General features: G+C 29.5%; 1 protein-coding gene and 2 long non-coding RNA genes across 4 annotated transcripts; 1 reads left to right on the top strand and 2 right to left on the bottom strand.

The window, feature by feature from the left end:
• Positions 1-6,953: 6,953 nt before the first annotated feature.
• On the bottom strand, positions 6,954-15,396 carry LOC129959033 (uncharacterized). Its single transcript, XR_008783383.1, has 3 exons — positions 15,167-15,396; positions 14,027-14,266; positions 6,954-7,787 (listed from the first exon to the last, which is right to left on the bottom strand). It is a non-coding gene; the product is annotated as an uncharacterized LOC129959033 (long non-coding RNA).
• Positions 15,397-15,963: 567 nt separating this feature from the next.
• On the top strand, positions 15,964-26,331 carry LOC129958972 (uncharacterized). The gene is made up of 5 exons (XR_008783361.1): positions 15,964-16,074; positions 16,484-16,635; positions 17,330-17,572; positions 22,464-22,716; positions 25,718-26,331. It is a non-coding gene; the product is annotated as an uncharacterized LOC129958972 (long non-coding RNA).
• Positions 26,332-45,921: 19,590 nt separating this feature from the next.
• LOC129958650 (septin-2-like) lies at positions 45,922-67,202 on the bottom strand. Of its 2 annotated transcripts, none has more exons than XM_056071257.1 (11): positions 67,009-67,202; positions 63,536-63,653; positions 59,493-59,606; positions 59,317-59,398; positions 57,418-57,558; positions 54,866-54,983; positions 50,441-50,530; positions 50,260-50,356; positions 49,264-49,475; positions 48,413-48,502; positions 45,922-47,079 (listed from the first exon to the last, which is right to left on the bottom strand). In XM_056071257.1, the coding sequence occupies exons 1-11, from the start codon at positions 67,039-67,041 to the stop codon at positions 46,897-46,899; spliced, it is 1,278 nt and encodes a 425-aa protein (XP_055927232.1). In that variant the 5' UTR covers positions 67,042-67,202; the 3' UTR covers positions 45,922-46,896. The 2 variants fall into 2 exon arrangements, with proteins under 2 accessions (XP_055927232.1, XP_055927233.1); XM_056071258.1 differs by lacking the exon at positions 67,009-67,202 and adding an exon at positions 66,822-66,840.
• Positions 67,203-121,896: the final 54,694 nt, after the last annotated feature.

Genomic DNA, 121,896 nt, shown 5'->3' with positions numbered 1-121,896 from the left:
TTTATCTGTTCATGATGAATCTGAGAAAATTTTGTAGAAAACTTCTTGAGATATTATATAAATGAAGAAATATATTCTTTAGTGGCCATAAGGTTTAAATACTCTGCGACTCTGTTTTCAGTACTCATATAAAAAAAAATGCTTCGTTTCAGTAAAAAATATTCTTATATTAATTGCAATTAAACCATTTCCACTTTAATTTAAAGCATAAATTCTACGGGAGCTAACAGAAAATTAGAGAGATACGTTATGGCTGAAGACCTTTATAATTTTATGAATGAATTATATGACTTTCAAAATTTGAAGCTTTAAAATATTTTGATGAAGAAGCTATTAAAATAGGAGTTACATAAAATATTTAATAATTAAAATTTTAACGAGCATTAACATTTCAAAGGAGGCTAGTTATTTAATAAACAGGCCATCCAATATTGGAAACACCAAAAATCTTAAAGTTTAATATACAGACCGTAATAAGTGATATCATAGAAATATACCAGAATCCCATTTTTATTGTTTCAAAGGTAACGGATAATAGAAAATCGTGAGTGGTTAAAATTTTCAGAGACAACTAAATGTATGTCTTGCTTTGTGTGCAAATCGTTTACAATATCGAATAGCAAAATTAAATTTATAACAGGTTACAATGACTGGAAAAATTTATGACGATCCCTAAGAGAGCATGAATCTTCTCAATATCACATCGAAGGAAGAAGCGTTCTGGGATTTTAAACCGCTTTGATACTCAACTGGCCAAGCAGTTAAATTCACATCAAAACTACTGGCTAGATCTCCTGAAACGAATTGTGGCTACTGTGAAATTACTGTCTAGTGTGGGCATCGCATTTCGAGGAAACAGGAAAAACGTTGACTCAAACGAAAAGACAACTTTTTGAGTTGCATTCAATATCCTTCTAAATTTGATAAATTTTTAATGAAGTACTGAGAAAGATATGATAACGCGGATTCAAGAAATGTGAATTATCTGTCACATTCTGTGTAAGATGAATTAATAACTCTAATAGCAAATGAAGTGAAACAACTTTAATTACAAAAACCAAAGAGGCTATGTGCTATTCAATTATCGTTGATCCTGCACCTGATGTGACACATATTAATCAATAAACGTTTGTTATGAGATTCATCGACAAAAAGAAAATATAAAAGAAAGATTTTTCTTGGATTATGTCCAATTGAAAGTCACGAATCTGCTTATCTAGAAAATGTAATTCTAGAAAATTTAAGCAATTTTTCAATTGAAGTAAAGCACTGCAGGAATGAAACATATGATGATGCATCTAACGTGTCAGAGAAATACACTGGCTTAAAAGCCAGACTGAAAGAACATTGTAAAACGGATACCCATGTTCCCTGTACCAGCCACACTTTGAATTTAATAGGAAATTGTGCAGCAGCTGCTGTAAGTTATTTTAATTTCATTCAAAAGATATTTATAGCTTTTTCTTCGTCCACAAGATGATGGAATTTTTTACTAAAAAATCTGTATTAAAGTGTTCTGAAAAGCGTCAAAAGGGTAAGTGATACTAACTCTGCCAGAGCCGATGCAGTAGCGGCGTTGTAGAAATTAAAAGCATTTAAATTGTAATAAATAATGTGAAAGAAAAACAGAAATATAAATTAGAAGCTAAAACACGTGCAAAGAAATTCGATTAGTATGAAACTGCTTTACTGGCAGTGATTTGGAACAAATTTTTACAAAGAATGAATTCCGTCAGCAAATATTTGCAAAATATTCAAGCAAACTTACTAAAATGCTCTTCTCTCATTAAATCCTTATCAGATTTCATAATGGATGTCAGGAAAAATTTCCAAGATATTGAAATTGAAGCCAATCTGATTACAGATTTTAGGAAATATAAATATAGTAGAAAGAGGAAGAGAAGATACCACATTTATGAAAAGAATTGCGAAGAACCTTGCTTACACGAAAAACAATCATTCATAATTGATGCTTATAATACTCTCATGTCAGTAATTATTTAAAGGAGCATTATATATAAGGGTGCTTTAAGTGATTTACAATTTTTTTTAAATGGAAACATAGATGAAAAATCTTCGGACGTTTGCATAAAATATGGTGATGATATTGAAACACATTATTTCAAGTATAAAATAAGACATTACATTAAATATAAAAAAAAAAACGAAAAAATTTCAAATCCAACAGATATATATAAATTGACTGTGGATAGCCTCTAATCAAAATTTCCCAACTTGGAAACAATTTAAAAAATTTTCCTCACCGTGCTAATTTGCAATATAAACTGAAAAAGATCATTCTCCGTTTTAAAACGCCTCAATAACTATTTACGAAATGCCATGAATCAACCGCATTTAAATGAACATTCACTATTATTTATTAAAAATAATGTAGTAGAGGAATTAGATTATGAGGAAATTCGAGAAAAATTCTCGAAATTAAAAGCAAGAAATGTGATATTTAAAAAATTTTATGCCTTTCAATACCTATTTCTGTGTTTGTAGAAATTTTATTTCCATCATTTTTGTCGTCGGTATTTTTTTTAAAGTTTCATGTATCAGTTTAATACTATTTCTTATATACTACATATAATTACTTATATACTTACTTACTAATATACTGTATATTTTCTGCCACAAAAATATAATTATTTGTTATTATTTAGCATTATAATTTTTATCATCATCGTCCAAAAATGTATAAAGTGTGTGTGTGTGTGTGTGTCGAAGGGAAAAAGCTCTTCGACATTTTATCCCTGGTCTTATATAACCTATGATTTTGATAGGGAAAATATTTCTTTACAGTGCTAATGTATTATGAGATTTCAATAGGGATTTTCGTTATACGCGTGTGTAACGAAAGGGGAACAAGTGGACAAGGCAGGGGAAACGCAGGGAGATTTTAAAAAAGAATTTGGCTGATCAGCGGTATTTTATCTCTTCACGCGCAGTGTGGGAAAGTTAGATTTTAGCTGATTCAACAATTTAACAAAGCTTCTCTTGAATTAATTAAGTAGAGACAGTGGAATTGGATCACGAAATAAGAGAATATTTTAGAATGAAGTTACTATGGGCTAAATTAAAATAAAATATTGAAAATTAATTAAATTGAAATTAGAGTTAAAATATCATTACATATATATATATATATATATATATATATATATATATATATATATATATATATATATATATATGTAAAATTTTGAAGTTTGGCTAAAGATTAAGCGGAAAGGTAAAATTAAAAGGTCAAATTTGTTTAATTTACATTACTTTCTTGTTATAAATAGAGTTTAGATATAAGTGGGTTATAAAATAATTTAGTGACCATGGCCTCGTGTTTCAAAACCGCGACTGGACCAATCAACGAGTCTTTTTTCAGATCTTGAACATGCATATCCTTATTAATACTAAGCCCATTTTTCACAGCCGCATTACAGTGTGACAGCACAAGAATGATTTTTGCAACTTCCCCAAAATCAGGAAATCCTTTTGACTTCAAAATGTTAGAACAGAAATCATATAAACGATTTTTTTTTTTCATTAAATGTATCAAACTGTTCTTTATATTCACTTTTTTTCCCCAGAAAAATATCAAATTAGATATTTTCACGTTCTGAATATGCCGGCAAAATTTGTACTTTGGAATAAAGAAGTTGATGCAAATCAACCACTCTTTTTTCACGTAATAATGCATTGTCCATCAATATATGTGGATTTAAACAAGATGCAGCTTTTAAAACAGTAAAATATTTCATCACACGTTGAAATGTTCTTTAGTATTTTTAACAAATATTAAATATGCTGCTAAAGTCTCTTTTTTCAGTTCTGTAGCTCCATTAGTAATCAAGTAACTAGTAGTCTCTATTCCAACAGCGGTATTTATCCCCCATCTTAGATTTTTAGGCTTAATGTGCTCTATCAAAAAATAGTATCTAAAGTTTTTGTTTCCCAAGCATCCAGTAGATTTATATCCATACTGAAGCGCTCCAAGGATTATGTGTGTCCAAATAACTAGATAGGAAAATTTACAGTCATTTTCACAAGAAAGTTCTTTAACATGTTTAAAAAAAATTTTTAATTTATATTTGGTCTATCTATACTAATTTGTAAAAGTAATTAAAGATCCATACTTGATATAACTTCTTTATAATTCTCAAACAGTTCTTCAGCAATGATATGCTTTAAAAATATTGAATTCCAATTATTTTGTGGAGACTCTATAGATTGATTCACACTAATATCCATCAATGAAATTCATCTGGCACTTTTGTAAAGTTCTGTTCAAAGCATATTACACTTTTTGTATTGTTTAAAGATTTCTTAATCTATTGCTTGAAAAATGGATCTAATCCTTAACAAATCATGCACGACATTTTGTAGGACATAATGTACATTTTCTGGCTATTTCACTATCAGTAAACATATGTGAAAGTGTTTCCGTTATATCATTGAATACATTAAAGACAAATGTGACACAAGTTTTGATGCCGATAAATTTTCAGGTTTTTTGTTCTCGCAATCGACAAGAGAGATGAGCAATTTTTAGATGGGGAAAAGAAAGAAAGAAAGAAGAGGAGGGAACTAAGAAACTTAAAATTCTCTTTACTTTACCAATTTTTAAAGAAATTTTCATATTTACCAGGTTTTATGGATGATTTTTACATTCTCTGTACTTTTCTGGTTCTCCCGGTGCCATGGCAACCTTTTTCAATTCTTATTATCAATGTTATAATTTCTTAAGAATTTATATTTTCTATTTTATGAGAATTAGCCGTTTTAAAATTATATTGATTCTTTACTCAATGTCAAATATTTATGTATCAGAATAAATTTAGTGTTTTAAACAGAGCACAAATATCATCTGAAATACCGAAGGTACAAGTTTTGACTTCTATATGCAAAATACTTAAAATATTTTAATATGGGACTAGATGCATTTAAAACATTGTATATAATGAAAAAAATTTAACAAAATTTCCAGGTACGTTCTAAATTTTTCTTTTTGAATGCACAAATATCAATTATCTTTCTATGACGATATGATATACTTATTTTGCTACTATGGTGAAGCCGATGTTACATGATTGTATTGATCATAACGTAGAACTCATTTTCTATTGAATATTTCATACAATAATCATATGAATCATCATAGTATCAAAATCATTTGTCTGACTTTTATTTATTTATTTTGATAATTTCTGAACTATTAGTTTAGAAACACTATTTTATTTAACACCATTTTCAAATACTTTTTCAGTAAAATCAATTTCTTGTTGTTCGTTTGTATAATTGAAGTTACTCTAATTTGAATTGCATCAGCGTTTTAGGAATCGATGGTAAATGTTACGTGAAATTATTATTAGATTACTTTTTAAAAAATAATTTGGCTTGATATATTTAGTTACAATTTATAAATTTATTCACAAGTGTTCTAAAAAAATATTTTCTTGTGTGTCATCTTATAATCTTATCAAATCAAGAGAGAAAAATCAATTGAATTTTAAATCCCACTAATATGATTCTTAAAAAAGTTTAAAAGACTAGAGTACCATAAACATAATTAAATTAATCTATTATGTTAGAATTCTAAAATGTTATAAAAAACATAACATTAAATTATACATTTTTATGCCGGCGTCCTGGCATAGGGGTAGCGCGTCTTCCCCGTGATCTGGGCGTCCCGGGTTCGAGTCCCGGTTTGGGCATGGTTGTTCTATCTGTGAGATGTGTGAATGTGCCCTCCTGTAAAAAGGGGTTGTGCAAGCGAATGAGTGATGCGTGAGTGGCAAAGTCGTACTCTTGGCCCTAGTTGGCGCTGCTATAAAAAATAAGAGACGTTCCCCCTCAGGCTTAAATCGCTGTCTTCGTAGCGGTGGGCTTGTCAGTGGCAAGTGCCATAAGAAACAAACAATACATTTTTATTTGTAATGCACGAAAATAGAGAAATGCAATTTATATAATCAATTCAAATTTCTATTTCATTATACATGACCCAACAAATTCAGTTCTGTATATTCTACGAGAAAAGAAATTCCAACATTAGATCCATAACAAATTATTTTTCTAGCCATGGAAGTACCGCATTGATCAAACATTTTTGAAATCTATTAAAAAACAAGTAGTTATTTTGATCTTCAACCATTTACTATTTTCCAAACCAACTTAATAAGAGTTATAATTGTAAGATAATATTTTCTGCCTATTTATAGAGTATGATACATTTTTTCCTTGACCCAACATTATAAAGTATGCTTCATTCAGATTTTGAGATTGTGAAAGTTGTTAAGAACTTATTTCGAATTTCAAAATGACAAATGTATTTTGACTGTTGTGGAATTTAGAATGAATCCTTAACTGATGGAAATTCAAAAGCAGCATCAACTTACTACTGTTACTTTTAATTGCCATTCATGTAATTATAGCACTTAACTGCTTGAACCACTTTTGATAGGATGAAGTATTTGAATTCAAATTCGAGTTTTTTACATTTTTGCTTTCAGACATTGAGAAAGTACCAATAAATCATTTTACTGTATTCAAACATCAGAAGCAGGAAGTGCAGTAATTTAAAAATAACACTTATGTAGATTTATACTGCAGACTATCTGCTCAGGCAACTTTTAAAACTTCAAGTACAAATCCATTAATTAAAAGCAAGATGCTTTCTTACTATTCAATAAACATTACTTTGGAAAAAAAATTACCATGTTATGCCTTAGGTGTATTTTAAAATTTGATGGCTACATTAAAAAAAAAAAAATAGCTTATAAATTTTTAAATGAATAAAAAATTAACTGGTTAAGATAATTTTTTTATTTGTTAAAAAAAATAACAACAATTTGAATGAAATTAAGTTACAAAATACAGTTTTTGCCAAGATTTTTTTAAATAATAAATGAAACCCGGAGGTGGCAGTGAAAAAACCATAACAGTTTAGAAATAAAGTATTTTCCACATGAAGAAGAGATTTATTTTCTACCAACACAATGTTATTACAGAAATTATAGATAAAGACATGACCATTGTGTGAATTAAATAAAAATAAAGTCTTGTACAATGTAAAACCAAACAAACACACAGCAACTTAAATTAATACTAAGTACTTATTGTTTAATAGCATATTTAGAGATTCATTCAATGAAATGAAACTGTCTATTAAGGAGACTGTGGTGATGTTCATGTAGAGTGTAGTATAAAGCATTTCATCGCTATTAGAAAAATAAACTCTTTATTACACTAACAACTATCGAATATCGCTGCTTAGCGCACGTATACACAGAACGGGGATTCCCCGGGAGAAGTATTAACATAGATTGTATTAGGGAAAGTAGATAGGTAGCGTTACGATCACTACAAGACTTTCACACAGAAATATGGTAAAGTATTAAGAATGATAAAAAAAATAAGTAATAAACATTAAAATTTTATTAATTTCTTTCCATATAATGTTGGAATATAACATTACAATGATGACAGATGGAATATAACATTAAAATTGCAATGATAACGGAACAGAAATATTTCAGTTGTCTCAAAAGAAATCTCAGATGTTAAGCACAGCCTAAGATATGTGGCATACCTCATAAGAATCGATCCCACTGAAGGCGATTACAAACCAATTACTGATATGATTCAATAGTAAATTATTTTTGTATTTATTATGGTGCTTTTTTGCACCTGTTTTGAAGGCTGTTATATTTATCTGAAATATCCTAATCTGTGATACCACCGATCATTTTGAGATCACCTGCAGGGGCTACAAAGTTAAACTGAAGAGGAACCTACAGAAGAAAAGAATGTACAATAAATTTTTTGATATGACAGTGTTAAAATTAAATTGTGTTTGAAAAAATACAAGGAACAAAATTAATTTCTACAAAATAATCAAACTATAGTTCACAAACTTTTAGTCAATTAGTTTTCTATATTAGATAGAAAACTAAATTTCGTACACAAATCTTATTACGATTCATGAGTTTTGGAAGCTTAGGAGTAGATTCCTGTTACACGAAATGAGTGGAATTTTTCTAGGACTTCTTTATGATATATAATTACCTACAGATATATTAGCAATGCATAATTTGATATCAGCTACACAAATGAGAGATCTGTGCCAGATCAGCTTTTCAACAAACATCTGTAGATGCTCAATAAAAAAGGAATTTCTTTAAATATGTGAATAAATAGTTTAATACAGAAAGTTTTCAAGTAATTGAGAAAACTAAATTACTTAATTAAACCCAGCAACAAAGTATATAAATCGTTTTTCACCACATTTTCTATTAATAATAAAGCCGAATGTGATAATATGTATAGATGTATGAACATTGGCTATTTTCAGAGTAGGCAATTTGATAAGCTATCAAATTCAGCAGATACAATTTGAAAGGAGATTTCCCCCTAAAAATAATTGAAACTAAGAATTTATCAGAATTTCATTTCTTCTCGGTAACTTTTGCAAATGTTCTTAAACAGAAATTATGTTATTCACAGTTTTAAAGTATCACACTTCTGATATGAAGTTATTTTCTTTTCCATGTAAGAGGCAAATTTAACAAGTTTTAAATTATTTTTATACATAATTTGTAAAGATATTTTTCATTATCGTTATGAAATTTTCAGATTATTCACTCTCATGAAAGAGACAATTCTTCTGTTTATAAATGATATAAATTAATCCAATGCATTTTCCTTCATGTATATTAGTTGTATTCAGCTAACAAAAAAAAATATTTGTAAATAATTAAATCAAAAAATTAATACATAAATTAACGCTATTAATTCGATAGGTGAATCTGGGTGCTAATGGCAGCTATTATATCTATAAATAATAAAATTGAATGTGTATGTGGCTGTTTACACCCAATAAAATGATTTAGATTTACCAAATTTGAAACAAAAAGTAATTTTGAAGAGAAGAAATTGGCATTTAAAATTCTAATTAATTAAATTTAAACAAAGTGCTTTAATTCGAGAATTTTACTTCAAAACTTTGAAAAGGATACTAGTCTAAATGATCTTAAAATAGAAATGACGAAAATATAAAAGTTTCAACTAAAAAAAAATACTATAGATCCATCCCGTTTCATTGTAGTAACACTTTTTGGAACAATCTTTTCTAAATCTATCAAGGTTTGGCTTATTCAACAAAACATGCATCTATTTACGGAAAAGTCAAGATAAGACTTTTTTTTTTTTTTTTTTTTTTCTCATCCAACTATAACATACAGAAATGATCCAGTGCATCAGAAGTGCGATGAAAAATACATCAGAGCTGCACATATATGTAATAACCTTACAGTTCCAGGGTTGCCACTTAAATCTGGAAAAAAATATTCTTTTTTTCCCCCCGTATGTATATTCAAGATACGAGAAAATGCGCGAATAGCTCTTATTTATAATGCAATATAATAATTGCATTTATTATATTAACAGTACAAATGTAATGTTAAAAAAACATCACAAGGCAAGATTCTTTTTTTTTTTTTTTTTTTTTTGTGAGTTTATGTATCTGGACATCAATTTTTTGTAACTTCTGCAGCTTTTCCAAACATTAGTTTCATGGAGCTAATCCTTATGAAATAAAAAACGGCCTAACGCACATTTTTTAGTTATTTCCGTTTCAGTAAACGTATGTGAAAATATTTCCGATATATCACTGTATGCATGAGAATACAATGCGTCGCAACAAGTTTTAATGCTCATAAAAATTCAGATTTCAATGATTATTTTTGAACTGAAGTGTTTGAAATCGGTTTATTTCCGGACATTAAATCTGACGTTCTCGGATTTGACATGTCATTTTTTCCTGTATTTCTTTTAGATGCCAAGTCCACTATCAATGATGACACTTTTGAACGAGCAGGCAGTCTTATATGTTTTCCTTTTTCGGCATGAATAGTAAGTGCCTGTTTTCTCATTTTACTCGTGCTTATTACAGGGGTGTTTGTGGGACCCCAAAAAATCCCCTGAAACTTTTACGAACTTACTACCGGCATTTTGGAGTTTCGAGAAGAGGGGGGGGGGGGAGAAATGAAAAATTACAATTATGAAGTATTGAATGACCTAATTATAAAAGTTCAATGAATTACTTTTTTTGCAAAATTAATAACCATAAATTTTCAAACATATAAACTACTACATTTTATGCAAATATTTTAAATTACCTGAATTAATTCTTTTAAAAAAAATTATCTAATTTCTGCTGCTTTTTTTTTTATTATTATTTTCTGATGTTTGTGGGCTTGACTTTCTTTTGTGGTGAACTTCATAATTGCAGGAAGGTTGACTTTTATTTTCCTCATTTACAGTTGAAGAAATTTGCATAGAAGAAGCATATGCAGAGGTAGAAGCAGTTTGCTTTTCTGCTAATGTAGAAGGTTTTTCAGAGACTTTTATAGGGGACTCATCTGAAATACATGTTTTTAAGTCCTCTTGATATGTTTTCCAACTTCTGTTCATATTCAGTAAGAGATCTTTGAAAATTGGATCAGTCATTGGATTTTTTTAGCCATATTTTTCACATGAGGTTTCTTTAGAAGCCATTAAATCATATTTAATAGTCTGCACTGCATCTAGGGAATCAATCTTAAGAGAGGTTCTATAGTCAGTGACAAGTGTATCCATTAAGTTGAATGCACTTTCCACTAATGGACCATGGAAGCAGCTAAGGCAGGCTTTGACCAATTTAGCCAATGTAGGATACTTATAATCATTTGTGAAATCATCTTTTAAATTAAAAACTTTAGAGCAATATTTATCAATTGTACACTTGACTTGATTTCCACTTTCATCAGATGTGTAGAGCATTTCTTTGGCAATATCAATATCACTCTGGTATAACCTTATTTCAGCTTCTACATTTGACTTTTCATTATCACTAAAAATATGGGACATAAAAGATGATAATTTTTCAAAAGCTAATATTGTACTGGTTTTACCTCTTAGCTCTGGATCTAATGCTGTAAAACTAATTAGATATGAATTTTTAAGGGGTAATTTCTGTTTCATATGCTGAAATTTCAAAGTGAAATTCTCTTGAGTACATAAATAAAAAAATATTTCAATAAGCGAAACGAAAAATTTACACGTGCATCAATAAATAAAACGAAAATTTTACACAGCGGAGAAAAAAAAATTGCGAAGCGATCAATGACAAATAGCTAATACGGCGAAAAATCCCCCTTCTCTACTTATTGGCGCCACGCCAGGAGAGATAAGACCTTTGAACACAGAGTCACGTTATCGCACATCTGGTCGAACGAAGTCTCTCCCTTTTTTTTCTGCCGCGCCTACTTGCCGAAAAGAATCCAGAAGAGAATGTCCGAGAACCGGGGGAATGAGTCATAACTCGCAATAAGGAAAGAACAAAAAAGAAGTTTTTTCGACCTTTTCACGCATTATCACTGCCTTTGGAGAAAGAGAGGAAAAGTTTTCACCACACACACTGACCTTGCGTTTTCTGCTTTCAAAGCAAACAAAATTACCCAGATCAAAATAAATAATTCATTATTATTCCTACTTCCTTTTGAACGACGATCCCCGGAATTCCGGGGTTTCCCCGGAGCACAAACACCCCTGTTATTACTTTTTTACAAAACGAGGAGTACACAAAAAATGTGTTTTGCGTAACATTTAAGCAAAAATACTGCAAAATCAGCGTTGATTTTTTTTCTACGTCCAATTCGTATTAAATACGAATTATAAGCAGCTTGTAGTTTTAAAAAATTATCTAATCTACTTTGAAAAAGCTCACAGTTCCTGAAATAATAAACAACCATTCAATAAACTCAAGTATGGTACATGAAACACCACCGCGCTGGGTCCGCAAATTTCATGCCCACGCCAGAGACACGTATTCTATTTTTTCATGCAGTTAGAAAAATCTCGGGCATGCTCATTAGCAGCAATTCCGGAATCGCAAGGAAAAAGACAAACTGTCTCGAAAATCGAAACTGAACTGATCTATATAGGAAAAAAAAGGGGGGGGAGTAGAAAGCGGTTGAGTTTCCGCATTACACAATAGCGAATGGTATTGTTTCGTTTTTGGAAGCTATTACTAGGATTTTTTAATCTCGCATTCTTTCGTGATCGGCATTTTTTCAGATGGGAAAAAAAATAACTAAGAAATTTAATTTTCCCTACGTTTTTCAGTCGATTTTTAGATTCCCTTTCACCCGGTGGCTTGGCAACCCTGACTTCAATGAACAAGTTATTCAGGAGAGTTTAAAGCAAACGATTCAGACTCTCTAAGCAATAAGTGAAGAAAAGATTACTTTAAATTAAAGCACAATTCAAGAAGATTGTACAAATATTATAAGTTTTTGTCATCTAAAGGTAAAATAATGTGGCAAAATCAATCTTTCTAGTTAAAAAAAAAGAAAAAAAAAAAAAAAAAAAGGGAAAACATGCATCTTTAAAATGGAACTTAGTTTTAAGGCTTTTGCATTCTGTTTTATTTTACTTTCAATCTTCTAAGGATTTTCAAGTTTTCCATAAGTTAATCAAATGCTCATAGTTTCAAGTCAAACATTCCTTTTTAATACAGACATTCTGGTTTTTGTAGAAATTTTTTTATACCTTTTGAATTCTTTCATTTCTCAACAAATACAAAATATTTTCTTTGTTTAGCTAAATTCTGAAAATAGTGAGGAATAAGTCACCCAGAAGCAATATTCAAAATATGCACTATAAAAATTCCTTGACTTCCACCTGAATTATTATCATTTTTTAGTACACTCATGTCCAAAATTAAGGTCACAAACATAAAATCTGCAAAAATTGAAATATTATTTACTGTGTTGCCACAAAATTTGGCACAGTGGACACTACAATGGAAGAAAGAACATACATATAACAACATGGAAAAGATTTTAATTGGGAATTAAGAAACAGGGTATACCAAAAAGTGTTACATTATGAATCGCAGATAAAGCATTTATCTCGGGGAAAGCCTGTCTAATATGGAGTGTGACCACTGTGCACTGCTATACATGCTTCACAACAAACTTTCATACTTTGTATGAAGGTGTCAATAAATACTTGGGGCAACAAAGCTCATTCTTCCAAAAGTGGGGCTTTTAACTCTTGGTAGGGTATTAGGTGGGAGGTTACTCTGTTCAATAGCTCTTCCGAGACCATTCCAAACATGTTCAATTTAGGGATGGTCACAGGATCCAAACATTGAGATCTGGAGATCTCAAGGGCCAGTCCATATGACGAATATTCTCTTCCTCAAGAAAATCATCAACGATCTGGGCTTTGTGTGGACGTGCGTTATCCATAAACATGAAGTATGGGCCAAAAGCACACCAGAACAACCTCACATAGGCTTCAAGGATCTCATCCCTATAGCGATATGCATTGACAGTACCCACATCGAAGACGTGCAGTGGTATACGACTGCCCAACATTATGCCACCCCAGGCAAGGATTCCTCTGCCACCAAAGCTGTCGATTTCTTTTACGTAGTAAACATAATAATAACATAATAAAAATTTTAACAAATAACATCAATATGAAGAAAAAAAATTTGTTATAATGCCATGATATGCAAAGAAAGCTGATTAAATTTCCTAGATGTGTAACACAGGAAAATTTTAAAATAAATTACTTTAATGTTCAATTTCTCTTTTAATCAGGAATGCAATTTGCTTTTATATTTTCATTAAAATATGGAACTTGAAAGTACTATTCTAAGCCACAAAAGATAAGCTATGCATTTTTACATGAAAATAATCTGTTTTCTTAAGTAAGTCAATTTAATAATATGGAATGCTTATCATTTACAATTAATCTTGGTCAACCAATGCAATTTTCTAAGTTTTGGCTCAAAATTATCCTAAACACAAAGGAGATCGGTAACAATAGAAAACAATGCAGCTATTAATGTTCTTTCAATCTTTCTTGTAATTTGATACCTGCAATTAAATTTTGCTAAACTACTGGATATGATTTTATACAAAAAAAAAAAAAGGAAGTTTTTGTTTTAACACATTAAATAAATGATTCAAAAACATACTTTTCCATCTTTTTGTCTTCTCTCTAGAGCCTCCCTTATTACCACATGACGTAGTTCTGCATCTCTAGGATGTTGCAAGGATCTTATAATATCACATTTTAACAGCAATTTAGCATCGCTGTTTCTAAAAAGTTTCAATACACGAAATTTCTCTCGAACATAGCTGAACAAGAATTTGCCAGCTACAAATTGTACTACTCTTAGCCATGAAGTAATAGACATTAGATTCTGCCATTCAGTCTACGAAGAAAATAAACACAATGAACTAAGATCAGAAGACAATTTTTAGAAGACATATTATGATAATTATTCAATAAATGATTTAAACAATAGAATCCTATATAATAACATAATATATGCTGGCAACTTTTAGAGAGATTCTTTATCAGTATAAAAAATCTGCTCTGAAACATAAAAACTTTTTTAAAAATTGCAAAACAATATATCTGCCCTTTTCAACAGGCAATGAAGTTGCCAAAAATGATACAACTGATGCTAAATAGAATATTCCCACTAGTAAACTTTTACCCCCCCACCCCATTAGAATTAGAAATTCTTCACACTTACATTTATTAACATCTCTTTAATGTGTTGTGAATAAAGATTGCTTGACGAGTTTTGAACCAGTGAAAAGGAAACTTATTACAAACAGTGTATATTTTGGCAAATGTAATAATAAAAAATCACTTTAATAATTGCTATTTCAAATTTTAAAAATAAGGGAGTTGCCCAATCTTCCTTATTTCAATACTTTTAAAATCTGAACATATTTCATTTTTAACTTCAAGTACTAAATGCTTCATTTGAAAAATTATAGAATATAGAAATAAAGGAACAATTTGATAAGGAATATGCAATCCTTTTCTGAGCATGTAAAAATATTCAGAGCGAAACAAATTTAAAAAATATACAAGAGCATTTTGGAAAGTTAAGACTATTCAATAGTTAAATAACAATACTACAATATTAACACAAAGATATTATACAACAATACAAAATAGCATGCCTCATTATGTATTATTAAATGATATTATGTAATATAATTCAGAATCTTCAATTACATGGATTCTAAAATCTCAAAATATTATAAAGTACAGCTACACACTAAAGCATGTATAATACCATTTGCTTAATACTTACTGTAATATTTCTGAGAACTTTTCTTAATTGAGACTTAAATGCATTCCACTTTCGATCTGCATTAAACAGTAAACCCTTCGTGCCAAATTTTATCAAAGGCCTTGGCTACGTCCAGAATAAGTGAACCTGTGGTTTGGAACTTCACAAAGCATGGCTAATAGTTGTCCCGACGGGACAACCATTTGCCATTGTCCCGTTGCAGTCACGTGATTTTTCTGAAGTAGGCGTGACCTTCTATTGCGCGCAATAATAGGCCTCGTCTGAACCCACATCGTCAATGCGGATTGCGTCTTCGCAGTGATGCCAGCAACTAAAAATATGAAGCAGAATCTATTATTAATAAAACAAATGAATTTTTTTTATACACCACTGCAATCACAAATATGAAATAGGTTTATTAACTACTCTCTTCAAAATTACTATGATACTCATGGAAAGTTTTGAGTTGGTTAGTTATATAATTTTTTTTTTCATTTTTTTAAATATGTAGTTCAATTGATCATGCACAGCATTGCACAATTCCTATTATACATCCCAATATATTGGTTGTATAATTATAGTTCGAGAAATATTATTATCCTCAAAATCCAATAGAATGCATCCTCAATAGAATTAACTTTAACAAATGAATTATTTATTCACTAATTGACTCAAAACATTTCTTGTGTCTGATAGTATTTTAGAAGAAAGTATTAAATAAAACTATTGGGTATTTTAGATTTCTATTTGTAGAAAAAAAAAATTTTCAGTTTTATTTATGTTAGATTTTGCTTCGTATTTTAAGTTTCTGGCATCAACACGAATACGCCTTTCGAAGTCCGCATGGACGCTGACCAAACCGACGCGGAAGAAATTACTGAATTGTTGTAGCTGCTTTACAGAATTGTAGCTGTTGTACATTGATAAAGGTACAATTAAAAGAATTTTTAATTACTTTGAGCGCTACCTTTTCGTTATCTTTAATTTTCGTAAGTTATCTGAAAGCAGCGCCTGAAACAATTTCTAATTAAAGCGTTATGTGGATCGGTTAAGTTTTAATTCAGAAAGCCCACTGGTAGGTCTTTAATTTAAAAATGGAAATTCTTATAGAAATAATGTAATTCTTTCTTAATAAAATTTTTTTATCTTCACTCTGTATGAAAAGATTATTTGCCCAATTTCGGTTTAAACAGATATTTTGATTCATTTTGTTTTGTAGAAATTTAATCAAGCAGCTTCTCATAATCTTAATACTTTCCCCCTTTTCAATATTTTCATTATTACTTGAAGATGATTTTTATTTTTAAGAGATGCATGTAATTTTTTACTTTTTCCTAGGTTTCAACATAATGACTGTTTCCTCCGGATATATGGGTGATGCTTTAGAATTTCGTCGATTTTTTATTTGGGAAAGAAGTTTACTGTTTACTGCGAATCGAAAATGGAATGCATTTAAGTCTCAATTAAGAAAAGTTCTCAGAAATAATACTGTAAGTATTAAGCAAATGGTATTATACAAGCTTTAGTGTGTCGCTGTACTTTATAATATTTTGATATTTTAGAATCCGTGTAATTGAAGATTCTGAATTATATTACATAATATGATTAATAATACACAATGAATGAAACATTTAGTACGTGAAGTTAAAAATGAAATATGTTCAGATTTTAAAAGTATTGAAATAAGGAAAATTAGGCAACTCCCTTATTTTTAAAATTTGAAATAGCAATTATTAAAGTGATATTTTATTATTACATTTGCCAAAATATACACTGTTTGTAATAAGTTTCCTTTTCACTGGTTCAAAACTCGTCAAGTAGACTTTATTCACAACACATTAAAAAGATGTTAATAAATGTAAGTTTGAAGAATTTTTAATTCTAATGGGGTGAGGGGTAAAAGTTTACTAGTGGGAATATTCTATTTAGCATCAGTTGTATCATTTTTGGCAACTTCATTGCCTGTTGAAAAGGGCAGATATATTGTTTCGCAATTTTTAAAAAAGTTTTTATGTTTCAGAGCAGATTTTTTATACTGATAAAGAATCTCTCTAAAAGTTGCCAGCATATATTATGTTATTATATAGGATTCTATTGTTTAAATCATTTATTGAATAATTATCATAATATGTCTTCTAAAAATTATCTTCTGATCTTAATTCATTGTGTTTATTTTCTTTGTAGATTGAATGGCAGAATCTAATGTCTATTACTTCATGGCTAAAAGTAGTACAATTTGTAGCTGGCAAATTTTTGTCCAGCTATGTTAGAGAGAAATTCCGTGTATTGAAACTTTTTAGAAACTGCAATGCTAAATTGCTGTTAAAATGTGATATTATAAATTCCTTGCAACATCCTGGAGATGTGGAACTACATCATGTGGTAATAAGGGAGGCTGTAGAGAGAGGACAAAAAAAAAATGGAAAAGTATGTTTTTGAATCATTTATTTAATGTGTTAAAACAAAAACTTCCTTTTTTTTTTGTATAAAATCATATCCAGTAGTTTAGCAAAATTTAATTGCAGGTATCAAATTACAAGAAAGATTGAAAGAACATTAATAGCTGCATTGTTTTCTATTGTTACCGATCTCCTTTGTGTTTAGGATAATTTTGAGCCAAAACTTAGAAAATTGCATTGGTTGACCAAGATTAATTGTAAATGATAAGCATTCCATATTATTAAATTGACTTACTTAAGAAAACAGATTATTTTCATGTAAAAATGCATAGCTTATCTTTTGTGGCTTAGAATAATACATTCAAGTTCCATCTTTTAATGAAAATATAAAAGCAAATTGCATTCCTGATTAAAAGAGAAATTGAACATTAAAGTAATTTATTTTAAAATTTCCTGTTTTACACATCTAGGAAATTTAGGCAGCTTTCTTTGCATATCATGGCATTATAACAAATTTTTTTTCTTCATATTGATGTTATTTGTTAAAATTTTTAGTATGTTTCATTTTATTTATCCCATCTAAGAAATAAAATGTTTTTAAGTAGTTTAAAACAAAATATTTCAAAATATTGTTAAAAATGTTAAGCAAGAGTTTAGTATATTTGAAGTTATTAATGTTAATGCTTGTTCAAAAAATGACTATAAAAAGTATTTCAAATGAGAAAATTAAAATGATTACATAAATTATCCGAATATAAATTACTATTAAATGATAATAATTCAGGTGTCAAGGAATTTTTATAGTGCATATTTTGAATATTGCTTCTGGGTGACTTATTCATTTTTTTGAGAATTTAGCTAAAAAAGTTTTAATGTACCATTTTAACTGAAATGTTCTGCATCTTCCTTTTATATCTATGATTGGAATAAATTTTTCTATTTGAATTGATTAAAATCAAAATATTTTTTAAAATTAGAACTGAGGTTTTTCTTTTCTTTTTAAAATTTTTTGATGAATTGAATCAATATTTAACTTGATCAAAATCATATTTCTCCATTTATCAGTCCATATTCATTGATGTCTGTTACTTTTGATTTGTCAGTTTACTTGCTGATTTGTTATTATCCATGTCAAAACAACAAATAAATTTTCACTCATTTACTTTACATTTTGATTTTCTAAATTCTCTGTCATATTCAGCAAACAGTGAATTATGAAATTCCTTGAATTCCTACTCGAGTAATTATTATTCTCAATTGCTAGTTCCATGATCTGTGTTTGGCTGAAACTGTTTGGCTGTTTACTTGAAAATAGATTTTCATTAGTCAAAATATCTTGCATGATTCACCAATGTTTTCAGTATCTATTCCTTTTTTTTTTTTTTTTTTTTTTTTTTTTCCACTTTAGTTTCTAGATATAATTGTATTTTAAAACATTGGTCTTTTGGATTCAATCAGAATTTTAGGAAAAAAATTGAATCTTCTTTCTTCAATGGTAATTTAGCATTTGAACTTATCTGAAAAATTATATCTACTGTAATTATTTTAACACATTCACTTTGTATCAAAAATGGCATTTTTAAAAAAAATTATATGTATTTAAAAAAAAAGTTTTTTTCTTTTTCTTTTAAATTTAGAATTCTATGTATTTACAGAATATCTGCTTTTCATGTGTTTATTGTTGATCATGCTTATATTTGTTCTTCAGTCTTCTTAATAATTTATTACTTAATGAATTTTTAAGTTAATAAATATTATAATCTCAAAACTATTAAAACATAGCAGTTTTCTCATTTTTGTATATTTGGTATATTTAGAAAATTTTGATTTGGAATATTTTGAACACTTAAACAATAAATGCAATAAGAGCTATATTAAATATGGAGGAAGAGAGTTTTCTATGTGAAATATTGCTACAAAATAAAATAACTTTCATGTTACTAATCTATTTTTACTTAGTAAAATATTGTATCATCAGAACTATCTCAAATTATTTTTTTTCCCTACTGGTTTTCCTTTATCATTTTCTTTCAACAGAACACCTCGTTATATATTATGGATTTTCCTAATCAAAGAATTTTTTTCTTTCTTGCATTCTTTTCGACATAAATATGAGATTTATTTCTAATTAAAGACTGCTACTAGTTAATGTATAATAATTTAACTAAGCCATATATATAAAAAAAAAAAAATTTAGAAGCCCTTTGTATTGCATTAACTGGGCACAGCTGAAATTTAATACAAAAATAAGTATTTTTCATATTGAAATATTATCTCTTATTCTAATGTATATATATTAATTAAACTCCAAATGTCAACTCTTCACTTAAAACTCTGTGCTATGTTCTGGTTTCATTTATCACTTTCTGAGGAAAACAGCTGTTAAACAAATTTTGTTTGCAAAAGGATAGCACTAAAAATAAATTTTTCGTAGCTATTCTTTACAATTTTGATTATTTGGGATCTATTTTTCCTGAGTATTTTAATCCAAATATCGTTTCTAATCTAGTAGTCGAAAAACCTAGAGTAAAACAAATTGATAAACAATCATCACAGTGAACATATACCAGACAAATCTGTATTTTAAGAAAAGTATAATATAATTTACTTCATTTATAATTAGACTTTTTTAATGAATGTAGAATTCTATAACACAACGTTATGTTTCAAAAGAATAAATTGTCACTATAAACTGTAGAGATTAATAAAGAAAATGCTGGGAAAACTAACAACTTAAACACAGCCTTGTGAATTTATTTCTTTTGGAATTCTATCTGAACTAATTGATCTGGGAATAAACAAATTTCCTTGAATAATGAACTAAATTTGCTACTCTGTTTTCGAAATTGTTATATTAGTTAAAAATTCAGTTTGTTTTCAGAAGATTTGAAAATAAAGATAACAGCTAATAAGCTTCCAGTAATTCATGGAAACAAAAGTGAAAGCAACAATCATGAGAACAATAAGGTACGAAATGTCAATTAATCATGCAAGATATTTTCACCAATACAAATCTGTTTCAAAGGTTGGCAGGAAAGGAAGAGCTAGACCTAAAGTGATAGGTGAATACAAATGATTTTTAGACAATCAACCACTTTGCAATTTAACCTTTATTTTATCACATTAAGCAAACATTCATATTTTTTCTAAAACTGTTGAACTGTAGAAATGGTCCTCCCCCCCCTTTTCAATATCCAATTCATAGATTGCTATAATTGAATCTAATTAAGAAACAAACTGCAATTTAATTCCTTGGAAAAATCTTGAATATATGGCAATAGATATGTAACCAGAATTATAGCAGCATTTTATGTATGGAAATGGCCACATGTGCCAAGTGCTGTCCATTTCTCTTTACAAGATGAATCGAAATTATGATTGGAAATTTAGAATTGTGAATAATGCCTTATTCTAGTAAATATTCGAATTAAACTTTGGGTACTTTTAATTCCTCATGTTTTAGTCGTTTCCTGATTATAGAAGGTAATTTACTGAGTATGTAATGATACATATGATATTTTGCTGGTATAAGATTGAAAGCAAATATTTTTGTATTGAAGTTCAGAAATCAATAGTTGGCAAGCCAAATTATCTGAAAGTATCGTTAAGGCGATTAATGGAACATGGCAAATTTTACCCTTCATTTTAATGGAAATCACCTGTCAATTTTATCTGATTTTCAGTATCTTATCTGTTATCTTTCTTTACCTCCTTTACCCTCCTATAAAATCTGGACTTAAAATTAGTCGAGAAACATCAGTAATTGCAAATCAGGAAAATAACCGTTATACTCCATAATTTTACAAAATTGCAATTATTAAATTAAAATTTTTTATTTAAAACTTTCTTTTTGTTTCCACGCAATATTCAATTGGAATGCATTGATTGATCGACATCTTTTGGTAAAATTCTATAAAAAGATTCTCTTTGATAATTGGCTATGTATTATCATATTTAAGATCTGGATACTGTTGGAACTTATCTGATGCCTTTTCTCTGTTTATATACTTTTTATTATCTTACAGATTTTCGTTATTTGTATCTCAAAATTTTATGTGAGAAATCATTTTGGGTGATTTTTTTTTTTTTTTTGCCAACTTCGGAGATTTTGATGACATCTTTATGTAGCATCAAAAATTCTTGTGTTATATTGATTCTAGATAACCTGAAATACGTCTTTCCCCCCCTAAATACATGTTACATTTATTGTTTGTTGTAAGTGTAAAATCAATGGTTCAAAGCGATTGTGAAGTGGAATTATATTTGACAAAATTATATTAAAATTAGCTAAGATCTGAAAAAATCAGATTGGAACATATGTAGTGGAAATTGTAATACAGCATTTAATGATATTTGCCCATAATATTTTTTTTCTGTTTGTTTGCTCTTTATCTGAACTATTCTATTGGATTGCTATCGCTATAAATGATCAGGATGAACTTGGCGCCATTGACGAAGTAATATGGGTTGAAGTTTGGGTATTAATTAGAACCTTATGGTTTGAAATCCAGTAAATAACATTACTTGTGGAAAGAGAATATAATTTTTTTTTTATCTAAGACCTGGCTATTTAATATTGAAATCTACCAAGTATTAAACAGTGGCTGCTTAAAATACTAGAAATATTATTAAGCCATTTCATTTATATGAGAATAAGTGTTCAGGATAATTTCTGAAGATAAAATTTTAATATCTGTCGGTAGTAAAATTTAAAAGCATTACTTGACGTGAAACGTTTTAAAATTGAAATAAATTTAAAATCTTTTGAAATTAAAAAAAAATCCTTCTTCTCTGCCAAGACATGGAGATCGGTGTTAAGGAAATATTTTATTTCAGAAATGAAAGGATTCAGAAGTAATCAAAAAAATATCTGCAAAACCAATATTTCTTAATTAAAAAAGAATTTTTGACTCGAATAGGATCAGCGAAGCGTTGTGTGGAGCTCAAACGATTGTTAAATTGAGCTGTGTGCCGAATCCTGGTGTTTATCGTAGAAGTCGCATCGAGTCGTGTGAGGAGTAGCCAGTTGCATAGTAGTGAGTCGGAAGCTGGATATAGCTAAAGCGAGGAACCAGTGGAGATTTGCAGGCGTTTGGAGAAACCGTTGGGAGTAGTTACGAAGAACATGAACAAACGAGAAGCAAGCAAGAGGGAGAAAAATGGCTCTTCCAGGTGAGAAATAAATAAATGCAAAAAATTTAAAACTAAGTTCAATTTTAAAGATGCATGCCCCTCCCCCCCCCCCCCCTTTTTTTAAAATTTTAACTAGAAAGATTGATTTTACCAAATTATTTAATCCTTAGCTGCAAAAAACTTATAATCTTTGTACAATCTCCTTGAATTGTGTTTTAATTTAAAGTATTCTTTTCTTCCCTTACTGCTTCGCAAGTCTGAATATTTGGCTTTAAGCTCTTATGAGTGATTTGTTCATTGAAGTCAGGGTTGCCACGCCACCGGGAGAAAGGCATCTAAAAATCGACCGAAAAACGTAGGGAAAATTAAGTTTCTTAGTTATTTTTTTCCCATCTGAAAAAAATGCCGCACACGAAAGAATGCAAGATTAAAAAATCGTTGTCATAGCTACCAAAAACTAAACCATACCATTCGCTATTGTGTAATGCGGAAACTCGCCCCCCCCCCCCCTCTTTTTCTGTATAGATCAATTCAGTTTCGATTTGCGAGACGGTTTTCTTTTTCCCTGCGATTCGAGAATTGCTGCTAATGAGCATGCCCGAGATTTCTCTAACTGCATGAAAAAATAGTATACATTTCTCTGGCGAGGGCTTTCAATCTGCGGACCCAGCGCGGTGGTGTTTAACCTACCATACTTGAGTTTATTGAATGGTTATTTATTATTTGAGGAAACTGTGAGATTTTTCAGATTAAAGAATTGTTTAAAACTACGAGCTGCACAAAATTCGTATTAATACGAATTGGAAGGAGAAAAAAAAATCAATCCTGATTTTGCATTATATTTGCTTAAATGTTACGTAAAACACATTTTTAGTGTACTCCTCATTTTGTAAAAAAAGGAATAAGCACGAGTAAAATGAGAAAACAGGCACTTACTATTCAGGCCGAAAAAGGAAAACATACAAGACTGACTGCTAGTTCAAAAGAGTCTTCAATTGATAGTGGACTTGGCATCTAAAAGAAATACGAGAAAAAATGACATGTCAAATCCGAGAACGTCAGATTTAATGTCCGAAAATAAACTGATATCAAACAGTTTAGATCAAAAATAATCATTGAAAGCTGAATTTTTATGAACATTAAAACTTGTTGCGTCACATTGTGTTCTCAATCATACAGTGATGTATCGGAAATATTTTTACATATGTTCACTGAAACGGAAATAGCTAAAAAATTGTCGTTATGCCGATGAAACTAATGGCTGAAAAATCAGCAGAAGTTGCAATAATTGATGTCCAGATACGTGAACTGACAAAAATGAAAAGAAGAAAAAGTAATCTTGCTTTGTCATGTTTTTTTAATATTACATTTAATATTAAATTTCGCGCATTTCCACATATCTTGAATATAAATACAGGGAAAAAAACAGGGAATATTTTTTCCAGATTTGAGTGGCAACTCTGGAACTGCAAGTTTCTTGCATATATGTGCAGCTCTGATGTATTTTTCATCGCACTTCTGCCGCACTAGATAATTTCTGTATGTTGTAGTTGGAGGAGAAAAAGAAAACATTTTGTCTTGTCTTGACTTTTGCATAAATAGATGCATGTTTTGTTGAGTAAGCCAAGCCTTGATAGATTTGGAAAAGATTGTTCCGAAAAGTGTTACTACAGCGGATTGGAATGGATCTGTTTTTGTTTTCATCATTTCTATTCTAACATCATTTATACTATTATCCTTTTTAATGTTTTGAAGTAAAATTCTCGAATTAAAGCACTATGTTTAAATTTAATTAAAATTTTAAAAGCCAATTTCTTCTCTTTAAAATTACTTTTTGTTTCAAATTTGGTAAATCTAAATCATTTGATCTCGGATATTGGGTGTAAACAGCCACATACACATTCAATTTTATTATTTATAGATATAATAGCTGCCATTAGCACCCAGATGATTCAACTATCGAATTAATAGCGTTAATTTATGCATTATTTTTTTGTTTAATTATTTACAATTAATTTTTTGTTAGTTGAAAACAACTAATATAAAATAAAGGAAAATGCATGGGCTGACTTATTATAATTTATAAGCAGATGAAAAATCTCAATTTCATGAGAGTGAATAATCTGAGAATTCCATTGCAATAACAAGAAATATCTTTACAAATTATGTATAAAAATAATTTAAAAGCTTGTTAAATTTGCCTTTTACATGAAAAAGAAAATAAATTCATATCAGAAATTTATTTTAAAAGTGTGAATAACATCATTTCTATTTAAGAACATTTGCAGAAGTTACCGAGAAGAGATAAAATTCTGATGAATTCTTAATTTTATTTATTTTAGGGGGGGGATCTCTTTTCAAATTGTGTCTACTGAATTTGATAGCATGTCAAATTGACTTCTCTGAAAATAGCGAATGTTCATACATCCATACATTTTCTCAAATTCGGATTATTATTAATAAACATTGTGATGAAAAACGATTTATATTCTGTATTGCGGGGTTTAATTAAGTAATTTAGTTTTCTCAATTACTTGAAAACTTTCTGAGCTAAACTATTTATTCCGCACAGAAATGATATCATTTATTTAAAGAATTTTCTTTTTTATTGAGCATCTACAGATGTTTGTTGAAAAACTGATCCAGCACAGATCTCTCATTTGGGTAGCTGATATCAAATTATGCATTGCTAATATATCTATAGGTAATTATATATCATAAAGAAGTCCTAGAAAACATTCCACTCATTTCGTGTAACAGGAATCTACTCCTAAGCTTCCAAAGCCCATAAGAAGTAATGATATTTATATATGAAATTTATTTTGTTTTCTATCTAATATAGAAAATTAATCAAGTAAAAGATTTTAACTATGGTTTAATCATTCTATAGAAATTATTTTGGTTCTTAAAATTTTTTTAAACCTTAGAATGCTTGTTCAATTTTAACACTCTCATATCAAAAAATTTTAGATATTTTATATAAAAATGGCAAATATTGTATATTCTTTTTTTTTTTTTTTTTTCCCCTTTTCTTCTGTAGGTTGCTGTTTAGTTTAACTTCAGAGCCTCTGCAGGAGATTGTGTAACGATGGGTGGTATCACATGTTAGGATGTTTCCGGTAAACATCAACTACTTTTTCATTTGGTGGAATAAAGCTTCATAATAAATAAAGTTTTAATTAACTATAGGATCATAACATAGCTTATTTCATTATTCAGATATCACTGATCTTTTTGTAATAGCTTTCAGTGGAGTCGATTGTTATGAAATATGCCACATGTCTTCTACGGCTGGGCATATCATCAGAGATTTCTTCCACAACTGAAATATTTCTGTTCAGTTATCATTGTAATTTTAGGTTATTTTCCTACATTATATGGAAAGAAATTAACAAAATTTTAAGGATTATATTTATTAACTATTTTTTATCATTCTTAATAATTTACCAGATTTCTCTGTGAAAGTCCGCTTAATAGATAGTTTTATTTCATTGAACGAATCTCTAAATATGCTATTAAACAATTAGTACTTGTTATTTATTTAAGCTGCAGTGTGTTTGTTTGGTTTTTTACATTGTACAAGACTTTTTTTTATTTAATACATACTATGGCTATGTCTTTATGTACTATAATTTCTGTAATAACATTGTATTGGTGGAAAATAAATCTCTTCTTCATGTGGAAAATACTTTTTCTAAATTTTTACGGTTTTTTCACTGCCATCTCCAAGTTTCATTTATTTTAAAAAAATTCTTGACAAAAACTATATTTTGCAACTTAATTTCATTCAAATTGCTGTTATTTTTTTAACAAATAAAAAAATTATCTTAACCAGTTAAATTTTTATTCACTTAAGAATTTACAAACTGCTTTTTTTTTTTTTTTTTTTTTTTTAATGTAGCCATCAAATTTTAAAATATACCTAAGACATAACATGGTAATTTTTTTCCCAAAGTAATGTTTATTGAATAGTAAGAAAGCATCCTGCTTTTAATTAATGGACTTGTACTTGGAATTTTAAAAGTTGCCTGAACAGATATTTTGCAGTATAGCTTTTACTAAATATTAATTTATATTGACATAAGTGTTATTTTTAAATTCCTGCACTTCCTACTTCTGGTATTTGAATACAGTAAAATGATTTATTGGAACTTTCTCAATGTCACATTTCAAACTAGTAAAACAGCTCAAATTTAAATTCAGATATTTCATCCTATCAAAAGTGATTCAAACAGTTAAGTAAATACTATAATTGCATGAATGGCAATTAAAAGTAACAGTAGTAAGTTGATGCTGCTTTTGAATTTCCATCAGTTAAGGATTCATTCTAAAATCCACAACAGTCAAAATACATTTGTCATTTTGAAATATGAAATAAGTTCTTAACAACTTTCACAATCTCAAAATTTGAATCAAGCATACTTTATAATAATGGGCCAAGGAAAAAATGTATCATAGTCTATAGATACAGAAAAAATTATTGTTCAATTATAACTCTTACTAAGTTGGTTTGGAAAATAGTAAATGTTTGAAGATCAAAATATCTCCTTGTTTTTTAATACACTTCGAAATTGTTTGATAAATACAATACTTCCATGGCTAGAAAAATAATTTGATTTGGATCTGCTGTTCGAATTTCCTTTCTTGTAAAATGTATAGAACTGAGATTGTTGGGTCGTGTATAATAAAACAAATTGGAATTATATAAACTGCATTTCTCTATTTCCACGTATTATAAATAAAAATGTATAATGTTTCAGAACACTCGTGGATATATTTATAAATTATAGCTAATACATCAAGGCAAATTACTTTTTAAAAAGTAATGTTAACATTGTTGTAATTCAAATTAGAGTAACTCCAATGATGTAAACGAATAGCAAGAAATTGATTCTGCTAACAAAGCAACCTGAAAAGTATTTGAAAATGGTATTAAATAAAATAATGTTTCTAAACTAATAGTTCAGAAATAATGAAAAAAAAAATCAGACAAATGATATTGTATGATTTTGATGATTTGATAACCATATGATTATTATATGAAATATTCAATACAAAATGAGTTCTATGTTATGGTCATTATAATCATGTTATGAACGGATCCGCCTTCGAAACGAAATAAATATATCATATCGTCATAGACAAATTATTGAGATTTGTTCTGACTATTTGCTAACTGTCACTTGAGAATGAATTGATCTCATTATTTCTTCTTGCACAAAATTCTAATCTTTGGAATACAGTGAAATATTTGGAAAATTTTGCAGTGAGTGAATATCCTGTTATGTAACACATGCAGATACATTTCTCGTGTTCTTAATGTAGTTTCTTTCGTACCCCAGATACAGCTTCATACTTTTCTCTCTCATTTTCTCGGATACCGTGGGTCATAGAGGTAAGTTCGTTGGACGATTTTTAAGTACTCTAAGGTGGGAATCTGACTGTGCCGAGTTTGAGCCGTCTTGATGAGATACACTGAACAATAAGAAAACTGACGTGTTTTGTTGCTTAAACAAGTGCTTACGCAATAAAACAACTGTTTTTCATTTAAAGTATTATCATTTAATAAAATAGATATTTCTGTAAAAGCAGCTTTAAATTACGAATATTTCAATTAAGAAATTGCTACTGATAGACACTACCATCATTTTTAATCAAAAATTTAAATGGTACCTGGAAATTTTGTTGAATTTATTTTCATTATATACAGTGCTTTATATGGGTCTTATCTTATACTAAAACATTTTAAGTATTTTGCAATAGAATTTAAAACTTGTACCTTCCTTATTTCAGATGATATTTGTGCTTGTAGCACCAGAACTATAATACGTCAGTGATTGTTGCAACAGATACAAACGAAGGATTTGGCAAGTTAACTGGACTAGGAGCTCTTAGAGTAGAATCTAATGGTTTTAAAATCTTACCAGAAGATAGATCAGTCAGATCCCACTGAGTGGATATGGTAGCCGACATTTTTTTAACAGCAGAAGCGTAATTGATTCCAGCTGCAGGTATTTTCGATTTTGAGTTTCCGGGCTTCCTGATAAGAGATTTTATTTTTGGTTTTAGTTGAAATTATTTCTTTCTCCTGTTTCCAAGAAAAACAGTTTCGAGAAAAAGAAGCGTGCTGGTCTTTGCAATTCGCACACTTCTCTTCGGCAGAGCAGTTAGTACTGTCATGGCCAGATTCTGCACAGCGGGCGCATGTTAGAGTTCCGCGGCAAGAAGTTTTAGAATGGCCGAAGCATTGGCACTTAAAACAGCGTAATGGATTTGGAATACATTCTCGGACAGAAATGCGCATATATCCGGCTTTTATGTGCTGCAATAATTTAGGGGAATCAAATGTCAATACTAAATGTTTTGTGTTTAGGAGCTGGCCATCCCTCCGTATGGAAATACTCCGTACATGGGTCACTCTGATTTTTTATTTCTTTAGTTATATCTTCAATTGAAACATTGAATAGCTCTCCGCAAGATATAACTCCTTTGGTGGAGTTTAATGTCAGGTGGGGACTAACTTGAATAGGAATTGTAGACAGATATTTAAGCTTAGCTATTTGTCATATTATTTGGAGGATCCAACTTCAACCAGCAAATTGCTTCTTTGTGGATTTCAATTCACGAACACTTCCAGAAATGACTCTCTCGACAAGAAATGGGGATACATTATGAAAAGATTTTTGTGTTAGATACTCGATGAATTAGAAAGAAAGCTGGAAAATGGTTAATTTGAGGATTCGAAATAGTGTTGCCCACTAAAGGGATGCGGGGATTTTTTTTTTTTTTTTTCTGTCCATACGATATTGATGGGGATTCAGGCCCGACGGCACCGCCCACCACGGAGCCCAACAAGGGAAGGAAATTTCCGGCTCGGCATCCTCTTAGTGCTAATCGGTACCTATAGGCTGGGAATCACCCTCGCTTGATCCTTAGCAGACTAACCACTTAGGTGGCTAGCTACCGGCCGATTGATACACCGGGAACCACAGTGCACCGCCCGTCTAATGGGTCGACACGCACGGCTAACACGTGGGGTTTTTGGTTGTCCAAGGAAAAGTTAGAAGAGCTGCGACAGCTTCTCATGGAGAGTCCCCCACTTGCCGTCGAGGGAAGGAAGAACGACAGCAGAGAGCAGTAGACTGAGAGGAGGAGAATCTGGAAGTCAGACCAAATCACTAGGGTGTAAAAAAGTGTGCCTGTGAGGGGGGATTAACAATGGAGGATTACTGTTAAATTTACAGATTTTAACTTATAAAACAAAAGGCTGAAATTCAGCTATAAGTAAAAGTCTACCTATGGAAAATTGCAGCTATGGTTAATCAAATAAACCTGACATACTTATTTAGACAAATGAGTGAAAAGCGCCGCTTAAACTACGACAGTTTGAAAATTTGCGTTCGCTAATAATTGCAGAGAAATTTTGATATTTAGTAAGCTTTATCAAATATAACGCGAAAACTTAAATTTTTTTCTTTCCAACTTTTGAGGAGTAGCTACAATTATTTACATATTATTCATATTTTCAGATAATTATAGAAATTGTTGCTTACCGATTTTTTAAAAGCTTATGCTCGAGAATAGGATTGCTGACCTATGTAATATGATCACAAACAAAAACCATTGAGACAGCATCCATAATATTTAGCTACGGAAAAGCAGCATTAAAAAAATTTAACCTGCTTTACGGATGGCTATAAAATGATAATTTACAGAATCTTCTTTTTTCCGTTCACATATCGATTATAGATCCCGCTGCACTATTCTCCCATTTCTTCCTGAAATCTATCCAATTCACATGAAAAATATAATTTTTACTTTAGAATTAATCAATTAAATGTAATGGTTTTGATTATTAAAAGAGGAGCAGTCGTACATTAAAAAGGAAAAACATTTTTCAAAAATCCTTAACAGATGAAACTTTTATATGCCAAACTCATTTTTAAATATATATATATATATATATTTCTTTTTGTAGCTATTTCTCTATTCATTAGATAATTTGGGTGAAAACCTTGATTATTTAAATATCTTGCTTGAATTAGATATCCCCCCCCCCCGCTCAACCTATAATTTAGCGTCATCATTGAAAAAAAAAAAAAAAAAAAACTTATGAATTTAAACTATGGTAAAGAACATACCGAACATATCATAAAATAAAATTTGTGCGTTTATCTACCTCATTACTTGAAAATTATTTTATTATTTACGTAATGTACTAAACAAGATTTATGAAACCATTCGTTTCGACAGAATTTGAAAAAATATTTAAAACAAAACCATATGTGATGAACTACATCTAATGAAAGTCATTTCATCAAGAACTATCTATATTTTTAATTAAGATGAAATATTTCAAATAACTGTGCAACTTGTAAAATGTATCAATGTAAATGGTTAAGAAATTTAATGCTATATGACGGAATTATTTTAGAAGAAAAATTGCAAGATAACAAATATTTATAAATTATATCTGGAATTGCATACTGATTACATTTTTAGTCCTTCACTTTTGTAGATATAAACATGCACTTGCTTTTGTGTTAGTATTTCTTTCGTATTTTGTAATCGAACTTGGATCTTTTAACATTTCCTCCTCAAGTAACAAAATGTCTTTGTAAACTTCTTTTGTTTCTAATCTCTGAGTAAAATTTTTATTTAAATTCTTTTATTACTAAATATTTTGTATTAGATATTTTCAGTAATAAAAGTTTATTTTATTTTCATAACAAAAATCGTTTATTTAAATATTTTTCTCCCAACCTTTTGTCTGATATTCCGGAAATCGCAATTCGACTGTGTTAATTTCTAGTAAGAATGCATATTAAAAATAATTTAAATACTATTTCTAACTTAAATAATTATTTATTTTAAATACAAATTATTAAATTTAGTAATGCTAAAAATTATAATTTGAAAATATTTAATAGACTAAATTATTTATTTATAAATTATTGTGTAATTTACATATTTTTCAATAACAGTTTTTAAACAAAAAATGTTAAAACAAGTAGAAATAGCATAAATATGTCATTTCCTGATACTGGCTGATAAAGACTAAATTATGAAACAAAATTTTAAAAAAGATTACGCAATTTCATAAAGATCACTGAGTGGTGCAATATAGAAATATTTATATTACACTGCTCAAAACAATTAAAGGATATTGAGGTTGTGGGTTGATCTTGCACCTGGAGAATTGTTTTGATGATTGATACATTATTGACAGGCGTAGTAGGCTATATGAGATAAAAATGACATTTGTTTAGCAGAAAAAAATGCGCTTTATTGAGCATTTGGGTACAAAAGGAAAAAAACACAATTTGTGCATATGAGAAAAACAAATAAAAAAAGCGTTTCCTTAATAGAAAATCGTTTTTAGTAGGGGGTATGTTTTCCCCGGAAGGCCAGCACCGTTGAACACCTTTGAGGCATCGAGTCAATGAGGCTATTAATGAGGGGCTGGAGTATTCTGTCCCATTCCTCCAGAAGAGCTCTTTCCAGTTCTTGGAGAATTTGTGGGGTGGTAGGCGTCCAGCAATTCGTCTGCCTAGAATGTCCCAAACATGCTAGGTTGGGTTCATGTTCGGAAAACACGCTGGCCAATCCATTCGTATGATTCCTTCCTCCAAAAGGAAATCATTCACCAAGTTAGCACGATGTAGGCTGCAATCGTCGTGCATTAACATGAAGTCACCTCAAATTGCTGCAGCGTAAGGGACTACAATAGGTCTCAGGATCTCATCCCTATGTCGGCGATCGGTCAGAGCTCCATTTCGAATGATATGGAAATCGGTGCGCCCATCAATGGAGATGCCAGCATAGACCATCACTCTCTCACCGCCAAATCTTACACTTTCATGCACGAACGCAGGATTGTTTCTATTGCCGCGTTCCCTCCAGATAAAAATACGCCTATTATCAGGAAGAACAGAAAAACGGGACTCGTCAGAGAAAAGAGTATTGCCCCAATCATATCTCCTCCAGTTCGCATGCTCTGTTGCCCACTCCCTGCGGGCGCGACGGTGCCTTGCTGTTAACGTGACACACACCATTGGTCGGCGAGCATACAGATCTACAGAGTGAAGGCGGTTTCGTACAGTTTGTGTCGAAACTGTGGTGCCAGCAGCCGAGCGAAGGTGTTGTTGAAGAAGGGTGGCATTCATATTTCGGTGTCTCCGAGCCATTAGCGTTAAATAACGGTCTTCATTGGGCGTTGTTGCACGTTTACGTCCTTGTCCTGATCTTCGGCATGAATTTCCAGTCTCCAAAAAACGGTTCCACATCCCGGAAATCACACTTTGTGAAACTCCAATGGTTTTTGCTACTTCGGCTTGTGTTGGCCTCCCTCTAACCGGCCAACAACTCTCCAAGCTTCTGATTCGGCTAAATGACTTCGTTGAGACAGCACACTCATCGAAACAACGTGCTTACTGAATGTCGATCATTCTTTTCTGCTTTGTCTTACATTAAGTTGAAAACCAAATCAAATTTGCTGCCGCTAAAGCGTCGTCTTCAACGTCAAACTCAAAATTTTCATACTGCGAAGTTTGAAAATAAGAAAAATTTGCATTTGTGATTCTCACCGTTATTTTATACAAGACTTACAATACCCTTTAATTGTTTTGAGCAGTGTATTACTTTAAAATTTGATTAATCTGCTTAAATGGCTATCCGAAACTTTACAACTATCAATTCAAGAAGATAAAAATTGTTTTTAATTTTTAATTAAATAAAAGATTAAAACTTAAATAAATTAATAGAATAAAAATAGAATGTTTAAAATCAACTACTGCTATAATTACCAGAGGGAAATTAATAAAACGTTTTAAAATGTTATTTTGACGATAATTGTAATAACAAAACAATTGTAAGTTATATTTATAAATATGACAAATTGCAAGCATTTCAAGACTTAAATTTAAGATAAGTCAACAAAGTTTCCACTTGCAAAGTTTTAAATGATATAATTGCAAAACATATCATTTCATGCCAATTTAAGTTTATTATTGCCTATTAACTATATGCTCTGTTCTGTTTATTAATCTTATAACTAAAATAATCCTTTTAAAAGATTCACTGAAATGTAACATATTAGAAATAGAAAGTATTAATGCGTATCAAATGCACGATTAATGAATAAATATTTCACAGATTTATATTAAAATCGAAATCATTGTTTTAATAATCCTGCAGAAAAGTTTAAAATGGATTAAATTCATTATTATTATGTTCACGATATTCAAACTAAATAAATGCTGTAAATAAAAATTTATATTTTCAGAAATTTCTTTGAAATAGTTTTAAAAATCATGTTTTATTAGAAAATAATTAATACAACAAATTTGTGTAAAGTAATAAGATTTTTGCATATTTCTTTCAAAACAGGTTTAGTTTTAGTCATACGAATTGCAGCATTTTTCAACATTTCACAACTGCTTCCATTTATATATATATAAAAAAAAATTAATGAAAAATTCGGCTTTGTTCTTATTTCTATCTTGAACCGTCGATAACAGAGATATCTGTCCAATGGGAGTTGAAGTGATAGAGTGATATTAAGACAACTGTAATTCGCTCGGACATAAATTTATGGGGGTCTGCTTACTTTAACCCCTTCTTTCACAGATGTGGAGGCATCAAACGTTGTGCTTACCCCCCTCCCCCCCAAAAAAAATCCCAAGTTTTTTTTTCTTTTTCTTTTTTGAGGAATGAGCTATTTGTGATAATTAATAGCACTGTGGCAGTTCTTAAATTTTCCAAAACAATCTATAATGTGAACACCGTAAATATTAACTCATCATACATAACACAAACATATTATACAAAACATGCATTGACTACAACGCCTATCTACATTTAAAGAGATTAATATTTCAAAATTGAAAGGTTTGCTGCAAAAAAGAGGTAGCTCCAATTATTCAAGATTGCAAAACGTTTGAAAATTCTAAATTTCAAATTGTGCGAAGTTTTTCCTTTTGATCAATCTTATTAATTGTTTCTACGTATTATGACAGTATTATCACACACAAATATATTTTCCAGATGACGTGGCACATGTTGGATGTTGGAGCTACCTCTTCCTTGCAACCAAATTGATAGTCTGTCTACGTCTATGAAAAATATTTCACGATAAAAATGTACTTTACTATAATATTATTAATTATTTAAAGTAAACTAACAAAATATATATACAACATGCGCTTTAAAAACAAAAAAATTATATTTCCATTAATCATCTCACTCCCCCTCTGTAACGTCAGGCTCATCTGCTGCGTCGTCGGGTTGAAGGCCATCGTATAACTATATATCATTTTGTGGGACGTATTTGTGAGCTAGTTTCTTTACGTCCTTCTATATTGGGCTCTTAAGTGGAAGGGTGGGGGAATAAGATGGCTGAATCTTGTTTAGCATTAATGGAGTAATGTTTTGGATGTTGAATCTCCTTATTGTTTAGTTACCGAGTTGCCCAACACTCTCTATGTATAATATGTTTCCTGTATTAATTTGCGATTTTTCGTAAGTAAAAACTCTATATTTCGTTATAAAATACTTTTCCCTTTTGTTGCCATTAGAAGTGATATAAGGACTCTTCAGGAAGAAACCTTTTAATAGGTCAACGACGAAAATCATTCCTTGGGTAACTTTAGTAATAAACTTTTCACTTGTCTTCTCTGTGATACCATTATACTCAGACGGTAGAAAAATTCTTTCTACTTTAATTGTACGTTTTTTAGTGTTTCCGAAGGCCCTGTCGGTGGGGAGAAATGGTGGTAGTACTAGAACTAACGATTGGTGCTATATATTTTGGCCCCAAACGAACAAGTTTTTATTTTTTCTCATGATAGTACATGTAGCTCCAAATTCTCCAAGATAGGAGCTACATCCTTTTTGCAGCAAACCCTTCAATTTCTAGAATGAAGATGTTTCATCGTTTAAATGTAATTCAATAGATTGCGATACTTTTCAAGAGTCCCCCCTCCCGAATTTAAATGCAATTTGCAGGAAAAAAAGTAGAAGAGGAAGTAAATATTTTCATAATCTAGTAAGAGGGGAAAAAACTAAAGAATTAAAAAACACACACATCAGAGAAAATGTTAAATGAGCAGTTCTAATTTTGGGCTCTTTGATTTTGGTAAATGATAGTATTCCCATAGCATTAGTTCAGTTTAATAAAAACTCCACCGTTTAGCTAACAGAAATTTTTCATCTGTTGAATAAATATCATTCACGTGATTATTGTTCCAAAATAATAAAATTTTAGCAGCTTTTTTCATAATATATATTTCAATGGAAACTATTACAATAATCGCATTTTTTAATTGTTTTTTTTTTTTTCATGTTGGAATTAAATTCTAAGACTAATGTCTCATGGTTTCTTTGTTAAGTGTGTTTTTTAGAAAATTTCAACTCGGAGAATTCAAATAATTATATATTCCTTATTTACTATGGACATTTTAAAAAAAGAATTCATAAATATTTTCTTTCATTTAAAAATATTAAATTTATAAGAAAGTTGCAAGCCTCAAAATTAAAAATATTTTAATTATTATTTATAATTTTTTATTATAAAACATTTAATTTTTTTTTAAACATACAGAAAAATATAGAATGAATTCGCTTTAAATCATTAAAAAATGCCAGTGAATAAATATTTATGAAAAAAGCTGTTTTAAAAGTGTGTTTTTAATTTTAAAGTACTGCATTTTTTCGTCTCTGCACTTTAAAATGTGTCTAGAAGCTGGCATCTTTAAAAATTCAGTAAAAAGGAATTCTCATGAGAATAAAATGCTTTAATGAAAATATGGGCAAACAGAAAACGAAAATAAACGGATATCTCTACAAAATAGAGTAATTCCCTCAGTTTAAGGTCAATGGTGATGTCAGTGTCACACACTTTTGTCAATGCAGGGATTGGCATTGGTATTTCCTGTAAAAAGGAGCTATCTTTCTTATGTTAGACGAGAGTTGTTGACTTGTGAGTCAGTTACTAACGAAAAGATCTTAGAATCTGTAGACAAATTTGAAATAAATGTATCCTAAAAGAAATATTCTGAAATTTGAACCAAATTAATTTTAATTGTAATGCGTTCGAGTACACTATCCTTGTAAATCAAAAAATAACACACGCACATATATTGTTCCAGAAAAAAAAGCATTTAGATCTTTGTTTCCAAATTATGTAACAAAAAAAGGGCCGTTTGTGTTGTTTAAATTTATTGAAGTTTGTTCATCTGCTCAGTATTTCTTACAAATATCACAAATTTATAAAATTAATCTGCTGCCATTGTAAGTATTATAATGTTATATATAACTGTATGTAGAATTAAAAGTACAGGCGTCAAAATATTTTGAGATAACGCATTTAGTATTAATTTTTTGGGTGTAAAATATTTCTCACATTTATTTCCTATACATTCGAAACCGAAGAATTTCAAATAGTTTTAATGATTAACAAATTATTTGTTAAATTTGAGTTAACTGCTGCTTTCGTCAGTATAAAATTATGTTCTACTTAGTATTTAAACGAAAAAAAGAAGCGGATCAAGTAAGATTTATGAATAATAATTTTCATTCTACTTGAAAGTTGAAATGAATAAATTTCTTGTTTGAATAAAATTTTTGTAAGGATTCTTTTGAAAAGCAAAAACATTTTATTGTGAAATAATACTAATAGAAAAGGCATGAGATTATAAGTGACTTTTAAAATATTTGCGTTTTTCTGCTCAATGGACCTAATGTTAACGATCCCAGTTCACATAGTCTCCCGAAATATCGCTTCAAAAAATATTGTTACGAAATTTTCCGAGGTTCGTTTGGATAGTGGGGGTTATATGGTGTGAAGAACGCTCAATCACCAGGCGGCAGTAGAAAATAAAACAACGACGTTTATTTACACGAAGACACACAGGATAGCACAAAGACGACAACTATATACAGCACAAAAGACGATTATCTTCAGCCGAGACGTGCAGCATACAACAGTATACACAGCAGCTCTACTCCGTCGCTGCTCCGCTAGTCCCTGGAAGACGAGTTCTTCATCGTCGCTTCCGACTACTCTTCGACTCCACTGGTTCGCGACCCATTCACCACCGGTTCACAACTACAACTCTGGTTCACTCTACTCTGCTCTGCTCTGTCTCTTCCGACTTCTCCTCAATTCACCGCTGCCCGGTAGCTGCGGGTGCTTCCTTTTATAGGTCTCAGAAGACTGGGCTAGAAGCCTCTCAGCCAATCAGGAACGTTCGAGGCGTAACTCCATTCCTACTGGACGGATCGGGAAAATTCTCGATGTTTCGGGTATAATCTATTTTGGCGCCAAAGTCGCCAAATGGTCGCCAAGCTCTGGGAGCTCCTATGGAACCGACTATGCTGGGAAGCCGCCTCACAGATTCGTAACAATAGGAAATTTTTTGCAAAGGCAAATAGCAAATATAAGGCCTAATTAAAACAAATATGAATGAAAAATAGTTTTATTGTTAAAATTATTTAAAGTCATTTCTTTGTTGGTGCCATCTGTCGAATTTCAAGTACAACATGTCCTTATTTATATTTTATACATTGGCAGAACTTTCTCAGGAACGTGGCACACTCCTTTTTACCACGTGCACGCGGTCACACTGAAGAAGACAGATGTGCCACCTACCGGTCAATCTACCATTATCACATCGGGCTTTGGTTAAGGATTTCCAGCCACTTCGTGAAATGGCCTGCCCAAGTAGAATATACAATATTAATTGCAAGTACTTCGGACTTTGGCCAAAACGCGAATTGGCCAGCCAATTTGCGAACTCGCCGAACTTCGGACTTTGGCCGTAACATATAGAATAAATGAATGAGTATTTAGAATGATGTTCTGCGATTAGCGTTGCACATTTGTAACACACATATATCCTGTATACGTGACTTCAGGTAATGAAATCTTACATTATATGAAGATTTATCAAAAATTAATTTACATTTATAAGTAAATGAAATAAATACTTTCTTTTATGTAGTCGTAAAATAAAGTGGTTTATCATTTCATGTTTTTTTCAGAGTAGTAGGTTATGATAATAAGAATAGTATATACTGATAAAAAAATGCAGGACTAAAACATAAAAAGAATGAAAATTAGTTAAAAAAATTTTTTTCAGTAATATCGCTAAAATATTACTTTCAACAATAAAATTATCTTTCTTTTTAAAAAAAATTTATACTGAGTTTTATTTTTTCGCTCATACAACAAAATTTTCTATTTTGATACTTTCAGCGTAATAGATATTCAGGCTCAGATGCAATTTAAACAATACTTTCAGTGCTCTTGAATACTTTTCTGTGGAAAAGAATAAAACTTCTTCCTGAAATGTTCTCTATAAATATATTATCATACATGAAGTTGCAATCGATTTTAAGACGCAAACTGTAACTTAACAAGTGCTTTATATAGTGTCACACATACGCACAAAATAATATTACCGACATCTAGAAAATGTCTGAATCTTATATATCTAATCATGGAAACAGCCCCTTAACAGCAAATGTCAAGTATCTCTTCATGTCAAATATATCTCATGGTATATTAACTAAAATTTGTGCTCTGGTTAATTTTTCCTGTGGGGAATCTGTTCATGACATTAAAAAAGGGTGTTGCTATAGGAAATTTCAAAGTTTATACAATTTTTAATGTATAGACAATTCGCCACTAATAGTTTAGAAGCAACATCTTTGCTTCTAAACTGTTAGTGGTGTTGTTATAAGAAATTTCAAAATTTATACAATTTTAAATATAGACAATTCCCCACTAATAGTTTAGAAGCAACATCTTCTAGCATACGTTCCTAGCTTTCAAATGGTATTTTTAGTTTTCATATATGATGGTCGACAGCAGAATAAAGCTCGGCGGCTTCTTTTTTTTCAAGCAACGTATATACTGTCCGTGTTGCATTACAAACATATAAGAAGCAGGTTGTCATTGGGCAAAAATATTTCCAAGCACAAAAAATGTAAAATTCCGTCTATGTTTGTTTTTACGATTCGAAAGGTCAGTAGAGTTTTAATGTTCAGAGCAATTGCCAAAAATTTATTTCTGGTCCTTCATGTGAATAATTTTTATGGCAAAATTTCAGGGTTCTATGCGAAGAAAAAATTGTAGACAGTACATTAGTTAAGTCAGAATAACTGCAAGATATTATTGAGATCTTCAATAGCCGCAATTTAGTTTAAGACATCGAACGAGAAAAAGAGGCTCATAATTACATTGTACAATATTATAAAGAAAGAAAAATGACAGAAATATGGCTATTTTAATAATCTAGCAAGTGAAGCCAGTGCTGCTGTTATCCTCTTCCAACATTTTTGCTGTTGTCCTTTTCTACATCGACATTTCAATCGTACAGTTCACCAAGTGCAAAAATGGTAAGGACATAGTTTGAATCCATCGGTCTGGAAATATAAGTTAGTCTACAAATCGTTGGCACTCAGATACAATACTAAAAGACTAGAAACAGCCAAAGCAGTGTCTGTAATTACCTAGAGATTCAACAAAATTTGTGAAACAAATACATGCATATGAAAGATGCGTTGTGTTAGTATCTGAGAGGACTGTCAAGACCAAATCTGTCCTAATATCGAAGCAACTTACATTCTCGGCAGTGGCATAACTAGGCTAGGGCATTTAAGAAATATGCTAGAGATGCCATTACCAGGGGGTGTGAAACTGAGGGTTTGGTTTGTTGTTCTTATGATAAAAATATTTTTTTCTCTGGAACTCGTTCTTCGTATTCTTAAACACAAAAGTGATATCAGTTACATAAGAGAAATCCTTAAAAACACATTCCCTTTTACAGATTGAGAACTATCTGAAACTAAGCTGATCAAAACAGAATTACAAACAAGTATTTTAGCAAAAATCTATTTACACTCCATCTCTAAAAGTTAAGGTATTTTTTTAAGATTTCGGTCTCAATGGAAAGGGGTGGGGAGAGTATATTTGACCATCATATGATATTTTCAGAAAAGGAAAAATAATACTTGATCATCCTAGGAACTCTACAGGATTTCTTATGATGTAAAGGGTATCCGAAAAAAAAAAAAAAAAAAAAAAAAAAAAGGAACATTTTTTTTTATTTCCCTAAACGCTGCACCTAGATATATGCATTTCAATTATAAAATTTCCTTAAATGAGGTAGGCAACTGAAGGAAAACATTTTGGTTTCTCTAGAAACTGATAGTAACAAGTTTAAAAATTGAATTTTTATACGTTTCCCATAGTGTAAAGTGTCAATAAGTAAAATATCTCTCTTACATTTATCGATGCACACACAAAGTTTCAAGTTTCTATGCACAAAATTTGAGATATGCTTATTTTTAAATTTAGAGGGACTAATCACAAATTTACTTAAAATATTTATTTCAAAAATACAATTTTTTGAGCGCAGAAAAACTGACGTATGAAAATATTTGTCTAGTAGTACACCATCCAGTCATCATAACTTCAAAGAAATTTGTCAGTCATTTTAATGTAGTTAACTTTCATTACAACATCGACTTAATGAAGAAGGGAATAGAAACTAAACATTTAAGATATCTCAGAGAAATACGATATGCCGAGCAAGAAAATAAAAATTCTTTGTAGCTCTTGTGCACTTTCTAAAAAATGTAACAAGGAACGTTTGGCAACGCTGACGATTTATGCTTCATGTATATGTATCTGCATGCCGGCTTAATTGCTGAAGAATATAAACATCTTTTCCGAAACGGAAATATGTCTGGTATCTTTCCAGGAAGTGTGTTTACAGAACAGTTTAGTAATTACAAACCACAGGATCCTTACTTTCCCCGAGAGGAATGTTTTGGGTTGCGGCAGTTGCAACATATTTAAATAAACTACAAACCTTGCAAAACATAACCGCAGATAACTAGCGACCCGTGGTATGTTGGAAATAAAAACATCCAAAAGAATCTTAAACTGCCATCAACAGCTGAATTCAACTTAAAAATAGCCAAACATTATTTTGAAAGAAATCGATAAAAGCGATTATGTTAGCATAATGAAATATCAGCTTACAACCCCCCTTAGCCGGAAGAAAAAGAAAAGAACTAATAATCCGTTGTATAAATAAAAAAATTACTAATAAATACTACGCAAAATTACTTAAAAATACGCGCCCCTTTTACTAGCTCTCTCCAGGAATGGAATGGCTGAGAGAGGGGTCGACTTAACCTGACCAATGCATGATGAGATCGAAGAAGAAAAGGCGGCGATTATATTCCAGTGTGGTAATATTTTTAGCTTAGCTGTTTGTAAACATAATATGTCTAACTTTCCTTTCCCTATTAGGTTTTCCACCATTCCCCATTCATTTCTCTTCCCAATTCAAAGGTAAAGTAATGTAGTTCCTTGAATCCCAAACCACTAGGCAAATTTAATTTTAAAAGTTAAAATAATTTATTAGGTGAAATTAAAAAAAAAAATTAACCAAGGGTAGAAGATTGAGAGGTGAACGCCCATGTACTCCTCGTGTATTTCGTCCTCGTCGTCACAAAGAAACAGAGAAACACATATATGTAATGAATATGTGAATCATATATCACTTTAACGGCTAAAACTAGTTTACATAAATTTTTTGTCAAAGATTTAACCGGTTTATATATTTTACAACTTATGAATATTAATTTTTCCCAGCGCATATTATTAAGAACATATTTAGAATTGTATTTTGGAATTATATTTGGTTTGTGATGTCTTTTTTATGTAAATAAATGATTTAGATGATAGCTATGTATTTTTCTTCCTCTAGATATATGCACTAATGCATTTCATAAGATGGTAATTTTGCTTAATTTCAGAATGGAAGTATTTGCAGTAATTCATTTGTAATTCAGATGTAGTGTAGCAAAAATATGTATTTTATAATTAGCTATGTAACATGAAATCATTGTAATTTCATGCTTGGCCTAAATAATAGTAATAAAAAAAATACTAATTAAACCTCACATAATTTTTTTTTATTATTCTCATTCTTTAACCAACTAAATATAAGGGCTCAAATCTTTAACTTAATTAGCTGCAAAACCTGCTCAACATCTTCATTTAATTCATGCATCAAACTTTGTTCAAATAGTAATGCAATTTTTGTGCACTGTTTCTATTTTTTCCTATTTAATATCTGGTTGTCTACAGCAATTACTGCTTTCAATATCAAAAATTAAATAAATTCAATAACTAAATTAATTACAATTGTGTAATTTTAAGTAATTAGGGATAATTTGGAGAAAGCAAATCATATAAGTTCAAAAATTAGCTTATGTATTATTTTTTTAGCTTAAGCATTATTATTTCATTACAATTTTAAACTTAGTGCTCCCTGGCACAAAATCTCTGGGAAAGGGAAGGATTATGCTAAATGTAATTTCATTATACAGGAGAAGGGGGGACGTTTTTTTGGTATTTTTCCTGGGAGCCATTTTATGCTGGTACACCTTTGATTCTCAGAAAAGAAAATGATGATGATATTATATAATAAGAACCATAACAATAAAATTATTATAATTATCTCGATTGAAAAAAACTAATGACTAAAGTATTTTAAAATAAACAAATTTATATTGAGACACAGTGTAAACGTATTTTTGTATTTATAACAGTTATGAAATCTTACTTTAAAAAACTATGACCCAAACTTAATGTTTTTAAGAAGATTCGGCATCACTTGGTGCTTAAAAAGATTCGATTTCAACCTTTATTGCATGTCTCCTCTTCTAAAATGATATGCAAAAATATTTTTAAAAAAAGGCTAATTTTTTAGGTTTTCAAGAACATCACTGGTAAAACAAAACAATATATGATATTTCGAATATTTAACTAAACAGTACTTATTTTTTTACATTTCACACTTAAATTTTTATTCGATGCACTTGAATTAAAAAAAAAAATTTCATAGATAGAATTTCATATTTTACTGGTATTTTTAAGTAAAATATATTATTACAAGAAAATTATGCCAGATATTAGTTTCAATTTAATGTAAAAACATGTAGAATAATTAATTACTTATATTTACGAAAAATCATAATTATAACTTGTTTATGAGTAAAATATAACCGTTTTACTATTCGATTTTTTTCAAATTTTCCGAGGGATAGTCTGGGGTTTGGAATAGGAGCGAATTTCCGTTTCACATACATTTCCTGAAAGTCGAAGGAATATTGCACCACAGTTTAAAAATTATATATCTTTTTCTTACTTGCCATTTCTCAATCTAATTGCAATGGACTAATGCGTCTTTTTTTTTAATTGTATAAGATACGATATTAGAGATAAAATACAAAAATAACAGTAATAACTATAACTGAATTATTGTACTTTGGTGAATAATTCAAATTTTATTTTAAAAAGTACTTTAACATTTGATTTAATTGATTTCATTTCATTTAGCGTCCACTTAATTAGCATAACCTTAATTCAACTAATGTAAAATATAGTTTAATAGACCAATTTAATAATAATTATTACCTTCACTAGTTTTAACTATTTCATTTTGCTATAAGATTTAAATAATAATGTGAAAATTTGTTTCCAATGTCAATGAAGTGCGCTTTATCTGAGATTGTGTTATTGATTCTTTATTTTTTAAATTATTCTTTGTGATTCAATCTTAATATGTTTTTTCTCTGATACTATGTAAATATTTAATTATTGCAAATAGTTATTAATAACAATTAAATGAGCTATAAAACACATAATTACATTTAGTTAAATTTGAAGCATCTTCATCAACCGTCGAAAAATTTCGGCTTTCGCTTCTGATATACATAAAGATGAATGTCTTATATACAAATTTTCCTCCCCCCCCCATCTTGCTTAAATTTAGGACCTACAGGCTATTTAAAACAATATGAACACTAGTCAACTTTCAAAACTTGAAAAGAGCTACAATTAATTAAAAACTATTTAAGATTTTGGCGTTTATCTGTGATATCTTCCAAAAATAGTCCGACAAAAATTATTTTTTACACTTGTTTTACAATTCAAAAATAATCTTTTTAATGAAATCAATTTAATTGCCATAAAATTTCTCCAATAATTTTAACAAATATTTAAATTTTTCATAACTGGAGACAATATTTAGGAAATCAAACTAATTCCATTATTCATCAAATCGTTTAATTACATCATTTTTCCATTTGTTCTATGTGCGGTTTGCAAAATTTTTTTTCTTTGGTACAGTTAGATACATCAGTTCAAAATTTTATTTTGACTTACTCGACCTTTTGGCATTATGCACCTTTTAAACTGCGTTTTTCAACTCAGGCTCATCAAAGGAAGGATTATTATTATTATTTTTATTAATTTGATAAATTTTGTATTGTGAAATATATTTAGGCACTAGTTTCAAATTGATAGTTTCGATAATGAAATAACGGACTTTCGCTTTTTAATTTCTGTTTCATTTTAGTTTTCCAATTAATGCAATACGGCTTTGTTTTCTTTTAGACATCTTACTTTTAAAAAAATGAAAACAAATTCTTAATCTTCACGAAATGTGTTGTATTATTTGGAAAATTCTAGTATTCTTCACAAATATAAAACACGGCTAAAATGTGTCTTGTTTTCAGTTTCAGTAACTCCACTAGTATTCAAGTACCTTGCAGTAGTTATTTTCTCTCAATTTTGGTAATTTAGATTGATCAAGGCAGAAGTAAAGGGATAAACTTTAGTAGTTTAACAATCTGAATACTGTTATTTTGTTTTTAGAGCAAGGCGAATATCGTTTATTCTTGCGATGTATTAAGACATCAACAATTTTTAGATAAAAAAAAAAAATAATTTCCAGTTTTTAAGGAAAATTTCAGAATTCCTTGTTTTACAGATGATTTTTGAATTCTCTATATTTCTCCGGTGCCTTGACAACCCTGTTTTTATTTTAATAATTTTTTTTTTGTGTTTCAGTTCATCATAATGCTAATTAATGATGCCAAACTTGATAGTGTTATGAATATCACAATGGATGTCCTACAAATGCTAAGCATATCTACATAAAGCCCTGTACAAATAAAATTCTTCAGCTAAAATCTTTCGTGAGAACAAAAGAAAGGCAGAAATCTGAATATTTGCAATTAGTAAATTTTTAAAAAAAGTGTTCACTCTTTTTCCCTCTCCGTTTGAATCGACTCTTTATTTTCTGTTTAAAAAAAGGTCAATCTTAATTTAAAGGCAGAATAAGATTTTTTTGATTAAAAATATAATTTGACTTCAAAAAAATAATAATAAATTTTATTAATGAAAGCATTCATACTTTTTGCAATTAAATCTTTACAGTAACATATAATAAAAGTATATTGTTATGATTTTCAGTGAAAAAATATTTTAAAATTAAAAATCCAGAAAAGATGGCAAACTTTCAACCTCGACGGAATGAGTATCACTCAAAAGACCTATTTCTTGATGGTGCAGCAATACGGAAGTTATAAAATAGGGACAAACACGGCCCTTATTCATTTTCTTCTCTTTTTGCCTTTTTTTAAAATCATGAATTTTTTAAATTATCAATTCAAGCAGATTGCTATGATAAAGTTAAAATGCTTTCGATGCCGAGTAAATAGAGTTGGAATGAAAAGTTTTAAAGATGTATTTCATCGTGATTATTATAGATAAAAATCTGCAGTTGTACATTAAAACAAGAATGAGATTTTGTAAATATCAAAGGTGAATACCAGAAAATTTGTAATAATTTCATAGCAAAGTTGATAACAAAATGGGAGCAATAAAATGCTACTTGAGTCACTTATCATATGCAAAATAATGAACCATAAATCCTTATTTTCAGGCAAATTGGATATAGAAGAAAAATAAAAATTGACTGAACAACTACTAGCCTTTTAATTCTAGTTTATTGATAAAATGCATGAAAAAATAATATAAAAATTTATGTTATGAACATCCAACAGCAAAGGTGCATCAACATGAAAGAAAAAAAAATGCAAATAAAATAACTTGAAGAAATTTATAGAAATAAAAAGAGAAAGAATGAGAATATTCACAAGTATACAAAAACATTTAAGTCACTACAATAGCAATACAGATCAGGTATGGATGCTTAGTAAGACATCCTAAAATGCAGAAAACTTATACTTCTACTGCTGCAAATCACAATGAGATGAAAGCACAAGATGACTGCACGAGTAGAGACATACTTTGAAATAGTCTCTGAAGCAGAAAATGTTATTAAACCGTCATTTCTTTTTACTTTTCCCAAGAGTGAGAGACTGAAATGAGACTTGCGATTGCACTTGTAACACAGCTTGCTTTCGTCTGTTCAAATTCATAATGTCTTCATCTAATTTTTTCCTGTCTTCTTCCAGTTTTTTCTTCTCTTCTGCATGCTGTTTCTTCAAAGCATCAAACTTGGCATGAAGCTATGTGTAATTAAAAAATAATAATAATTATAGAATAAAACTAGGATTTTTTAGCAAGTGTACAATAAAGAAATGTCACAAATAATATACCATATACCAAATTTATGACCAAATTAAAATTATAACATGGTTTTTTTTATGATACTTGCGATGCAAGCCCTATCCCGAAAATAAGCTTATGTCTTATCGCCAAATGTCTTCTTGAGTTCAGATGCGACATGTGCACATTTGATGACTACTGAATATCATCAACACTGGCAGCAAAGTTCAATATATCACCAGAAGAATGTAAAGCAATCTAGAAGATTCCTTCATTGTTACAAACCATCTTTTTAAAGATTAATAATAATGTTCAAGGCTGGAAGATACCGAACTCATTAAATATGTATTTGCATTCTAGTGTTTCATTGGTGCACTCGCAACTTATTTGTTTTAGTAGAAGATATGCCTGTATTTGAATAAATATTTGAGCATGGATAAATAGCAAATAAATATGGATCTTTTATACAAACAAATGTAAATTGTGCATGATAAAAGAGACAACCCTAAAAGAGCTCTAATGCATTTAGTGGAATAATAATTAACATATGACAAATCTTATTTTTGACAAAATTGATACAATTTAAGCATAAAATAATTTCAGTTAAATTACTCGATATTTTGAAGTTTGATGCAGAATAAGGAGAAAAAAATCCTTTTTTATATGTTACTAATTAGTTAAATCTCATACCAAGTAATACTGATAAGAATATTAACAAATCATTACCATAAAACAATGTAATCTTTAAAATTTTTAATGCAAAAATATGCTTGTCTTATTGACATATAATTGAAATTACAAGAAAAATAGTTAGCTAATAGTAATGAAATTATATCATTTCTCACCCTTCTCAAAATATAAAGATCAACAATGAAAAAGATTTATGAATATAATAGACAACCCCACAACAAATAATGCAGCCTACAGAATTTTAGAGGGTCAAAGGGTCAATGGATGAGTTGAAAGGTCATCAAATCTACTTCTTACTATAGTCATTAAATTTAATTGATGTGTGTAAAAAATCAAAAATACTTTTGCTTTCTTTGTCTTTATACATTAATTGACAAGCACTGCTTCCTTTTTACCCTAAATCATTTTTAATGCTAGTTTTAACCTGATAGAAATTGTAATTTTCAAGGAGAACGAAGTGCAAGTACTTTGAGAAAATACAAATAACACAGAGAAAATGGTGACATTTCTTCATTCTTATTATTCATTAAATTCTTTTTGTCAAAGTAATGTAGAATTTAATTTGAATGATTTCAAAAATTCAAACAACAAATAAACAATTACTTCTTTCTCAGCATCTTTCAATTCAGCTTCTTTCTCTTTCACTCGCTCAACAAACATCTGACGTATTTCTTCTTCCTTTCGCTGCAATTCCTGCAAATAAAAAGGGAAAGATCTTCATGAAATGATAAATTATATAAATAATTTACAAAATTTGTTAATGAATGAATTAATATCCGACAAAAAGCACTTAAGGATATTATATTTATTAACAATGCATCTCTCCTCAAATTAATTTTTTTACAGATAAATCATGCAAATGCAATCTTACATTGATAAAATTCCAAATTCTAAAGCATATAGAGCTTAGATAAAAATCCACAGAAAACAATGCAATTAAATGACAGGAATGCTGAAAAACTGAATTTCAACATTTTGAACTCAGAAATTAGGAAGAAAAATTTGTGAGTGAGAAATCTGACCAGACAATCTCACAAATCTACTCTTATATTAAGTCAGATTTACCAATAAATAACTTATGCATTAATCAATAATATACAATTTATTAATATAAAATTCCTAGGTGTTTTTTTTTCTCTATTGTGTAGGTTTAACATACCCTTTGTTTTACCTTCGTAAAAAAATAATAATAAACCTTTTACTTTAGTACTTTCATACTGAATTTTATAAACATGGAATTAATTTGGAATTCTGAAATTTTACTGAAGCACGGGAATCAAATGTATCATAAAACATGCACTTAGAATAGATATATATTATGTAAACATACTTAAATCCTCTTCACTATGCTTTAATCTTATCCCTATCACAATTGATCAAACGACCGTTTTCCAATGGCATATTTAATGTATCCGGAATGCCAATATATTTAGCACTATTGAAACAATACTTACTTGAATATGTTCCTGTCGTTTCTGCTCATAAGTCTCTTGGAAGCTAATTGGTTTATTATCAGCTCCAATATCTGAGAAGCCCATCTGTTCCAATCTCATTCGGCGGTATAATTCATAGTGTCTAGCATGCGTTTGTTCTCTCATATCTTCCATGTTGGTCCTTATCAACATTTCTCTAAGTTTTACAAAGTCACAATGATTTTCATTCTCCACTAAAAAAAATACAAGAGTGCAAAAATAAATAAGTAAATTTATCTTGAGATGAAAACACTGACTGATTATTACTGATTCTTTCCGGCAAGAATAATGGAATGTACTATCTTGCAACATGTATTTTATTAAACACTAATGGGAACAATACAAAAATGTCATATTTCAGAAAAAAATAAAGATTTCTTGAATGTTTCTATAAAGACAGACAGCAACTGTTCTTAAAAAACGGAGCAGCAAAATATAGTGTTAAATTTATATACGTAATATGTACCTCCAGGATGGAAATGATATGGATAACTCCTAAATGGATTTCAAGTACTAGCTTTCAGAAAACTGTACATATAAGAATTCTAAGTAACAAGCACCATTATGAATTGATGCTCAATGTTCAATAATGTTATTCAGAAAAGAAATAAAGTTTAATTTCAAGTTCATTCCTGGTTTTTATGTTGAAAAAATACATGTCAATACATACAACACGAACAGAAACTAATTGTAAGATAAAAATGTTTATATACACACACACACACACACACACACACACACACACACACACACACACACACACATTTATAAATTAAACTTTTTTCGCTAATGATTCAAAATTACAAAATGCAATAAAATCAACAATTTACTGATAAACATGCAAAAATAAAAATAAAACTAGGCAATTCCATTTCATTCATAATAAAAAGCAAACACGGCATACTAATGAAATATAATTCTAATTTTAAAAAATTAAATTTTGTACAATGTAAAAAAATTATTATAATGCAAGCTTACCCATCACAGTTCCCCACGGATACTGCCTAGCACGGACCATTTTATTTCCAATACGAACAAAATCCGTGCTACCTACAACTGCAAATGGAAGAAGGGCCTAAAAAAGAAATTATTTTTAGTATAAGCGAAGAAAAAAATGTTTGAAAATAACTTATTTGAAATCCAATATAAATGAACATACGTTCATGGTTGAATTGATTTCTGCAACACTGTCATCATCAGTGGGAAACTGATATATCTGCACACCGTTACTCACAAGTTCACTCATAATCTGAAAATTAAGAAATAGAGAATCATTGGACAATAGAATTAAAACATTTTATTACGTTACTTTCTCTCTCAAAGAATATTAATTGAAATTAGAAATATCTGTTATACTACTATGTAAAGTATACAAGGCAAGTTTGATCTAATCTGCCATATAAAAGAGGGAGATAGAAGAGCTCATATGGATTATTAAACACGATGATAACCCAGTTCTATCTCTAGCCGTTTCGATTACCCACGCAGTTGTACGCCCAACTGTGTTGTATTAACGAAAATTCAACAAAGGTTTCGAGAGACTGGTTCGTTTGGTAAGGTGTATAAATGAATCCAAGATCGCTCATCCGCCACCGTTGAGGAGAGTACAGCGCCATCGAGGGGAGGAGGATTCAAATATGAGTTTATGTACACTTGCGAGTGAAGGCGGCATTTCACAAAGTAAAGTAATGGAAACTTTGTACAAAAACTAGTACCACCTATTATCCCATTTAATACAAGTACACGAACTACGGCAATTAGACTTCCAACTGCAGATAACATTTTAGCGCTGGCTGTTAGAGCGAGATAATGAAGAACGGTATTTCCTAAGAACTATACTTTGAACAGATGAGTCACTTTTCACTCGAGATGGCATTTTAAATTCATATAATTGGCATTATTAAATGCAAACAAATTCTGGCATAACTCTTCGTGACATGATTAGTTTAAATGTTTGGCTTCGAATGGTCGATGAGGTCCACATGTGTTCCAGTCATCTGACAAGTTGTGTATTAGGTATTCCTGAACATCATCTACCAGAATTACATGATGTCATCCTTAAACCAAAACGAGTGGAAATCTTTTCCAACAAGATAGGGCCCTGCATATTTTTTAAAGAGAATTCAGGATAAGCATTATTTACGATGGACTGGTCTCACGGAATCAATTCTCTGGCCATCTAGATTGCCAGATCTGATTCCTATAGGTTGATGTCTTTCGTTTGGGATTTCCTGAAGCAAGAGGAAATTTGAAGAAGCTGCTAACTTAGAAGACTTGAGCAGGCGACACGATGGAGCAATAGTATGATTTAAGGGTCAGCATTTTTTTACAGTTCGAAAGCGAACAAGGACATAAATCAGGTACAGGGGTTACCCAATTCAGCAGCAACTCTAAGTTCAACCTCTCCTACTGTAAGCAAATTTGCTTTATTCAGGAATAGGATATCTCAATGTTCTCCTTTTAGCATTTTTGAATATTCCTTTGAGAAAGGAATAAGAAACGTCGTGCTACTTTTGTTTCCATTGTGTTTTTCATTTCATAAAAAAGTTATTTTTCTTATTTGGGTTTAAAACTGGCCTTCTGGAACCTGACGAATAGAATAAGCAGAAGGTGGATAGGAAATTAAAATTAAGAATAACAATGGCCCTTCAACACATTTTTTGACGAATACCAATTTTAATGATGTACTGCAAAAGAAATACTTTTTCCTAAACTAGAACACCGATATGAATTACAGCAGGCTCTCGTGAGCAATTCTTGTCGCCAAATTCTTTAATTTTGAATACCGCAAACTGATTTTGATTTCGTAAAGTTTCGATATTACATACTGATATACAAATGTAAATGATATCATCTTACAGGATTTTATATGTTCTTTCAAAATATAGCGATTATAATTAAAGTCGCACTTTCAAAAGGTTGTAACAAAAGAGCCATTAGTCAGAATGACTTCATATTTCATCTGGGTATACGTGGAGCAATGAAAATTTGTTTTGCGAAAGAAAAAATAGTACAAATGTCACCTAATAGATGGCGCTGTACTTGTAATAAGATGCTGAAAAAAGATTGTTTTAAAAGACATGCTAATTTTAAGACGCCAATTGAAAGACGTGCATGCGCACTGCACATTATACACATGATAAAAAGACGAGGAGCAGGCAATTCCTGTTAGTCAAGTCTATCAGCGAAGGACCGGGTTCTGTTTGTAAAGCTTTTTAAAAGAACGGTGAATGCGCGACAATTATAATGAAGAAATTCCAAACATTCAAAAATTTAAAAAGCGGTTCTGGTCCGATGACCGCATTTGATATGAAAAATGATTGATCATTGAAGAGACGGATTCATTTGGTATGAAATGTGGTAGGAGGGAGGAAAGCAATAATTTCAAAGCCAGTGAAGGATGTCTGCATTGCAGGAAGCATCAAGCAGTGTTGTGGAAGGGTCCAGTGCATGGTGAACTTGAGATATGCCAATCAGCACAGTTCAAAATTTTTATGAAACATCCACCAATGCCATTCATTCAAAATTACGAATGCTCAGGAGTCCTTGTTTTATGCTAGCCCGCCAAAATAAGAAGTTTCAACTTACAATTTCTTGCTCGAATGGAAGTGGACAATACATGGCCATGGAATATCTTGTGGATAGATGAAGCCCATTACCATATCAAAAGTTCTGTCCATACTCCAGATTGTAGAATATGGGAAAGAGAGAAACCGTTTCAAAATGCACCCATTGCCCCCTCATTCTCAAAGCAAGGAACAATTACAATCCAATTTCGTTTTTGCTTTTTAAACGTATTTCGGCCTAAGGACAGTTAGAAGTCGATTTTTTTCCTATCCACTGTAGCACTACTTTGTCCTGGTGGATGTGCTTTAAACAAAGAGTACCACAACAGCATGTCATGTCATTTAACTAGTATCTTATGACGAATACAGCGCCATCTATGTCAATTTTTGAAATTTTTTTTCTCAAAATAAATTTCCATAGATATACTCAAATGAAATATGAGGTCATTCTGAGCAGTTTCTTTTAACTATCGTTTGAAAATGCAACTTTAATTATAATAATTCTGTATGTATTTATTTTATGTGTAGATCTATAAAAAACTTTTCATATTGGTGTTTGTCCCCTTGTAGCAATTTCATTTTGTCCGCCATAGCTAGAAAACGGCAAGAGACAAAACAAAGAGTTAAAGTGTTTTATGATCCACATGGGCACTTCTATAACACTTTCGTTTGGCTTAAGATTAACTTATCTTGTATAATATTGCAAAAAGAATAAAATATAGTACAGCATCTACAATATGCTTTTAAAATTATAGATAGGTAAAAATCAAATGACTCCACCATAATTGTCTTCTGCATAAAAGGAATTTTTCAATATATCTCTATGTAACAACAATTTTAATACATCCAAAGACGTATAAATATATTATAAGCAACAAAAGTAAATTTTAACATTCAAAAATGTCAGGAAACTGAAAACCTAAAACAATAAAATTGTACTATTTTTTTATATGTATATATATATAATCAATTACTATGACAAAAATTTTCACGAGTCAATCATTGCAAACAAATATGCTAAAAAGAAACAATTTATCTAGTTATGCCCCAACACAATTCAGAAATCTAATTAAAGAACACATAATATAATGGTACAATTGTAATTTTAATATCTAATCAAAGGGAAGATTTGACAAAATAGATAGCTTGAATATTCCTTATCATAAGAATGAACATTTAATCTGTAATCAAACTAGAAACAATTAATGAACATCATGAAATTGCTAAATAAGAACTAATATCTAATTCAAATATTTTTCATCAGAAAGCAAACACAAGCCTTTCAAGTTCATAAAAACTGGCAACTGCCTTATTTAGAAACTTAAATATTTACTCTCAACTTTTAAACAAAGTTCAAATATTACAATTTTTTTAAAACTTCATTTAAAGAGTAAGAAATCAGCTTATAATGCATTCTTTTTAATGTGAAGCTTATTTCAATAGAAAATTTAGCAATTTTAATTAAATAAAACCTTCTGTAAATCTCTTTTAAATGTATTCAGAAATAACAGAGAAGACATTTACATATAAAAATTAATGAAAATATTTAGGTTCGAAAAAATTTAATACATAAAAATCGTTGCAATATGTTCAAATAGCTTGCAATCTCTGTAATGCCCTTTCATACATAGTGCGTTTACATTTCTCTTTATTGAAGGAATGCGATTTTTTAAGAATATTTCAAAATCAGATTGAAAGTGTCATTTGTACAAATTTTTTTATGATCTAAAAGCTAGCAAAGTTATTTAATTTGTTAGATTGATTAATTCTGCCGATTGAATTTAATATTATAAATTTATCAATTTACAAAACAGCTGAAAAAGATTTTTTAAAAATTAATCAACAATTAATAAAAGAATTCATTTATAAAATAACAGGTCCTGATATGGAAATGTATATTTCTCTTTAAAATAGGTTGCACTATTTCCCTTGAACAAAAAATGTTTAAAGGTTTGAAATGGTCCAATATGTCAACAAAGAAATCAGTTAAAAATTAACATATAAAAAATGCTTATAACCTTGATTTTGAACCTCTGTAACTCCACCTTAGATATAGTGTCAGCTTTTGCTATGATAGGTATAATATTCACTTTACTATCCAGCTTCTTCATACATACAAGATCAATAGATTTTAAGCTATAAGGGAGAAATTTACAGAATTTGTTTTAACAAATCACACATTTTAATATGCACAATACAAGAAAATAATTTATACAAGAAAAATTTCAAATTGCTCCTTAGAGAAATAATATTGTTTTATTTTTTCTCTTTACTAAGTCTGAATGATATAAATTCAAGTATTGATTCTATAAATGAGTCATGGTAATAAGCATGTACAGTTACCCTTTTATCATCTAATTATACCATAATATATACTAAAAGATTTTTTAAAAAATAATTGAAAACTATGCCATTAAATCAAAATCAATTCCATCCAAATTAGTTTTAAATTAGTTTATTTTTTGAATTATCTAAAACTACACTTTGATACAAAACACTGCTCTGTACAGCAGTTAGTCAGTATATATAATAATTTATCATCTTTAAAACGTTTGGTTCAATTAAAAATATCTCCGCCCATTAGGAATGCGCCGTTATCGGATACGAAATCCTAACTTCTGTTTTGGCGTCTACCAACAGAGAGAGGTTCTTTAAAATTCCTAAATTCACTTATTTATCAGTGGTGAATCAAACTAAGCATGAATGAAAATTAATTATATAATCGAAAACTTAACAATTTATTTATATTGTTTTAATGCTGGATTGTAGTAAAGGTTAATAACCTGAAGTCTGCCACGTTTATTATTCGATTATAACGCTTAATATTTTTCCAATATTTTACATTCGGCATTGTATTTTTTTTTCTTTTTTCCCTGTTAGTGGGTCACTATTTGTTTCGATTCGATTTTAATGTTTAGTTTCGATTTGATCATTCTTAAAAGTTTTCTTTATTTCATAGCATTTCATATATATTACTTCTTAAGCCCTTATCTTAAAAGTCTTATTAATGTACATGAAATTTTTGAATACAACTTTCGTAAATGAATCAGACATGAATTATTTTTAACTAGACAACAAACTATCTAAGTGGAGCATCTTTTAGTGTTTCAAAAATCTTTCGAAGAATATTTGCTTTTGATAACATAAGACTTGGTTGATCATGAAAATTTAAAATTATATTCAGATAAAGAAAATTTCAATAAAACTAGTGAAATCTTTAATGGCATTTGTCTGTTAAAAAGTCTTACAACTCTGATTTTTTTTAAACTAATAGTATTTCACCATGATAACTAGAGTCCACACACATCTCTTGCAACTCAATAAAAACTAACAGAATTTGGTTGGATTACGAGGCCACATTCTCTGCACTTGGTCTATCAGAAACTTTTTATTCGTTTTTTTTGCAAATTTCAATACTGGTATAAATTTAGTAAATTTCATATCAACCATGTTATGGTTCAACCACTTCATATCAACCATGTTATGGTTGATATGAAACCTATCAGTCACTAATAATTTATTTTACAAAATTTCAATAACAGTATAAATTCGGTATTGTAAACATTTGAATAGTGTTATTGTTCATCATATAATTTGGTATAGAAAGAATCAATAAATGAATTTATTCTGCCACATCAATTGGGAAAACAAAGCTTGATCATAAAAAGGAGGGAGGGTCATTCTTAACAGCAGAAAATTTCGTTACTTCAGCAATTTACTCATCAAAACATTAATTATTATTGAAATCATCAATTACTTGCAGTAGTGCATGTATTTCAAATTATAAAAAGATGCTAAGCATAAAATTTAAAAATAAACGTATAGAGGTAATGCAAAAAACTATTCAGGTCAACAATGGTGATAAATCTTAAAGTACTTTCCCCCTCTCTAAATTAATTACTGCTTTCTTGAGCATTAGGATTTTAAGATTTTACCTTTTCCAAATCCATGACAAACCCCATAGCTCTTACACAGTTAATTAATAATATAACTTACACAAAAAATGATGCTCTAGTAATAGCAAATGCACTAATCATTTATAAATTTCAGATGTTTAAGAATTTGATTACATAAATTTTCGAATTGAAAATATAATTTTTAGCAAGCTTTATATGTTTCAAGTAATGCACCTCCAGTTTATTGACTTATAACTTCAGTTTACTTCATTGAAAATTATTTTAAACAAACAAACAAAAAAAAATACTAAAACCCTTTAAAAAACCTTGTAATAATGATAAAAAATTAACTTTACTTAAACATAAAGGAGAAAAATCACTTCCAAGCAAAGTCTATTATAAAATCTGATTAACATATGTTTTATTAGCATCCACATGGCTTTATTTGAAAATACTACTATTATTTTAGCAGTTACTTTAATAAATACAAACAAGAGTAGAACATTTTATGAATAAAGGTTTATTTAACTGGCCATATAAATTTTTCTATTAAGCATAAGTAACCTTCATTAAGAAATTGAAACAAAAAACAAAGACAGATTTCACATGATAACATCAGTATGGTATCAACAAACACAAATTATCAACTTAAAGAAAAATATAAGATGTTTTACCCATGGCCAGTAGGACTTATAAAATACAAGCAGGCATGAATTCGAGTGTCATGGTAAGTAACAAGAGATCTCTTGATTTTAAGTTCTTCTTGAAGAAACATTTCAAATTGTGAATCAATATAGTCCACTATAGCTTTGAAACTAAAAAGATAATTTTATTAAATTAAAATGCCAAAAATAGGCACACCAACATAATATCTTATGACAGCCAGGCAATGCTAACATTTTGAGATTGATTATATATAATTGGAAGCTTCAAATATAATGCATAATTACATAGAGATATTATTTTCCTTGGTTGGTTATATAAATTAGCTTATATTACCTAGATTAATAGTGTGAAATCAATTATATAATAATGAACAAACAAACTATATATTACACTTAATTCAAAATGATCATAACTGGAAAATTAAGACACTAAAAGGTAAAGAATGGGATTATACACAATATGATGCACATTAAATCAATAAAAGCAAACAAAATGTCACCAGAAACAAAGACTTAACAGATACTTTATTCCCATTTTTTGATCAAAATATTTGTTAGCATTAATGATCATAACTGGAAAATTAAGACACTAACAGGTAAAGAATGGGATTATACACAATATGATGCACATTAAATCAATAAAAGCAAACAAGAAAGAAGTATTATGTTCCCAAAGTAAATAACTGAGTCTTGCACACTTCAAGCATTCTGGCACACACAAACATGCACACATCATTTTTAAAGCTGCCATATTACAAACAAAATGTCACCAGAAACAAAGACTTAACAGATACTTTATTCCCATTTTTTGATCAAAATATTTGTTAGCATTAATGATCATAACTGGAAAATTAAGACACTAACAGGTAAAGAATGGGATTATACACAATATGATGCACATTAAATCAATAAAAGCAAACAAAATGTCACCAGAAACAAAGACTTAACAGATACTTCATTCCCATTTTTTGATCAAAATATTTGTTAGCATTAAAAAAATTCTTTGCTGATCAATGTTTTTCGAATTTAAATACCTACAGGAGATGAAATGAAGTTACTTTAAATGAAGTTTTCCTTATAATCTTCTTCATCATTCCAGAAGAAACAAAAGAAAGAAGGGGAAGGGGGGAATTAATGCCTACAATTCTAAATATTTACAGCAAAGAGCAGTATCCAAACAGAAGCAGTGATCTGAGAAATTCAATTTAAAAAAAAGATGAAAATGTTTATCTTGATTTTTGTATAACTATAAAAAATTTATTTTACTAAATATCAATTGAAAATTATTCTTGGATTCAATGCAAGTTTTCTCATTCCCTCAAGAATAAAATAAGTCAACATTACCCCCCCCCCCTATATTTTGTACAGAAAATCCTTAAATTCTTGATCCATGAAAGTATTTTCGGGTATATTTAAAACTTGATGACAATCCTTTGTGAAATAATACATTAATTTTACTGCAATTTTAAAGATATTTAAAATAGAATAAATTAATTATTTTTATTAATTATATTAGTCAAATTTTTTTTAGTAAGGATTTATTTAAAGATCATCATATAAATGTGTATAAATAAAAGAAATATCACTCAGAAACATTTAAAGAGAAAGAAGTATTATGTTCCCAAAGTAAATAACTGAGTCTTGCACACTTCAAGCATTCTGGCACACACAAACATGCACACATCATTTTTAAAGCTGCCATATTACACTACATCAATTCAAAATTTCCCTTTGAGTAGTTCAGATGCTTCTAAAATTCATACCATGTAATTACAAATACATGGAAATTCAAATTATTTTAAGTATTAGAAAAAAAGTAGACACTGGTAAAAATTAAAAGGAAATTAGAAAAGATTTAATTTTCTTAATAACAAAAACTCAAAATAGACAACATAAATTAATACAAACCTGTCTTCTTTGTTTATTTGGTCACCATAACCAACAGTATCAACCACTGTTAACTTCAAATTAACGTTTTTTTCTTGGAGGTCTATTCAAAGGAAGATAAAAAGAACACCATCAAAATAATATATATGTTAAATATTAAAATCAATTTAGAAGAAAAGTAGAAAATTCATATGTACCATAAGTCTTTGCCTTTAGTTTCACAGCTGGTAAATTATGAGGACTTGGGGACGAATCAAATGTAGTATTGAATAAAGAATCCATCAAAGTAGACTTCCCAATACCTGTTTCTCCTAAAGAATTAATATAATTTTTTTTCAATACATAAGTTTAGCTCTTCACAAACACTCTGATTTCAATTTGACCTATTCCATTTTTATCCTAAAAATATGGCTTAAAGGTTAAAAAGAAAGTTATAACAACATAACAAAATGACTAGGTGCAAGTCATAATACCTAACTTCCGACATAACAAAATATGTTTGATTCACATCCTGAAATACCCACTGGTTAAAGTATCTTCCACTTTTGTTACAAATTCATCAGTTTTGCCATTTTATTTCTTTGTAAATATATTTTTAATATGAATTTTACAAGATACTCAAGGATCAAAGAGATGGCTGGTGCACTAAAACTTTGGAAAATTGATGAGGCAATTATAGTGATCTGCTGTTAAGGTTGTTCAAGGGGAGAGTTTTAAGAGACAAAAAGAAAAATGAACAAACAGGGGGTTAAAAAAAGAGGAAAAACTTCATTTTCATCATAAGATTTCAAATTTGAAAAAAAAAAAAAAAAAAAAAAAACTTTCCTTGAAAGTATACATTTTAAAATGCAGAGAAAAATATTTCCACTGCTATTAAACATAACGTGGCTAAAACTTTTAATGAGATTTTATGCAAAATCTCTGATATTGTACCAAATAATATGCCAAACTCTTTGAACAAACTCAATAAGAATATTACAAACTGAGACGGATAGTAAAACATCAAACTAAAGAAACATTTAAATATATTTTTGCCTAGTCAGATTTTTTTTTTTTTTAATAAACATTTTTTGTTTGTACAGGATTATCTTTTAAAAACTCTTTACTACTGGTTCAACTTATAAGGATTATTGCAGTATTTCTTTACTTTTATATCAAATGTCTCCAACAGTATAAGAAGTTTAAAAATATATTTGAAATGTAACAGTGAATAACTGCATTTCATTTCCTGGTCTGTCAATACCTGATTTAATTTACTTGCTGACAAATTTTGTTGTTTAAATTGATGTAATTCAGAAAATGATTTATTTAAAAAAAAAAAAAAAGAATTTCATTTTTTAAATTTGGAATAAATTCTTTCGCTTGAAAATTCACATTTCTTTAAACATTTTACTTAATTTACAGTAGACATTAGTTAGAATCTTCAATTCTGTCAATTTCCCCAAAAACTATAGTTCGCCACAATTAGAAATTGCAACTGAAAATTATTTCACCTGATAGCTATGATTTCAAATTATTAACAAAGTACAGCAATAATGACTCATTTAAAAAGCTTTTAAATGTTTTATCTCAAAAGAAGGTAGCACCAGATGGTAACCAATAAAATAAAACATGAAAAAATTAACATACATATAAGCTAATACTCTCTCTCTCACACACACACTGAATAAAATAAAATTATATGCAATTAGAATCCACATTATATTCATCAACTACTGATTAAGAATTTTTAAGGGGAAAAAATTTACACTTTCCCATTTTTCATTCAGAAAACTGATTATTTTTGGCTTAATTTTAAAAACTTGTAAAAATTTTCTATAGGAGTGTGGGGTGTGCTTATAATGACCAATAAAGTCCTAATTTCTTGGCACACTTTCAAACAAAATAGTGATAATCTGTCTACTATGGAGGCAGAATATAATATATCATCAGCTGAGATAGCACCGAATTTGCACTCATTTATTATACTTGGTTTCAAAAGATAACAAATGAGTGTAAATTTTTAAATATTGAATTTTCAGGACTACCATTAATATACTGTCATGATCAAGCAGCAATGAATTTTTCACATTCATCTGTAGAAAATTACAGGGCAAATCCTATCAATGTGCAGTTTCACTTTTTAAGAAAATTAATTGAAAAGGACTCTCTAGAAATAAAATATACCAATAATAATAAGGTAAATATACTTACTAAATCTTTAATGAAAGATATTGTACATAAATTTTGTGGTCAAGTTGCCAGTACTTTGGAATAGGTAAGTTGTAAACATAACCTATAAATTCTGATCATTTGTATATTACAATATTTTGATTTTTTCCCCATAAGTTGTAATGAAACTTTATTTTTTAAAGAATTTTTGTAAAGAAATAACTTGCATGGGGGAGCATGCACTTGTTTGAAATTAAGATTTACCATCATGCATGTAATTTCTTTGCCTTGTATGCATTCCAAGCACTAAGCTTTGTTTGGTTGTGATGGCAGGCATGAACAAGTACTTAAGGAGTATGTCTTGTAGTTCATTCTTTCTTTCATTCATTCATTCTTTCTTTCTTTGGCTGGCCTGTTAAAGACTACTTTCTGATTATTATTTGACATGTGTCTATATTACACCTTTAGTTGAAGCTGAGGTAAAGGCTCTCAAGTTCATTTTTTAAAATAAATTCTTAGATTTCATTTCCTAGGCAATAAACCCATTTCTAAATTCTACCATCGCTTATCTCTATGCAAGCTTAAAAGCATTTTTCATCTCACTAACCTAACAGAGAGAAGTACTGTCTTGTGGCTCTATCTAAATACTATTGAAGCAATATTATTAAGCCTTAAACCTTTTTTTATTGGTCAAATCAAGAATTTCAATTATTTTAAACATTTTCAGGAAAATGCTGATAATTTTGCAAAAATTTGCATAAAAATAGACAAGTAGCTTTTTACTTTATAAGGAACATACATACAAATCATCTTTTATATATATAGATTTAATATTTAATTAAGTCAATAATATTTTCTTAAACAATTTCTTTTAAATAAATATGTAACCCCCCCCCCCAAAAAAAAAGAATTATTATTGAATAAATTGAAAACAAATTAAACTATGATTAAAATTGATATAAGAATTAAATTTTAAGTGCAAATAGAAATTTTAGAATATAAAAATTTTAAAAATATACTTAAAATGAAAATATTTACATTTTTGAATTTAAACATATGTAAATAAGGAAATATTTAAAAACAAAATGTAAATTAAACTATTGTCATCAGTCTTTTAAGTTCAATACAGTCCTGACTTTATAATTAGGCTTTAAAAAAACAAATGAAGAATAAATTAAAATCAACTAAAGCTCTAGATGTCGAGCAATTTGGCGAGATCTTTAAAATTAATATCTATTTGAAAGATATTGTTTATATGTACAGACATGAATGGGAGTAGTTACTAATTGTACCAGGTAAATATGATCAAGCATCAATCAGTATCAACCTGTACTCAAAACAGCAAAACCAAAAAACACCAAACCCAAAAACCAATATTGATTTTCCCACAAAATGGCATTTATAGGGGAAAGTTGGGAAAAATGAGACAGATTTCACAATTTAATTTTTTTTTTAAAGTTTACTAATTTAGACTCACCAAGAGTGCAGTTTATAAAAATTTAACTGTATGTTCTTTATTTTTTAAAAAAATTGAAAAACAACAAAATATAAACAATTAGCTTTTATTTGATTAGTTAAAAATTGTAATATTTTGTAACATATATTAAGATGGAATGGGACAAGTTTTGAGAAAATTAAAATTATATTACATATTATATTATAACATATTATATTTTGATATCCTTCTTATTAAATGATTTAAGGTTTTGCACATGCCAAACAAGAGCTGATTTTGAAATCTTCATTGGTACTGCCACATCTTGAAATTTTTTATTTTCTTTTACAACCATTTTCACTGATTACAATATGTTATTATTTAATATATTTTCCCTCTTTCCAGATGCTTTTTCTTCCCTGTTTATGGCATTTTCATATAAAATAATAAAAAAAAAATCAGGTTTTCTGTTTTAAACACAAATAATATTATAGCTTGTGTAACAATTGGGGAGATCAAATAAGCAATATAGCTTCTCTATCTAATGGAGAAATTCAGATTCTGATCTTTTATTTAGACATAAATGTAACTGTACCATGCCTCCCAACAGTTATTTAATGCTGATTTTTTTTAAAAATAAATAAAATATCTTACCAATGCATAGGATATTAAATGCAAATCCTTCCTGAACAGATCTCTTAACCAGCTGATCAGGTAAACTGTCAAATCCAACATGACCTTGGAGTTTTAAACCTCGAAAATTTTCTGTCAGCTATATTAAAAAGTAATCACAATTTAACCTTAAGGTGCTTTAACAATTACACAATTTAACCTTTGTGCTCTTAACAAATAAGAGCACAGATATTTTCAGGACTGCCCCATATTTTATGAAACAATCTATCTCTTTACAATATGCAAAATGTAAAATATGCAAAAACATATCATAATTTAATTTTACAGAAAGTTTCAAACATATTTTTAGGCTAAACTATGAAATAGCTAACACACTTCATAATCCAGACAATATTAGAGAGATATTAATATGAAAAATGCAGTTTTTTTTTAAAGATGCTATTTTATATTTCTTTTTTAACAGGGTGAGAATAAACAGATTTATATCATTGACACAACTTTATGAGAAATAAAATAAATACCAGATAATTTACAGTTCATTCCAAAATATTCAGTCACTTCTCTCTAATCTTTTTTCTAAAGAAGTTAAATTTAACAATACTTGAATTTGATACCTAAAAATATCTTTTTTTAATGTAAATATATCTTCTATACAAAAATTAACATCAAGTCAATTTGCCCAATAGATTCTTTACATTTTCTTATCTTCTGCAGAAACAGAAGTATCTTTAAAAAAATCTATGTAAAACAATATATTTTTTAAACCAACTGATAAAAAATTATAAGAAATTTTTTTAATAGGCATTTTTTTAAAATTTCTTTTATTTTTCTTCGAGATATGAATTATTTAATTTTTCAAATAAATAAAATACTTAATATAAGAAATTAAAAAAAAAAATTCCTATTTTTACACATAACTCGTCTACGACTTTGAGAGAAATCTTTGTCCTATCAGGTCAACATATATAAGTTTTAAAATATTCAGCAAGACTTTTCTAAATGGAGTATTTTTCATTTACATATAATATTTGCACCCGCCTGACTATGAATAAGTGAAGTACTTGCACAGAAAAAAAAAATATTCTGCTCTGTATAATTTGGACAATGTTTCAATGATTGCAAGTATCAGGGAAATATAGAAAGCACCACTATAAAAGATTAGATCATTTTATAATAACAAATAGAATCAATAAATTATATGCAATTTAAAAATGCAGTGGCAGGTACAATAATTCCACCACTTTTACATACACAATTATTCCTATTGTCATACTTAAACAATAATAAAGTAGCATGCTAGTAATTAGATAAATATAGCGAACAGTAAAGAAGGAATTTCGTAAATTCTATACAAAACGATGGAACAAAAGTCCCAAAATGAACACTGAATTAGAAAAATTAAAATATATGTTTCAAAAATGGCCAAGAATTTAAGTAGAATAAATTAATTTTAATGATAGTTTGCTAGATATGTACATAAATTAATGAATAGGTTTGAAATTAATATACAATAAAATCAAATCATTTTATTTAAATTCAAGTATGCCTAATCTTCAAAAAAAAAAAAAAAATGTATAAAAAATTTCAACACAATATAAAAGATTCAAACAATGATGATTTAACATTAGCTAATTATTTTGTTATAAAATGAAGGAATTCTTACTCTAATATTAAATTCTAGAAAATATTCTTAGTGCTTTCATTTTTTTTTTTTTTTTTTTTTTTTTTTTTACAAAAACTGACTTTTCTAGATATATTTTACAGTAAAAATTCTGTGTGTACCGGTTTTGCAGAAAATGGTATTTGTGGAAATATTCAAGACTTACCTGCCAATGATTGAAGTATTTGTAATAAATAACCTTACATATCAGAAATGATAATAACCAATACAGTAACTGATACTCAAAATTAATTTTTTTTTGTCACATAATCTATTAAAAGCATATATAATTAATTGTCAATAAATGATTTTTAATCATATTCAAACTCTTACAACTAGATATGCAGCAATTAGAGATTAAAACAGATTATTCCATTTGTCTCCCCATTTTTCATTATACTTTAATGTAGTAAAAATATAAATAAACACAAACAGTACTGTTTAGAGATAAAAAAAATTATTACCGTTTAATAATAAATTTTAATATTGGTAGTAGAACTCTTTAGAGTTAAAAGATTGAAATATTTTAAAAAGAAAATCAATTTGAATCAGTGTTCCTGTCGGTTATTTTTAAGGGTAATTGGAGATCAATGCATTATCAGCAAACTCAATATGCCCAAGAATAAATTTGAAAAAATAAAAAACTTAATACTTTGTTTTTAAACATTTATTGCAGCCAAGATTTGAAACATTTATCATAAGACTTTATCATAACTCCTTTTTTGGGAATGATATATTTTTAAATCTGAGGAATTTAATTTGCCCACTAAAATTTAGCAGGGCTTTAAAAATCAATAACAGATACAAACTTTCAATAAATAACAAATCAATATACAGAAACTGAAGTTGTAATGGGAAATATATGAAGAAAAATAGTAGGCAGCAGAGTAACAAAAATATTTCTGAAACATACAAATTACTAAGACAACTCTTAGCTATAATTTTACAGAAGATATCCACTTTATTTTACTATCAATGAAATAATAACATAAAAGATAAAGAGAGTATACAATTTAAAATAAAAGTTTAGATAATTAAATATAATTCCAAATAAGTCAAAAAGTTTCAGATTTAAAAGTTTCAGTTTTAATTGTTACAGTTCAATTTATACCAAATTAGTTTCTATATTCAAGATGATTTTCAAAGAAATGAAGTGTTTTTCAAAAACTAAAACCGTATTGCAAGTTGTTAAAAGCACTATATGTGTTAGCAACAATTCCTTTAACACCATATTAAAATTCAACACAATGAAAATGAATTTGCTTGCTATAAAAAAAATTAGACAATGATGTAATAAGGAAAGTAGATAACACTTCATTAAAGTCAAAGCGGAAAATATAATTATTAATATAATAAATAAATTCATATATCATTATTTAACATTTTGCACACACATAAATAAAATCATTTATAACATGCATGAAGAAAAACTATTTGGATTTGCATTGTGTGCATTATTTCCGATATGAAGAATATTGAATATTCCTATGAATAGATCAATTATAGAGAAATTTTTCAGCTCATAAGATCAAGTAGCACTAAAAGAAATAATATACATTAGCTATTTTATAGTGATAATGACTTCTATTCATTAAAGACTTCAATAAAAAAAACAATATAATGATGAAAATTATGACTAATAGTAACCATTTTAGTGAATTAAACATGGATAATGCAACAGATGACATAAAGAATAGAAAAATTTTGCGTGCCCGGATGAAATGAATAGTAAACATTTGGAAGTTATAAATGCGAAAAGATTGATTGTTAGGGTGAAGTACCGTTGGTCGAAACTGTCAGACACAGAAGCCAAAATCGTACAGATTTTACTTACACCTGGTGCTCTTTCAACATCGGCAGCTGCCATTCTTGTAAGTTTCAGAATTCTACAAAACACAAATTGTTGAAAATTTTTCGCTAGTTCAAATAATGGACAAGCAACTGTTAAATCAGATACAGCTTAAGATAAACAATCTAAACATAACTAAAATACCGGAAGTACTGTAGCAAACCACACCTCTGTTCGAAATTGCCAACACAAAAAAGTTATCTAGAAATAAAACTCTTGACCTGGAACACATAATAGATAAGAGAAAAAGTTAAAAGAGTAAAATTTCACGTTACTTTTTTGTAGCATAAGCCTTTACTTTCTGAAATTAATTTGTTTAAAAAAAGAGGTCTTACATATGAAATTATGAAACCATATCAGTTATTTTCCAAAAAGTAAAATTTTACAAAATATTATTTTATTTTAAATTTAAAGGGTATATTCGTGTGCTTTAGTAAGGTTTTCTGGCCGTTGTAAATATTTCATTCATTTACTACTTAAAGAAACAATTAATTTCCTTTGCTGAAGAGATGTGATAAATTCTTAGGCAAAGTGGTTAGTGTGCTTTTATACCCGAACAAAGGTATTTGAGATAATCTTAATTTGCAACAAAAAGAGAGTTAATATTCATAATTAATCCATGACTATTTTACTTTTTGTTTAAATCATAAAAAAAAATCCTTACAAAAAGAAATGAATATTTTGTGCAGCCATGGAAAGAAACATCTTAAGCTTTATCGCCATAATTGTCACAAAAATGAATAAATATTGTAGACAGGGACATGGCGAAGGGAGAGGGACCTCTCCTCACATTTTTCAATAGCCGATATTTTGGCCGCATCAGTCATAGAGATGCATAATCCACGATTTTTTGAATAACAAATAATTTTGCTATTGTCATTTTTAAATATTTGTTCCAAATATCTGTTATTTCAATCATATTATTAATTAAAAATTATTACTTAGTATTAAATATAAAATTTATTAATTGTCATTAATACTTAATTTACTGATTTAACTAACCTGTGATTGAATTAATTTATATATTTCAGCTTACTTCTTAAATTTGATTTTCTTCAAAACTATTTATTTAATTTCTTTATTGGAGTAAACCATTTTCTGAAAAATTTGAATTAAATATATATATGTCATTTCTTTAAAATGTTTACTTTAGTTCTAAATGGCGCCAGCAGTAAACAGAATATATACAAAGTCATGTCACAAGCAATTAAAAATGATTTGTATGGAATAGTGCATCATCAGATGCGAATATTGGAAAGTCAAGATCACTCTCATGAAGGGGAGCGGCGACTTCACACTTTCCAGTGAAGTCACCGCTCCGATAAATTTCAGTGATATGCAATGCAATGATATGATAATTCCAAGAATAACCGGTCCGTTCACTTTTCAACTAATTCACAGATTTCTCCTTTTCGGTTTTGTTCGAGAGCTTCCATTGGACAGATCGTATCGATTATTACTTTCTATCGTGATCCAAAACCTGTTATCGAAATATCACCAGTAAGATCGTATTGTGCATGTTTGAGGTTCGAACTCGCAACGTTAGGGTTCATAGCCGAGTAAAATAACCACTAGACAAAAGAGTACTCTCTTCTCCGGAAGTTGTTATCTGGCTTATAATGTTACCATCACAGTATCAAGGATTTGAATCACATCCCTCTTTGAAAAGTATTGAGCACTGGTATTTGTGACTTTATGATATTGGTTACGTAATAACCGCTCGTAAAATATTCGTCATCCCTAATCAGTTAGCAAATTTTGAAAAACAATTCCAATGCAATATTATATTCTATGCTACAACGACACCTGGAGAAATATGCTTACGACGTTTAAAAAAAAGCAATGAGAAATTCTATTTTTTAAGCCAGTTTTTAAATGCGCTTACAGATAATGCTGTCCTTTCTTTCTTTCTCTTTTTTTTTAATAACAAACTGCCTGTCTTACAAATCAAAAGGCAATGAAAACTTTTCTTACAGTCATAAACTAAATAATGTTAAACATTTAATAACAATGTAAGACGTATTACGTTACTAAGGTAGCCACTTTTACAAGCAGAAGGGGAGGAAAAAGACATGGCATTCACAATCATCCGCCAGCCTTATACCAAAAAGATAACCCTGCTTTGCAGAGAAGGCATGATATTTCCGTTTACTGCTGCCAACACAATGAGATGATTTTCGACGAAATGTTCTTGTATTCTTTCTAATTAATGCGTTATTCCCCTCCCCGCATGAAAACTATGTATTCTGGGCAAAGTCAAGAATCCCACATATATTCAGTTTTTATTATCTTCGGAATATGAGATCGGGACAGGTTGGAAGTATCCAACCTATGCCATCTGATCCTGGCATACAATGACAGAGCTTCATTCGTAAGTGCAATAACATTTCGCGTTTCGTAGTGCAATAACAATATGCTTGCGATGTTAAAAAAATCTTACATCGTCTTTCCGTTTGATTGAAATTAAACTCCTATAGAAATCTTCAATTTTAGTAACAAAATTACGTACAAAATTTTATTGTTCTATTTTATCTATCTTATTCAAATCACAATTATTTCATGAATTTTAAAAACTGTTACAATATTATGTGCTGCTAACATGAACTATAATCTATCCTTGAAAAAAAAACAGTGGGATACTTTCTATTTATTTTTCTGTATAAACTTGGATTGTGCAAGCATTAAGTATTAAGAAAAGAAGTTCGTATACAAACTTTAGACAAGAAGGGTTAGTTATATTTAAAGAATTCCATATAATTTTAAACTTTTTTTTATGTATTTAATATTATATGTCTAGCTAGTTATAAAAATATATCTAGCTCTGACTTTTAAGAAGTTCTTTCCTTTATGTAAAATTTCAGAATTCCTCTTATAGAATCTTGATTATGATGTTCAGAAACACTGAAACCAAACCACTGAAACAGCAGTATAAAGATATTTTTTTTTACACAACCTTGGAAATATTTACGAGGCGGATATCATCGTAAAATATGATAATGCCTCTTCAGATTACATCCGTAAAAAGGATTGGAAGAAGCAAGGGCGACCTTTAGCGAGTTGGATCGATGGCTTTCCGCAAATAAGAGGTCCCGCGCCAAGATACTCGAACTTATTCAGAACAAAATCAAGTATCGGTTTATTATTAGATATTTCAATTTATGATTTTTCATGCTTTTAAATTCGTTTGCTAACCTATATTTTTTTTTACTGCCATTGGTTTTAAGCTCTTATTTCTATTCTCTTGCTACACAGCGAATAAACTTGCAGTAGTTCAAGTAGCTATTTTTATGTCAACTATATGCCAGTCACCAATGGGGATTTTCAATTCTTTTGGATCAACCGATGCTGAGACAAATAATCTTGATATAATTAGAGAAAATTTTAATAACTGATGTTCGCCGAAGTCGAATCAGACCTATACATATTATTTTTTTCAACTGTTTACAAAAACATGGACATTTTGATTCGCATCTGATTAAGATAAGAACGAAATAGTGAATTGCACCTTCGGTACTTTGCAAGAGAGATTTTTGTGCAATTAAATTGTGCTTGGAATTTGCTTCTATATCCTGCGGGAACTCTAACGATAACTAACCCTGATTAAAGCAGCTGATATATGCCTTGCAAATGAACAAGAATCAACGCATTTGAGAGAGATGCAGTAAGTGATAACAAAGAAAAAAGTAAGTTATACAGTAAAAGTATTTAAAAGTACTAATAATTTTAAGTCAAAGTCAGAAAATATCCAGGAAATTAGGTTATGTAGGCGTTGGAATTTGTCACATGATTTCCGTAATTGTCCTGCGTTCAATGTTTTTTGCTGGAACTGTAACAATAAAGGACACTATGCACGCCAGTATAAATTTAAAATGAAGAATAAACGTTCACATAGAGAAAAAGTACATGAAATAATGGAAGTGTGTTTTGATAGTGAAAATTTAACTTGGGAAACTCTTTACATAGGTGAAATACTGGATTGAATAAATGAGAATTTCAATGAGAATTTGAGGCTTACGGCGGTTATATTTGATAATGGAAATACTTTTAACCCCTTGAGGACCAACGTTTGGAGAACGAAGTGCTCTCACAGGAGCGCACGCTCCGAAGTAGAGTGTCACCACGGTCCCATGAGTTTTCGCAGTTAAGCCTAATTTTACTAAAAATTTATATAAAATCCTCATTTTAATAGAATGACTTCAATTTTACAAGTAACATTTGTAAAATACTATTACTTAATAAGTATTAATATAAAGACTATAACGTTAATAAAAATGAATGAAATAATCAAAACACTCAACTTTTAACTATATCCATGAAAAAAATACTATATGCATCAAAACAAAGTTAAAAATATAAAAATTGTATAATATTTCACTCTTCCTCCCAGCAGCAGTAATCTACAGTAATCTGAACGCACTTTCCCATATTCTCCTAAGGGGGGGGGCAAAGCAAGCAACAATAACTCCGAAGTCCCTTTAAATCACACGTGCACTTTTAGAGAGCCGTTTGTTTCTATCAATAAATCTATCAAATCTACATACTATGTAACGAACCCTTAACTGCAAACCAGAATTCTGTTCCTCCTACATAAGCCAATAATCATTCCATGCCTTTGCCACTCAGTCAAAATATAAACAAAAACCTAGATCGATATAAGTCATGGCCCTTTAAATGCTCAATCCTCTCGAAAGAGTCAAACACGTGCAATTGCTTCCATGTTTCAATACCCCAGATCAAGTAAAAAAAAAAAAAAAAAAAAAAAGGCTCAGAACCGAAAGCGTATATTGAAGGTCAACACTCTGTGAGATATACTTCAAAATTATAACGGACTATTAACGAATTTATTGCATAGTAGTAGTTGTTGCGAATATGTGGATAAATGAGAACAAAAACGGATCATACGAAAGAGATTTGAATGATTTCCAAATGTTGCTGCTGTACTGTACAATTTGCTAATCACGCACAATAATGTTGTCTTTAACTGATTGACAATTCCAACCTTGACTGTATAAGAATGATAAAAGGAACTGAGCATTTAAGGTATTTCAGAGAAGCATTGGAATGCCGAACAAGGAAATAAAATTCTTTGCTCGTACTTGTGCCCTTTCTAAACGAATGACACATTTCAGTAACAGTAGAAGTTTGGATATACTGACGATTCGTGCTGAATGTAATCATAATGCCGGCCTAGAAGAATTGTCGTCACCTAGAAAAGTTGTTTTCCGAATTCGCAACATCTTAGAAATAAGTGTTTTTACAGAACAATCTAACGATTACAAACTACATGATCCTGACTTTTCCGGAGATGAAACATTATACAAATGATATAGAAATAAATATTTTGTCATATTTTTCAAGTCACCCTTATGCTGGCATGAGAATAATCAGCCCAGAACTCAACAATTCCAAAAACAACAATGTAGAGAGTATTTAAATGTAATAACTGGCATCCTTAAAGAATTCGTGGAATCCATGGACTGATACAACACTTACATGGACAATTACACGATCGACGTCTAGAATTTTACAGCTGGGTCCTACCTTTTTTAAAACCAAATCCTCCTCTTCTGAGAAATACATTTTGAACTTGAGAATGTTCTTTTAATTAATATAGAGAAAATTAAACTCCAAAGCTATCACTTCTGGAAGAGTAAAAATCCAATCTTCATGCAAGTGGTTCATCATCAGTGGCAGCTTTCTATAAGTGTATAGTGTGCTAGTTTTAGAAACTCTTTAGTTGGCTTCATTCTGTGTAATGGTCTGCTGAATGCCAACCGATATATTCAGTTAATTTTGATTAGCTTTATGTCTGAACTAAGGGATGAATTGGCTTTCGTATTAGTTGTAGATCTCTGCAGATCTTTGCCGACGAATTCCAAAAGCCCAGTTTTAAGTCACAAGATATGAACTCGATCGCATATTTACAATTCTTGTTCAAGGAATATAACTTTATATAGGAATGGATGGTTTTCACTTCGAACAAATTTTTAAGCTATTTAATTAATGTATTATCTGGCCTTTTGTGAAATTTAATGGAAGTTAATAAATGTCTTATTATTTTTTGATTTTGTTCTTTTAATAATGTTTCGTGTTATGCCTGTTATCTCTGAAAATTGCAGAGGAAATCTGGCTCAAACACCGATTAGAGGTATGGAGAAAAATTGTCCAATAAATTTGCCTTTCAATATTTCAAAAAATCTTAGAGATAGAGCCTTGAATTTTATGTCCTTATAGATAGATGACTGTGAGGAAAACATTTTACTCATTGACACCTTCCGTCTATGGGAGCAGTATTAAAATTTAGTTTTCGTAATTTTAAATTATTCCTTTCTGCAGAAGCTAAAATATTTTCATACATTTGAGTATCTTATTTGATGAAAGTTAGCAAATCAAAATTTAAAATTTCAATAATTAAGGAAATAAACGCTTGTTCCACTTTTTTTTGAGGATACTCTCACTTCTCTCTCTCGCTCTCTCTGTATGTATATATATATATATATATATATATTGTTACGAACCTGTGAGGCTGCTTCCCAGCATAGTGGGTACCATAGGAGGTCCCAGACTTGGCGCCAAAATAGATTATACCCGAAACATCGAGACTTTTCCCGATGCGTCCAGTAGGAACTGAGTTACGCCTCGAACGTTCCTGATTGGTTGAGAGGCTTCTAGCCCCGCCTCCTGAGACCTATAAAAAGAGCAGCCTGCAGCTGCCGAGGAGTCGTGAACCAGAGTAGTCGTAGTCGGGATCGACAGTAGTCATAGCGGAAGCGACAGAGAATAGTAGTCGGGATCGACGGTAGTCGTAGTCGGAAGCGACAGAGAGAGTAGTCGGAATTGACAGTGAAGAACTGGTCTTCCAGGGATAAGCGGAGCAGCGACGGAGTCACGCTAGTGATGAACTAAGCTGTGCGCTACTGTCTGCAGTAGAGTCTTGTTGTATGCTGCTGTCTATGCTGTTGTATGCTGCACGTCTCGGCTGAAGATAATCGTCTTCTATGCTGTATATAGTTGTTGTCTTTGTGCTGTCCTGTGTGTCTTCGTGTAAATAAACGTCGTTGTTATATTTTCTACTGCCGCCTGCTGATTGAGCGTTCTTCACACCATATCATTTCCGCTATACAAACGAACCCGGAAATTTCGTAACAATATATATATATATATATATATATATATATATATATATATATATATATATATATATATATATATATATATAGTATAAAATGAAGTCTCCTGAAAGCGTCTGTATGTTTAAACCAAAAAAACTCCAGAACTAGTTAACTGATATTAAAGATATTTTATCATTTTGTAGGGCATTTAATGGGGAATGTTTTAGTATATTGAAGTCATATAAAAATTAAAAAAGGAGTTTTATAATTGCGATTTTAATTATTTTCCTACTACGATTCGCGCTTGCGTAATACACTTATCCGTGCATGTGCGAAAACTTCAAATTGCGCATGCGCAAATAGCAAGATCTGTGGTTTGCATATGCGATACATTTCTTTGTTTACGTCTGATTTTAAACAGCGATTCAAAACTCATTCTGCCCCAAAAATTAACTGATATTGAAGATATTTGTACCATTTTGTGGGGCATTTATTGGGGAAGGTTTTATTATATGGAAATCATATGAAAAAAAGAGTTTTAAAATTGCGATTTTAATTATTTCAAGGACAAACATTTCACACTGCTGGAAATGACTTAAGCGAAGAATGTTTTTCTCATGGACAACTTTATGTGGCACTTTCTAGAGTTGCATCCTAACAAAATATTTTTGCCTTGGCACCAAGAGGAAAAATAGTTTATAAAGAAATATTACAAAGCAAGCTGAATTTTATTTTCATATCAAACTATACAGAGTATAATTTGTATATTTTTAAATTACAATACAGCTTTTCTATTCTATATTTTTAGTGTATAGTTTTGTCTATGAACATATCATATTTTTATCTTTTTAACAGCCTAAATATTTCGGAACAGCTTTGATATACAGTCATTTTCGCCAAAAAAAATAATTTATCGCCACATTTTAGCCAAATCGCAGAATACGGCGCGAACGGTAGCAATAGCGCCACCAAAAATTGCCAACTTCTCCAGACCCCAAATGACTGTATATCAAAGCTTAACCAATATTTCTGAATGTGTGCAATAAAAAATGCTTTTATAGTAATTTTTGATTATTTCTAAATATATTTTTATGTTTGTTTGATGTTGCATGACACGTCCATGTCATATCGGGTGGAGGTAGACTTAAGTTTAAAGCTAATTTTTCCTCTTGGACTGTGCAGGTGCTGCTATATATATATATATATATATATATATATATATATATATATATATATATATATATATATATATATATATATATATATATATATATATATATATATAGCAGCGCCTGCTATATATATACACCCCCTGTAATCATATTATGTAAATTAAATTATCCACTTCTGAGGGCTCTAAAGTGCGTTCTATTGGTCCCAATAAGATAAAATTCGAACTGCAGATTATTCAGATAAAGCGCTTTACATTTATTAATTTAAAAAATTTAATACAAAAATTCACCAATAGATGGCACAGTAACACAAATGGCATTTATTTGAAAATATTGAAAATGTGAAACATAATTTCCATTACAGCGCATGTCTATTACCATTTTTATTTGGGGAAAAAAAGAAGGCGGATTCTGCACGAACATTCGTTTCTTCTCTGTTCGTCAAGTCTACGTTATAAGAAAAAGCTCTACCGGTGAAATTGTTCTACCAGAACCAAAAAACTCGGTTGCAGCTGTAAAGGAATTTCGTCGTTTGAAGCAGATACGAAGAGGTCCAATGTCTCCAGGTGCCTTACGCAAGATGATACAGAAATTTGAAAAAAACTGGGCGACCTGGCATTCTTCCAGGTAGAAGACGGGGAAATAAATAAATAAATAAATAAAAAAAAAAAAAAAAAAATCCCGCCTTCCAGCGACAAAATTGCGAACGCTCTCGTTGAAACCAGTAGTCAGTCTTCGCAGAGTTTGCCAGCTGTTTCCTATGTTCTGGATATGCCGTATTCAACTGTTCGAAAAATAGTACGGTAGATTTTGCATTTTTATCCATACAAAATCAAATCTGTGCACATATTGCAGAACGGAGACTTAGAGGTCCGTAAAACTTTTGCACTTCAGATCCTAGCTCGAATGGTGGTTGACACAACTTGGCCATGGAGCTCTCTGTGGAGTGATAAAGCCCACTTTTGCCTCAATGGGTAAGTTAACACCCACAACTGTCGAATTTCGGCAGATGAAAACCCTCACGTTATCCAGGAACAACCCTTGCATCCTGAAAAAGTGACAGTATGGTGTGGTTTTACAGCTACTTTTTTTCATTGAACTGTATTTCTTTGAAGAGATAACATCAAATGAAATCCAAACCTGTTCCATCACAGGAAAACGGTACCAAGATATGCCGAGGGACAGCGTGGATGCCTTCAAGACATCATTTTCATGCAGGATGGGGCATCACCTCATATTGATCGTCGTGTAAAGTGATTTTTAATACAGCATTTCACAGATGCACTAGTTATTAGCCGTCATTTCCCAAAAACGTGGCCTTTTCGCTCGCCAGACATTACCCCTTGCGACTTTTGGTTGTGAGGTTATTTGAAGGACAATATCTACAGTCAAAGGCCATCATCTCTACCAGATATGAAGAACAACATTCGGTGCCATATTCTTTATATTTCGTTCGACTCAGTCCGGTCATCTATAGAAAATATGGTTCTCCGATTAGAGCATATTGTTGAAAATGAAAGAGGACATATTGGGCAATTTTAATTTTACTTTATTTAACAATTATAAACCCTATTAAATGGTCTTATGTATATTACAACGCCTCCTAACGGTTAATTTTGGTTCTAACTTCTTTTTAATAAATGTAAAGCGCATCATCTCAATAATATGTAGTTCAAATTTTATTTCATTTGGATCAATAGAACGCATTTTAGAGCCCTTTGAAGTGGATAACTTATTTCTTGCTAAACCTGTATATAAATATAATGCCTCTTCGTCATTCATTCGTTGTCTCTTTCTGGTAATTTTATTCATAACAGTGAAGTGATTCTAGATTACTTTTTAATTTTTATGATGAAAGCTTACATTATAGCGAAGTTGATGAATTTGAAGACAAGTAAAGTAGCTTTATGCCATTAATTTTCATTACATTTTATCAGATTGAAATTTAGTATATATCATTTGAAGTTAAAAAAAAAAAGAAAAGAAATACAATGAATAAAATTTATTTTCATATGAAAATTAAATAATTATTCGTATTGTAAAATTACTATAAAACTTTATTTGGCAATTTGACCGACTAATCTTAATTATTTTATTTGTGCGTTTATGTCTTATCCGTATCTCCTCTTAAACAACTGGGTGGAACTCAATCAAATTTTGCATACTTTTTATTTAAGGCAAGAGAAAAAATACAGTAAATTCTTCAAAGTACAAAAATTAAATGAATATTCAAATAAATAGAAATTAACTTAAATGTTGCTTTTTTTTCCAAAGTTTTATTTCTAGCCCAGAATTAGCTCTGAAAAAATATTTACACCATTTTAAAATTTAGAATTTTATCTATCCAACGATACTAATTTCATTACTGGGCAATTTTTCTCCAGTTGTTTTTAATTTTTAAAAATATTTATTGTAGACGTGTTTGAAATAAGGATAATAAATACGATCTGCTTTGTAAGGCAATGATTAGATTTTGAATTGCTGTACCATTATTTTATTTAAAAAAATTCTTTTGCTTTAATACATATCTTTTGACACCGATTTTATTGGTAAAGCGTATTAAAAGTAGCGATTTAATGAGATCTAAAATCAAGTATACGGTGGGTCATTTAAACGGAGGCAAATGAAAAAACAGCTGTTCAACATGAGCGGTTTCATGCTATTAGGAATTATCCAAAATTTTCTATTTTTATCGCAGCATTTTCGGTGGATTATCCTAGAAAAAAGTATTTTTGCTCTATTTTAAAATTTTAAAATCTACCTTTACAACGATACAGCTGTCATTTCTGTGCAATCCGTTTTCTTTCAATTTTTATTATTAATAATAATGAAGTTAACTCCTGGCCGGCGTCCTGGCATAGGGGTAGCGCGTCTTCCCCGTGATCTGGGCGTCCCGGGTTCGAGTGCCGGTTTGGGCATGGTTGTTCTTTTGTTGTTCTATCTGTGAGATGTGTGAATGTGCCCTCCTGTAAAAAGGGGTTGTGCAAGCGAATGAATGATGCGTGAGTGGCAAAGTCGTACTCTTGGCCCTAGTTGGCGCTGCTATAAAAAATAAGAGACGTTCCCCCTGAGGCTTAAATCGCTGTCTTCGTAACAGTGGGCTTGTCAGTGGCAAGTGCCATAAGAAACAAACAAGTTAACTCCTTTGCTCGGCGATGTTAAAAGTTTGAATACTCTCTCACTATTTTCGAAATTTATTTTTTATTTTAATGCTTATCCTTCGATAAGTTTTGTTTTTATTGGTTTCAAAGTAGTGATTTTAGAATGCCTAAAAGCAAGCAAAAATTTTATCACTGTAACTCAAAGAAAGGTAAGGAAAGTAAAGCGTTTGAGAGCAAATGAAGTGTTTTTTTTTTTGTTTTTACTGTCGCAGAATTAGAATATACACGAAGAGCTGCTACCAGGTTACATTAGCAGAATTCTAAAATGAAGCGTTAAAAGCAGGCGATTAACAGTTTGTATCAGGAACAACAATTTTTTTTTTTTTTTTTTTTTTTGCTATTTGCTTTTAAAGCATTTTTTATTAAAGAAAAGTTAACTATTTTATGAATTTTTTAAACTTTTATTATACTTAGGCATTTGTAAAAAAATTCGCAGTACTGATGTCACAAATATTAAAGATTTCTGATGAAAGTTAACTATCGACGGTTTTTAAAAATCGTTCGATATTTTAATTGCAATTTAAAGAAGTTTCAGGCTATAATTTTTTTGTATATTACAGCGTTGCAAATTATGCATGAAGGGATTTTAAATCCTAGCAAAGCCAGATATATCAAGTAATGTTTGTTATAAAAACTCATCTATAAATTAATTCCAGTTTTAAGAGACTATATTTTGCATTTCTTATTCTGGAACTTTTATCCATAAATCTCTGAAACACATTTGCCTTGTATAAGTAAATAGGTTTAAAACAATAGAAAATAAATAGTAGATACATTTTTAATTAAAAATGAAATAATTTTATGTTAATGAGAACATTTCTGTTTTCAAATCGAACAACTGAGTTTTCGTTGATTATGAACAATCGCTTAATGTGTTCCTTATTTTGCTCTTTATCATGATTAAACAATATGTATATGTCAGTTTTCTATTTGAAAAGCAGATTTCTTTTAGAAGCGGAATTTTTTTTTAATTTATTTATTTTCATTTTACATGATATAATATGTACGTTACCATTAGCTTATTTCAAATTTCCATTTTAAAACTGGGCTAATAGATGGCAGCACAGTTTGAATAAGTAAGTTGACGCCATGGGCAGTAGTTTTCTTTCAATATTATCACTTTCTTTGAGCATAGATCAATTCTTAACATACTGCAGTTTTTACACTTGCATTTATTTCTATGAAAGTGTAAATTATTGAGTTAATTTTAGAACTCACAAAAGAATGTCAAATCCACCAAATTAGCATATTAAAATGTGCGCATATGAATTCATGATAAAAATTTAATGAATATAAAATTTTGTATAATTATGCATATTTTGGCATGGAATTTAATACCTTTGTGTGTGTGCGTACCTGTGGTTTGCAGTTCATTTAGTCAAACAAAGAGCCACTTTTTCAGTCGAAAAAATCCATCAAAATCACTCTTCAAATATAAATGAATTATGAAATATTTTAAGTAAAAAAAATCATTAGTAAAATCATGTTGGAATGGTAATAAATATTGCTTGTATAACTTAACAAATATTTAACAAATAAACATGCTCAAACAAAGAACTTTTCATACGTCAATTCATAATAAATATATAATTAATATAATCTATTTGATTTCAAATATAATATAATAATCAAATATTAATATAATCTATTTGATTGATTAGAAACACTTCGCGGATTTTTTCTTTTTTCTTTTTACACAAAAGCTAATATTTCTATACAAGAAATGTCTGGAGTGTTAATTAGAATTTCCAAATTCTACGAGTGGTTATGAGAAGTTTTCCAGTGGCAGATTTAATCATATTTCGGCATTAGGCAATGCACATTACGATGCTCCATTTTAATAATTTTGGTCAAAAATTAATAGTAAATCATTAGTAAAATCATGTTGTATTTTACTATGTTGTTTTATAATAAATCATTAGTAAAATCATTTTCATATTTCAATATGTTTTAACATATATTAATAATCTATTTTTGGTTAATTTTTCTTTACTTCAATGACTGTGTGAAAATGTATGCATTTTTATTTAGCTGTTTTGATTCATGATTGTTCGGAATCCATGCGCAATGAAAATATTCGCTGAAATAATACTGTAGACAATATTATTTCAGCGGACTCTCGGTTCTTACAAATATTATAATAGGTGAGCATAAGAAAACAGATAGGAACGTGAAAATTATACGTGTTAAAGTCTTGATAAATTCATCATATTATTTTATAATTCATAGAATTTTATTACTTAAGAAGTTATTTGTTAGACATTTAAGCTAATAAGATCTTTTAAATCAACCCACATGCTACCTTCTGTGAAATCATACTGTAAAATAATGTATTAATTAATATTAAAAGTAAAAAATTTAATTCCATGCAGTTTAGTAAATTTTAATGAAATTTCATAATCATGATATAAATGGCCGGTCATTGGCAATGTAAGTTTCGGGGCTCCTTTCCCCCTTTCAGCTGTTATTAGTTATAATTTTCTATGTGAGCAGCTTTTTGTAGAAAGTTCTGATAATTTGAAAGAATATTTAATAAAGGGTCCCTTTCAAAAGAGTAAGTTTCAATATTTTGCATATAAAAAAAAAATCAGGATCCAAATTTAAAAGCAATTTTAAATGAAATAGGAAAAAAAATGAACCCTATCTAAATATTATTTAATTATAGAATCAGACATTTTTTTTTAAATCATAAAGCATTATATTTTTAAAGAGTTTTCAAAAATTAAAACATAAAATTTGCAAAAAATAATTAATTACGAATATTATAGTAATATTTTAACATTTAAGTGTTATGTGGTTTTTAATTTGATTTAGTGAGGATCTTGTACATTTAAAAAAAACATAAAATTCACATATCCAAAAAATATTGCAATATATATATATATATATATATATATATATATATATATATATATATATATATATATATATATATCAAAATTTTAAAGCCCTCTTATGATGCTTGACTCTTAGGCAGTTGCCAACTTTGGATATTTGATAATTTGGTCCTGATAATATAAATATGCCAACTTTGGATATTTGATAATTTGGTTCTGATGATATAAATATGCCAACTTTGGATTTTTGATAATTTGGTGCTGATGATATAAATATGCCAACTTTGGATATTTGATAATTTGGTCCTGATGATATAAATAGGCCAACTTTGGTTATTTGATCATTTGGTCCTGATGATATAAATATATATATTTAAAACTATTATTAAAGGATCACCAATAATAAATTTCGTCAGTATTTTTTTTAAAATCCCATTCTGAGTTGGGTTTCGTAGTTTAAGAGTCTTGATATATTTGGACAAAATTTTATGGAAAACAATGGAAAAATCACATTTACAATAACCGAAAATAAAAACAATATCTATTTAATACAATAAAAATAATTTATCTTTTGGAACGAGGAAAGATAATAAGCTATTTTTCACCAAGAGCATTTTTATGATTATAAAAATAGACCCTTCGTATATAGAAATGGTCGAGGGTATTTTCACAGTTTTTGTAAAAGAGATACTTTCAGCAGGTATTCCCACCGCCTGCTGGGACACAGACATCTAAACTTATTTATTTACGTATTTACTTTCCCATGGTGGTCACGCGTTGGGGAAATTTCTTCAGAAGAGAGCTCAATAGAACCTGCTGTTAGTGGTAGTCATTGAAGATCTAAATCTTAAATGTGTCTCTCAATAACTGTCTGCAGTTCCTAGATCAGCAATAAGTTAATTTTTTTGATTTCACGATACTAAGATATTCAGTGTTAAATCGAAGAAAATTTTTTGCCACGCTTAAGATCTGACTTCTATCTTTGAAAAAATATTCAATGAATCTTTTTCGAATTAAGTCCAAAGAAATTCTCCGATGTGATGGGGTTAAATGTATAACGCACATTCAAAAGCCCATAAGAATAGGAATTTGGTTGCTGCTGTAAAGAATGTAACACGATAATTCAAGAAATTAAATATTGAGAATTTTGTGAAATATTAATTAATAGAAATTTTACCCATTTATGGTATTTTGAAGTTATCAGATTAAATCAATAACTAAAAAGGAGTAATACTAATTTGAAATTCGTTTATCGTATATCTAATATCAGCTTATATACAATTATTAGTATTATTATATTGTACATTATTGTACATAAATATAATATGTACAATAATGTACAATATAATATTGTACATATATTTATTATATTGTACATATATTATTATATTGTACATATATTTATTATATTGTACATATATTATTATATTGTACATATATTTATTCTTTATTGTGTGATTTTAGCACGGCTTTGAAGTTATTTGTGAAATATTTTCTGGTACTCTTATAACCGCCTATGATCGGAAGGTTTGGTGGTAACATTAACCGCAGAATGTGATTAAAGGATTTGACGAGCTGCCAGATTAAACCCTCTATTAATTAATGAATTAAATTTATAAGGATTTTTTATTTGACATTCATAGGAGCATTTCAACACATAAAATCAGTTTTTGACCATTCGCGGAGAAAATGATATAAAAATTTAAATTATAAAGAGAATAATAATGAATTAAGCTTCTGTAAAATCTGTTCAAAAAGTCGAAAATATTTCAGAAACAGCAGTAAAATAGATTATTTTGATGGATATCAATGTTTTTTTGGAGCCTCTTAAAATGATCAGAAATTTAATAGTGACAATCATATAATTATGAATGATATAACACAGGTTTGAAATGTTTATAATCCATCGATATCGGCACCAGTGTTGAAAAAATGTGTTTCCAGCAATATACACCTGCTAGAAGTCGTAGACTACCTGAAATAATACAACTTCCGTCAATAGTTTGGATACCGCAATGTGATTTACTTGAAAAATCTCTGAAATAATTTGGTAACAAGAGGCAATATTTTTTTTCTTTTGCTAGCTGCGAATACAAGATATTCCACTCGGATTTAAGTTCTTGTAATTGTGATTTGATCCCAACGAAGAAGATAACGAAAAAAGAAACATTCACGGCATTTACTACCGAACCGCTATGTGCAACGATGGTAACTAAATTAAAGGACTATAAACATTCCAAGAAAGTATCAGTCTTATATTGGCTGTAATAATATGACTGCATTATTAAATTATAAATCTTTGTAAGTTCTAAAAATGTATTACTGATGCATATAGATGATATTTATCACAACATTTCGGAATTGCTGTCAATTTTTGCTGCTTAAGTAAATGTTTTATGTACAGAAGTAGATTTCTAAAGACCACTTAAGAATGTAATAAAAATTTATTGTAAGATTTTAAGGTAGAAAATTGATATGTATCCTACAAAGATTTTAAGAATTTCTTTCATTTAACCTTAATTTTTCTGAAAAGTGAGGGTGATAATTTAGAACACGTCAAAGTAAAAATTCAGATTTTCAAAGTATTGCAAACCTTTTAAAACCGTTATATTTATAAGAAAAACGGAAATTAAAATATTTTGCAATTTTTTGATATTATTTCATGTAAATAAAATCGCAGTCATGAGACTTAAAAATAAATAAATAAAGTAAAAATTGTCTAGAGAAATTATAAAAATTGAATTAAAAATCCTGTTTTGAAGAAAAAAAGTGAAAAATATATAACAAAAATGCAAACAAGAATTTATTGCAAATTTCTTGACTGCGATTTAAAATCAGATACCTCCAAATCCTTTTACGTCTAGGCAAGTCCTTCTAAAAATTTGAATTATTATGATATATAAAGAAATTTTAATGTAAAGAATATCGAGTAAACCTCCCAGGGAAAAAATATTCATTTTAAAGAAAATATCATCAACAAATACGGTAATTGCATTGCGAGTTTAATAAGTGTATATTTTAATGGTAATGAAAATAAGAGTCTGATCAACTATTGAGATTTTTCAAAAAAAAAAAAAAAATGCATTATTAATGCACGAAATTGTTTGTAGGAGATTTTTTTAATTTCTATTTCAAACGCAAGGAAACGACCAATCTTTAAAAAAATTAAACATTTATTTTATATAAAAAAATTAATCGAGAACCCTCATATTATTTCTAATACAGTTCCGTATTAGAAATAATATGAGGGCTGTTTTGAGTTCGATCTCTTAATTTTGAATGTGTTCTGATGCAGAGGATGATACGCGAGTCAGCATTGCCTCTCCAAACTCCCATGCCACACTAATACAGAGTGTTTGACAATCGATGAATTTAGCTTGCTCTAGACATTTCATCGTTGAATAATCATTATGCTTTTCAACATCCACGCACATATAAATGATTTTATAAATGGTACTTAGTTTAAGTTAACAAACAGTTTTTCAAATTAAAAAGCACGATAAGAACTGTCGTAATTTAAATTTTGCAAGATTTTTTAGCAATATCTTTGGTAAATTTCCTGTCAGTTTGTATTAAAATAAGGAATTTTGTCATTAGCTTTCTTAAGAAAATATTCACTTGTGTTTGAAAAAATAAAAAAAATATTTTTTTATTTCTCCAAAGAAAGAGTTGGCCTGTCCAAAAAAAGTTTTCAAAACTAATTAGAAAAAATTCATTCATTTTATGCATTTTTCAGAAGTTGTATAAATCCTTCCCAACTCTTCTAGAAGCAAAAAAAATAGAGAATACGTAATATTTTTTTTTTTAAATTCCTGCTTCCATAAATTAAAACTCGCCAGAAATTTTAATCAATAATAAATATTCTCATTTCCGTTCCCCACCCCCACTTTTATAAAAGCAAGATTTGGAAAAAAGGGCAAATGAAAATGATATTAACTAAACTACAATCAAATACTTCTCTAAATACATATATAGTTTTATGACATCTGCTATTTATCAATCTATAAATTGCGATATGCATTAAGTGAAAAGTTTTCAAAATTCTTCTCAGGTCAATTCATTGGATTTAGCATCAACATGTTTGGCATGTACTTATTTACTGCCATATGAGAGGTTCGCTATGAAAGTTTTTAAAAAAATTCAGATTATTTTTTTATAGAAATATTAAGGTATTTTCTCAACTTCACATTGCTGGAGAAAAGTTATTTTTACTTCACTTAAAAAAAAGTTTTTTTAGGGATGACAGTTATATAATAATTATTTTAATTACTTACAGTATTGTTCTAATTTCAATATATTTTAAAAATATCTTCAAGTAATTAGCAAATATGAATCAAGTAATTATAGCTTAAGTAATTGTTTTACAATTATAATTTTCATGGTTTAGCTATTTCAGTTATACATAAGCGTACTGCCAAGATATTGTACTTTTTTTTTTCAGTGAGTGGGTTTTCAGTTATAGTTGCTATAACTAATAATAACTTTTAAAGATGATATAAATACAGAAGAATCAAGCCAGAAGCATTGTCATGTTACGAGCTTTCGGAGTAGTGCATAAAATGCTTTTTATTCATTTATTGTCAAAAATACGTTTTTTTAAAAATGAAATATGCCAAGGAAAAAAAAAAAGCGATATCTATCTAATATAAAAATGGCTTGATTACTCAAAATAACAAGATTTAATTAATAGTTAAAATGATTTTATTAAAATCGTACTCCTTTCGTTCTGTAGTTTCGTTTAGAAATGCTACATCAAAGACTATAAAGCAAGCAATTAAAAATCTATCCTTATACTTCACAATAATAATCAAGCCATAACTAAATTATTTGACAGCGCCGTACATACTTTCATTGTACATCTTCCATTTGATTCACAACAAGTTTCAACCTCAAACAACCCTTTTCTTCTTTCCTTTGTGCAGTGATAATGTATGAGAACGGCAATTAAGGGTTACCTGCGCAAGATGGTGGATAAACGATGAAGAGAACCCGAACGACATCTCATCTTTCACCACCCGCTGGGAACTTTAGCATTAGCATGTTTAATGGAGGGAGAGTCCATCCCTCGCCGGTGGTCCGAGATCGTTAGCCGCCCCCCACAGATCCTTCTTCTTCGAGGGACTACCTGCTGACCTGGCTCCAAATTAATAAACGATACACGAGCCACCCTCAAGACAAGCAGGGAGAGGCACTTTCCAACTTCAAATCACGATTACTTTGCAGCAGGGCTTCCCTAACATTTTTCGATTTGGTATTTTTTCTTTTTTTGAAGAGAAAAAGTTTTCTTCGCTAATTATGGGATTGAAAAATTGGATCAGACGTGGTAGAAATATAGGGTAATCGAAGCACAGTTGCATAAAAGACAGAAATGCGCATATCTGCTGGTGCCCTATGATCAGAAATATTTAAACTCTGATACATCAAATTTATCGTAAGTATACCCGACATCTATTATAGAATCGAAATATATCTTGGAGAATTTTTTTCCCAAGTTAAATTTCTTTGAATTTTTCAATGTTAGAAGTGGTTGATGAGATTTTTTTAAAAATTGCATTAACTTAAAAGAAATTACTGCTCTGAAACGATTTCCTGTATTTATGGTGAATATGATCTTAAAATACAGAAAATGATATCTTTAACAAAACTTGCTTTTTGCCATTGCGTTATTTGTATAATTTTAACAAACAGAAAAAATGTTAAAAATTAAATCACTGAAGTAATTTCTGCTGTTGTAAAAAAATTCATCTGTTTTACTTCAGTTATTTGTTTAATCCCACATGTATTTCGTCGTCAAAATTAAATAAAAAAAATTATACCAAAAATTAGTATTATTACTATAAAGGATATACTTGCGGTTCATTCGGTTCGATTCTTTACTTTTACCTGGTTAAAGATAGATATAAGTATTATAAATTTCGTTCCCAGAAGCATGATTAAACATTCCGCAAATCAACTTGAATGAATTACGATCGTTTTTTAACAATACAATAAAAGTATAAAATTGATAATTAAACAAGTGAACAAGAAATTCTAGAAAATAGGTCATAGTTAAGTGGTAAAATATCATTACAATGAAAAGTTAGAGGTACTCAATTATCTGTTTACTTCAATTTTTTGAAAACGTTTTTTTCATATAAGAAATCAATTTTCTTTGCTATTGCAATTGATTTAATATTACATTTGTGTTTTTTCTTCCATGAAACAAACTATTAAATTTTTAAAAGTTTTCATAGTAGACAAATTGTCTTAGAGGAATTAATTAAGGTAAATCATGTCTGTATTGGTCGAATTGATAACAGAAAATAAGTGGAATAAAAATTTTCCAACCCTTTCTTAGCTTCATAAGAAACATTATATGGAATTGATGATATGAAAAAAGAACAATAATTAACTAATGAAACCGGAAGATCTAAATCATTCTTTGGGATGGCCACCATTTTATTTGCAATGAAATTACTCAAAATAAAATAAACACTTGTCATGGATATAATAATTACATGTTTAACTATTTCTTATTTTTTTAAATCGCTCAAATCTTTAAAAGTATAAAGCAGAAAGTCATGTCCCAAATAATTATCTTATTATACACAATTTAGGCCTAGACTATTATTTTTTGAATGTAAAACCCTTAAATTTATTTGTTTTTCTGCTCAATGTTTTGATTTTGCCATTTGCAAGTGATGAATGCTTCTTTTTGCCTTTTAAAATGCATTTGAAATTATGGAGGAAGTTTGTGATATTATTTTTAGAAATACCCAAATAAACATTAATTCATTTGATAAAATGTTTCAAATCTTCATGTATTTCATTGCTAATTTTATTTATCAGATGTTGAATATCATACATATCTAACCAAATAGTTATATTTGGTTATATAACTCAAAAACCGTATGTGGAGCATTTTATGAAGCTTAAATAATTCTACTTAACAATATAAGATAAACTACAGATAATTATATCTAGTATTTCTACCAATTATATCTAGCAAAAGCAAAAGCCTCTTGCAAGAGTACAGGAAAAATCCTAGCACTTAGAAGATTTGTTTTGCGAATTGCAATCAATTCAATGGTGCGTATTGCCAAAATTCGAGAATTTGCAGAAGCTTCCAAATTTCATCAAGCTTGTGTTTGCACACAATTTGCAGCTTTTCTCTCCATGTTAACTACAGAAGTTTAGCTATTCTGTTGAGAAAGAAAAATAAAATGGTTGCAGATATTGTAACAATGAGGAATTGTCTCTGGAGGCTTCAGAACTGCAGTATCCCTTATAATTATTTCAAAAATTTATTCACTTTTTTGCATAATATTTGTGGGTATTTTCTAACAGAAATTTCGATGATCTTATGCAATTACAGATAAAAGTAATTTTTAATCATATCTTATAGCAGCAATTTGTAGTGAAAGCTGATTGTCGTTCCGAAGAGTTCAAATTTAAATAGTTTCTCGAATAGCTAGCTATCTGCTTACTGCTTGTTTAAAATTCAACAAGCGCGCTTGTCGAAATAACGTATAAATAGGGTGGAAGTCGCAAAACAAAGTGGTTTTCTTTAATATTAATAATAATTGGAACCTCTGGAAATGGCTACCTTCCTAATCCTCCTTATTATGCTTTTTCTCCTTTTCCAAATCCTTTTCAGTTTTATTTTTCCATTATTTTGTGTTTATATTTGTTCAAATTTCTTCTTAATACACATTATTTGAATATTTTCTACATTTTTCAAGCTATGAATCAGTTAATCGAATAATGGTAATTGTTTTCCAGAAAAAGAGAGATTTTTAAATCAGCGATCCTGCATTTTTTAAGAACAAATGTGATTAAATAGATACTAAAAACTTTTTCATTTCAGTTACCTAAATGCAAAAATGGTAACATTTAGCAATGAATATTAAAGGGAAATAAGAAAGAAATGTTCCAAACATACTTAGCAGCGCTGTTTGTTTCTGCGTTGATAAACCTTTTTTTCGAGGTAAAAAAATACAGACCGCTTTTTTTTTCAGTAAGGATTACCAATAATCAAAACGATGTATTGACTTGAAAGATGATTTTACAAAATGTATTGATTGAAATAAACACCAAATTTTCCGATTTAAACGAAAAAAGGTTAACTACAAATAACAGTAATAGGAATCACCTGTACAAATGTTTTGTAATAATAACCTAATGTTTCTGGGATTAGCTGAATTACACGATGTCTTTTTATATATACATCACAGGAAAGTTTTAATATAATTTAATAATAATTTAGCAAGTTTTTAAATTCTCGTGTTATCTTACTTATTCAATCTTAATTTAGCTGGCTATATTTTCTCGCCATCATTAATTTTTGGAATAATTAGTTACCATTTAATATCAAAGTATTCAGCTTCTTGATGCTTAAAAAACATTCCGATGCTTCTATATTTGTTATTTAATATCTGTCTAATTCCAAGCGAAGTGTCTTCATCTAGAGTAAAGGAGTGAGCAGAATTCGCTAGGAAATAATGGATTGTCCTCTTACTGAAGTGGATGTTATTATTGAAGAATAGTAAATATCCTGTTTTTTTTTTTAAAAAATAAACTGGAATATTTTGACTTTTATTGTTAATGAAAGAAAGAATATTCTTTTTCCATATTAAATATTGCACCTCAATTTACCTTTGCGTTTCTCTGCAGTTCCATGACGTTTTGTTTTATATATTTTTCTTGACTTACGTTAGACTTGGGCATTAATTATCTTTTCTTTTTAATATAAGAACTTTTTTTTATTAATCTCTAAAACATGTACTCTTATCACAGCACAACACACTCGGAACTAAAGTTTTTGAAAATGATTTCTTCAAAATATATTTTAAAATCTTGTCATTTTATTTTGTTAAATGTTTTTGAAACTGCATTCCCATCATTCTTCCCATCATTCTCATAAGTGTTTGAAAAAGTCTTTATTACAGCCAACTTTTTAAAAATGCGTCCTTGAAAATGTAAACATCAATTATCATTAATTAGTATTTCCTCACACAGTATGAAAATTAAAAGGAAAAATAGAATAGCTTTGAATAAATAGAGATTAAAATCACGATATTAGACCAAACCCTTAATTAGAAATCCTGTGACTGCCAGATTGTATAGACTTTGAGACATATCTGACAACAGTAAAAATTTAATTATTCCATTAATGTTTATTAGCCACTCCACCCATTAATAATATGATAGAGAGTCATTATTTGTGTTGAGTGTAATATGCAAATTAAAAATACATTTTGAATATATTAGAAATAATTTTTTTTCCATATTGGCAATACAAAAGGTTGATGCCTATTAATTGGCTTTTTTTTTCAAATTTAAAAATGAACGCAGAAATAAAATGCACGGACAAAATGACTTAGATAATTTGAGAAGTAATGCAGTGCTAAAAAAAATGTGTTTTGCTTTTTAAAATTTTATTGATTCTTGTGCAATTTCAGATCAATAAAATTCAATGCCAAAAGGACCAAGTTAAGCGTCTTCGGCACCATTTGCTTTTTGCATTTAATCAACGTTTTAAGATCGGCAAAGGTACTCACGAAATTTGTGTTGTCTATAGAGAAGGTGCAACGTCTCAAAGTATTGAGAGATTTTTGTACCTTAACGTCATCATCATCATCATCAACAACAACAACAACAACAAAAACCATGGGGGGGGCGAAATGAAATGCGATTCAACCAACTCCTTCGTCAAGCAATAAGAAGAATTTTCAAAGAAAAAAAATTCTTATGAATGATTACTCAAGTCAATATTTAATTTAACATAAAAAAGCTAGTCAAGCAATACTTCAATAATTCCCGGACCAATAAAACTTTTTATAGTTAGTGCAATATATTAATTTTTATTGGGCATTGATTTTTTTCATTTTCATAATAAATTTTTTTACTTTTATTAATTACTAAGGATATGTAGACTGTTTAGTAATGTTATTGAAAAACATAAATATACTTTTTTAAAAGGAGAATTCGGTTTTATTTCTAAATACAGCCTTAATATATTTTATATTCACAATTCAACGAAGTTTCAACCTTTTCATTTCATCACACAAGTAACTGCTATGTGGAAATGTTACTAACCCAATATTTAGAATAATGATTTTCTTATTCTATACAATTTTTTAACAATTAAATTTTATAAAAATAGAAACAAGAAAAATTCATTCGAAATTTAATTGATGAATAAAAATGTTTTAAATATCCGTATATCGATGAGAAACAATAAAACGAAATGGAGAAATAATATTAACTAAATTTTATGTAATTTAACTAATTAAATTTTTTGCAATTTAACGAATTAAATTTTTTTGCAATTTAACTAATGTTATTTTTCCAATTCTTTTGTACTATCAATTAGTTGAGAAAGTTAATTACTTCATATGGCGAATTTAGCAGTTTCAATTTAAATTCGTTTTTAAAAAATCCATAATGTAGAGACAAATATCCTCCAGTTACTGCTTGGCGCTTTTCAAAGTAACCAATTGTTTTACTTTATTCCCTTTTGTACGAACTTCACCACTTGATACCTGGGGCTTTATCCTACTTAAACGTCCGAAAATAGAAGTTGATATTTATTTTACTTTACTGCAGACACAAGAAAAATTACATAAAAATTTGAAAAGAATTTAAGCACTGCGTAACAATATGATGTTAACTTTTCGCTCAAGTAAGATTTCGAAAATTCGTTTATTTCAGGTATTTACATTATTTTTAATCTTTGTACTTTCTTATTCTCCATCTATAAAGACGCATGCATTTTGCAACAGTTTCTGAAGAATAATAATATTACTTTCTTTTATGTTCTGTCCTTAGTATCGCTCATTTTGCACAAATATTTGGCTGCTTGGAAATAGGTTTCTGCAGAAAACAATAGATACACAAACAATATAGATATATAATCTTCAAGAATTTTAATACAGATTTTTATCTATGTAACAACAAATATTTTTGAATGAAAATATTTTATCTCATTTCTCAACTTAGCTCTGTACGCCCTCTTTTTCGAAAGTTACGATAATGATTATTTCGAATATTTGCATATTAGGAAAAATTAATGATGTAAATTCTGATACATTTAGTTTAAAAGGAAAATTACCAACTGTGATATCACGAAATTATTTCCGACTTTGCCTTTTAGAAATTTGCCAAATAACTATAACAAATTGTAACTTAAATTCCGTGCTTAAAGGCAATGGTTATACTGCATTTGATGATTGCTAAAACAGTTATTGACAATGGATTTAAACAGTAAACGACCAGACTATTTCAGATTTAGAGATCGAAGGTTTTGAAAGAATCCAGAACTCTGCATATTAAGCTTCAGAAATGACTGACTTTAATTAGAATTATTATTAGATACATTTTTGATAAACAGGGTTAGCAAGAAATAAGTTACCCACTTCATAAGGTCCTAAAATGCATTCTATTGGTCCAAATAAGATAAAATTTGAATTACAGATTATTCAGATGATGCGTTTTACATTTATTAATTAAAAAAATTAGTACAAAAATTAACCGTTAGGAGGCGGTGTTATACACATAAAACCATTTAATATGGTTTATAATTGTTAAATAAAGTACAATTAAAATTTCTCAATATGTCCTCCTTCATTTTCAACAATATGCTCTAATCGGAGAACCATATTTTCTGTCGATGATCGGACTGAGTCTACCGGAATATTAAAAATATGGCGCCGAATGTTGTCCTTCAGATCTAGTAGAGATGATGGCCTTTGACTGTAGATATTGTCCTTCAAATAACCCCACAACCAAAAGTCGCAAGGAGTAATGTCCGGTGAGCGAGGAGGCCATGCTATTGGGAAATGACGACTGATAACTCGTGCTTCTGTGAAATTCTGCATTAACAATCGCTTTACACGACTATCAATATGAGGTGATGCCCCATCCTGCATGAAAATGATGTCCAGAAGGCATCCACGCTGTAGAAGAGTTGGGATTACAGAATTCCACAGCATATCATGGTACCGTTCTCCTGTAACGGAACAAGTTTGGATTCTATTTGAAGTTATCCCTTCAAAGAAATACAGTCTAATGATAAAGGAAGCTGTAAAACCACACCATACTGTCACTTTTTCAAGATACAAAGGTTGTTCCTAGATAAAGTGAGGGTTTTCCTTTGCCCAAATTCGACAATTGTGGGTGTTAACTTGCCCATTAAGGAAAAAGTGGGCCTCATCACTCCACAGAATGTTCCACGGTCAAGTTGTGTGAACCACCCTTCGAGCAAGAAAGGGAAGTGCAAAAGTTTTATGGACCTCTAAGTTTCCGTCCTGCAATAAGTGCACAGACTTGATTTTGTACGGATAAAAATGCAAAATCTGCTGTATGATTTTCCATACAGTTGAATGCGGCATATCCAGAACACGGGAAACAACTGGCAAACTTACACTATTATGCGGCGACTGACTATTGGCTTCAACGAGCGCGGTCGCAACATTTTCGACGTTGGAAGATGGGATTTGTTTTCGTCCTCTGCTTGGAAGAATGCCAAGTTGTCTAGTTTTTTCAAATTTCTGCATCACCTTGCGTTGGGTACCTGGAAACTTTGGACTTCTTCGCATCTGCTTCATACGACGAAATTCCTTTAGAGCTGCAACACAGTTTTGTTGATTCTGTAGAACAATTTCACCAGTAGCGCATTTTCTTGTATCGTTGGCATGAGGAACAGGGTAGAAATTAATGTTCGTGCTGAATGCGTCTTCTTTTCATCCAAATAAAAACAGTAACAGACATTTTCTGTAACGTAAACTATGTTTCACATTTTCAATATATGTAAATAAATGCCATTTGTGTTACAACGCCATCTATTTGTGAATTTTTGTACTAATTTTTTTAATTAATAAATGTAAAACGCATCATCTGAATAATCTGTAATTCAAATTTTATCTTATTTGGACCAATAGAACGCATTTTAAAGACCTATGAAGTAGGTAACTTATTTCTTGCTAATCCTGTATCTTATATTTCATTTTTAAAGGTAAGTGATGGTATTTCCATTGTGTGCAGTTGTATGTTACTATACATAGAATATGTATTGAATTAATTATTTAATTATTTTTTTCTAAACTCAACTCCCATAACCGAAAAGAAGTTTTCCGTTTAACAAGATGACTTTACGAAATAGCAAAGGGTATCTTAATGTGCTTTATTTTTAATAAGTGAAAATCAAAGTACTTCATTCTTTTACTGATTTTAATCAAACATTATAATTTTTGACATCCGTAATTTTGTCTAGGTGATATGCCACCAAATATTTCTAATTTACACGAAGAAAAATTTTATTAGACTATTCTAACTGACTTTTCTATTTCAAGGTGGATTTTCTCATTTTCAAATTTTGTTCTTTGCGCGAATAATTTCTGAAGTTATCATCTATCGGATGCTATATTGAAGTTATTTTGGAACTTAAAAATCGTTTTATTTTTTTAAAAAACATCTGCGATTGCGCTCCTGTAAATGTATTTTATATTTCTACTAAATGTTTATTGAACATCTGAATAAGAGAAGAAATTAAAAAAGTAAATTAAATATTTTTTGGAAGTGAGTGACAATTCGTTGGCAAATAAATGAAATAATTAAAAACGTATATATTTTTACCCGAATTAAAGGACAACTTGTATGCTACAACAATCTTTGATAATATGATGCCGTTTTGTTTATTTAAATGATATAACGAATATATATATATATATATATATATATATATATATATATATATATATATATATACAAGTACTTCGTAAAGGATGGAGTTTGTCTGAAATTTTATAGAGATTTACAATTTTAATCTGAAGACCTTATTCTAAATTTCATTCTTTTAAATTGCATGCATTATGGTACTTATTATCGCGTTTACATAAATAATGATAGAAAGACAGATAAATTGCCTAATTTCTTTAATAGATTTGGTCCAAAATTCGATAGAGATTCACAATTTTGATATTCAGACGATATGTCGAATTTCATTTATCTAGCTCTTGAAATTTTTTAACTATTGCAATCATATGTACTCCAATACAGAAATCAATAAACAGTTGACCAGTCGATAAATTTTGTCTAAAATTTCACTAAAATCTATTATTTCGATGTAAAAGCTACATGCCAATTTTAATTTTTTTTAAAATTTTTTTTTTACCATTTGTGAGTTATTGAGTTCACAAGCATGCTGATATGTAGACAGAGGGTCTTTTCTTTGAAGGATATGGTATGAAATTTGTAACAAATCTAACGTTTGGGCGTGAAGATCGCATACCAAATTTTATCCATTCAGATCGATAAGATTTAAGTTATGCTCATATACGCACAGGGTGTTAGACAGAAAAATAAACATGATTTCAAAAATCAATTTTTAGGACTCAGGGAAATTTAAAATAGGGAGATCTATTAAAAATCTCCCTATTTTGATCAAATCCCCCTATTGGTCGCATTTTTTGATGATCACAGTATCTTCTCTTTGTAATACGAGAAAACAATTATATTCGGGGAAAAAATGCCATAAAAATTTAAAGAAATTGATTCTTTATTACGTGTAGTGATGAAATGGTAACACGTCGCCTTTATGTGGTGAAATTTATGTTCATTTCTGAAGGTGCTCTTATTTTGTTGAAATGATATAAGCGAATTGACTTAGTGTGGCATGATAAGATAATTTCCACAGCTTAATAGCTGCCATTTTTCTTAATACTACCACAGATGAATTTTATGTGACTCATCGGAAGTAAAAATAAATAATTTACTAACTTTCGTCAAATTTTTTCAAAAGTTTCAGGAAAATTCACACTGTGGCTTGAAATATGATTCATTTGATAATGGAAGTTTTCCATACGCAATTATTAATTCATTTCATCCTTGCCTTGATATTTTATCAAAATAAAATTAAAAATTATTTAACTTTTGAATAATTAAAAATCTGGGATAAACTCTCGGAATTAAATTTTAAATACCAAAGGAATGTTAATTTGGAAATGCATCAAGACATCAAAAGCATTTAGTCGCGATCGTGAGTAATAACATTATAAAAAATGTATATCAACTATTTTTAAAAAATATGTGAATGCAGACATTTAATTAGAGGTTTATCATTAAATTAGGGGTATTAGCCTGTTATAAATTTGTTTCATGTACTGTCGACCTCGGTGTACCGTATTATTGAGTTATACAACTTCGATTTCGAACATATGTTTAGCTTTTTGTCAATAGACTGATTGCATTTCAAAGACGCCCTAATCTCGCATTCGACGTGCAATGAACTCAATTTAATAAAGACGTAAGACAAAAAATAAAGAGATGAAAATTGACACTCCAAGCTCATGTGCTCATTTAATCGTAGTCAAGATCGTTTCTTTTGGCATTTTGGGTTGTCGTCATCTCTCTTTCGCTGTCTTTCAAACTGTTTCAATGACCTAAACTACTAACTGATCAAGTATATATAAGAACTGTATTTCAAGTGACAAGTCTCTAATTTGGAGAAAGAAAGCAGGTTACCTCTTGTCAAAATTGCGTTGGGCAAGTACCAATTTCCGTAAGTGGCATTTGACTCCACATTTTTTCTCCCTCTCCGATATTGTGACGGGAACGGTTTTGACTCGTATTTTCAGAGCTGCCCATCTAATTATCGGTAATATGTTTATTTGACTTAAGTTATTGACATACACGAAGCGAGTTTGACAATTTAATACTGATGATCAAAAGTTAATCGTAACTTTTTGGGCGCGTTTTCTGAGAAATCTTAGACAAATATTCTGATTATATCTGATGTAAGCTGATATGCTTTGTGATTTCGAATAGCATAAATTAAAGCATTTTTTTCTCAAATTAAGAACAGATTTCTTTTTATTAAACTTGCTTTTTTTTTCAGAATAGATAAATTAAGTTGAAAATTAAATCTCAAAGCAATTTTCTGTCTAAAGTCCTTTTTATTTCAAATTATTCTGACGAGGATTTCTAAATATGAGGTCATGCATTTCAGTTTTAAATTTTAAAAAATTAACGAAAAATTCAGTAAATGAATTTTTAGAAAGACTTGCATTTTATAATTGAGACTTTAGAAATTTTTTCATTTGGGACCCTTTTTCGAATTTAAAAAAAACATTTAGGCCTTATTTCTGCCAGAAAACCCTACACTAAATCTGGAAAATAAATAAAATGAAATTAGAGCTCAAAGTAATGATAAATGAAAGAAAATTTAATTTGAAGTCTTCAGATAGGATCCGTTAAGTCAAGATGATTTTCTTAAATATTTTTGCTTGTAAGTACTGAAAACCTGATGATTTTTCTGTTGAAACGATCCTACTTGGGATCATAACACACATTTTGAGAACTAAAGTGTTACAAATTCAAATCTTACTGTATGTGTAGATCGACTGGTTTAAGCTAAATATTATATATCTGAGATTCTTTTACGTTGATTTGGAGCAACTTTCGTTAGGTTTTTAGATAATTATTTGGGAGTGAAGTATCAAAATATGATGTCAATAGCACATCAGTATTAAATATAAACTATTTTTAAGATGACTGAAATTATTTCGAAACGAAAAGAGTTGTTCTTATTTTCAATTGCAAAACATTATTGATTCTGATTTAGATTGTTAAAATGATAACCTTTTACTTAAGAGAAAACAGGACAAAGAAAATACGCATGAATGAAAACAAGACATTAGGTTTAGCTACAATTTTGTGATAAGGAATATGGAGTAGTTCAATTATTTAAACATAAAGTCATGATTTGAAGGAAGAAACTGCGATTGAAATCAATGGAAGATTAGAGGCATCTTAAAATCTGAAAGAGGAAGCCAAATTATTAAATTTGAATTCATTTATAATTTATAGACTTTCTCAATTATTTCAAAGTGCAGATTCCTCAATCTTAAGGTTCAGTTAAGAACATATAAATGGTACGCCGAGCGCTGTGTTGTTATGCAAACAATGGTATCCTACCCCAACTTGCCTTCCTTTCCTGTAAGCATTCCTGAATCAGAAGATTCAACTAAGCACATTCAAGTGGTACGCCGAGGGCCATGTTGTTATGCAAACAGGATATCCTACGCTAACTTGTCAAGCTAATTTTTTAATTGAATTCCTCTATGTAAAGAATTGCATGCAATACATTTCTGTATTTTTGAATTGTTAATATTTGACTAAGAAATTTTCAATAAAATATTTAAAAAATTAGTAGAGAGTTTAACTAAAAATTCTTAACAGTATGCTACACAACCACAAAAACTTATTATATCGTCGGTCATAAAACTTAAACTTTTTGTTACTTCCTATAATATATATAGTAGGTGTGTACTGTAATTAATAATATATTTATATATAACAGATTAGATTTTCAATTTATTGATACTTATTTTTTAGCTTCACTTACCAGCTGATGCACCCGATGTTAAGTGGAATGGAAGTATTTTATGCTTTGTATTAACTATGTAATTGTCACGAAATATTCAAATAAACTTTTTGTATTTCTTCCATATTAGTAAGGAAAATTTTAACAGTTTATAGCATGATAAAAGCTACATTTATCACATTAAATCAGCTGTTTTTAGGCATGTGGTATAAACAGAGTTTCAAAAAAAGTAAAAATGTATGAAATAACAAGAATACCAACCTTCTAAGAATACCAACACTTACACAAATAAATATTTTTTTAAAAATGTGTAAGATTTTTATATGAAAAATATTGATATGCAAAATGATGATCTAATGTTACAGAACTCAAACCAAAAGAAGTGTTTAAAATCTTTGGTTTCAATTCATGCATTTCTGAGTATGACGGCTCAGATGTCGTCTTCGCCGATTGATAATTACGAGGTTCATTTCACAATAGCCTCCATGTTGTTTCGATAAGAGACGTTAATATAACTAAATTAAACTCGTGCTCTTTCTATCCTTAAAGCAGCTTTGGTTCCAAGAAAAATGAATGTGTTTTTTTAAAATTGAAGTTCTGCATCACATAATTGATATACTAGTCAATGTTCTTTATTGATATTTGAGGTGTTAATGCTCTACGTTGGAGAGACCATTCTTATATCAAACTGAAACATTATTTTGTTGATTTCCTTTAAATGTTATTTTTAAAATAAAATAATTATAAAATAATTTGGTTTCATTTTAATTTATACTTTTATAAATGTTGCCTTAAATTGCTTAAAATTCAAACGATTGATTTTTGTAAAATCTTTACTTTTGTGATTTTTCTATAATTTAAGGAAATAAGTACATGATTTCAAATGTGTTATTGTTTTCTTTCTTTTGATCGCAAGTCGCAATTAATAGGTCTTTTCCTAATTATTCCCTATGTAGATTTTCAAAGAAACATTAATTCAACAAACAATTCAAATTAATTTAAAATGAATTGAATAGGATAAAATTTCTAGCTAGTCTTATGAATTTTTAAGTCCGATTTTCAAAATGTATCTGCATATGTATCTATGTTTCGTTAGTAGTGAAAGGAAAAAAAAAAAAAAAAAAGAAACTTATTTGTTGTAATTTTTTTTTGTTAGTCGTTTAACTTTGCCTTATCACCAAATTTAAGTTATAGATAATTGAAATGCGTTTTTAAAACGCTTAAAGCCATTACAATAAGTGTTTTAAAAACATATCTAAATAACTTTAAAGAAAAAATGCAGGTGATTTATTCGAAAAAGCGATAGCGCAAAGAATAAATAATCGACGAGTCAAATGTAACGGAAGCTGTGGATCGCTGTAGCAAGTGCTACATGAAGCCGAAATCTTCACTTGCTGAATCGTAACTGCCTCTCTTTCAGGTTTGATGCATGTGAGGGAAACGTAGGAAAGACTATAAATTACAGGGTGGAGAAGAGAGTGCCAGCAGCACTCTTTATTCTTCTTATTGATATAAAAAGAGCGTAAAAATTGCTGACACGAGAAGCCCGACAGGTCTACCCCGCCTATTATGAATGACTGACACATCCGACGTGGCTTGAAACTTGTGGATAAAAAAGCGTCTGTTTATTTAGTATACCTGCTGCCGTAGAGTGTGTGTAAAGGGGATGAAAGTAAGATGATGACTAATAGCGATTCATCTGTGGCTATTTTTCATCGCGTTTAAAACACACAGCTATTTGAAACTCTATATGGAACGCGATTTATGCATTTTACTGTATCTTAAATAAACGAAATATGCTATAATTTTTAATTGATGAGCTTATTTTGTAAGAGTAAACAAGAAACGAGAGCTTTGACTTCTGAATTAATATATAATATATATATATAGATATAGAAATATTATAGTAAATTAATATATATAAGAATTAATATATAATATATATATTAGGTATAGAAATATCTAATTGTTTACCAGTTAAAAACAAAAGCAAGAGGCCGATTTCTTTTTGTTGATTTTTTTTAAATTACTTCACAAAACAATAGACCTTTTACCTGACACTGAGAGTTTAAATCTTGCAAAAAAGCATTTCTTTAATAATGATCTGTTATATCGGCGTTTATTTGTTTATAGAGGAATTTTTGTACTTGTATGAGACAGCTATTCTTATTTTTGTACTTGTATTGAGACAGCTATTTCTTAATGCAGTCTTCATTGTATTTTATTGATATGCAAAATTTAGTAAAGTGTATAATATTTATAGAAAAAAGAAATGAAATATTTATTATTTAGAAATTTACCGATAGCCGATGCCATCAAAAATCCCTTTATGAGGATCTTAGTAAATTCGTCGTTTGTTGTTTCGTAAGGAATTGTAAGACACCTACAGTAAATTTAAATATTAATATAAGTCGACTATTGAAAAGAAATATTGATCCAAACGAAACAAAATTGCTTATTCAATCATTTTCATTTATGTATGTGAAAGATCGTTAAGGAAGAGATGGTGATACTATCAGAACAAAATTTGCGATCATTGGTGGATAAACATCTTAGTTGAAGAAAATTTTGATTTTTACTTTTGGACATTGACTTATAAATAAATTTTCAAATATATTAAATTACTCTCAAAGTTTTTTTGAAAGATTGAAGATTAAAAGATTGCTTTGAAGCTACATGAGGTGTATTAAGAAGATGCTTGATAATATTCAACTTCATATAAGGTGATATTCCATTCCAAGTCCTATTTCACAGACAACATAAGATTCGCACTTATGAAAAAATTTTCAGCTTTATTACATTTGAGTGTTGCGAATTCAAAATACTGCCCATATTGCGATAAAGGAAAACAGTAAGTCCAATGCAATCGCTGCATTTAATTGACTTTTCTCAAGTAACATTAAAGTATCTCCTTAGTTGAGGATAGTGAAAGTGAGTTTTCGTTCTATTGGTGAGGTGAAGAAGTTTAGAGAGACAGTATCAACTTAGATGACATCTTCATCATCTGATCATATCATCATTCGAAGTATATCCTAAAATAGCCCCCTTGTTGCTTTGAAACGAGTTTTAAAGCTATATAGAACTTAACTTCTCCGTTTCGAAGCTACACATCGTTTATTGTAAAGACCTATCTTTCAAACTGAAACCTTTACCATATGACGAAGTAGTTGCTTGTGCTGTTTTACGAAATTATATTGACAACAACGAAATAACTTTGGCCTTCGAGGAAAGATATAATATATATTATATCCACATATGTGTTGGTACCGATTTTTGAGCTCCAGATCTTCTGAGCCTGAAATCGGAATCTTGCTATCATGACATCGTTGCCAGGTTCCACTTCAGGTATAAAAGTGACCGAACACATTTTCTTGTAAGATGTATTTATATTTCTAGGTGAAAATAAAACTGGATATTCTACCATTGACTGCCTTTTGAGAATTGCTAAGAATGCAACCAACAGTAGATTATTATAAAATGATTGCAAATAATTTTCCTTAAAGTTAAAATAATTATTATAATATGATTAATTTTTTTTCTACTTGAAACTGTTCATTAAGTGATTTATTTTTCAACTCAATTGTAATTATTCTTCAGTAGTTTAGATTTATTCATTTTGTAACAATATCAAAATATCAGTTGTCAACTATAACAAAATGATGCAAACTTTAAAAAAAAAATCATCATTTATTTTAAAAGACGATCATTGGCTTTTTTTTACCTGATAGATTTTATTCATCTATATGTGATTTTAAATGAACAATTAATCAATTTTGTATTAAAATGGTCAAGGGGCTGAGAAAAAACATTAAGATTTTTCACTCACTCCTATTTGCATTCAGTGAGAATTTTCCGGCAGTGAATCAGCGAAATTAATAAGAAAAAAACAAGATTCAGTAGATAGACGCACTATTTATTATGAACAATGATTTGCTATATCCGGAATAAGAAAGAAGGAATAATTTTAAATATAATTATAATATTAATACTCTATAAAAATACAAATTTAAAAAATTCATCTTGAATTTCGTCCATTTCCCCCAATATCACCATCCAAAAATTTTGTTTTAGAAATCGATGTGTTCTTTTCAACGAACTGACTGCTTTAAGTTGTCCATAATTTTTATTCTATTAACTGAAACTTTTCCTAAATGAAAATTCTGCTGTATCAACTCATCCAAAAATTCCTGAACCGAGACTATATTTTCAATCCAAATTCTGGAATTCTTTCCTTGAATATCGTTTTAACACCACTTGATTTATTAAGCTTTTAACGCCACTTGATTCATTAAGTTTTTAACACCACTTAATTCATTAAGTTTTTGCAAGAACACACACACACATGTAAGCATTATTTTGTTTGAAGCAGAATGTAGTTTCGAAGACAGAAAGACTCATTGAAGTTTCAAAGTTCGCTTTATTTTCTCTCCCGGGAGGCAGGTAGGCATGTTTATATACAAGCGTCGCGGACAAGCACGTCCGCTCACAGCAACAGATTAGTCAAGAAGTAGCGTAAAAAAAAAAAAAAAAAAGGGAGAAACAAATTATAGTTGTCTTATATATTGTGATGTTTTAATAGGGATTTCCATGGCATATCAAATCAAAAAGCAAGGGAAACACAGAGATCTTTTAGAAGAATTTGTAAAGTCAGCGGTATTTTGTCCCTTCACTCGGAGTGTGGGAATGCTTAGGCTTTTAGCCGATTCAGCAATTTTACAAAGCTTCTGTTGAATTAATTAGATAGAAAAAGTGGAAATGGGATCAGAAAATAAGAGAATTAAATTACTATGGGCTAAATTAAGATAAAGCTATGGAAATTAATTTGGATTAAATTAAGAGTTTAAGATACCATTACATATATATATATATATATATATATATATATATATATATATATATATATATATATATATATATATATATATATATATATATATATATATATATATAATATTAATATTATCTTACTAGCAATTATCACTAATCTTCATTTTTACATTATCTTTGTTTCCCTAATGTGTGATTTTTTCCTAGTTACTTTTGAAGTCCTGGTAATGCTTTTCCTACCCACTTCCGGAGTTTTTTTTTTTAATCTTTTTTTACTGTGACTCGTCATTTCCATTTGATATTTTGAAATTTTTTGAAAATATTTAATATAAAGTAATATTGTTATAGATACAACGTCAACAAAGAAGTAAATAAAAGGAAGCCTCCTTTCGTGCTTATCAGAAACATTAATTGTTACCACGAATATTTGGTTTAGAAATTATACAAATCAGTGAATCTATACAAATCTCATGGGGCTTTTGCCCTAATTCAAGTTCTTACACAATGATCATGAGAGTTTCTTATAACCAGACCAATGGATAAATATCTCTTTAGAACGTAAAAACGATATAAATGGCAATATTGTGCCAGAAAATATTACATACGGCTACTCAACATAAGTCAGTGACTCACAACTGAGTAACAAGTCACACACAAGTGAATTACAAATTCCTGTGGTAACACTTCATAGTTAAAAAAATGTTCCGATCAAATATTTAAATTGCAATAAGAAAAAAAAATTGTCATAAAATTTTTTTTAACTATTTTATTTAAAATAAGTTTTAAATTTGAGCTGTGCATATTTTTATACACGACATACTGAAATTAAATTTTTGAAACGTTATCTGCAGTTTAGCGTTTTACTATTTCAGCTTGTCAAAATTTGTTACTTAAAATCATTTATATAAAAATTAAATTAGAATCAATTAAAAAAATGTGTGATTTTGAAATTTTGGAGGGGAAAAGATTGCTTCAAGATTTGCATCGCCTGAGAGCTCCCAGAAGGTTTCATCCTGCCCTAATTATACGCTTCAAACTGGACTACCAAAAAAAAAAAAAAAAAAAAAAAACAGTTTCTCTTCAATTTCTTTTCAAGTCCTTCTATACATAACTCAATATAAATTCCAACAAATTCTTTGATAATTTTTACTTTTTAGAGATTGAATTATCAAAGTACTTTAGTTTGGATGAGAATCATTGTACGTTTGTTTAAATTTGTCCACTGATTTTGAATTACTTTCTTACAGTTCCATATTACAAATGACCATTAATTCATTTTATATCAATGGGTTGGATATGAAATGGTATTCTACCATTATATACGGAAAGCTATTCTTATCATTACACATTTGATAAAATAGGACACCTTTTGAGAGTATTGCTTACAGCAGTCGATAACTATTTTTATTTAAACTAAATAATCTATAAAATCTTTAACGAGTATTATAATCATCAAAAATTCGAAATCGATATTTTGACGAATCTCCATGTTTCAAACCTCCACGTGTTCGAAAAATACATTTTTGGCATTACATCTGCCTATCAGTCTGTTTGTTAACACAAAAGCTCAAAAACGGTTTGAGTTTGGACGAAATCTGGGGTATGGGTTTACGACCAAATTTATTGATTTCTATCAAATTTTGAAACGAAATCCATTTGCATGTAGTCAGTCAGTCTGACTGTTCGATAACAAGTGAATTCATTACTCAAAAACGCAAATATCTAAATAGAAATATCTAAATAGATAAAAGTTAGTAATAGGTTTAGCAATTAGAATATTGATTCTTATCAAATTTTGAAACAAATCTGTGAAGGGCTTGATCATCTGTCGGTCTGTACTTTGCACATTGCAGCTACTTAAATCAATAAAGTTTGATGTATTACCTTGTGATTTCAACTGTAGTTTTTCGTCAAATTTTGGTTTCATTCGGTCGGTAAAAAGGCTTTCAAAATATTACATACCAGCACGGCAGATTTAGTAAAAATACTGGATTCACGCCGAAGATCTATATTTCTTAGCTGTGGTTTGCTAATGCCATGAAGGGCATTTACGGCCTTTCGAAGGTCCATAATTTTGTGCGGGGGTGGGGTGGAGAAGAGAAGTAAGGCCTTAATTGCAGATTATGCGAAAAAATTTCGGGGAAACCATTCTTTTTGGTCTTTGTAAACAACAAGAAGGAAATTAAATTCTTTCATAAATATGTTATTTACAAACTTTTACTCAATTACTATATAATATTTCTACCAAAAGGAGTATCATTATAGAAAATGCCAAAGGAGAATATGAAGTGTTGCTGCCTTATTAAAATTGGCACAATGAAATACACTGAAAGAAAATGAGTGACAAAAAGTTTATTTAAACATTAAAGTTCTCTTAAGTAATAATCTTAATAAGTAATTATATTAAGCAAATATTCCTTGTTTGAAATGAAATTAGAAATTAGATCCTTTCACCATATTAAAAAAGTGAAACTTTTTTTAAATTTCTATCTACTCTCAGTTCTTGAAATCTCACTTCAAAAAGAATAAAAATGTCGAAAGTTTATCCTATATTTAGCTTTTTTAAAGGAATAAATAATTGCATCATAAACTGGGGTGATGAAACTATTATTTCAAGAGAGCTCTACCTCATGATTATTTCGCTTATCGACTTTTATGGCTTGCTAATATCCAAGGGGTTGTTGCAGATCTGCACTTTTATAATAAGCACTTTTTTACTAGAAGATTTCAAATGCGCAATAAAAATGTTTTAAAAAACTTATCTTTTTTTATCATACCATTTGTTTCCTGACTGCTCCTTTTGTATTGTTTGTGTACGCTTTTTTCACAAGAAATAAAAATCAAAAGTTTCTTTATTAAAGAGTATTCGCAGTAAATTACGGAAAATAGATTGTCGATTAAGATATTTTTTCACCGGGAGAGATAGTTTTAATTTCTGTAAAAGATCACATTTATTTGAAAAAAAGAAAAAGTAGGGACATGCAATCTCTAATAAATTGTGCAATGTTCTTTAAATTCCTTTTGATTTTTTTGATATTTAAAACCCTTTTACTTTTTTATTTAAGTAGGAAATATGATATTTGAGTTTAATTATCGCCGAGAATCGCTGAATATACATTCGTGTCATAATCCATAGAAATCAAAAGCTTCGAGCAGTAAATGCAGTTTTCTTTCTAAACCGAAAGAATTGAAATAAAAATTTAAAAACAATAGCACTAAAAATGTTGACGAAATTTTCAAACAAATTCAGTATACAAAACTTCTTAATCAAAACTTCTTTAATCAAACAAATTTTCCAGAATCATTTAATTACTTCAGTTTTCCTCCTTCTAAGACAGCCTGTCCCGCAAAAGCAATCCGAATGGAAAACGAAATAACTCCTTTCATTAATCCATCATCTATCTGTCAAATCTTAGTTGAAATCTTGATAAATGTGTCGAGAGATATGGTTACTACGCAATGTCTAAAACTCTTAAACTCAATCTATTAGTCATAAATTCAATTGGTGCAAGCGTCAAATGCCTCTTTAAAGGCAGCAAATGAGTAGGGCCGAACTACAAAAAGAAAAAAAGTAAGAAGGGAGGGGGCAAGCGGAGAAGGTTAAACGACTTTCTTTAGACAGATCCATCCAAAGGTCAAAACTTTCACTAAAAGAGAATTGAGGAAGGGACGGACTTAATTTTTTACCATGCAACTTTCCATATCGCAGACAAAAAGTCGAAAGAAACAGTCGAAAAGAAAAGAAAAGCCAGCTTTCTTTTAAGATGGTTATCGCTCCTTCAGACCTGCTCAACCTTTGACCTGAAATTATCTACCAAAACCATCCACGTGGTCAGCAACAACGTAAACAGCAATAAATATATACATAAACAATCCGAACATGTGCCACTTACAATTACTTTTCTACAGAATTAAATGCGCTTTTTAAATAAACGTCAGGAATGAACACTTTGGGTGGTCTGGTCCGCCTAGGGCTTAATAGATTCGAAAGACTTTAAATTAGGGTATTATGCTTCAAGTAGAGTGATCTCTTGACGAAGTTCTAGTACGTGCGCTCGTAATCTATAGACAGCACTCCTTCAACGACAATGAAACTTTTAACTAGCTAGATTATTTATATGATAATTAGGTACCTGTTAGGTAGGAAGAATGGTTGGCCTGTTGTTTGAGGTTGAAAGAGAGTTGAAAAGTTTGCCTTGGTGGAGTGATGAGTGGTGTTGCGGTGTCAGTGAACGATGTTTAGTGGCTTGTCAGCGTGTTTGTGGTTCACGGGGTTGGGCACTTAAGTGCCATATTTTTCAAATGCTCAGGTTCATTTGTTGCTCAGACGATGACTTCTATTGTGCTTTCTCGAGAAGTTAAGTGGATTCTTGTGTTTAGGAAGTGGCTGATACATATTGGTAGATTCCATATTTTAGGGTATCTTGACATGTAAGTAAGATAAGTTCTCTGAATGGGAATATTCTGTGCCATATAGCGACGAAATGTTGTTGAATAATGCTGACAGGATAACATAGGACTTTATCGTATTGCTTTGACCATGGTGTATTTCACACTTAGCTTAAGATAAATAATCGTATCTCATAAAATAATTCTTATTTATTAAATATTAATACAACTTGAAACTGAAGAAGATTTGCAGGTAATAAGCAAAAATTCTAAGAAGCAATATTAAAGAAAAAGACTATTATTCATTTAAAAATATAATGAATAATAGTATTTCAAGAGAATCCCAGCACAACATGTAATGGTTAAAGCTATCAGATATCAGGAAATTTTAAGTATTTAACAGTTATAATTAAGTTGTTGTTTGGATTAATTGAAGATCACTGGAATATCGATAGAAAAAAAAATTAAATTGAAAAAGATGGGGGAATTTTTTCACACAATGACTTTTGGATGAAATAAGAAGACCAATCCGGAAAAAGAAAGTTATTTCTCAGAAAGTAAATTAAAGTATGATTCAAATGTAAAATATTTTTGGTTGCATTTAGAATATTCATTTATAACATTACATTCAACCGAATATTTTTGTCCCTGATATCCAATTCGAAACAAAGATGCAAATTAAAATTTATTGCTCTGAATAAAAAGCGATAATCTTTCCTTACGAAAACGGCCACTATGGCCTGGTGGTAAGGTCTCGATTGCAGGCTCGAGATCCAATTCTACCGAAGAACAGTCGTGGAGTCGAAACTGGTGCAACGCTAAACCCGTCGGGCCGAAATATCCGCCCTCTGGTGTGGTGCGAAAGTATGGATATAGCTCAAGTGTCGTTCTCGTCATCTGACTGAGGCTCAAAATTACGAAGTCTGTCCCAAAATAGCACTAGTAATGCAGTATAACTAAATAAAGCTTCATTAGGAAATAAGTTACGAGTTTTATTTATAAACTTACCAATAAAATAAAATAATGCAGTATTGTTATAATTTCCACACTTTACCGCTTGTAAACTTTAAACTGAAAATATTTAAACATGTAAGATAACATTCTATGTAAATGGCAAAATGATGCGACACTGAGAGTTCAATAGTATACGTAATAAAAATCAAATAACATTTTTCATAAATCTAATAATTCTTTAATCTTCATTTACTTAAAGCCCTTTCCACACCATTAAAATCTTTCTCTTAATTATTAATTTTTGAACTATATATATTAATGGGCTCATTATAAAATCTCTCAAAAATATTAGATGAGGTATTATAGAAACCCTGTTAGATGGCTTTTATAACATCTCGTACTCATAATATCTCAATCATATGCATTTTCATTTCATATATTGTATATAATACCTTCTCAATATTATTTTCATTTAGTGGTAGAATGAAAATATCTTAGTAAATAGAACTAAGTATTTATTCTGTAAATGCTAATACATATAATGAAATCAGTACTAACATAATTTTATTTCTAGATAGAACAGCACAGTTTGCTTGAAGGATTTTAAATGGTTTCTATAGAAAAAACAAATTAAAACAATAGTTCAAATAATTATTTTAGCTTCCCAAAATAATTATAAAACACGGATGTTCCTTATAAAATTAATTTGTGTAAGCGTGTGAATATACGGCAGCATTTGCACAAGACAATTCGTTTAGAATTTGCTTATTGCTTCATCTTCATGAAATCATCATGATGTTTTCGATTAAACTATGTCGTCCAGTGGTTATGTCATTTTTTTCTTTTTTGTTCCTTTCATAAATTTGTCAGCTATTGCAGAACTTTTATTTTCCAGTTCTCATTGTAATACAGTCAGAACAATTTAACAGAGAAACTATTGTTTCACAAACAGTCTTATTATCTGACACAAGATTTGGCACCTTAAATTAAACATTTGTTGTATTTTTTTCACAGTTTCGAGGCATTTTATTCATTTGTTTATTAACACGCAACAAGGCGAGTTTGCCAAAATGTTTGCCTTAAATTATTTATACAAGCCCACTGTTAAATCTGCAGTTACTTGACTCTGTTCATATACTGTTCTGGAATTCATATATTGCATACAAAAATAGTAATTTTCACTTAAGTAAGGCATTTATCTTTTTTGTCTTTAATTTTTTTTTTAGAATTGTGGTATTTGGAAATCTGGTAAAGTTCTGACTGGAAAAGTAAATACGAATAGACATACATGCATACATGTTAATTTTTAAAAAATAAAATTATACTTCTTGAAAAAATTAAAATCTCTTGAATAAAAATTCAGAATAACAAATTTAACTCTTTCTTCTATACGGATTTGTTGCTGATCTAAAAATAATATAGTGAAAAAAATTCATCGAGTCAGTATTTAAAAAATTATTCACTGAGGAGGTTAAGGAATGAAATAGTAATTTCAATAGTTTTTTATAAATATTTTTTTTTCTAAAATTACTACCAAGTAGCACAGCTGTGCGTTGTGTTCTTGCTCCAGAAATACCACAATCGAAATGAAAGTAACTGATCGGATGAAAATCGAGGAGCATACACAAGAGCTTTAATAAATGTAAAATTTTTTTAAAAAATTGTAATAAATCACGACTAAATAGTAAAGCGGTGTTCTATATTGTTACTAAAGAAATTTTATAGTGGAAATGAAAATAAGATCAAATAGATAGATCAATAAGATCTAGATTTTTATTTGCATATCAAATAAAAATGTAGGGTTTTAATAAATGCATAATTTTTTTTCAATCTGTAAAAATGTCACAATTAAACAATAGTTTTATTCTTATACCAGAAATGTCTCAATCGAAATAAAAATAATTGGCTTGATGAAAATTGTGGAATATGCATAAAGGCTTGAATAAATGCAGAATAAATACTGTAAAAACATTTGTAATAATATCATTATCAAATAGTACAGAGATGCGCTATAATTTTATTCCAGAAATATAATCGAAATGAAAGTAATTGGTTTGAAATCTGGAAACTTCACAACAAATTTTATGAAACTCCAATGTGAAATAGTTTATGGAATTCCAATGTGTGTAGCAATGTGTGAGCATAATATGCATCCAAGAATTTAAAATACTGATTTAATTCCCTCTTATAGATTATAGATGTCCCTTCCAAAATATCCGACTTCATTTTTTATTATTTCAAAACAAGTTTATCACTAATATTCTACAGGTTTTTGAATGGATCAAAAAATATGCAATATCATTTATTAAATTTGTTTTTTATTTAAACAGTTAAGACATTTACTTGAATAAATCATTGAATCTTTGAATAATTTCATATTTGTGTGGAGAACTCAGATTTAAATTCTGTCTTGCTTTTGTTTCTATAGTATCAAACTAGTAATCAATGTTTTATTTGAATCGTATTTTTTAAAAATTAGCATTCTATCCCGACAGCATTATTCAAAAATTTAATGAATATAATCATATGGATTATTTGGAATCATGTCTAGAGGGTCAGCAACTACTAAAAAATACTGAAATATAATCTTTAAATCAAAGTTATATATCACCAGATGAAATTATTTACATGGAATAAATTACACACATAGAAGTGAAATTACTCGCGCACTGAAATGTGTATGCTTTCATTCGATGGACTGATAATGCATTTTTTTGCATGCATTTTGCAAAGTCTATGATAGGTATTTTTCTTTGAAAATCAAAACTTGCATCAAAGAAATTTATTTCCTCCAGATATTGGGAAGCAAAACGAAATTTCCAATAGTGAATATTTCATGTTTGTAAATTACATATGTCTAACTGCAGAAACTCTTGAAAGCGTGATGAAGTCCCTGCGTTTCGTAAGTCACTGTGGCGAACGCTGGCACGAAAAAATAATTTAGAACCAATATTTATTCTTTTACTGCTACTAAGGATGTCTCGACCTGATTAAACTGTAATACACGAGCGCAGCCAAGTTTTAACGATAGGGAGGGACTGGGCAATAAAGACCCCAGGCAAATTCGTGATGCATAAAACTAATAGAATCATAATGGATTGCAAGAATGCTAAAGTATACAGTGAAGGAGTTTTATTGAAAATGCCACGCACAATATAATTAATCACTTCTTATCTTTGCTTTTCGCTCTTGCTTAGTATTTCATCTTCGTAGACAGGTTTCCAGGCATTATGTCCAGAAGGAGGCGTCCGCTGTTTTCTTTTTGATTTCCAGCTCTTCATAACAATTTTTCCCCTCCGTGGTACTTGCTAGGCAGCATGTGAATGTAAAAAAAAGAAGGAAAAAAAATCGATATGGATACGTTCCATGAATCGTGACGCGTTTCGTTTTACCTCCTTCCTTTGAGATAAAATTTTATATCTCTTTTTAAGCACTCATTCAACAAGACAATTAAGCGTATGTTGTGATGAAAACTTTCAGAGTACAAGTTCTGCAATCTTTTGTAGTTGAGTTTTTGCTAATACTACAAATCCAAGCTACAATGGATACTTCGAATTTTATTAAACGCTTGACTTGTATTCTTCTTCCAAAGATGGAATTTTGTATTCGATTTTCACACACTTCCTGATGCGCCAGATGTTTGAAATTTCGTACATTTGGGTTTTCTCGATGACAAGATTCTTTTTTAATACTTTCTGAATTTGGATTTTGAATTAGTGACAACATGAGGTAGAGGATTTGAGAAAAAATTATATCAAAGTTCTATAATATTTATAATATAAATTATAAATGAAAGATTAAAAAAATATTAAAATAAAAATTCTTGTTATTATTACACTAATTTAAGTTTTCTTTTAAAAACTGTTTTTATTCATTTTAATATGATTAAATTTCTTTTGTATGATTAATTAAATAGATAAAACTTGGTTTTTAGACCTGTGGTATCATCAGGTACGGAATTTGAGAAACAATAGTACTCTAGATTAAAACATAGAAAGTAATTAAAATAAAAAATCTGTAGTTAGTAAGCTAACAAAAATGTATTTACAAAATCTGTTTTTAATTAAATTTTTAAAGTCTTGACACGTTTATAACTATTCTATGAAACTTTAATATCCAATAATATGAAATTAAAAGCTTTGATAGTTTTAAAGCAGAATTTGCAGTCAATAAATTAAATAATACATGCGTATTTTTAAGTTAGAGAAAATTGATGATTACATATGAGCAAGCAAATGACACTAACAGCACATAAAATTTTTTTTAATGGTATTCTTAGCTGAAAATACAGAGTTCCAAACCCACGGGAGTTCTAGAAAGATTTATCTTCTTTCAATATAAATTTATTTCTGTACATAGTAATTTAATTTTGATTATTTTTCTAGATTTCAAAGTATCATCAAAGGGCTTAGATGAGGAGATATTGTATTCTAAGTCAAATATATGCTGGAAATCTTATCAGGTGCATGATTATCATCAATATTTAAACGAATTTTGAAGTTAAATTATTATACGTGTTTACACGTCTACAGCAGCAAGAAATTTTATTCAAAACAAAACATAATTTCTGAACTGTGCAACTTATTACATCTTGGATTATCAAGTAACGGCTATTGTTTGGAAAGGAAAATAACACCTGATAAAGAAAAGCAATTAATTCAGAGTTATTTGTACGCAAATGTATATTTGATTCAATAAAATCAGAATTATTTTCCTTTGTGAGGGATAAATAAAAAATTGAGATCGAATGTAATGAAAGTATTATTTTTTAATATGCACTGGTGGAAAATAAATCATACTTTTAATCGTAAAATTAATAAATGCTGTTCAATATCAGGAAATTATCAATGACGTGAATTACAGCAAATTCTTTCCAATTTATTATAATGTGCTGAAAGGTAATGTCTTGTGAGACAATCAAGTGAATATATGAAAGTATATTTTGCCTTTAAAAGACACGGAGAGCATTTTTTTTTTTTTTGCCTAGCTATATATCAAAATTAGGTTTAAAAGAATGCAAAAACAGACATAGTTCAGAATTTAGGAATCTAAACTGATAATTTATTTTGGACAAACCTCAGAATCCGAAAAATTAATTTGAAATTCAAGGGAATTTCGAACTGGGATCAACTAGATGGAAATAAAAGATGTTAATATTAATAGATTCTGAGGAATGGATTTTAATCGGAATAAATTTGAAAGACAAATACATCTGAACAAAATATAGCAAGTTCTAAGGGTCACTCTAAACGAAAGAAGCAAATATATACAAAGTGGCCATAAAATAATTTTCCCTATTTGGGGGTATCAGTAGCTAAAATAAATGAACGGAATGAAACAATATGCGGGCTATGGAAAGCACGAGGAGATAAATTTCACAAAAAGAAAAAAAAAATGTACTAAAGGTCGCTGATGCTATATTTTATACACAGTGAAAGACAGCTTATTGGGAATGTTGCACGAGGGCCAGCTGACTTTAACATTGATTAACTCACTCACTCCTTAGATCATTCAAATTTAGGTATTTCAAAACAGTGAAACGTCCAAGTCTCTCTTTCAAACAGAAGAAAAATTTCCTACTCCCTTTCCTCAAAACACGCAATGACAGTTCGAGTTCTTCAGGGGTTAATATACAAAAGACAACCCTGCTTAATTGATAGCTTTTAAGTAAAGGTATGCTTGGGCATCCTTTGGTGTTAGCAGAAAATCTGTTTGTCCCTGAAAACCATCTGAGTGAGCCTCGGCTTTTCAGACAATCACACTTAACGAAAAGGGGAGGAATTTCATAGTAATAGTCAGGCTTCTCGGGCGCCCAGTGTAGTTTCGTTGAATAAACGTTTGGTGCCTTTCAGTATTGATAGAATTAATAAAATATTATTTTCTCTGAATTTCATCCTACATGTTATTCATTACTGTATGTGTAGTTTTATAATTTGAATATGGATGAAATTTTCATAATCAAGTTTCCGTTGCAATTCCTACCGATTGTAACTTTATCATTCAGATATCGCCAAAATCTCTCCGGTCGGTGTTTTTGTTGCTATCCCCCCCTTCTTCTTCTTTGTTGCTTAATTCATCTCTCCATACCTTCCACAATATGAAATTTGGCTTCATTTTGTTTTTTAATTCTGGCGCAAATGCTTTCAAACAAGAAAGTTATTTTATGTTAACTTTGTTGTTATATATTTTATACAGCGACTCATAAAATATTTAACCCTGGTTAAAAAACCGTTTTAGTACAAAAACGTTTTTATTCTGTAATTATTTTTACTATGTATTTTATGTTTAGAAACTATGACATTTATATATTTTTAAAAAATACAGAAAATGATTGAAAAATTTCTAAATTTCTAAATCATATGCATTTGAAGAAGATTCTGAATGATTTTGTTATTTTACAAGGAGAACATAACTTAACTTTAATGAAAATAACTTTTAAAAAGTTGTTAAATTTCATTTGTGGCATACTAATAAACTCAAAAATCTATGTGCTCTAGAAGTACTTCTTTTTTGTAACCTAACTAGTTGATATATCCCTCCTTGTTTGAGATTAAAATACTTTCATTTTAAATATTTTTAACGCAAAAACTACTTTTGTATAACACATTGTAATATCCAAAATACTTTCATCATCTACTTTTAATTAAAATGAGAATGAGACAAATTTTAAAACACACCATCGATAGCTAATTTCTTTCAAAAGTGATTAATATTCGTTACATTAGTACCACAAATTTTGTTCATAAGTGCTGATGTATAAGAAAAATTGTATTTGTTTGAACGTTTAACTTAAGCTTAGCTTTAAGCATGACTAATCACTACTTTAAGCAAAATAAAAGCATTATCAAAAGAACATATTAAAATAAAAAGGAAATTTAACTGAACAGTGATAAAGTTGTTCAAAGTGTAAGATTGAAAAACGTTTCTTAATTCCTAATTAATTGAATCTTTAAATTTTGAGTCTTGTAAAGTTGACAGTATTCTTTCTTATGTCTTACATAATAACTGTGCAAAATTTGAAAACACACACACACACACATTCATATCTATAATGACTTTTATTTATATTTAGATATAATGATTTTCTCTTGATTAAAATAAGTTTAAAGCTTACGATCCACATTTGACAAAATATTATTGTTCAGTAAAATAGTTTAATGTAGGTGATATAGTAAGTCACTATTGATGGTCCATGTATTTTTATTAGAATTTTTTTGGTTATAATACTGTTTAAGAATTGCACAACAACCTTAGAAAGCAGCTGCATTTGCATTCTAATTCGATGAAAATGTATCAGGGATTCTTAAGCTATACGTCTAGGCTACTGATGGAATCTGACAAGCATCTTTTATTCGTAAAGACACTTTTAATCCGGCTGAATTTTTCATATCTGGAGGCAAAAACAGGAAGAAAGTTATCATGAAACCTTTCCATCGGCCAAATTAATCTTCTACTTAAACATTCATAAAAGTACGAAAAAAGTGCCCCTTAAACTTTTTTAGAGATCGAAAGGCACAAGTGGATGAATTTTTTTTTCTTCTGACGAGAAGGAACTGGAAATATAAAAGCTTTAAAAAGTTTTTATTTACAAACAACGCAAAAAAAAGTAAACAACTGCCAACCTTAATCAGTATAAAAACCATATGTCTTTCAAAGAGAAAAACCTTGATTTATTTTCATAATTAAATCCATTGGACCAAAATTGAAATCAGCTAAGAGCGCACTGAAAACTTCACAATTAATTGATTAAAATGGTTGGGAATTTCCTTCAACTGTTTTTATACACACTTTAAACAACTCCATTTTGAAAGTGGTGAACCTCACACTGTTATTTTAGAGAAAGAAGCCCATAAAGTTCATCATTATAACAAAGTGCTCTCTAGAGAACGGGGAAAAAGTGGGACGAAGATATAAGACTACTAACTGTCAGGGCTTGAAAAAAATTTTGCGGCAGTGTCCAATTATCTTTTGATAGATGATCGTTTAAAGAAGGGTGTTCGTGTGACATTCTTGCTAGTGATGTATTCTTAAAAGAGGGATTGCCGTTTCTCTTTAAGTGGTCCAATCCATTACCCAATAGCTTTGAAGCCCAAATCTCGTTTGCGTGGCGACATGCAAACGATCTGGACTAATGCTCAGTGACCAGACCCCTAATAAAGATAGTAATTTCAAGCATTAATGTCGGAGAGTTATCAGCTTTTGTTAGAAGTTTCATTCAGAGAGCGGCAGGGATTACACGGACATGAAAGAGGTTAGAATTGAGTAATGTTGCAGAGAATCGGAGAGTATTGCTCGTTTAATTATGCTTGTCAGTTTTAATCTGGATTCTCTGAGAAAGGTTTTAGTACTTCTTATTGTGTTCATTTCTCAAACAGAATGTTGCTTTTACATTTAAAAATTACATTTTAGTTATTCATGGGGATGAAGGGACAGATAAAACTAATGGTTGTCCCTAAAGTTGAAATTCCTACCGTGCCTGGGAGAGTATTAGGTATTGAAAGCGCCGGATGATAAAATAAGCCAATTAAATAATTTTCTATTATCCCCGTAATTTTGTAATTACCCCGGAATTAATTATTATATTTTTAAATTCTCAAGAAGATTACTAAAGCAAAAACTTACTTATTAATACCCTAGAAAACTTTGCATCAACCAGACCTGAATTATCCAAGCCCTGTCCAGGCATCCTGAGTTATCTGAATGACCATTGTAGCAACAACATTGGTGGAAGCTAAGAGTGAGGAACCAATGCCACGAATGTTTATCGTTTGTGGTCCAATACCCGCAATAGGAGATTTTTCCATCATCGGTAACTTTATCCCACTCTACTGTTGTACCCATCAAGGAAGGAAGATCCTTCTTATTTACACAGAAACTTCTCATCCATGAGGATAGACGAGAAGTTATTGTATAAGAAAGTAATTCCTACACTTTTAATGTCCTTATACTTAATACTTAATTACTTTATTACTTTATTCACTAGATGCTGAAACTCTGCATTTTGAAAGTGATTCGCATTGTTTTGTTTTTCTATTTGCTCACACAATGATTAGTTTAGAATACAAAAATATTTGATGTTGGAAGTTGGAGAGGGAATTCCAGAAAACTGCATTTCCTATAGCCTCCAACCGCAAAATTTAATCCAGCTCTTAGTGTTAGCAATCTGTTTAATTGAAATAAGTATTCCTTGATTTTTTCTTCAGATAATTAAGAAGGTTGGGTATAGATTTTTCACTGAAATACATGGGACATGCTAAAAGAAATTAATGGGCGGAAAAAGACATTGAATTTTGTTTCCAGCCTAAGTCTTGTGGTGCAAGTGGATTACGTCCTGTCTTTAATCTCTTGGCTTATTGTTCCTTGTTTGCTCCTCCTCCGATTATATTGTTCATTGTAGTGGATTTTAAGTCCCTTTCAAATAACGAGAATATAATTATGAATGGGCCCGCATAAATGAAAAAAAGAAAATATTTAATTTACATTTTTTCTGGTTCTTTCTCATGATCAGAAATCTGTCAATAATCGCTATAGTAAAATATCTTCTCAACTCTTCAAAAAAAAAAAATGTCTCTAGTGATTCCCTTCCATAGCAATCTTTATGTTAGCAGAGGGAATTTTAGAGAAATACTTTTCTTCTTTTACAGACATATGCTTGTAAGTATTGGCTTTATTATGCTTTAATCCTTCAAATAAACTGTCAAAGTGTTAGAAATAAATCTTTAGAGTTTTAAAGTTTTTTTTTCTGCTATAGATTACTTCTATAAACTTTTTGAAACTGTTTTCACATAACTATCAGAAGACCTGAGCTGTACAAATTTAGAATGGGAAAAAAGGTGTATTATAAGTTTACTGAATGCTCAGTAAACTTATATCCTTTACAGGAAAGGAATGAAGGAAAGGTAAAATGATATTTAGGAATAAAAAATTTTTTTAATTAATTTCAATTATAAAAAATGTTGACAAAGGTATTTTCCCCTATTTTTCCCATTGAACACTTGAATTTTTGTGTTAATGTATCATATGTGTAATGTAGGTTTTACTAACCCATATGCTTATTTAAAGTGTATAAAATTTTAAAATCATATGAGATGAGGGATTAAGGTGAAATTCTTCATTTGAGAATTATTTCAGAAAATCCTCAACAAGAATGTAGTATCGAATAAATGTCCGAATAAATAATTAAACAAAAAGCAACAAGAAATAGAAAAGTGAATAATAGGTACAATAAAGAATTAATAAAAAAAGAAAATATAATATGAAGCAAGCTTTATGCGTCTTTTATTCCTGATTCTTTCTCCATTTTTGTACTAGACAACTTCTAGCCTAACTAGCATATAAAATCATATGTGAAATTCATCATTTTACTTAATTAACAAGCTTAATTAACAGCAAATGAATGACTATAGATCTTTTTAAATAGAAAACCAAAAACCAGAAGATTTATTTGCACATCTATTACTTATTGTTCCAAAACTAAAAAAATAGAAAAAGGAAAAAGGGGAGAAAAAAAAAGACATATTTGTCACCCTTTATCATTTTAACTGCACATCAAAATGTCTTGATTATTTTAAAAATTCAATCAATAATTGACTTCGTTTTAAATTATGTGTTTACACATTCATTCAGTTTGAAATGATATGTATTAAAGTAAATATTTTCATAAAACTCTTACAATTTTATCAGCCAAAGAATTCGTAATCATGATTTTTGCAAGTGGTGCCAACTGGCGATATACAAACGATGATGTATGTAGAGTTAAGCAGGGTATCGAGTGGGTGCAAAAATTGAATTGCTAAACAGATACTTCAAAAATATCCGTAATTTTGATCACCACTGAATCTTATAATCTACGTCTGCAACTAGTTCAAATTGGAAGTTCGAAAGAACAGGTGCAGCGTAGCCAATCATCAAGGCGTCGTGCCTGATGGCAGGATTAGCATAGAAGTCTCTGGGGTTTGGTGTACCGTGTGTCCGACTCATTGCTGTTCACGCGACCGAAAATGCAGTCACGAGGGAGGCCTTTACCTCCCCACCAGCTAGTATTAACTTCCGATTACATCGCAATGCGAAGATTACAAGCTTCCCCACAGACCAATAGCGCAGCACGTGGCTTTATGTTTTGGAAATAATCAAAATGACAGCTCCAAGAGCAGAATGAGACTGGAAAGACTGTGCCTACTATTGTCGTGCATATAGCTCTTATTAATTTGTCATTTTGATACAAATGATTCCTGTGAGTGTTTCGGTTATGGTTTTCCTGTTTTGTTTTTTGTGATTGTATTTTTTTTTCAAATCAGTTTTTGAAAATAAAAAGGATAATTTAAGATGACGAAAAGCGATATTTTAAGGTGAAAATAAGTGATAATTTTTAAATCAAGTTTAAAGTAGTTTTTAAAATACACTATATTAGTGTGCTAAACAGTTTTTATTTTTTATTTTGATTATTTATTTTTTTATACATGAGATCAATTGTTTCTCCAACTCAGTACCAAGTATCAAGAATGAAAATTTATTTTAATTGTTGTTCAGCTGACAATCAAGTACAAAAAGTATTAAATTAATGTATTTTTATCGAAAATACACGAGTAACAAATTTGAAACATTCAAAATATAAAGAAGAGAATGGAAAATCAGTTGCAAAATTCCATCTTTACAGACACAAAATAAGTGAAATAAAAGTGTTTAAGAAATAATTTTTTAGTTTTTTTTCTTTCTTTGGTATTGTGTTCATAAATTGCTTTTTGTTCCTTAGTAGGAAAATGAATATTTTTGTTCTTGGTGAAATAAACAAAACTAAATAAATAATAAAGAATAACTATCTAAATAAATTATAATACTGTTCGGAATCTTAAAAGTTCACTTTTCAATATTCCGAACAGTATAGCAGCATATTCGTCTATCTCTTCCAAAGGTCTATCTTCCGTACAAACTCAAATATGGAAAGGTAAAATAATTTTATTTTGAAGGATTTAAAAAATTCTTAAGGTTTTTGTTTAAAAATGTAAAATATAATGTTTAGCTGTCTATTACGAGCAAATAAAAATATTTACCCGGGAAAGATATTTTAGGCTATGGATAAAATCATAAATGCGTAGCAATATTAAAGTATAAAATAAATCAGCAATTTTTTTTACTATCTCTTATGTGATATCTCTTATGTATACGATATGTCTATCGATGTCTATCTCTTATGTATGCGAAGAGATAGTATTATAATCAATAAAAAAAAAAAAATCAAATTCGAGATTTTGACGAATTTCCCCATTTCAAACTTCTCGGAGAGTCTCAAAAACACGTTCTTAGAATTGCATCTATTTACCTGTGACTACGGTTATTAAAAAACGCTTTGATCTAGAAAAAACAAACGTTTATATATGGTCTTTACACCAAATTTGTAGAGTTTCAAATTTTGAATGAAAATCTTTCAGAAGAAGTACGTCTATTTGTCTGAGAGAGAGCGCGATAATTACAAAACATAACTAAGCAGATAGATAAAATTTTGTAAAGTTTTAGAATTTAAAATGTAGATTGTAAAAATTCTGAACCTCAACGGGCTGACCGTCTGTCGGTCTGTATTTTCTCATGCACGTGAACACGATAAAGCAACAACTTAGATAAAATTTGGAAAGTAACCCTATTACTAAAAGGGCAATTCTGTGTCAAATTTTAGTTTGAAACGGATGAAAAAAAAAAAAACGTTCAAAATATATATATATATGTTTCCTTCGTACACTAACTCGCTCAATTAATGAAAATCTAGAAATAAAAATTTGAGTGCTCTTGGCATTTCCAGACTTGCTCGGGATCGACAATTTTTATATTCATGTGGAGAGGGAGACACCTTTATAATGGAGTATGTGGTAAAGTTTTGGGCTGACCATTCTCGCTAATATATTTGGTTTTTATGCATCAGGATACTAAAATATTAGTCAAATTATGCCTATTGACAGTTTTAGATGGACATTTTAACTCTTAAATCACACTTTTGGTTTTTTCTTACTATCAAAAATACCAGTTACTGATGCGCTATTTTACATGAAACTAATATGTATTTATTTC

Source organism: Argiope bruennichi, chromosome X1 (genome assembly GCF_947563725.1).
Source record: "Argiope bruennichi chromosome X1, qqArgBrue1.1, whole genome shotgun sequence".
Taxonomy (NCBI): Eukaryota; Metazoa; Arthropoda; class Arachnida; order Araneae; family Araneidae; genus Argiope; species Argiope bruennichi.
Note: the sequence above shows the minus strand (reverse complement) of the source record. Positions and strands in the feature narration are given on the sequence as shown.

What these genes read in the sequence shown, in the direction of transcription:
- LOC129958650 (XM_056071257.1), bottom strand. Translation starts at nt 67,041, where the DNA reads ATGGCAGCTGCCGATGTTGAAAGAGCACCAGGT. An exon ending in ACTAAAGGCAAAGACTTATG is followed by an intron (nt 59,399 to 59,492) that starts GTACATATGAAT and finishes TCCTTTGAATAG; the next exon opens with ACCTCCAAGAAAAAAACGTT. An exon ending in ATAAGTCCTACTGGCCATGG is followed by an intron (nt 54,984 to 57,417) that starts GTAAAACATCTT and finishes TCTCCCTTATAG; the next exon opens with CTTAAAATCTATTGATCTTG.